Source organism: Panulirus ornatus, chromosome 29, assembly GCF_036320965.1.
Source record: "Panulirus ornatus isolate Po-2019 chromosome 29, ASM3632096v1, whole genome shotgun sequence".
Lineage (NCBI taxonomy): Eukaryota > Metazoa > Arthropoda > Malacostraca > Decapoda > Palinuridae > Panulirus > Panulirus ornatus.
In genome coordinates this window covers 11,397,308-11,501,059 of record NC_092252.1, presented here as the reverse complement: position 1 = coordinate 11,501,059, position 103,752 = coordinate 11,397,308, and the positions used below count along the sequence as shown (strand labels likewise).

General features: G+C 44.7%; 16 protein-coding genes across 16 annotated transcripts; all 16 read right to left on the bottom strand.

The window, feature by feature from the left end:
* Positions 1–4,940: 4,940 nt before the first annotated feature.
* LOC139757948 (pro-resilin-like) lies at positions 4,941–7,821 on the bottom strand. Its single transcript, XM_071678886.1, has 4 exons — positions 7,770–7,821; positions 5,991–6,104; positions 5,349–5,486; positions 4,941–5,181 (listed from the first exon to the last, which is right to left on the bottom strand). The coding sequence occupies exons 1-4, from the start codon at positions 7,779–7,781 to the stop codon at positions 5,047–5,049; spliced, it is 399 nt and encodes a 132-aa protein (XP_071534987.1). The 5' UTR covers positions 7,782–7,821; the 3' UTR covers positions 4,941–5,046.
* Positions 7,822–17,181: 9,360 nt separating this feature from the next.
* On the bottom strand, positions 17,182–18,713 carry LOC139758101 (uncharacterized). Its single transcript, XM_071679188.1, has 4 exons — positions 18,631–18,713; positions 18,051–18,140; positions 17,777–17,914; positions 17,182–17,522 (listed from the first exon to the last, which is right to left on the bottom strand). The coding sequence occupies exons 1-4, from the start codon at positions 18,640–18,642 to the stop codon at positions 17,307–17,309; spliced, it is 456 nt and encodes a 151-aa protein (XP_071535289.1). The 5' UTR covers positions 18,643–18,713; the 3' UTR covers positions 17,182–17,306.
* A 4,430-nt stretch (positions 18,714–23,143) lies between these two features.
* LOC139758103 (cuticle protein 19-like) lies at positions 23,144–24,117 on the bottom strand. The gene is made up of 4 exons (XM_071679190.1): positions 24,064–24,117; positions 23,769–23,858; positions 23,484–23,621; positions 23,144–23,377 (listed from the first exon to the last, which is right to left on the bottom strand). Exons 1-4 carry the CDS (start codon positions 24,073–24,075, stop codon positions 23,231–23,233), a joined length of 387 nt encoding a protein of 128 aa, XP_071535291.1. The 5' UTR covers positions 24,076–24,117; the 3' UTR covers positions 23,144–23,230.
* A 3,371-nt stretch (positions 24,118–27,488) lies between these two features.
* LOC139757947 (cuticle protein 19-like) lies at positions 27,489–30,838 on the bottom strand. The gene is made up of 4 exons (XM_071678884.1): positions 29,947–30,838; positions 29,621–29,698; positions 29,308–29,445; positions 27,489–28,273 (listed from the first exon to the last, which is right to left on the bottom strand). Exons 1-4 carry the CDS (start codon positions 29,956–29,958, stop codon positions 28,130–28,132), a joined length of 372 nt encoding a protein of 123 aa, XP_071534985.1. The 5' UTR covers positions 29,959–30,838; the 3' UTR covers positions 27,489–28,129.
* Positions 30,839–35,170: 4,332 nt separating this feature from the next.
* On the bottom strand, positions 35,171–37,790 carry LOC139758096 (pro-resilin-like). Its single transcript, XM_071679182.1, has 4 exons — positions 37,722–37,790; positions 35,990–36,079; positions 35,713–35,850; positions 35,171–35,611 (listed from the first exon to the last, which is right to left on the bottom strand). Exons 1-4 carry the CDS (start codon positions 37,731–37,733, stop codon positions 35,468–35,470), a joined length of 384 nt encoding a protein of 127 aa, XP_071535283.1. The 5' UTR covers positions 37,734–37,790; the 3' UTR covers positions 35,171–35,467.
* A 5,779-nt stretch (positions 37,791–43,569) lies between these two features.
* LOC139757946 (pupal cuticle protein Edg-84A-like) lies at positions 43,570–44,547 on the bottom strand. Its single transcript, XM_071678883.1, has 4 exons — positions 44,486–44,547; positions 44,181–44,270; positions 43,906–44,043; positions 43,570–43,795 (listed from the first exon to the last, which is right to left on the bottom strand). The coding sequence occupies exons 1-4, from the start codon at positions 44,495–44,497 to the stop codon at positions 43,655–43,657; spliced, it is 381 nt and encodes a 126-aa protein (XP_071534984.1). The 5' UTR covers positions 44,498–44,547; the 3' UTR covers positions 43,570–43,654.
* A 2,949-nt stretch (positions 44,548–47,496) lies between these two features.
* LOC139757945 (pupal cuticle protein Edg-84A-like) lies at positions 47,497–48,541 on the bottom strand. The gene is made up of 4 exons (XM_071678882.1): positions 48,479–48,541; positions 48,173–48,262; positions 47,898–48,035; positions 47,497–47,791 (listed from the first exon to the last, which is right to left on the bottom strand). The coding sequence occupies exons 1-4, from the start codon at positions 48,488–48,490 to the stop codon at positions 47,651–47,653; spliced, it is 381 nt and encodes a 126-aa protein (XP_071534983.1). The 5' UTR covers positions 48,491–48,541; the 3' UTR covers positions 47,497–47,650.
* Positions 48,542–51,039: 2,498 nt separating this feature from the next.
* Positions 51,040–52,108, bottom strand: LOC139758097 (cuticle protein 19-like). The gene is made up of 4 exons (XM_071679183.1): positions 52,043–52,108; positions 51,716–51,805; positions 51,441–51,578; positions 51,040–51,330 (listed from the first exon to the last, which is right to left on the bottom strand). The coding sequence occupies exons 1-4, from the start codon at positions 52,052–52,054 to the stop codon at positions 51,190–51,192; spliced, it is 381 nt and encodes a 126-aa protein (XP_071535284.1). The 5' UTR covers positions 52,055–52,108; the 3' UTR covers positions 51,040–51,189.
* Positions 52,109–59,454: 7,346 nt separating this feature from the next.
* On the bottom strand, positions 59,455–60,758 carry LOC139758100 (cuticle protein 19-like). Its single transcript, XM_071679187.1, has 4 exons — positions 60,670–60,758; positions 60,413–60,505; positions 59,942–60,079; positions 59,455–59,715 (listed from the first exon to the last, which is right to left on the bottom strand). Exons 1-4 carry the CDS (start codon positions 60,679–60,681, stop codon positions 59,569–59,571), a joined length of 390 nt encoding a protein of 129 aa, XP_071535288.1. The 5' UTR covers positions 60,682–60,758; the 3' UTR covers positions 59,455–59,568.
* Positions 60,759–65,637: 4,879 nt separating this feature from the next.
* Positions 65,638–66,911, bottom strand: LOC139758099 (uncharacterized). Its single transcript, XM_071679186.1, has 4 exons — positions 66,816–66,911; positions 66,556–66,648; positions 66,287–66,424; positions 65,638–66,026 (listed from the first exon to the last, which is right to left on the bottom strand). The coding sequence occupies exons 1-4, from the start codon at positions 66,831–66,833 to the stop codon at positions 65,775–65,777; spliced, it is 501 nt and encodes a 166-aa protein (XP_071535287.1). The 5' UTR covers positions 66,834–66,911; the 3' UTR covers positions 65,638–65,774.
* Positions 66,912–69,491: 2,580 nt separating this feature from the next.
* Positions 69,492–71,046, bottom strand: LOC139758098 (uncharacterized). The gene is made up of 4 exons (XM_071679185.1): positions 70,869–71,046; positions 70,609–70,704; positions 70,373–70,510; positions 69,492–70,154 (listed from the first exon to the last, which is right to left on the bottom strand). The coding sequence occupies exons 1-4, from the start codon at positions 70,878–70,880 to the stop codon at positions 69,639–69,641; spliced, it is 762 nt and encodes a 253-aa protein (XP_071535286.1). The 5' UTR covers positions 70,881–71,046; the 3' UTR covers positions 69,492–69,638.
* Positions 71,047–78,744: 7,698 nt separating this feature from the next.
* Positions 78,745–80,356, bottom strand: LOC139758102 (pupal cuticle protein Edg-84A-like). The gene is made up of 4 exons (XM_071679189.1): positions 80,076–80,356; positions 79,622–79,711; positions 79,312–79,449; positions 78,745–79,207 (listed from the first exon to the last, which is right to left on the bottom strand). The coding sequence occupies exons 1-4, from the start codon at positions 80,085–80,087 to the stop codon at positions 79,007–79,009; spliced, it is 441 nt and encodes a 146-aa protein (XP_071535290.1). The 5' UTR covers positions 80,088–80,356; the 3' UTR covers positions 78,745–79,006.
* A 1,975-nt stretch (positions 80,357–82,331) lies between these two features.
* On the bottom strand, positions 82,332–83,103 carry LOC139757943 (pro-resilin-like). Its single transcript, XM_071678881.1, has 3 exons — positions 83,018–83,103; positions 82,713–82,850; positions 82,332–82,607 (listed from the first exon to the last, which is right to left on the bottom strand). The coding sequence occupies exons 1-3, from the start codon at positions 83,078–83,080 to the stop codon at positions 82,407–82,409; spliced, it is 402 nt and encodes a 133-aa protein (XP_071534982.1). The 5' UTR covers positions 83,081–83,103; the 3' UTR covers positions 82,332–82,406.
* Positions 83,104–85,437: 2,334 nt separating this feature from the next.
* LOC139758092 (uncharacterized) lies at positions 85,438–86,743 on the bottom strand. The gene is made up of 4 exons (XM_071679179.1): positions 86,514–86,743; positions 86,117–86,206; positions 85,812–85,949; positions 85,438–85,709 (listed from the first exon to the last, which is right to left on the bottom strand). Exons 1-4 carry the CDS (start codon positions 86,667–86,669, stop codon positions 85,491–85,493), a joined length of 603 nt encoding a protein of 200 aa, XP_071535280.1. The 5' UTR covers positions 86,670–86,743; the 3' UTR covers positions 85,438–85,490.
* A 1,895-nt stretch (positions 86,744–88,638) lies between these two features.
* On the bottom strand, positions 88,639–89,848 carry LOC139758093 (pupal cuticle protein Edg-84A-like). Its single transcript, XM_071679180.1, has 4 exons — positions 89,737–89,848; positions 89,319–89,387; positions 89,024–89,161; positions 88,639–88,919 (listed from the first exon to the last, which is right to left on the bottom strand). The coding sequence occupies exons 1-4, from the start codon at positions 89,827–89,829 to the stop codon at positions 88,719–88,721; spliced, it is 501 nt and encodes a 166-aa protein (XP_071535281.1). The 5' UTR covers positions 89,830–89,848; the 3' UTR covers positions 88,639–88,718.
* Positions 89,849–92,682: 2,834 nt separating this feature from the next.
* LOC139758095 (pro-resilin-like) lies at positions 92,683–94,184 on the bottom strand. Its single transcript, XM_071679181.1, has 4 exons — positions 94,129–94,184; positions 93,588–93,683; positions 93,271–93,405; positions 92,683–93,132 (listed from the first exon to the last, which is right to left on the bottom strand). Exons 1-4 carry the CDS (start codon positions 94,138–94,140, stop codon positions 93,001–93,003), a joined length of 375 nt encoding a protein of 124 aa, XP_071535282.1. The 5' UTR covers positions 94,141–94,184; the 3' UTR covers positions 92,683–93,000.
* Positions 94,185–103,752: the final 9,568 nt, after the last annotated feature.

Here is a 103,752-nt window from a genome sequence, read left to right as displayed (position 1 = left end):
GGTCGAACTGTGTAGAGTTTTAGCTAGGATGTTCCCGACACATAGTGACCGGTCGACTTTATTATTATGACCCAGGAATCATTGGTTACTCCCTTAACCTCGGCCCCGTGCATAGCGTGTGATCGAAGGTGTGGCCAAATTTACAAGAACCTGGTCACCTGTGCTTGATGTGAATAGTCTTTGACAAGAGTATGAGAAGTAATGTGGTGAGATTATAGGGTGTTCTTACCTCAGTGGGGATTTTTAGCTTTTGTTCTGATAGAGACGTGATGGTAGGCTGTGTGTGTGTGTGTGTGTGTGTAAACAAAATGTAGTTTTTACTGTACTCTGTATATTTTTATGCGATATATATATATATATATATATATATATATATATATATATATATATATATATATATATATTTTTTTTTTTTTTTTTTTTTTTTATACTTTGTCGCTGTCTCCCGCGTTTGCGAGGTAGCGCAAGGAAACAGACGAAAGAAATGGCCCAACCCCTCCCCCCCATACACATGTACATACACACGTCCACACACGCAAATATACATACCTACACAGCTTTCCATGGTTTACCCCAGACGCTTCACATGCCTTGATTCACTCCACTGACAGCACGTCAACCCCTGTATACCACATCGCTCCAATTCACTCTATTCCTTGCCCTCCTTTCACCCTCCTGCATGTTCAGGCCCCGATCACACAAAATCTTTTTCACTCCATCTTTCCACCTCCAATTTGGTCTCCCTCTTCTCCTCGTTCCCTCCACCTCCGACACATATATCCTCTTGGTCAATCTTTCCTCACTCATTCTCTCCATGTGCCCAAACCATTTCAAAACACCCTCTTCTGCTCTCTCAACCACGCTCTTTTTATTTCCACACATCTCTCTTACCCTTACGTTACTTACTCGATCAAACCACCTCACACCACACATTGTCCTCAAACATCTCATTTCCAGCACATCCATCCTCCTGCGCACAACTCTATCCATAGCCCACGCCTCGCAACCATACAACATTGTTGGAACCACTATTCCTTCAAACATACCCATTTTTGCTTTCCGAGATAATGTTCTCGACTTCCACACATTTTTCAAGGCTCCCAAAATTTTTGCCCCCTCCCCCACCCTATGATCCACTTCCGCTTCCATGGTTCCATCCGCTGACAGATCCACTCCCAGATATCTAAAACACTTCACTTCCTCCAGTTTTTCTCCATTCAAACTCACCTCCCAATTGACTTGACCCTCAACCCTACTGTACCTAATAACCTTGCTCTTATTCACATTTACTCTTAACTTTCTTCTTCCACACACTATCTTTAGTTTTATTGGCTCACGTTTCGGTAATAACATATACCGTCATCAAAGCCCATAAGGAATGGGTAATATGCTTGCTATTTCTACAGTATGATTTTCTGTTAAAAAAATAAGGAGTATGGAATTCTAAAAGTCCAACGTGCAATGAATAATCGACAAAGAATAAAGATGATAATGACTGAGCAGAGTCCTACCCACTCTGAATTACATGTAAAACGTGATTTATACAATAGATTCAACAGAGGAAATATATTTCCTGGTCGAGATTAAAATTCAACGGTTAAATACCCTAACGTTGAAATACACATATAACAAAAACGACTTGACATTTCTACTCAAATCCCGATAAAGCTTCTCTGAAAAGCACAATAGCTATTTGATCCCTCATTGTTTAGTTATGGTGGGTTTGTTCTACTAGAACAGGAGGGAGCTCTGGTGTTTATGATGCATATATTTTTTTCCCACGGAACATTTTAGATTTTTATGCTTTTAGCAGAAACTCGTAATGGAGATATTACATTCATGTTGACCTTTCTTTATGGGATTTGATGATGGTGTGTGTGATTACCGAAACGTAAGACAATAGAACCATGAATGTACCCCCAAATCCTGCTGGTTCTTTCCCTACATATGCTTGTGGGTGTGTGGTTTGGCGTATGTGTTTGTGGATGCGCGTGTTGACATGGTGTGGGCGGTGATAGAGGGGTCAGTGTTGGAGTGGGCGGGTGCTTAGCCTTGTCTTTGGCGACAGTTATGTGTGAAGGAGTGAGTGCATATTCGTATGAGAGGGGATGGTGTGGAGTCGGGTTTGCTGGCGGAATGTGTGGTGTTGCGTGTATGTGAAGGTGCGTGTGTGGTGGTGCATGTGCCGATTGTGCTGGGGATCTGCAGGGGTTGATGCATGTGTGAGCCTAATTTAAAGACTTGTGTTTGCGTTGCGCTGAAAGTTTACAGTGCGTGGACGTCTCTCCGAACTGGCGTTAGCGAGAGGCAAGACCGCCTCCAGCTTATCTGATTGCTGAACGCAATCATGCGAGGGTTTCCCCGAGATGTTATGGAATAGAAATAGTTATTAGTGGCTTCTTCCTCTCTCTCTCTCTCTCTCTCTCTCTCTCTCTCTCTCTCTCTCTCTCTCTCTCTCTCTCTCTCTCTCTCTCTCTCGGAAGTGATGAACTTGTGTTTCTCAATTCTGGCAGTTGTCCTGGCCTTGTGCATGTCCGCCATGCTCTTGGTACTGGCTTCAACTTGTCGCCCATGTGAAAGAGCACTGTCATCAGAGGAGACTCGACCCAGCAGCTGGCCGGCTACAGAAGGTGGACTTGGCCTCCTCAGATTGCCTGCCATGCAGGTAGCACTCGCTGCTATGTTAAGTCATGTCTTGAAGGAGGTATTCTTGTTCCTCCTGGTGCGATTCCTCCTTACCGTGTCCCCGTACCGTAATCCCTTATCTCTCTCGCCAAGTGATGTAGCTAGCGTTCATGATAATTCATCATCCCACATTCGTCCGGAGGTCAGGGTCTGCGCTCTAACAAGAGGCGAACATCAGCGACAGGTTCTCGCCCGATTGCGTGTAAAGGCTTTGACCGGCGTTCATGATTTCTCCTTTCTGGAGCCTTCTTGGCGGCCTTCTCACACCGCCCCCCCCCCTCGGTGACGCTGAGATTTAAGTGTGTATCATCAGATTGTGCGGTTGACAGTCCTCGTTGTTTACGTTTGGCTGAGTCATTTGACAGCTTCTTTTTTTCCCCCCCATCGGTTTGTATATACCTATCTAATTTTTTGTTCATATATTTCGATGTTTTGTGTGAGATGGACATACGGATGGTGCTTGGCGCTTGGCAAGCTTAATGCTGTTGGACGCATTGAGTTCGACTGTCTCCCGTAAGTTGAGATGTATTGGTATTATCTGAAGGTATGGAGCTAGATGTTCATATCTGTAGGAGTCACAGTCTCTCCTGTTGAACTTGTCTGCGTAGAAAGTCGTCCTCTGTCATTTGGTTCACAGGCTCTGATTGGTCATTTCATCATCCCACACGAAGCCTGCTCTGTCGCTTGAGTTCAGCATCTCGTAATAAGTTTTCCGTTGCAGTGAGTGTGGTAATGTGTGTGGATTCCCAGTCCCTCAAGACGACCTTGTCCATAGGGTAGGTAGGCTGACCTGGTTGTGTGTGTTTACTCGTCTGTCATGATGCTAGTCATTGGAGTAAGTTTGCCTTGCGTTGGGTTCACAAGTGTGTCATAATGCCTGTTGCTGTGATGAAGTGGACCAGGGTGTGGGGCTCACAGGCCTCGTCAGGATGCCTGTCATTGCAATAAGTGTGATGTCCGACCGTGGGTTTCATGCTCTGTTGTGACAAACCACCTTAACTGTACGGTAGGTAGGTAGGCAAGTTTGTTCGCCAGTGTCTAGCATCACTCCCTCGAAGACTTCATGAGGTATTCACACTTAGTCGTAAGGAGTGTTACCCATGAATTGCTGAAGTGGTGGATCAGTCACCTGCAGGGAGATGGGGAAGAACTGCCGCTGTTCCTGCACCACAAATGTTCATCCCTCATGCCTCCACTCCTTTTGAAATGGTTTGAAGAGGTTCCGTCCTTCACTCTCTGTTCTGTCTTTTTGTCATCGCCTCGTAGGTGTTCTCTTGACCTCTCTGTCGTGTGATCCCATCTAAGTGAACTTCTGTGTACGTATAACAGACACACACACACACACACATACACACACACACACACACACACACACACACACTAGGCTTGTGTGTATACGGACGCAAGAGTAAATGACATGATGCCGATTTTCTAGGTTAAGAGTCGCGGCAGCAGGAGCGAAAACGCTGCACAAAACAGTAAGTCATTGCCCACAGCGGAAGACAGGTTGTGTGTAGTGAGCACTCGCCACCTTCTCCTGTAGTTTCCCCTGTGTATTGTCCTCTGGGATGAGAGATGTAATGAGCCTCGGCGACATTAATCTCCGAAATTATAAAGAAGAAATAAGTGACAGAACCTGTTCTGTACCCGGGTACATTTTCCCCTGCACAAACTTGATCCTGTGTATCTTTTATTTGTTATTTATTTTATGTATTTGAATATGTGCGCAGTGTGTATATGCGTATGATGCATTGACGATTGAACCGGTAGGTATTTTATGAATATGAAATCCAATTACGAATCTCACATTTTCCAGTTTTGATACAGTATCCATTATTCATTTGTGTTGCGATTTTTCTTTTCTTTTGCCATGTCAGTCATTGAATTATTTGATTAGATTTCTGTATGCAAGTAGAGATAACTTGTGACGTTGCGGTATTAAGAGAATACTCAAGAATTATGGGTATATATATATATATATATATATATATATATATATATATATATATATATATATATATATATATATATATGCGTTACAGATTACTTGATATGTGAACAGAAACAAAAGCAATTCACATGTGGAAGAAGAACAGCTTTATGAATTTTTTTCCCAGATATTCGGTGATTCCTTTGCATACAAGATAATCTGAATATTTTTGAGCATTAGCTAGTGATCATGTAAGTGTGTATGATGAATGCACGTCTCACTGGGATGAAGTTGCACGAGGTATGGTCAGCAGGAATACATCAGACTATTTTGAACTGCCGTAGCAGCTGTTTTATTATGTAACAGGAGTATGTTAGACAGACTAGTTAACTTTTAACATATTTTTTTAGGGTTGGCCATGTTTAGAGGGGTCAGTGGTAGCCGTAGCCGGGCCGCACTACGTTGTGGTAGGTGATGGGTGGAGCGTAGACCTGAGGGTGGTGAGCTTCTCCCTCGTAGGTCACCTCAGCCATGTAGCCGTCTTCAGGGTCAGCAACGTAACTCACCTGGAGTGGGAGAGAAAGAGCAGAGGGAGCCAAGACGCTCTGGTAAGCGACACGACAACATGGTGTGATATCGGCTCAGCTTATTATTCTCACTATGTCTCACACCCAGGAGTAGTCCTGTTTCGACATTTTAGGGAAACGTTAGTGGGGAGATGGGGGGATCGTACCGTCTGTTTCCTGCCGTCAGGGAGCTCCACAGTGTAGGAGCCTTCGACGTTCTCGCCATCGGAGTTCGCGTAGTGTTGGTAATAGGCGCCCACGCTGGCGTCGTTGACGGCGTAGTGGAACTGGTATGGTTCTCCATCCTGTGGGTGAAGGGGGGAGAGAGAGAGATATAGAGTTCATGGGTGTCCTAGCATACCAAACCTCTTAAGCTAAAGACCTGGTGTAGTGGTGAGTGGTAGAGGAAACACTAGGATTCATGTTTCATGAAGACTCGTACAGGCCCGTGGCTGCTGTGGAGGTGTGGGATCTTAAGACACACACACACACACACACACACACACACACACACACACACACAAAAGAAGTAGGTTATCCAGATCAGTTTTGATGTGTCACTTCTGCCAGTTTTTTTCTCGCATCTTTACTTCCAGCAATTCATGATTGACCCGGTTTCGCAGACACTGACCTTTACTAGTTAAATGTTTCATGAATAAAAAGAATAGAAAAAAAAACCTACCCCAGTTACCGGAGGCCCGTCCATTATGTCATGGTAGCTAGCCAGCGGTTGGGTCTGACACATGAGAGGGATCATGTTGCTGGAAACTGGTTTCACATTCGTTACCAATGGCACTTCCAAGACTCACCTCATCGTTTGAGTCGAAGTTCTCGTACACGGGGATGTACACAGGTCGTTCGATTGGTCGCTGGTAGTACTGGGGGAGGGCTGCAACCACGCCAACCAGGCACAACAGGAACACCTGCCGGATACGTGGAGTTAGAACCATGCTCTCCTCCACCGGTCTTCGAAGTAGTGAAGGGGAGGGAAGAGATGGTGGTGGATGGGCAGCTCGCTCGCCAGCCAGCCAGCCAGCCAGCCAGGTGGCGGTGGGCGGGGGGTCACTGGGTTGAGGTACTGGAGTGGGAACATTTAATATGAAGGCGATACCGGACATAGCCGACTTAACCTTTTCCCTGGCATTTTGACCAGGTGTAAAAGGAGGTAAAGTAATTAGTTACTTCACATCCGCCTGTGTATTTGTTGGATTGATTACCTTACCTTATAGCACAGAACAAGTTGCAGCCATGGAGATTCCTATGAACGTCCGTTCGCATGTTCGAGTTGGGATATTTCTTTTTCATTTTCATATCTGATCGTCTTTTCGGGAGGCGATTCGTTTAGGAAAATCGATTTTCTTTATTTTCAACTCGACCTGAGAAACTCGGGAATTTCAATAATTACAATAACTCTTTCTCTATAGAGTTGTTACCAGTTGGCCCACAAGCAGATGAATAGAATGAAAAGATTGAGAGGGTTTTTTTGAAATACCCGGTAAAACGTGGGTTCAAAGTTGAGGCACAAACCAAAATATTTTTCTCCACAAACAGTTTGAACGGTCACACAACGAAGCTGCCATTTCTTCACAGTGGTGTTCGAAGAACATGTTGGCGGCGATGGCGCTGTCTACTTGAATATACTCGGTAGATTATTATGCCGAAAGGATTTTACAACGACAGTCTGTCATGATGAGTGGTGGACCCGGTGACTCGCAGATGCGTGAACGACCAGAGCCAGAACGCTGACCGGCGATCTCCCCGCGAATGAACCCAAAATCCTTGTCATATCGCAGTGCGTTCTCTTTGAGGCCCGCGAGAAGAGATGGCTTCGTCCAGCACAGAGTTCGTTATATTCCTCACCGTTGTTAAAGTACAGGGAATGAAGACCGCGAAAAAGCTCCGAAATACAGGGAACGTTATGAGCCATCAAACACGAACATAAACAGAATGTCTCGTGGTTGGTTATGTTTCCCCGAAACAAAACTGAAACGGAACGCGAACGCGGGTAGGGCCTATCCTCCGACACCCTCTGCTCTGGACCTCGGCTTAAAAATATTCCAGTGAATTTTTTAAGAATCTTGTGTACGCACACGTAGTGTAAGATATATATATTTGTTGGGATTTCGATGATTCCAACTTTGTTTTTCTATGGGGGAAGTCGATGAATCTCCACGTGAAGCGGTGCAAAGAAAAGTGTGGAATTACGTACACACAAAAAGGGAAAACAGATAGTAACACGCTGGGAAAAAAGTTGGACGAGTTGCCAGGTTTCGCCAACACCGCTTGCGGGGGAAAATAAAATGTAATGGTATTCATTAACTAGAAATTTTTAAGCCCTTTTCGGGAGGGGAAGAAAATAGGCACAGACTGAAGTGATAGATTTTAGAAATCGCCATCTATTGACATTAGTAAAAAAAGAAAAAAAATGTCGGGATAGAATACCTGCCCGATAATTTTTCTGTTTTAAGAAAAATCGGAAAAGTTGACGAGTGAATATGAATAATTTACTGGAGAATGGGACATTGTTACTTTCGTTACAATCACGTATCCCAACACTGTCTTGGCTTGTATGATGCACTGTGACCAACCTTGTGGAACATTGTGAGTGTGTGCTGATCTCTGCCCAGAGAAGACTGTGCTGGGCAGATGGTGACACACACTTATATATCGCAAGGCCTTTCTTTGGCACCTGACCTTTGGTGTGATCTTGTTGATGTCATAATAGGTCAGGACCGAGATGGGGGGTGGTGTCAGGGGGGGAAAAGCAGGAAATGGAAGGGGGGAGCTTTTCCGCTGTTGGCAAGGAATATAGGGGAAAGGAAGGGGTGGAGGGGAGTTACCTGGCATGCGGAATGACTAGAAGGCATTTAGTAAGGTAAGGCCGTCATGTTGGTGGCTTAAGGATGCGTGACATGCCTTTCCTGAGCTCCTCGTAACACGTCGCAGTTCCAGAGCCTCGGCATAAGTGTTCCCGAGCTCTTCGTCACACGTCGCTGTTCCAGAGCCACGGCATGATTGTTCTTAAAGCCTACCCGGCTTCAGACACCTTCCTGTATCAGATGCTGGTCATTTACAAACCTACATAGCACCTTTCCTGGATGGCTCGCCTGCTGGCGAGCTGCCAGGACCAGAGCTTTATATTAGGGACGCTTGTTCCCTAAATGCCGTCGTGCCGGTGTGTGTGTATGTGTGTGTGTGTGTGTGTGTGTGTGTGTGTGTGTGTGTGTGTGTGTGTGTGTAAGGACAGCATTACAGTAACTAACGCTATAAAAACCTCTTGAGCACGACAGTACGGCGACCCGAGAGTAAACTTGCCGAGCTTCTGACCACACACTCCACGGTCTGGTCAGACGCCAAGCCATCAATCAGTACTCAGAGGACGAGATGCGGATGGTGGTCGTTGAGGAACGGTGTAAAGTCATTTGTCACGGTGCTGTAGTGACGCTTAATGTTGGCAGGAGCTGGTGCATTACTGCAGCCCCAACAAGAGAAAAGTGTTGCCAGCAGCAGCATCGGTAGCCCGGCACCGCTGGTGAAGATACGTCGCTCAGGTTAAAGTCATTCAGTAACTAGAAACGCGCAGCATTCGCGATCGGACGCAAGTACATCGTCATCTCCATCCGCACCATCCCTCGCCGTCGTCTTCACTTCGGAGGGAGACGCCACCAGACTCTCCACCATGTCCTTCACGAAGAGCCAGGATCTATATCACTCCTGGCAGACGCTTCTTCGCTACGCCTTCGGCAGACAATAAACGTTCCTTTCGACCTTGTTAGACGCATCCTCACTCTACACTCGACGTCACTTGCCTTTGACCTGACCCCTACGGGTCAGGGGGGGAAAAAATCAGGGTTAAGGTGCCGATTGTCAGAAAGAAAAATTAAGATGAAAGAAAGAAATTCAGCCATAATGATATGACTTCCTCCGAGTGGAGAATGACGTGATAAAACCTCACCAATGTTAAGTGTCATTCTATACCGATACCGCGGGGTACGTGAGGCTGCGTTTTACGATTATTAGGAATTCTGAATGAAATATAAATCATTGATATTTCCTCTCCGGCATGTGTCTGTGCAGGGACATCTGGCTGTCATCAGTTGCTAAACTGGCCTCCGTGGTGTAGTGGTTTCCGTTGCTGACCTTGAGTCAGCACGGGCCAGCCCTGGGGTCGGACCCGTATGTGTTCGAATCGTGGTCGTGGCAGTCTGCCTACGCCAAACCCAGGTGTTCATCCTCCCTTCTAGCCTGAGAAATGAGTGTGTGTGTGTGTGTCCATACATATACAAGAATAAAGACAAGGTACGTATATGGTAAAGTTAAGAGATGGGGCAACGCATGTAAAACTCGCTCCCTCCCCGACACTTATAGTAATCACAAACACTAGTCACAACAGAGATGGAAACATCGGTGGATTTGTGCGTATGTGTTAGTAAGTGTTTAAGACCGTCCGTCATACGAGCTTCGGTATGAAGAGTAAACGGGAGGCGCCTTGGATGGATAGACTTATTATCTTAGTGGAGGGGAGGGAACGAAGGACGCAGGAAGTCTAGAGTTGAATCCTTCTCGAAATGGGTTGGGATCATTAGTGGCGTTCTACAGGCTTGGTCCTGGGACCATTGCTCATCTTGATTTATGCTGTTGACTGTACCTGAACACGTTTGCTTATGTCACCAAGGTCTTGAGGGAAGTCGAGGTTTATGAGGATTGCATCAGTTTGTAAGGGGGTTTAGGCACACTCCACAGCTGGTCAGATGCGGGGTCGATGAAATTCAACCCCAGTAAATGTAAAGTGATGAAGATCAGTCTCAGCGAAAGATGGCCTCGATTTGAACATTGTCTAGCAGGAAACGGGCTACGGGAAGGGACAGAGGAAGAAGGCAAGAGAGGAATTTTTTTTTTCTCTAAGGCTCCGCCATCTGTTCTTGACGCTACTCGCTCATGGTGTATATATATAAATCCAGAGAATATGTGGGAAGCATTCTTTTTCCCCTATCCCCAGGGATTATGTATATATATATATATATATATATATATATATATATATATATATATATATATATATATATATATATATATATATATATAGTGTGTGTGTGTGTGTGTGTGTGTGTGTGTGTGTGTGTGTGTGTGTGTATTGAATTTGTATGTACCCCAGGACTTCTTTCTAAAGGGTTTTGCATCTCAAGGCTGCGCTGACTCCAGTATCAGGGCAAGTAGTTACATTGTAGAATGTCCTACGTATTGGGAACGTAGATGCCAGACAAGGTGACTTAACTAGTCCAATGTTGCATAAACATCCAGCGCCCGCGGCCCATCACCGAGAACGTCTCCAACGAAGTTGGCAGAGGCTGAGCCAGCATCCTTGAGCGTCCAAGTGACGTCAAGGCGTTGCTGGAGTGGCCATGACTGGAAGGTTCTTCTACTTGGCTGCGAAGAGCACCTTCCCGGGGTTACCATACGCCCTCCCTCCCGGTGTTTTGATTTGATGCGGAATGAAGTCGGGAGTTTAGCGGGTGAGAGAGAGAATGAGAGAGAGAGAGAGAGAGAGAGAGAGAGAGAGAGAGAGAGAGAGAGAGAGAGAGAGAGAGAGAGAGGCTGCTGGTTTTACTCCACAGCCGTTAAGATTCCTGCAGCAGCAGTACGTCATTTTATTGGAGTTGAGAACCGGTTGGGTAAGACTTGGCAAGTTGAAGTAGGATTTTCCCGGGTCATTGTGCTTGAGGGTGAGCGAGCAAGGGAGGGGCGCCTGATCTACTTGTCACATTCACCAGGTCGGACCTCCGACGGCTTCTTGCCACACCGCACATCAAAGCGATTTTTTTCTTGTTCCTCTTTGGTAGTTTTTGTCATCTGTAAGAGTCCTTGCCTCTGGGTCACCCTGTCTGTTGAAGGGGACGCAGTGGAGGAATTGACGTGTTCGAGCAAACGCCTGGGCACTGACGCACGCTAATTACGACAGAGAAGCCTATGGGCGTATAACACACACACACACCAACACACGCACACGCACTCTCTCTCTCTCTCTCTCTCTCTCTCTCTCTCTCTCTCTCTCTCTCTCTCTCTCTCTCTCTCTCTCTCTCTCTATCTCTCTCTCTCTCTAACGTGGATCGTACCAGTAAATACGTCGCGTTGTTCACGTATTAGAGATTGCCTCTGTGAATAAATACGTGTTGGAGTTGTACCCCAGGCCAATTTAGGACCAGTTTTTACTCCCAGTTATACGTATACTCCCTGTCGTACGCATGTTCCCTGTCGTGCGTATACTCCCTGTCATACGCAACAGAGGTGCTCTTTCCTCACACCTCTGTGTGGGAGCAAGCAGTCGTGTTGCTTCCCTGCTCGATGCGGCTCTGTGAACCGTAGGCCAGTGTAAACCAGCCAGCACCTCCAGGCTTGTGTGGCAGGCACATTTCTCCATCAAACATTCCTCTGTATTTTTAATGCCTGCAGGCGGTGTCTCAAGCGTTCGAAGACACCTTGAAGGTCGGTGGTGGCTGTCGGAAAAAGGCTTCTCATGTTCCACTTTCGTGTCGCGCGACATTTCGTTCAGAGGTGATGCTGATTTCATTAAATTCACAGTACCGCCATTACCTCCTTTTTTTTTTCTTTTCTTTTCTTTCAGATACATGAAGTAATTGCATCAGTTCAGTTTGCCACCGACCTGGTAAAATTCTGAATCATTTCACTGCATGATAACCTGTTCGTAGCTGTCGTCTTCGACTGCATGATAACCTGTTCGTAGCTGTCGTCCTCGACTGCATAATAACCTGTTCGTAGCTCGATGCTTTACGTTATTTCGTTACAAATAGCCTCGGAAGACAGTCGACGACACGCACAAATGAGATTATTAGAAAATCACTTGAGTTTATACGACTGAATCATGAACTTCACCTTGTTATCGAATGTTTTAACATGCGTATAGGTCTGCACACACACATACATACGTACATACATACATGAATACATGTTATAGAATGTTTTAACATGCGTATAGGTCTGCACACACATACATACGTACATACATACATGAATACATACGTTTGTGTGTGTGTGTGTGTGTGTGTGTGTGTGTGTGTGTGTGTTACTGGAGTCATCCCGTTGAAGGCCACGCCGGAAGTGAAAAGTCATCTCTGGCAAGGCTGTATCATCACCAGTTTACGAAGTACAGTCATAGGAATCCATCGTGTCCCTGCTTCTGAGTGTAGCGCAGCCATTGAGCTGCAGGACCCCCTGGATGTGGCCGAACCTTTTCACCACACCTTGGTCAGCCTACCTCAGCCAGACTGTGTGGTTAGTGCCACATCCCTGTCGTACGCTCTCATTCCTTACATGATCAGTTCATCTCGCTAGACGTATTATTGTCCTCAGGCATTTCATATATATATATATATATATATATATATATATATATATATATATATATATATAAAGATAGATAGATAGAGAGAGAGAGAGAGAGAGAGAGAGAGAGAGAGAGAGAGAGAGAGAGAGAGAGAGAGAGAGAGAGAGAGAGAGGTATTTATTATGTGTATGAGCAATCCAAAGTAGTTTTGAGTCTGCTTGATTTCAAAATCTTTTTTTTTCTCTCTTCTTTTCTTCAGGTACGTGCGTGGTGAAGGTTACTGGGGTGGTAGTACAGGCGGGTTTCTGGTCACCCGCCCCGCTCCTCCAGAAAGCAGTCCAGGTGATATTTTATTTGCTGGCCACTGGTCAGGTGGGTCACCGGGATTCAGCTAAGATGTTCGCTGTTGCCAGTTTTGGGGTTCGATCCCCTTTCCCACTCGCACAAGACAGTTTTATATACTTTTTTACATTATTATTATTATTATTATTATTATTAGTATTAGTATTAATATTACTACTACTACTACTACTACTACTACTACTACTACTATTACTTATGTTTATTGTCTATACTTAATATTTTTTCCGATGATTCTCATGATATTTCGATACCGTGTTAAGTAATCGATATTTTGCATATGGTTTTAAAAGTGTGAGGGTTCCGTTGTGGTAAGTTATCGATGTGATTGTACTTGGGATGATGACACGCCGTAATTATTAAGCTGGGAGGGCGTTCACGTAGGGTGAATAAGGAAGCTGCTGAAGATGTGTGTTACAACAATGACAAGTGTTGTATTTCTAGAATTTACCAGGCGTAAAAATGTATCTTAAGTCCTGTTTTGCATTTTCGGAGCGTAGGTAAGGACCGATTAATAGCGAGAGTAAGAGGTAAGTGAGCTGAGGTTTGTATATGTGTGTGTGTGTGTGTGTGTGTGTGTGTGTGTGTGTGTGTTGGTTGTATCGCTGAGAATGGGTTGCTAAACCAGGACATGCAGCCACGCCCTTTAAAGATAGAGGGTCCTTTGTAGATCCTTCATGTCAGGAGGTCCTCGCTGACTCCGTGACTCCCCTCCACACGGTAGGTGGACAGGGTAAGAGGGAGGGAGGGTTGGCGTCATACCTTTGAGAACGACGGGACGACCCTTGGGTACGCTGACGAGGCCTCTTATCCAACACCCACCCAGGGGTCAGGCCAGAAGAGTTCACACCCACATACCCAATTTGGTTGCGCCGTCGCCTCGTGCTCAAAGAATCGCAACGGAGTTCTGACGGATCGTATGGGCGTCGTGTTCAGGTATTCGTACCTCCGGACAACAGGATCGTATCTTCGTGCCCAGGGATGGTGCTGTCGTGCTCAGGGATCGTACCGTCGTGTTCAGGGATCGTACCGTCATGTTCAGGGACCATACCGTCGTGTTCAGGGACCGACCCGTCGTGTTCAGGGACCGTACCGTCGTGTTCAGGGACCGACCCGTCGTGTTCAGGGATCATACCGTCGTGTTCAGGGACCGACCCGTCGTGTTCAGGGATCGTACCGTCGTATTCAGGGACCGAACAGTCGTGTTCAGGGACGGAACCGTCGTGTTCAGGGACGGAACCGTCGTGTTCAGGGACCGAACCGTCGTGTTCAGGGACCGAACCGTCGTGTTCAGGGCTCGTACCGTCGTGCTCAAGGTTCGTACCGTCGTGTTAAAGAGGTTAAGGTGTGGGTGGTGATCATTGCACAAATGCAAATGAAGAGAATTTGTTTGCTTATCGTTGGAGGGGAAATCCATTGTCGAGCAACGTCAGTGAGGAAAAAAAATAAATCAGAATTAGTAATGAATCATGATTAACGTTTTCTATAACAGTTTTACCATAAGAGTGACAGCTAATAATTTAATGGAAATTGGATCTGACTGCGTCGTAGTTTGAAGACTCGGTATGTGACGCTCAGAATTGATACAGCGTTGAGAACTGCTTTGCGTTGAAACTGTGTCATTCCGAGATGACATAACATGCCGGTTATATGTTCCTAGTGATGGCTGCAGGTCATAAGGGAAGAGTCGAGGACTGAATCTTATTATTTTCGGGTTGTTGATAATCCCTTGGAGCACAAGGGCACGACCCTTGGGTCAGGCATTACTTAAGCCAAGGATCGTCCAGTCGTTTTGAAAGGTCGTGCTCTCTTGTTGATGGTGGTTATGCTGTGATGTAACACAGGTGTTCGTACACCTATTTTGATAAGGATGAGGTGAGAGATAGTCTCGCTGCATTTGGGTGCAAGTGATATAAACACTCCCAAGTTAGGTTCACTGCGGTAGCTCGGGTCAGTTCTGTAAACTTGTCACGCAGGTCGGGAAACCGATGGTTTGAGGCCGAACGGGGCAAATTTTGTTTCATAGTTGGAGCGATGAATGTTTTGCCTGGGTCATCCTGTGCACAGTTATATAGGTGGTCGGGTATGCTGCGCTTATATATATCACATGTGGGATCATATGAACGGACTAGGGTGCTATGCTCCGCCTCTGTCCACCTCGTAATTCGTCTAGTTAGCTCATTGGTATCGGTGTGTTGGTCGCGTCTCGCTCCGTGGGGGCTGGAGGGCCACTCGTGCACGTCGGTAAATACATCTTGGGAATGAGAGTGGAAGTAGCGCATGAAAGGGGACACGAAGCCCTGGGGAGGTCTTGTACTCCAGACGTTACGTAATTTTTTTCTTTTCTCATGGAGACATCCGCTGTGACCCGAACTGGCGCCGCGCGAACCTGGCGCACTGACCCGACCTGCATCGTGCTTGTGATCCGTGTACGGAATACGTGAGGGCCCCCCCGGCCTTCTCATCCTCAAGTTGCTCCTGAGACTCTTTCTGAAGTTCGTCGTGTGCCTGTCATATCTTGTCCACGCTGCAGCGTGTGGGCTGGCAGATGGTGATGGATGTAACTAGCCTGATTTATCTTCGGTGTGTACCAGTGTTTGTCCTGCAGGCCGAGTCCACACCGGTGCGCTTATGACGTAGACCGATAAGCGTGTGGCTTGGACCGGGTACGTCTGTGACACCCACATGTACTCTGTGGTCCGTACCGGTACGTCTGTGACCCACATGTACTCTGTGGTCCGTACCGGTACGTCTGTGACCCACATGTACTCTGTGGTCCGTACCGGTACGTCTGTGACCCACACATTGTACTCTGTGGTCCGTACCGGTACGTCTGTGACCCACACATTGTACTCTGTGGTCCGTACCGGTACGTCTGTGACCCACACATTGTGCTCTGTGGTCCGTACCGGTACGTCTGTGACGTAAACTTTATACTCCATGGTCCACAGCGTGACGTTTGTGATTCAGACCCATGATCCCACTGTCGCTAGATGACACCCGCTGAATGTGAGTGGTGCTCTTGTGAGCAGTCGCTCCTCTTGTTTGATTCCCAAACAGTTTGATGATTCCGGACCTCTGCCTCTCTGGGACGGGCTCGTACTCCTGGACGCGCAAACCATGCTAAGCGAAAACTATCGTCCGTACTGCAGACGCGATACGCCTAAGCCTCACACCGGGTTTTTTTTTTTTATCTCCTCTCTAAACAGCAGTACTTCATCTGCTCCCGACCGGCGTGTTTCCGCTACCGAACAGATAAGTCGTTTGATCGGGTCGTGGAGATTTCCCGTGCCCTCCCGCTGCCCATGTCAGCTGCCGGGGTGAGGGAAGTATTAGTTAGTGGCGGGAGTCGAGGGTGTGTTTTATATTTTCCTGATTTGGAAGAATTTCCAGGAACCCAGAGTCTTAATGTCCGCCGACAGACATTTTGTCGTTTGTGAGAGTTGACCATTAAAGGTCCCTGACGACAGGGATGAAGAGGGGTCGTTAGGTAGTTGTGGTACTGTAAGTTCGTCCCCTGAACCTCCAAGGAACCATACGACCCTTTTGGTATTATTATGGCTTAGAGGTCACAGGCGACACCATCTTAGCCAAGGGTCGTACTTGCGCCCTCATTGGTCGTACCTGGTGCTGGAAGGGTTGTTGCTGAAGGGAGATGTTTATGCCTTTCAAAAGGTGTACAGTAGGTTTTTTTTTTTATTTGATGAGAGAATAATCGTGGATTATTATTAGGAATAAAGACGTGTACGGTAGGGTTGCTGTACTGCATTTTCGTGTGATCTAGACTGGCTAAAAATCCTGTAAACATGCCTTCAGATAGCTGTTATGGCCGAATGAAAACGGGATTAAGTATAGAGAATTTCAGTTCAGTAAGTTTTTCCTTGATTTCTGTATTTATCTTTTTTTCTCAATAAGATCAGACGTGAGTGTGATTTCATGGTGCATGCGTTTTTTTAAGATGTTTGTTAACACTAAAGAGAAACAAACCGCCACGTCTCCCAGTGTTTGTTTTGATGTCTGTTAGCAGACGAAAAGGTATACATGCCACTGGCAGCAGCGTTTGCTTTATATGGAACCGATATCCCTGGTTCAGGAGGTGTGATGATAGCAAAACACACACACACACACACACACACACACACACACGCTCATGTGAATGTATTATACAAGTCCCCTTACGCTTCGTGTTATGATTATTTTTGCCCATTTCTCTGTGTTTGTCAAGAAATATTTTCTTTGAAGACTCGGACGTGGCAGTGTTAGTTAACGTGTGATTGGTAATATTCAGTAGATTCGTGGTTGAATCATATATTTATTTGTATTCTTACTTCATACATTACATGGATTACAGTTTAGAGCATAGTAAGGGAGGTCTTTGGTGTGTGTGACTCTCTTGAACTGGTTGTGATGGGGTGAGGCAGTCCTAGTGGTATGATGGCCTGGGCTGGTATGAAGGCTTGGGCTGGTACGAAGGCCTGGGTTGGTATGATGGCCTGGGTTGGTATGAAGGCTTGGGCTGGTATGATCCATGCTGGGGCTTGAAGGTGACGGGTGGACCGTACTCGTGGGGGTACTGGGCCTCACCGTAGTAGCTGACCTCAGCCTGGTAGCCGTTGTAGTGGTCGGCCACGTAGTTCACCTGTCGGAGATTGGAGGCAGCAACAGTGAGGACAGTCATCATTGTAGGATACCCTATACGTTTATGTACAAAGAGGCGAAGACTTGCTTTGCTAGTGATTAAGAGAGCTGTGGGTAGAACACACAAAAAATTCACGAGAGGCACTTGTGAAAAGAATTGGGACTATATATCAAACACCTAAGGAGTGTGCGCCACCCTGGGTCACTTCTGTCACGTAATCATGACATTTGGTGCTCGATTTCGCTTCACCTTACCGTCTGCTTGCGACCGTCGGGGAGCTGGACTGTGTAGGAGCCGGTCACAGCCTTGCCATCCGAGACCTCGTTCTGGCTGTAATCGTTACCCGAGTACTCGTCCTTCACGCCGTACTCGAACTGGTACGGCATCAGGTCCTAGACGTGTTCAGGAGAGAGAGAGAAAAAAAAAAAAGAACATCAGCATTATTTTTTTGGCAAGACATTCGTTTCGTGTGTCGAACGAACTCTTCATCACTTTCAGGAGGGGGGATTGGGTGCTGAGGTACTTTACCTGATGGTAGGCGGGCGGGTGCACGGGCCTGTAGGGGTCAGCAGGGACGGCGAGAGCCGCACCCGACACCACCAGCACCACTAGTGCCACCTGGGGAAACAATGACGAGATGACTGAACGTTGCCAGGGGATTCTCTCTCTCTCTCTCTCTCTCTCTCTCTCTCTCTCTCTCTCTCTCTCTCTCTCTCTCTCTCTCTCTCTCTCTCTCTCTCTCACGGATATATGACCGACATTTTAAGTTTTTACGATCTGTTTATGGCGGCTGGTTTGTCTGGCGTACGGTCGTTCAACAGTGCTTATGCCACCTTTGCGAGGCAGGTGAGCCAATTACACTTGACCTTCCTTCCTGTTTGTGTGTGTGTGTGTGTGTGTGTGTGTGTGTGTGTGTGTCCTGATTGAGTACATATATAGATTGAGTAGTTATTGTACTTATGACTCTTAATGGATTGAAATTATTCCGACTTCTTGTTAACATATTAGAGATGTGCATGTGAAAACATGGTGGCATTAGAGGAATCTTCGCAAAAACGCCTCTTTCAACATAGAAAAATCACCCACACAGAAGAATTGTGAACCTCACCTTGGTCACCATAGCTGCTTCAAGTGGATCTGTGATGGGAGGAGGAGGAGGAGCAGGAGGAGGAGGGAAGCCGTAGCCAGAATGATGCTGCTCTGATGCGGACCCTTCACTTATATATGGATGCCTGGAGGGCGACCCTGAAGGCGGCGGTGGGTGATCACACACACCCACAAACCTTCAGCCGTCAGCGTTGGGGGTCGGTCGCGCCCTCCTCCGACCACAGACATCAACACGTACGGGAAAATGGATGGGACCGCTGGTCGGTCTCGCCCGACCGAACAGCGACTATTTCTGGATCAGCCTCCAGGGCCGTCACTTTCAGCGCCGTGCTGGTCAGCTGGTATCAGAACTCCGCGGTAATTTTGCCCCTAGATGCACGGGAGGGTAGCAACTATCATTAGTACAGTGTGCGGAGGTGTTTTCGGGAGGTGGGACTGCGCTCGAGTTGACTGTGCCTCATGTTTATCTTGGTGGATATATTTTTGTTTTTATTATTGTATTTTATGCAGTTACATGGATTTGAGAATAAACATTATTGTGAGTTGGCGCAACACACACACACACACACACACACACACACACACACACACACACATACGAGTTTCATGTGTTTTCTGTCCTCTTTTGTTTCATGCAGGACGTTTGTTCGTGACTGATACCTTCGCCAGACAGTACTGTGACTCGACAAGGTAGTTATCGTATACATTTTCCAGGTAAGCATCGCGTTGGGTTCCGTCGTCGTGTGTTTAAGACTTGGAGAAATTGCAGTGTTTTGGAAATTGACAAACAACACACACACACACACAAGCGCGCAACACCACCCGCAAAGATCCTTTCAGAGTTGAGCAGCAGAACAACCGTGGTTTAGCGGTTAGAGGAACTGACCGTGACGCATTCACGGGCCCGCCCGGGGTCGAGCCTGCATAGGTATGGTTCATGGGCCACGTTAGTCTGTCCACAGTCCGCCTACCTACCTGTTCATCCTCTCCTCGCTACCGGTTGCTGAATTAAGTGCCCGGCTCGGGCAAATATATATATATATATATATATATATATATATATTTTTTTTTTTTTTTTTTAAACTATTCGCCATTTCCCGCATCAGCAAGGTAGCGTTAAGAACAGAGGACTGGGCCTCTGAGGGAACATCCTCACCTGGCCCCCTTCTCTGTTCCTTTTTTTGGAAAATATATATATATATATATATATATATATATATATATATATATATATATATATATATATAAATAATCAGACCTTGTTCTGTGGAACGTCAGTAGGAGAGTTATAGTTTACACGTGAAAAATCCTTGAAGACGGTTCTCAACATTCCGTTGCTATACAGTTATAACTAATTTGGTTAATAGTTACGGTAGGTCCAGCAAAATACCACCAGCGAAAAGTAATTAATCGGATCACGTTATATAATGATAATACTGTAATTATCCGGAGCTAGAAGGTATTATTCTGTACTCTTCTTTTAGATTTAGAAAGATTATGAAGCAAGTTAGAGAAAAATCTCAAGAGTACTTTGGGTAAAGATGTACCACATGTTATCAGATCAGCCAGGTTCCATCGGGCTTTCAAGACTGCACGCCGCACCCTCAAACAGTCTGGCCGATCGAAGTAGTAGTACTACTGCACTGCTTTGACAGCCAATAAGATGTGGAATAAGACACGAACCTTCACCATAAACATAAGGTTCAAGTCGTGTGTATATGTGTGTGTGTGTGTGTGTGTGTGTGTGTGTGTGTGTGTGTGTGGACAAACAGAATTGGCAAAATATAAGTATAGGAATAGATCCATTGATAGATGAATAGATAGGTCGATAGATATATCACATAAACGAATCGACATAACTGGTCGATGAATGAGTACCTGGCTAAGACTGGAAGAGAGTTTTAAATCTGTATTGCCCCGTTTCTTAACCTTGTAGTAATGTACTTTGTCTGTTCCACTTATATATATATATATATATATATATATATATATATATATATTTTTTTTTTTTTTTTTATACTTTGTCGCTGTCTCCCGCGTTTGCGAGGTAGCGCAAGGAAACAGACGAAAGAAATGGCCCAACCCCCCCCCATACACATGTACATACACACGTCCACACACGCAAATATACATACCTACACAGCTTTCCATGGTTTACCCCAGACGCTTCACATGCCCTGCTTCAATCCACTGACAGCACGTCAACCCCTGTATACCACATGACTCCAATTCACTCTATTTCTTGCCCTCCTTTCACCCTCCTGCATGTTCAGGCCCCGATCACACAAAATCTTTTTCACTCCATCTTTCCACCTCCAATTTGGTCTCCCTCTTCTCCTCGTTCCCTCCACCTCCGACACATATATCCTCTTGGTCAATCTCTCCTCACTCATTCTCTCCATGTGCCCAAACCATTTCAAAACACCCTCTTCTGCTCTCTCGACCACGCTCTTTTTATTTCCACACATCTCTCTTACCCTTACGTTACTTACTCGATCAAACCACCTCACACCACACATTGTCCTCAAACATCTCATTTCCAGCACATCCATCCTCCTGCGCACATCTCTATCCATAGCCCACGCCTCGCAACCATACAGCATTGTTGGAACCACTATTCCCTCAAACATACCCATTTTTGCTTTCCGAGATAATGTTCTCGACTTCCACACATTTTTCAAGGCTCCCAAAATTTTCGCCCCCTCCCCCACCCTATGATCCACTTCCGCTTCCATGGTTCCATCCGCTGACAGATCCACTCCCAGATATCTAAAACACTTCACTTCCTCCAGTTTTTCTCCATTCAAACTCACCTCCCAATTGACTTGACCCTCACCCCTACTGTACCTAATAACCTTGCTCTTATTCACATTTACTCTCAACTTTCTTCTTCCACACACTTTACCATATATATATATATATATATATATATATATATATATATATCAAAGCTCCAACAGCCAGGATCGAACCTGGGACCCCTTGTGCACAAGGGGTCCCAGGTTCGATCCTGGCTGTTGGAGCGTTGTATGTTCTATGAAGGTGCGCGTTCATATACACTTTATTCGTATATATATATATATATATATATATATATATATATATATATATATATATATATATATATATATATATTCCACGCTGAGCTAAGTATCTATTTATCAACAAACACTTGAGGGGAGGATAAGCTCCTGGGTTGGTTGTGGGCTGACTGCTGCACTCAAGGATTCGAATCCACGCGTGCCCGACACCAGGCGGACCCGTGATGATTCATGGTCTGCAACACCATGGGAAACCGTGATTGTAGCAGAACAGGTTCGGATATAAGACCTAATCCTAAGTGATGCTGCTGTTGACAAGAGAAAATATAAGGGAAAATTTGTTCCGTTCATGATTAAGAAGATAGACCGGCCATAGGGGGAGCTGGATATAAGAGAATAGAACGATGAAGGAAAGTTGAAATAGGGAAGCTTGGAGAGCAGACCCCGATACCGCACCTTGAAAAAATATTCGAAGTATGAAGGACTTCAACACAGGGTACTTCCAGAGTCTCGTAAGAGAAGGGATGAGCTGACATTACTAAAGTTGGGAAAGGATTTTACCAGTGAATCTCGCCGAGCTGACGATAAGAGTTGTGGACGGATTCAAGATGTTTAAGGAAATAGGAACTGAGTAGAGATTCATAGACTTCGGAAGTAGGGAAAATTAGAGCGGTAGGACTGTAGGTGGTGGGGTTGGAAGGGTCGCCCTTTCTTGGAACAGCTTATATACCAGGGGATGCTTTCGAGAAGGAGAGGATTTTGGTTTTGAAACCGAAGTGGAACAACCAGGCAAGTCAATGTTGTAGTTTCAGAAGCACGTTTCATGAAGGTCCGAGACGGGATATCATGTGGTCCATTTGACTTGCTTTCATCCACAGAGTAAATTACCTTTTGATTTCTATGGAGAGATGATACGAGGGAACATAGGATTAAGGAAGATGTACGGTTAGTCGGTGAGACCATGTTAGGTATCCAGGGTGGACTTCGAGGAGAAAAGACAAGCAAAAAGTAGGAAAGGAGAATCGAAGGAGATGGTGATGCGGCAGAAGTTGTAAGAGATCTTTTGGCTCAAGACCAGAAACCCTTATCATTGGAAGGGGAAAGGTTGTCATTCTTTGGATAGAGGAACGCCTCGCCTCCCGAATGACGCGTTTGCGGTAGTTTGGGGTGGAGGTGAAAGCTGAATGCTAGTGGAAGTAAGAGTTTTTCCCGGTCCAATAGCCAGGTTCCTTGCTCACTTGGCCTCAGAGCAGTGGACGAACGATTGGATTGGCAGAAGAGGTGGTGTTGCAGGAAGACGAGATTTTACGTTTCCATTTCCGCAAGTAAAAGACTGTGCCGTGCGCTTATCAGAGAGAGAGAGAGAGAGAGAGAGAGAGAGAGAGAGAGAGAGAGAGAGAGAGAGGCCTCGCCCTTGGAGAGGCTGTAATCATCCTGATGAAAGTTGTGGTATTTTAGGTTTATGATATTCCTTTTAAGTTTTCATTTTTATATCTAATATTATACACACTCGTTGGATACAGGACAGATAATGACGTGATGACTAGAGATATGGAAGTCTTATTGATACGAGGGGTTAGGATGGTACGAGTCCTGGTACTGGGGCTTGAAGGTGACGGGTGGACCGTACTCGTAGGGGTACTGGGCCTCACCGTAGTAGCTGACCTCAGCCTGGTAGCCGCCGTAGTCGTCGGCCACGTACGTCACCTGCCAGAGACCACAAGCTTAAATACGTAATACAGTACAGGTTTTATCTAGAGATTTTGCTATAGACAATTGAATGGCTATGTATCCTGCTTCAACCTTTTCTTACCGTCTGTTTGCGACCGTCGGGGAGGAGGACGGTGTAGGAGCCACGGACAGTTTTACCGTCAGATTCCTCAGTCTGACCGAAGTCGGTGCCGGCGTACTCGTCCTGAACTCCATAGGCAAAATTGTACGGCGTCGGCTCCTGGAAATGAGAACGCAAAGTGCGACGTTATTAAAACATCGTCGAGTTGTTAAAGTATTTTGATATTCAGATATCTTGATATCATTTCGGGGTTGAATTGCCTCGGAAGTTTCAGTTCGTGACCAGCGTGTGGGGAAGTTGACTGACCTCCCTGTAGCCAATGGGGTGCGCAGGAGCGCCGTACAGGTCGTCCGGGGCGGCTAGAGCTACGCCTACCAGCACCATCACCAGGGTCGCCTGTGGCAGGGAGAGAGAGAGAAAAAAAAAGGTAATTGAGTTTTCACAGAAAAAAAAAGGGACATTGAAATATTTTTCACGCATTTTTCTCTCTTCGTCTTTCGGAGGGTTTCCTGAAATGCTTCATTGAAATAGTCTCGTGGCACTGCTATCTCTGGGTTGCGTGTCTCGATGGATTTTCGAGGTTGCCCCAGCCCCTAGATACCTTGGAAAACATGTCGAGGGGGGAAGGTCGGCGAGGGAGTGTTGTGTGGCAGGCGCCGTGCCACGCCTTTATACTTGGAGGCTCCAGGCCAGCCTTGGCCTCAGTGTCAAGACTTGATTTTTAAGGCACTTAGAGGGGCGGGGAAGAGCCGAGTCACGCACGCACAAACATACACTTAAGGTCACGTGAGAGTGTGGCGGCGATTGTACCTCACGGCCGTGATGCAACAGCTGTTTCTGTCATTTGGCATACACGACCAACAGCGATGTTGCTGAAGTGTTTCCGCGTGGCGGGCCAGTTTTCTCTCCTCGACTCTGGGAAATTTATGAGGTTGATCGTGAGAGGTAAGAACCACACCTGTGTTATGTGCATAATGTTGCACTGCCTACTGCTCTGTGTGTGTGTGTGTGTGTGTGGGTGGGTTGGGCCATTCTTTTATTTGTTTGGCGCTACCTCGCTAACGTGGGAGACAGCGACCAAGTATAATTTATTAAAATGAATGATATATATATATATATATATATATATATATATATATATATATATATATATATATACACCTTCTAATGATCATTTTATTAATGAATATTACAATACCATTTATGCCATCAGGAATTATGCTTATCATGGCAAGAAAGAAAAAGAAAATTCAGTGATTTTTATGGAAAAAAAAATCTTAATTATGCTATTTTTGTCGAGTGATTTAGGTTTCGTCTCATTATTTTCACCAGAGCTTATTTTGGTATGTTAACTTAGGGGCCCCGAACAGGACAGCCCTTAATGACCAACCATGGATCCATCATTCTGTATTTACCTGACGTGTGGGTATGTATATATATATATATATATATATATATATATATATATATATAGACATAGTTATATATAGTATATATGGTCTTCGGGTAAAAAAAAAATAATATATAAGAAAAAGGAATCATTGAGAGCTGCAAAGGTGTTTAGAGGACCCTCTTCTTTAGAATATGCAGAGGTTAAGAGGACAAGACGTACTTAGGAAGGCACAACCCCGAGGCGAAGCTCCAGTACCCATGTTCGATGCTTCGCTACAGATGTCGTCGCTCTGTCACATGCCTCCCGCTATATACCATACTTCATAAGGCCAAAATGATCCATTAGGCTAGAATGAATGGCTATGTTTCAAGTCATGTATATTTGGGCATTTGATTCTCTTAGGGTGGATGTGTAGCGCTCGGTGCGTATTGTTCCCTGGTGGACCGGGTTAAAGGTTGCCCCGGCTTGTGGCAGCCCGGAAAGTCCGGTCGTGATGGAGGAGGAGGAGGAGGAGGAGGGATTGGTTGTTGGTCGTCCACCCTCCCGTCGCGCCGTAGCCCGAGGCCAGGACTCTCTCTCTCTCTCTCTCTCTCTCTCTCTCTCTCTCTCTCTCTCTCTCTCTCTCTCTCTCTCTCTCTCTCTCTCTCTCTCTCTTACACATTGGAATTCCGTCCATCTAGCTAGGTAGGTTATTGCACAGCCGGTGATGGCAGCGGCGACCTTTCGTATCCGTGATGGTTTTGGTGCGTTTTTGGGAGGGGGTTGTTGGTCGTGCACCGGTCGTGGTGGTGGTGTTGCTTGCCTGCGCGACCATTTGGTGCGTCTGATTATCATCGCGCGGTGGGTGGGTGGGGGAGGTGTGTGAATGTGCGCGGTCGCGAGTAATGCCTCGCCGTTCACATCTTTTACACCTGGAAATCACACGTTTAGTTTACTTTCCGAGGTGCGATCTACATGGGGGTGGCCACCGAGGATGTGTTGAGCAGTATATGACCCCGGGGCTTTGCCAACTTGCCGCATTGCGAATGAAGCCTTTCTTCTTCGTTCTTGTTTTGATTATTTATATTGTCAATGTATATATATATATATATATATATATATATATATATATATATATATATATATATATATATGTATATATAGTATTTGGAGAATTTACAGCCATACGTAATACATTTTTTTTTAAAGTGATAGCCATGTTTTTATACAGCTAGAAGATTGAACATGGCAGGTTGGACCAGAAGCTCAGAAAGTAGCGTGGCATTCCTTTGGTTAGCTGGGTACAGAGCGACTCGAAGAACGCTGCTCTGTTGTAGTTTTTGACCACACACACACACACACACACACACACACTGTGACTGAGAGTTGAAAATTGAGGTTAATGGTAATTGAATATGAAGGATCGTAAGGTTGAACGATGCTGGAGTGTACACTAAAGAGAGGAAGGGACCCTGGAATCAACTCGTGCAAGCGTGCAGAAGAAACTAAGCTTTCATATGAAGTGTTTTGGTTGCTTCGTCGTCTGTTCTTGACGCTACCTCGCTGACGCGGGAAATGACGAATATATATGAAAAAGAGAGAACACACATGTGTTGTTGTGAAGCATAGCAGATATTGGCCTCCGCGGAGGGTCAACCTTCAAGTTACGAACGGAAGACTGGAGTCGGTGGAGAACGTGAGAACGACACTGGACGCCCCTCCCTCGGTCGTGGTGGGTTGTGTGAACCGTCCACTCGCTCACCTGGTATTCCAACTCGAGCCAGTTGGGGAGAAAACGTTCATAGTTGTTGACTCTGCGCTTAGGAACGTTCATCATCGTCGGCAACGTTGAGGGGAAACGTTTGACCGACGGCCACTCACTTGCTCTTGTCCGTCTGGTCATCTGGCTCACGCCTTCCGTTATCTGGTTTTTCTCCTCCTCCGTTTTCGTAATCATCTCTTCGTCGTCTTACTGAGCTCCGTCGGTGTATGCTGTCGTTCAGGATCTTCAGCTTATGCTGACGCCAGGGTTCGTACCTCCACTTCCCCTGCAGTAGAACACCAGCATTCCCGTGGCTCACTATCATTGTTCTCGAACTTTGTGATGTCTGTTCATCGTATAACCTCCGTAGAATAATGTCCTCTATCTATGTTCACCATCTGCTGTATTTTTTTTTTTTTTTTGAAATATCTATAAATTTTCGGGTTTTTTCATATAAATTTTGTGAATTTTTTTTCATCAGAAGCAAGTTGTCTGGGCTTGGAGGATCAAAGAAGAAGTTAAATGTGTCAATATTTGGTAACCTAGATTTTCACCTTGTTTCTCTAGGATGATTGTTTGGATGTAGGGCTTTTCTTTGTGCGATGTGATTGCACACACACACAATTTTGAGTTATTGTCGCCACGTTCTTATTGTGTGTGTGTGTGTGTGTGTGTGTGTGTGTGGTGTGTGTGTGTGTGTGTGTCTGTGTCTGTGTGTGTGTGTGTGTGTGTAAGGGAGGCTCAGGTCTGAGTAATAGGAGATTTTGAATTATGAAGAATTAAACTGAGAGAACTTTACCTTCTCATGGAACACAATTTTTTTTTCTTTATATACACAAGAAAACTTCCAGTTTCATTGTCTCACTGAGCACACGAGAAATCAAGAGGGCTGCTGATGCATTCATTAGTACTAGACTTTTTGCTCAACACTCAGTAGTATCATGGAAATTGCAAACACCTTGTATGATACAGTGATAAGTAAAAGTGGTCAAGGAATTCTTGGATTTGAAAACTGCGGTGAGTGTGAGAACGTGAAGAAACGGGTCATCAATGGAGTGGAAATCTTGACTTAAAGAGGAGATAGGATCGTGGAAACTAGAGCTGAGGAATGCCTTTGAGAACACACTGATGGAGAAATTATTGAGTTCCAATGCCAAGATGTTATTGGACGTCTTGGGGAACTCTGGATCGAAGGAGTTAAGAGGCAGAGTTGAAACACTGTGGCTTCAACTAGTGAAGTGTGTGTGTGTTTGTGTGTATATGTGTGTGTGTGTGTGTGTGTGTGTGTGTGTGTGTGTGTGTGTGTGTGACTTTCAACAACAGTACTGTCATTTCTGGGCACTGCGTTTGTTTATTCTTGTCTGTAACGGGAGCGGTGGCTCATGAAATACCCTTTCATATAGAAACTCTTTTATTTCTTGTACTATACAACTTAACGGGATGAGTGATCCAGAGACGTTGTGCATGCCATAGACTACTAATGGTATGAGAGGTGAGTTCATGAGATGTGAGGTGTCATGGTTGATTTAGCTTCTACTGGTATGAGGCAGCGGGGGTGTATGAGTTCGAGCTGGGCCTGAAGATGGCGGGGGGTCCGTACTTCTCTGGGTGGATGGCCTCGCCGTAGTAGACGACCTCAGCCTGGTAGCCGTTGATGTCGTCGACTATGTAGTTCACCTGCAGGAGATCACGAGTTTTCAAAGAGCATTTCGTAAAAAAGAAAAAAATTATGTTTTCTAAATCTTTCATTTAGAATGTTGAGATATCTTTTTTTAATGTCCTGCCACTACAAAAGTATTTTTGGGTACGTATGTCGTCACCCCGTGCATCTGTGTGTGTGTGTGTGTGTGTGTGTGTGTGTGTGTGTGTGTGTCTGTCTGTCTGTCTGTGGACACAGTTCGTCAACACGGCAGCTCAAGAACAATACATGATGCAAGCGTCATGTACATAAATGTACATATTAATTAGAAAGACCCTTTTATTTATTTATTTATTTTTTTTGTAAGCACTCTAACTTGGGAATACTGAACTGAGGGAAGTTCATACTTACATCACATATGTGTTAAAGAGAAAAAACAAATGACATGGCGTACAAATCTTGCAGACTGAATGAGCTTAATAGCTTTCGTGTCCATACCAAAGTGAAAAGAAGGGAGGAAATTCACCAGTCTTACTTTGTGTTTGTGTCTTACTTTGGGTGTAGGATATCCTACGTGTGGAATGGAAAGAAAAGGCAAAAGGATGTTATTGTAGGTAGAGTAAGGCAAGGATGCTGAAGTGGATGGGAGTATGGAGCAGTCGTAAGGACGTTGATGAATAGTAATAAGTTTTGTAGAAACAGAGGGGGTACACCAGAGCTTTATATATATATATATATATATATATATATATATATATATATATATATATATATATATATATATAAGGGGTTGGTACGATGACTATTGTTACCAGAATCGAAACAACGGGACAGTGACGTTGTTAAACGTAGAAAGTAATGTAAACATAAAGTTGTTATGTGTAGGGCACATGGACATAGCCAGTTGGAGCTGGTGATGTCACTGTACCTCGGCCGTATTGTGGACGAGGGTTCCTTTTCTCTCGAATTTTTTTTTAATTAGAATTGAAATGGAATGCAAGCTTATTTTTCGGGACACAGGGCAACACGAGTGCTTTACCTGATGGCGTGTATCACTTCAAGGTCACCTTACCGTCTGCTTGCGACTGTCTGGGAGGAGGACGCTGTAGCTGCCTTTGACGACGTTCCCGTCGGACTGCTCCGTCTGCCCGAAGTTGGTGCCGGTGTAGTCGCTGTTCACACCGTACTGGAAGGCGTACGGGTCTCCGTCCTGGTTCACAGGTCGTAGGTTGTTAATACAGTTAGCAGTGAATTTGTATAGTTCGCTGACCTGATCTTTTGAGGCTCCTGGGGAGTGTCACTTTTAATCTACAGGACATCGTCATGTTCCATAGCTATACCCATCGACAACTGTAAAATGAAAGGGCAAAGTTGTGTTGACTCACCTCATAGTCATCTGAGGAGGTGTAGACGTCAAAGGGGGCGGAGAGAGCAGCACCCACCAGCATCAGCACTAGCATCGCCTGCGGGAGGAGAAAGCAAAGTCGCCTTTAATTTCGATCAGTATCGCTCCATCTTCATTATCAGTCAAGAAGACACCCTTTGAGTAGAGTGAGGTAGATAAGCTTATCTAACTTGAGCACTTCCGTACTCGACAAAGGGAAAAAGAAAAAAAAAAGGTTTGGCAAAATTGCTCCAGAGTTTGGAATTGACACTCGGGTTTTCTGGAGGTAAATCTGGACAGGGTGTGGTGATGGGAGGCGGGAGGCACCTTGCAGAACATGTTGGAAGGATGGTTGGGGAGTGAGTGGTGCCGGACTGAGGATGGGGCACGCCTTTATACCGAGGTTTCGAGCATGACCTTTGGCCCCCTCCGGCGACCGACACTATGCAATCCCATCAGTTCATCTGGACGAGCCAGCCTTCCTGCGAGTCATTTCGCATTTTGTAACTGGTGGGTCGGGTGAAAGGTTAAACGTCTCTGCTTGTTAATTTTGGAGATACTTCCCTGGTGCGGGGGCCGGGAATGCGTCTCCTCCCGGTTGGTGTAAGAGCCAAGTCCTTGGAGTGCCGGTCGGTCTTGCCTCCATGCCACGATGAACTGAAGCTCACACTTCCTGTCCTTGTTCCCACCTTCCTCTGTCGTGATGCCTCTCAGAAAGACGAGGAAAAGATTTATTTTTAGATGTACCATGCAAGAGGAGCGTGTCTGTACGAGCGTGACTTGAATTTTGACTGCAGAATGTTCGTTCTGTGTTATTTCGGCGAATATGAAGAGGGGAGAATATAACTGCATGTTCTGCTCGATTAGCGGAGTCTATTAGAGAAAATAGACTATATTACACTTCTATTTTTGTAACGTATCATTTGTAATTGCACGAATCATTTTCTCTTTTCCTCCTCCTGCATGATGGGCGAGAGCAGGTTATTAAGAAATTAATGGAAACGCTAATAATTAGCTCAAATGGATGTCAGTTTTTAATGTTAGATCATATTACTTCGCTCCCCGGAACTCAAATTTTTTTTTTATTTTCATTTCTGTTCAAGAACTGAAGTTACGCTACTTTTTTTTTATTGTTGTGGAACGGTAAGGATAGTTGGCAGTGTCAGCATAATGATCATCCACACATTTTGTATCCACTCGCATCACCCAGTCCTGAGGAAATGTTTCATAGCTCTCGTTGTTGCTTCAGATGTCGCTTCGCAGTGTCGGCTGGCAGGTGCTGAGGTTCGATTGTAGCTGAGGTGTAGCGTACATGCTCCAGCCTACAGATGGCAGTTTGGTGGGTAGAGCAGGCCACTCATGGTTCCTGGTAGGCAGGGATAGATAGCCCAACACTAGCCACCTGGTGGGCAGGGACTGCCTATCCCTGGCCACTTGGTGGGCAGGGACAGCCCAACACTAGGCAGCTGGTGGGCAGGGACAGACCAACACTAGCCACCTGGTGGGCAGGGACAGACCAACACTAGCCACCTGGTGGGCAGGGACAGACCAACACTAGCCACCTGGTGGGCAGGGACAGCCCTACACTGGCCACCTCGTGGGCAGAGACAGGCCAACACTAGCCACCTGGTGGGCAGAGACAGACCAACACTAGCCGCCTGGTGGGCAGGGACAGACCAACACCAGCCACCTGGTGTTCAGGGACAGACCATCATTGGCCGATTAATAGGCGTAAACATTCCGCCCTTCTGTCTGGTAGGCATAGACAGCCCAATCGAGAAGTGTCTGATTTGTATTGGAATGTACTTTATAATGTACTATTTGCATACGTTTGAATATTACTGTGATGAAACATATCGCCAAGAGCAAGTATTTCGAGAATTGATAGATTCGTTCGTTCAGCAGAATCGCGGAAATGTGAAGACATTAACGTGGAAGATCTAGGGTCAAGGATGTTAATCTGGAGGCGCAGCATTGTGTGAACCAGTACAATGGCTCCTAAGCCAGTAAAGACCGGAATTTAATATCGTCCGCACATTTAACATCGGCATCCGGATGTATTGTTATCCACACCACTCCTCAGCTTGCGGCACTCCCGGTGGATCTTTGCGGGGTCATGACGGCATCCGGGCGTAGGCATAGAAACAGGTGTGTTTACGTTTCCTCGTGAGCCAACACACGTGCCTGACGGCTCTGTGTCAGGTGTGGGTTCCTGGCCCGGGGTTGGTACACTCATGATCATTGTTGCTAGACGAACTGAAGTGTTAAGTGAGGCTCATTATTACCAGGAAGGGAGAGACACTGATCTCATACGTGATCGCTCACTCTTCCCTCCTCGTTGAGACACATCTCTGGTACTAAGCGCTCACACCCTCTCCTGGCTGACGTCCATCTCTGGTACTGAACTGTATGAAACTCTTCAGAGCTCCAGATGTTCATTGATGCTTGTTGAGTGATCACACTGCGCTGGGCGTCGTCATGCGAGTACTTGGCTCATCCGCCGTCCCTTCATGATTCATATCACATATGATCAACACCAAAGCAGTTCTAGTGACTTACCAGGGAGGTTAATCTTTTCTACCGTTCATGTCGTCTGTTAATGGCCTCGTGCCTTAAGCTGTTCGGGGTCTTTTAGTTGAAGTACCTTTCGGTAGTGTTCGTATAGGGACAGCATGTGTTGCCTGACTTTCTCAAAGGTTGTCGTATATTCGATCCATCGTCTCATATGCGTAAAGGACTGAAGCAGCGTTGACTGGCGTCTGGAGCGATTAGAACCTGGCGTACTGTCTGTTGCTGATTCGTGTGTGTACTCTCACGCCTCCGTCTCGAACTGTGTTCTATATAGTCATAACTGCAGTTGGCTAGGGTGTTTCGAGCCACAGTCAGCAGGCCTTCGTGCCCATGAAAACTTGGCTGGCCGGATCCACTTACGGTATACGTGTCTACAATTTTAAGGCATGTTGATATATATTTTATTTTCATCCATGATGTAATCCGTACTTGCTGATACTATGATAGATATAGAAGGATTTGGGTCTTTGGGGACTTTGATTTGATCTGTAACCCATGTATGGAGCCTTTTGAATTCCGTAGTGTTATTTTGTTCAGTCTTCCTCGTTTTGTCATGTTACAGGGAATCATTTTTCGAGCTCTGAATGAGGGCCGCCCTACCTTCCAGGATGTGTGCATACGTCGTCGGTGTAGGTTCTCCCTGCTGTTCAGAGAGTGGAGCTTGAGTGATCCTATTTGTGCTCATTTAGTATATGACACGTGAGGATGTGGGTGTGTGGGTTGTCAGTCCCAAGGGTTGGGGGGTTAGCAGTGTGCAGCAGTATTCGTCGTCTGGAGAGTGGGTGAGCGTCATTGTCGTTGGTTTTGCCTGTCGTTACCACACGAGTGGGGAAAAAATATTTTTCTCAACTCGGAAGTATCTTTTAGGTTTTTGTGACTCACAAGAACAGGTGGCTCGTTTAGAAAGCATCGGCTGGCAGGAACTGGTATCTTCACCTGATCCAGAAAGCATGACATACAACGTTTTTTTTAAGGGAGAGTGAGAGAGAGAGAGAGACATTTTAATGACATTTTGTACCTCATGATCATGATTTGTTACGAAGAGAGTGTGTGGTGTTCACCTACGGTGGTGTTAAGAGGAATGACGGATTTCATGGGAATATATATATATATATATATATATATATATATATATATATATATATATATATATATATATATATATACATACACGAACTACGTCGTCATGCGGCGTTGCTTATAGTATTTTGTCTTACGTAGTGGATGGCAGTCATTGTAGGGACTGCAGCATTCTTATCAGACCAGACAGGAGAAAGAAAAATGTCTTTTTAAGAAACTGAAAAGAATAATATCATGCATTCCGCGAGATCGCTATTTTTAAGAGAATCCACTGAAGGATTGTAAGAATTAAAAATGGAATTGTCCTGCTGACACAGTAAAAGAAAAAATGCATTGAACGTCAAAAGTGACTCAAAAGAATTCTACAGATATAGGAGAAGGAAAACGATATAGGAGAAGGAAGAAAACGATATAGGGGAAGGAAGAAAACGATATAGGGGGAAGAAGAAAACGATATAGGAGAAGAAAGAACACGATATAGGGGAAGGAAGAAAACGATATAGGAGAAGGAAGAAAACGATATAGGAGAAGGATGAAAACGATATAGGGGAAAGAAGAAAACGATATAGGGGAAGGAAGAAAATGATATAGGGGAAAGAAGAAAACGATATAGGGGAAAGAAGAAAACGATATAGGGAAGGAAGAAAACTATATAGGGGAAGGAAGAACACGATATAGGGGAAGGGAGAAAACGATATAGCGGAAGGAAGAAAACGATATAGGAGAAGGAAGAAAACGATATAGGGGAAGGAAGAAAACGACACTTAGAGGACTGCGAACTAAGGTTTCATCGCTGGACGAGACCTCGACTTAGGTACGTGCGCTGGAAGACGTTACTCAAATGTTCCAGATCCACGTAAGATCTGCGCACGTACATGCCATGATTTTTACACTGATGGAATAAAAGAAATTTGAAGATAGGCGCGATCACTCACTCGTCATGTAACAACGTTCAATCCAGTACAGGTGACCTTTTATTCAAAGAACTAATTCTTGAAGTACACTTTCCACTGTTAAGGTTATATCAGTAAATCATATCACAGGGGAAGATGTCCCTGGAGGCGGATGTTGGCAAGTGTCACTCCGTTGTTTAGAAATGTTGGACAGAATGATACATTGTTGTTTAGTTACCCCTCACCTCAGAGCTGTGGAAAATGTTAGAAACAAATGTAAGATACGAGATTTTTTTGTCTCTCTCTTAGGATGTGAAATTAATCCGGTTTCCGTAATGACAGATTCCATCATATTGATTAGAGTATATATATATATATGTATATATATATATATATATATATATATATATATATATATATATATATATATATATATATATATAGGAAAGGATCACAATTTTGCGCGTGATCAAGATATTCCTATGAGTCCACGGGGAAAATGAAACACGATAAATCCCAAGTGCACTTTCGTGTAATAATCACATCATCAGGGGAGATACAAGAGAGAAATATAAGTCAGTTGATTTACATAGAAGAGACGAAGCTAGGACGCCATTTGGTAAACATGTTTACCGAATGAGATGCGAGGCACAATGGTGGTCTCTTTTTAAGTAAGGCGAGCTTGAGGGAAGACGAAGGAATCTGGAATGTTTTGCCCTTCAGGAATCGAGACCCCGTGGTGATTGGACAGTCGTTTTAAAGATACGCACAAAGATATATCATCGATATTTTAGAGATGTCCCAAATACACCGGGATCTTGTGGCTGGAGATGGCGTTCCGAAGCTACGAAGTGAAGTGTTTCAGGAATGTAGTGAAAGATTCCTACGTCAGTGGAGCCATGGGAAAACTGGAGTAATCCCAGCCACTATTGTCAGCACCAAAACAATAAACTCAAGTCAAGAAGACATAGGATGATCATTTCCAGTTTTTTGGTTTTTATGGTCAAGGTAATGATCAGGTGGCCTGGTTACAAGCCGATGGGACTATGTAGTCCCTGTGTGCTGTGTATGTACTCGATGTACTGTGTGTATATTTTATGAACCATTGGTTTAATCACTGCAGTAGGTGTTAGAGGCAGGGAAATGTTATCAAGTATTTATCTTTATTCCTTACAGAAAGAATGTCTAAATCATCATATGTCTGAAAACTTGGTACTTGCCGTAACCATATGGTGGAGTGAAGGGTTGAGCTTTAGATGAAGTTTTGAGTTAGAATGATATTTGGAATGACTTTATTATTATTATTATTGGTATGAAGGAGAGGGATGGTATGAGTCCTGGTACTGGGGCTTGAAGGTGACGGGTGGACCGTACTCGTAGGGGTACTGGGCCTCACCGTAGTAGCTGACCTCAGCGTGGTAGCCGTATTCGTCGGCCACGTACGTCACCTGCCGGAGACCACAAGTTTTAACACCTAAGTTATACCCCAAAGCTTTTATCATTAAGACAGTTTAAAGGCTGTGCATCATAAGTAAACAGATTATCTTACCGTCTGTTTGCGACCGTCAGGGAGGAGGACGGTGTAGGAGCCACGGACAGTTTTACCGTCAGATTCCTCAGTCTGACCGAAGTCGGTGCCGGCGTACTCGTCCTGAACTCCATAGGCAAAATTGTACGGCGTCGGCTCCTGTACGAAAAGACACATGTAATGCAGACTTCGTTTGGTGTGGCTGACCTTATTCTATATACATCTCGGTAGTTTGAAAGCTTGCCTTTCTGGGAAAGTTCACTGTAAACCTGTAGAGACTTCAAAAGGTCGGACTAACCTCATAGTATTGGTTGTTGTATGATGGGGCGGAGTAGAGGTCAGCTGGGGCGGCGAGGGCCACGCCCACCAGCACCAGCACCAGGGACGCCTGAGGGAGGGAAGGAGTCGCAGGTTATTATCGTACTGTACTGTAGGTCTTCAGTTAAAATGATTGTTCATAAGCAAGAAAAATCCCTAAGATTTACGGTGATTTCTTAAATTCAGCCCACATAACGTAGGGTAAAATGACTTTAAGACGGGAAGATCTTGCCTCATAATCGTTGGATTACTGTCATTAATCGCTAAGAGTAGAATAAAGAAAATGGTGACGTAGTACACACACACACACACACAATTTGCAAATGCCTCTATGGTAAATGCGACTACTGACGGTGTCATAATACACAAGATGTTTATACTGGGAATGTTTGGTTAAATGAGACTGTGGGTTGATAACCATCATAGCATCCAAGACCTTACACGCCCTTGTCAACCTATACCACCTTCAGTGGTATAGGTTCTCTTCCTCAGGGGAGGGCATTGGAACATACGCTGTTTTTCGTTCTCATACGCGACAGTCGGAGAACCAGTTACCAGCCTTATTCATTGCAGTTTGTCCCGGAACAAGTTCGAATATTGCGTCTACAAGTGTGCATGGAACAACCCATCCAGCGAACCACAGAAGATAAACTTGCTGTTTAGTGAAGACTTTTAAGTTTTTCAGCCATATTAAGCGTTAGCCACTTCGCTGTGGTGGGTTGGGTGTGACTACAATGAAACGCCATCATTTCGGACGAAGAAGAACATCAAAGACGTCGAAGTAATAATGTCTCATCACCTTAGCGTCAGGGAGCACAACATAGCGACAGTTTCCTCCTCAGTGATGATGTCGGGTTCCATGTAGCCGACCATCAAGGCATGCGAGGAAAACTGAGTCTGCGACATTATTCAAGGCCTTTACGCGCTTCGAGGGAGATTCCGTCTGTTCTGTAGTGAGGCTGGCGGAATTCTCGGGCAGGCAGATGCGTGGATGATCATCCGCGGCCCACACTCACTCACGCCCTCTCTCTCTCTCTCTCTCTCTCTCTCTCTCTCTCTCTCTCTCTCTCTCTCTCTCTCTCTCAGAAACGAGAAGTTTCCTGGCAACGGCAGAAAGCACTGAGGCTTTACTCTCTCGGGCACACGAGGAAGATGCAATGTACATATGGAAAATCCTGGAATGCATGGTTTCCAGTCTTCTTTGGGGGGTGTGGGGGAAAAAGTCCCCCTTGGCATGGAAGACTGTAAGATATCACGACAGAAATATGAGTCTGTCCCAAGTAAGGTATGAATGTGTAAAAGACACGGGGGGACGCGCTAAAGCTCGCTCAGTCCACTGCGTGCTGGAGTCTGAAATATTACTATGTACACCACCGCCTCGTAGTGATCTTCAGGCTCTCGCAGGATATACGTCTGTAGGGTTACTTGGTCACTCAGGTTCTTGGAGGGCTGGCACTTAGACTTACGGGTTGCGGCTCAAAACAGCCTGACTGATCAGAGGAACACCAGAGCACCTTGAGGGAGGGAGGGGGTCGAAGGGTCTCCGGAACCCAGCGTAAAGGAGACGTAAACGTATGAACACACTTATGGTAAATTCATTTCGTCACAGGATTGCTATACTTTTTTCTCTCTCCCTCTCTCGTGTGTAACACAGTGTTGAAGATGTAAGACCGGATCGGTTATGTCGGTAAAACTTGAGGTTTTGGAGGCACCTTGTAGAACATGTCGAGGGGAAGGTGAGCAGCGAGGGAGTGATGCCAGACTGGCGATGGTCCACACCTTTATACTGAGGCTCCTCCAGCTCAACCTTGGGCCCTCCCACCAGTGCCAACACATTACACGGCTGATAGATAGTACGTCGTCCGTCACTCGAGAACCCCAGCGTTTCATGTTGGCCGTGTTTCCCACACGTCATCGTCCGTATTTCGTAATTCTGGAAAGCTTACAACCACACACACACACACACACACACACACACACACACACACACACACACACACACACACACACACACCCTCCGCACTCTTCCATTAGAATACCGAACTTGAAGCAGGTGATGACCTTAGATTTCTCCGTGACACAGGATACACGTGCTCGTGTGTGTGTGTGTGTGTGTGTGTGTCTGTTGTCAGTAGTTTGGCATCTTTGATCCCGGGTGCTTGTGACCTTATGCTATTTTTCTTGCCTCACTTTTAGAGTCTCGTGATGGAAAAGAGAGAGAAAAAAAAAAGAAATGAGATAGAAAAGGTGCATAAGACGGATTTTAATGCACGACAAAAGCATTATGTAATGATGACACGACAGTGCTCAGAATAGACAAGGTTTTCTGTAATTGCAGGATGGTGGTGGTAGTAGTAGGTTTCAGTTGGACTAATTTTCTTGTACTTATCGAGGATGATTTTACAGGGGTTAAGAAGAAAAAAAAAAAACAAATGACAAGACACCTTGACAACTATGCATATATTTCTGTTTTTTATTTACATTGACCTCAACAGAAACAGTTTATATAAGTGCCATGATAAAAGATTATTAGAAAACGTTATGAATCCTGGCTTTACGACCCATTATCACCGATAGCCAATAAGGTCAACGACAAGTAACGTGACAGGTAGTAAGCATGACTATCAGTGATATGTCTGTACGGGATTTGGTTGCTCGTGGTATATCTCGTTGGTCGGTGTGTTTGCCTCTGCCTTACGTCCCGTCTCTTGTAAATTCTCCGTCTGTTTATCCACCACAGCTCGACGTGGATCCAAGCTTGTGTCGTTACTGCGATCAGTCTCACTGATATGGTAAACAGCCCATTGTGAGAACCTACAAGCAGAGATGTAAGGCTTCCCCCGTGGAACGTTAATGTCAGCCAGAATTATGAACTGACAGCCAGAGAAGGGAATATTATGAGGTCATTGCCTTCCGCGCCGTGATCCTCCTCCCTCATCGTCGTCCGTAAATAGTGATTTTTGCGAGCGTGTCAATGTTAGTCCTTCGTCTCCGTGGGTTTGGACTGGGTCTTGTGGGTGTATGGCACCACCTGGCCCGAGCAGTGTGGAAGTGTTAGGTTATTCCAAAGTTTGGAGGGTCATTGGCTCTAGCTCAGTCTGCCTTGTGTAATAGTATGACAGTCTCACTAGCAGTATGCTGGGTCATACCTCATGTTGTTGGTATGAGGTGCCTAATATTCAATCCACTGGGTATGCCAGAACCTCGTGATGCTGGGCCGCAAGTGGCATGTTGAACGCCACGAGATGTATGTGCTTGACCGAAGTGTGTGCGGTGATGAAAGCCCGTCAAAACACCTGTGCTGGTCCTGACATTTCCAGTCGTCTTGGAGGTTAAGAAAGCACGGTAAGGTGTGGCCAGAGAACCTCCCCCTCCTCCAGGCACTCTACGTGATCTCTTGACCAGGCGCTAGCGGCTAAACTTGCAACTCAGTTCATCGAACATTTCAGTATATTCCAAGCTTGTAACTAGAAAATGATATAGGACTATAACTGCCAGGGAACCAGTGTAATGTTCTTGAACTTCATTTGAGGGTTCGTATCTTTGGATTATGAAGTCTTTGAGGGAAAAGGTGGTTGTCTGTGGTGTTTAAAAGGTCAGCACGACTGAGCTGGTCATTATCAGAATGAACCCTCCATGAGCAAGGGGCCAAAACTCTACATAAGTACAGGTCACCTTCTGGAAATCGTACCTTTTGCTATGGAAGAGAAAAATCAGAATTTCGTCATATGGTTTCGGGTGACAGGATTTCAGTTTTGCCCCAGATTTATTCTGAATATCGTTTTTTTGATGATTTGGGACCGTTTAGAAGTATCTTCTGCAGCTGAGTGCGGAGGAAAATTTACGTATGTTGATATTGGTGAAGGAATATTTACAATGGTATCCATCATCATGTTTTATTTTCGTCATGGCCGTAAAGCTTTACCGCAATCAGATTCTTACCTCAGCTGGAGTGGCTCATTATGATCCTCAGAAGGTCACCTGCAGTTGCAGTGGCAGACGATGATCCACTTGTAACGTTGACAGGCCAGGGTAATGGTGGGGTTTTTTGAGTGAAATACCCAGCAGTGGCCTACTAGGCCTAAGGCCATCTTGTGGGCAGGCCTAACTCGCCTAGCCAGCCACGGGGTTGTGATTCAGCTGGAGAGGGTCTTCCACGCTAGCCAGCCACGGGGTTGTGATTCGGCTGAAGAGGGTCTTCCAGGGTTGTACATGTCAGGGAACACTGTCCTCACTGACGGGCCTAACAAGACTACCATACCATGGGCTAGTAGCGTTCTGTACCCGTATACCAAAGCATTATCGTGTCTATTGTAGACTCGTTTTTCCTCATGGTATATTCCCCAGGAAAGAGGCGTCACTCAGGCGTTTCGGTGGTATCGCGAGCCTTGCCACAGTCGTCACCTAATGACGGTATTATTGATAATCATTCGTTCATTTCATGCTCATTCGCAGCGGCGTCGTGACAGGTGTGATTTCAAAGACCCAGGTGGAGCTCCCACAGACCCGACGTTTGGTCAAGGCCAGCTTTTCACCGTTGTATTTTTCCCTCAAGTGTTGTGTGTCACTGATGTGTGTGTGTGAATATAGAGTATGAGTTGCGTCACCTTCCATGGGAAAAGAAACAAGAAAATTACGTTTCTCAACCATCGTCTGAGTTACTCTTGACTGTACGTAGAAAATGTAGAGAAAAAAAAAAGATGTAGATTCAACTAAAACACGAGTGAGTAATTTTTGATGCACATTCGTGAAACATGGAAAATGTATCTTGTTATTACCTACATACGACTCGTTATGTAGTTCACAATTATTACCGAGGAAATAAGCATAACAGCGGTAGCGTGACTGCTTATCTCTCTCTCTCTCTCTCTCTCTCTCTCTCTCTCTCTCTCTCTCTCTCTCTCTCTCTCTCTCTCTCTCTCTCTCTCTTTTTGTCTTGGAGAAATAACATAATTCGTGGCTTCGAACAAGTGCCTCAGTTGTTTATAATTTCTCGGTGTGAGCCACAGTCCCATGGCTGGTAGCGCTTCGTTCGTTCAGCATTTGTTCGGAATGTGTGGCCACATTTGCGTGCTTCACTTGTTCGGATTATAATTGAGACATGTACCACAGTGACCCATGGCTTCAGTTGCTTCAGTGTTGCCTTCTTTGTTGTGGATAGTGGATGAAAAGGAAAAGAGGAATTGCTATACTTTACCATAATTTCGGGTACATTTATTTATTTACTCATTTTGGATTCTTTGGACGTGATTCGACTCACAGTTCACATGAAGAATTCGTTCTAATCCACTTTGGTTGCCATTAGTGAAATGATTTAAGACATGTTTTGGGAAATGATGTTTCCTTTTAAACTGTCCCCTATTTTTTTTTTCAGTCGTAACTTTCGATCAGGGAGGCCGGATCGTAACTGACATCGAGAAAATGGCTAAAAAAAAAAAAAAAAAGTAGATACAGTACAGAAGTACGAAGTGAAGAGAAAATGAGAGTTTTTGTGAAAGTGGAAATCCTGCTCCCTTTTCTTCAGAGTAGGTCGTAGTTACTGTAACGGTGTACGGAAATAAACAGACGTCTGCAACGCCTGCAGCTCAAAATAAACCTGTGGCGCAGTGTTTTCCTGGGTGTATCATGGTCTGTCTACCTAATGGCAGGTGCAAACAAACGTCCAGCCTGTTCTTGGCAGCAGAACTCCAAAGCGTTGTTTACAGAAATGCGAAAACCGACGCTGAGGCGCAGGACAAGTGGGTTACGTTTTGAGGTCAGACTGGTAGATTTTGTGAGGTCGGATTACTTTGGACTCTTGTCTTGTTTACTTAAACGAATATTTACGTAGGACCTTCCCAGATGTGAGAGCACTACAGTGTACAACAGATTCTTCTTTTTATTATTATTATTATTTTAGCCATTATCAGTGGCTAGATTATTATGCCTCGCATATCAGTACGAGAACAAGTCAGCCGTTTATATAATGAGAGCAGAAGCGTAGCGTACGTACGGCACCTGAACAGGACTTTGGCAGAGCGTAATCTGCGCGCATGCTGCGCTGGACGAGATGGTCGGTACTGCGATGCCAAGTGTGTTGTTGACTGTTGGTATTACAAAGCCAACAGAGGGAGTAAGAAAGTTGGGTGAAGGGAAGATTACAGAAATAGGAAGAAACTGGGTCGTAAAGGCATTACTTCTCGAGTGGTTGCGACTGACCCACTGTTAAATCCCGCTCATGTCTGAATTCGTGACGTAAGTTGACGTAGATCGATCAGGGGAAAAAGATGGGAGTTGAGTGTGAAAGAAAGTGGATGCGTGCAGTATTGATGGCATCGGCTGTGAGGGCCTTTGAACATATGAGGAAAAGAGAAAATCACTGATGACAGCGAGGAAGGGTTTATGAGACATGACAAAGTCTTGGGGGACGATAATCTGTATTGGGAAAGGAGGGGGCAAAGTATGTACGTAGACAGCTGAGGAGAGGAACTTGCCTGAGATGAAAGTGTACACTGTATTAGACGAAAGAGCGAGAGAAGAAAGCCAGAGGAAGGAGAGCTTAAGAGACCAGAACTATGATGCCACACCTTGTCAGAAGTTTGCTATATATGAACAGGTAGAGTATAGGATTATCCTGTGTCTGTCGGAGAGGGTGACCAGGTATTAGCAAGGTAGGAAAGGACGATGAAGGAGAAGACTATTATGAGAGATTCAAAATGCTCAAGAAGGTAGAATTTGAGCAGAGATTCAAGCATTTTGGAGATGATAGAAGCCACAGAGGTAGGACCACAGTTGGAAGGGTTTGGAACAGACGACTTTTATGATGGGTTGTGTCACTGCGTATTTTCCTTTCCAAGCAGAAGCGAAACCACGGAACATGCTCGAGCGCGAAGCAGACATTAGCGCATTCCTTCAGAATCTCATGAGGAGGTGAGCCAGCTGGCCCGTACACCTTACTTGTGTCTGCAGAGAATAGCTCTTCCTTTTACCGGCATGAACGAAAAGTGGTTAAAAGAATAAGGATGAGGGAGAGGCATGTCAAGGGTAGAGGGAATGTTAGTTATCTAAGATGGAGTTAGAGAGAAAAAGAGTCATGAGAGTTCCTTTGTCGTAAGGGGGAGAGGACGAACGCATCGTCGGAGCGGAAAAACAAAAGGAAAGGAGCAACGGCAGAAGTGGTTGGAGATAATTTTGGCTGGAGAGAGAGAGAGAGAGAGAGAGAGAGAGAGAGAGAGAGAGAGAGAGAGAGAGAGGCCTGTCACTGGAAGAAGAGGAGAGACTTTCACACTTCCTTCGAGATAGAAGAAACGCCGCTGTATCTGCCGGTTTCGGGACACAGGTGAAAGCTTGACAGCAGAGAGTCGAGGAAGGAGGGTCTTTCCCTATTGGAGATACCAGGCCCCTTGCCGTAGTGGCCTGAGAACGGGATTCGTTGAATTACGGACAGGAGGAAGAGTACCCTTGGCGAAAACAACAATAACCAACTCCGTACACTCACCAGGGACGGAAGCATCGCCCAAGGAGAGGAGAGGCCCTCCCACGGAAAGTCTTGGCAGTAGGGTAGTAAATAATCCCATTAAGTCTTGTTTCTTATATTTGGTTTATTACAGAATTGATGGATACTGGACAGGTAATGATATGATGACAGGGGATATACATAGTAGTTTTATTGGTATGAGGGAGAGGGGTGGTATGAGTCCTGGGGCTTGAAGGTGACGGGTGGACCGTACTCGTAGGGGTACTGGGCCTCACCGTAGTAGCTGACCTCAGCCTGGTAGCCGTTGTAGTCGTCGGCCACGTACGTCACCTGCCGGAGACCAGAGGATTTAATACGTAATATTAGTCTTATCAAGAAGCATTTATGTATGAGATCGTTTCTTGGTTATTTACCGCATAAGTAAAAACCCTTTGCCTTACCGTCTGTTTGCGACCGTCTGAGAGCTGGACGGTGTAGGAGCCACGGACAGTTTTACCGTCAGATTCCTCAGTCTGACCGAAGTCGGTGCCGGCGTACTCGTCCTGAACTCCATAGGCAAAATTGTACGGCGTCGGCTCCTGTACGAAAAGACACATGTAATGCAGACTTCGTTTGGTGTGGCTGACCTTATTCTATATACATCTCGGTAGTTTGAAACTTGCCTTTCTGGGAAAGTTCACTGTAAACCAATGGAGACTTCAAAAGGTGGACTAACCTCATAGTATTGGTTGTTGTATGATGGGGCGGAGTAGAGGTCAGCTGGGGCGGCAAGGGCCACGCCCACCAGCACCAGCACCAGGGACGCCTGAGGGAGGGAAGGAGTCGCAGGTTATTTTGGTTACGGTGCTTATTGTACTTTTAAGAGAACGAATTACAGCTCAAGGTAGTTGTCTTGAACCTATTCTAAGATGCATACAGTTGCATCGTGTCGGATTTGTGTCATCACAACGTCTTTTTTTTCTCAAGTTTGTAACACAGGTTAACTGAAGGTATATGACTGAACATGAGGTTTGGAGGCACCTTGTAGAACATGTCGAGGAGATGGTTGGCGAGCGAGTGATGCCAGACTGGCGATGATCCACACCTTTATACTGAGGCTCCTCCAGCTCAACCTTGGGCCCTCCCACCGGTGCCAACACATTACACGGCTGGTAGATAGTCCGTCCGTCTCTCGAGAACCCAACATTTCGTGTTAGCCAACCTTCCAGTCATTCATTGGTGTTTGGAGTCATTGAAAGGCTGAGGTACTCCAGTACGCTACGAACAGACGATGACCAGGGATGTCTTCATAGCCCAGCTATACATAAGCCTCAACCTCTGCAGGTTTAAAGTTAAGGATTTCATATTTCCCGTTATTCATCAGCATTTTATTCCACAGTTTTATTTGTAAAAGCGAAAATAAAAAGTAGAGTAATTGTGATGTTTACTGTAGCGTAATGGAAGAGTTACATGCCGTATCAGACAAGATTATTGTAACCTTAAATGAAAGTGATTTTGTTTTTCTTTCCTGTATTCTGTTTGGTATTTTGTTTGATTAGTTAAATGTTTGAAGAAGAAAGACCTTGGAGCTCTATTTATGTATCTTTTCGTTACTGTTTTAAAGGCAAATTGAAGTATGAAGTTAGAAAGAACATACACCTGTGACAGGTCTATAATGTTTTGGGAAAAATTCATGAAAAGTGTGCGTATTGGAAGTGTGTGTGTGTGCGTGTGTGTGTGTGTGTGTGTGTGTGTGTGTGTGTGTGTGTGTGTGTCTAAATTTAAGGTTATATTTTTTATCATACTTTAATTAAGTAGCTGCACATCATTCTTGTATACATCACCTTTATTTTCGTTGATAGTTTCTTTTATTTGAATGAGTCATGATGATATGGTCCATACTGTGGCCTTCCCAGTTAGCCAGTCAGCCCACTTCTGGCCACCTGGTAGACAGGGACAACCCACCTCTGACCACCTGATAAATAGGGACAGCCCACCTCTGGCCTCCTGGTAGACAGAGACAGCCCACCTCTGGTCACCTGGTAGACAGAGACAGCCCACCTCTGGCTACCTGGTAGACAGGGATAGCCCACCTTTGGCCACCTGATAGACAGGGACAACCCACCTCTGGCCCCCTGGTAGACAGGGACAGCCCACCTCTGGCCACCTGATAGATAGGGACAGCCCACCTCTGGCCACCTGGTAGACAGGGACAGCCCACCTCTAACCACCTGGTAGACAGGGACAACCCACCTCTGGCGTGATATCATTCGTAATTGTCAGTGTTATCCAAGAACTTCAGGCATGGGGGAAAGTTAAATTTTCTTCATTGTGACGCTTTGTTTTGCATTAGTAGTCTCTCTCTCTCTCTCTCTCTCTCTCTCTCTCTCTCTCTCTCTCTCTCTCTCTCTCTCTCTCTCTCTCTCTCTCTCTCTCTCTCTCTTCTTTCGCTGGTTTTCAGTGTGATCAGATGTATAGAACACAATGGTCACGAGTGATTGAATACCAGATCACGTGCGCCGTGTCAGTAAGTCACTCACTCACGTGGCTGATAACGCCTTTTTTTTTTTTATTTGTGGGATGTCTAGAGAGGAGGAAGAAGGGGTTGGACAGGGGGAGGTGTGGGTTTTGATATGGAAGAGTGTTAAAGGGTATACACATAGCTGAATGATACGGGCTTTGTGATGTGTGTGTGTGTGTGTGTGTGTGTGTGTATGTGTTCCAGCTCCAGCAGTTCAAGCCCTTCAGAACCACATCAGGGAATATGATTTTGGTCTTGGTTGCCGCAGCAGTTTTGACAGATGTGCGTATCCTGCTGAGGAGAGATGGCCGGCTAGTAGATGCAGCGTGCCTTACCCTTTGCTTTTCTAAGCGAAACTTTTTGCCTTTTTATGGTTTATTTTGATATGTCTGATCACCCTGTTCGTATCAGGATTCGGCATATCAGAGTATATCCGTCAACATGTTTGCCAAACGTACATAGTGCAGGATGTTATTGGATTGTAAAGTTATCTCTGGCAAGTCTGTCTGTATCACTGTCTGTTGACGAACAGGTCTCATCAAAGATCTCGCTTCACAAAGAGTCCATACTTACCCTGCTGCTGAGTGTGGCTCGGCCTTAGGGCTGTAGGAGCACCTGGACAAGTAGTCCTGGTGTAACGCTGTTCCTTGTAAAATGTATCTTCCTTTTTGTTTCCCCTTGTTTAAGTTTGTATGTTGGGTGACGATAGAGCACAGGAGGATTCGATTTAGCTTGCATGTACGGTACTCAATTTCATCTTGAACTCATTAAAGTTTTAAGTATCCTTCCACTTGATATTGGTCCCCGCATATTTACCTTTCCATTGTTTACTATGAATATATTTTATTTTTTTCTTCTTTGAAGTGTCACTTATGATTTTTTGTCGTTCCGTGACATGTAGTTTAGATGTATCTGTTTCGATTCATCTTCACTCAATACTGCTATGTGCTCCTCTGCCCATATGTAACTTACACCCAGAGGAGAGTTCTTAATTACGAAAACTTACGGCGAAAATATTGTTGAAAGGCAGGACTAGCGCGTAGCGCTCACTGCACGAAAATATAGACTTACGAAGAACGAGTTGTGAGTTACATATTGTCAGGTGTTACGTGCGAGATGGAGAGACTGCATATTTGTGGACTGAAGACCAACTTTCCGCGTGTGGGTGAGGCAGAGAGAAAAGACAAAGTTCCTAAGGCCAAAGGAGTGACCCTTGACAGCCCCTGTAATACTGACTTGCAGCGCAGCCCAAGTGACCCCTGCCGATAACCAGAAGGGTCGTATCGGCACAACATCTCGATCGGCGGATCTCCACCACATGCCGCCTAGCTGAGGAGAGAGAGAGAGAGAGAGAGAGAGAGAGAGAGAGAGAGAGAGAGAGAGAGAGAGAGAGAGAGAGAGAGAGAGAGAGAGAGAGAGAGAGAATCCGTCATTGGAATCATATCAAAAGACCGAGTCTTGCTTACATCGTATGACGTCATCCTTCATCCTTGTGTTGGATCTGGTTGTAAGGTAATAAAGGCGTACTTGATACTGATCTTTCCCTTTATTTCACACTTGGTACAGAGAGAATCACTGACACATGAAGCATTGCAAGGTTTGGTGCTGGCTATATATATAGTGGTATGAGTGTGAAGGTTAGTGTGAAAATTCTGGAGTTCGAATGATATTTGGGATGATAGGTTCTATTGGTATGAGGGAGAGGGGTGGTATGATTCCTGGGGCCTGAAGGTGACGGGTGGACCGTACTCGTAGGGGTACTGGGCCTCACCGTAGTAGCTGACCTCAGCCTGGTAGCCGTTGTACTCGTCGGCCACGTACGTCACCTGCCGGAGACCAGAGGATTTAATACGTAATATTAGTCTTATCAAGAAGCATTTATGTATGAGATCGTTTCTTGGTTATTTATCGTATAAAATCCCTTTTCCTTACCGTCTGTTTGCGACCGTCTGAGAGCTGGACGGTGTAGGAGCCACGGACAGTTTTACCGTCAGATTCCTCAGTCTGACCGAAGTCGGTGCCGGCGTACTCGTCCTTAATTCCATAGGCAAAATTGTACGGCGTCGGCTCCTGTACGAAAAGACACATGTAATGCAGACTTCGTTTGGTTTGGCTGACCTTATTCTATATACATCTCGGTCGTTTGAAACTTGCCTTTCTGAGAAAGTTCACTGTAAACCAGTAGAGACTTCAAAAGGTGGACTAACCTCATAGTATTGGTTGTTGTATGATGGGGCGGAGTAGAGGTCAGCTGGGGCGGCGAGGGCCACGCCCACCAGCACCAGCACCAGGGACGCCTGCAGAAGGGAAAATGTAATTACTGATTACATTCTTATCCTGATTTTAAAGTGAAGGAATTACGTCTAAAGGGATGCGCCTTGAATAGTTTCTCAAGATATAGTTGTGGTTCATCAGTCTTATCACCAGTGTCTGTTTTCTAGAGGTTTGTACCACAATTAACTGAAGATAAGTGACTGAAATATCAGGTGCAACTTTGAGGTGGTTGGAGGCACCTTGAAGAACATGTCGAGGAGATGGTTGGCGAGCGAGTGATGCCAGACTGGCGATGGTCCACACCTTTATACTGAGGCTCCTCCAGCTCAACCTTGGCCCTCCCACCAGTGCCAACACATTACACGGCTGGTAGATAGTCCGTCCGTCTCTCGAGAACCCAACATTTCATGTTGGTTGGCCAACATTCCTTTCATTCGAAAGGTTAAAGTGTGGGTCATTTTCCTCTCTTTTTTCCCCCCCTCAAATGATCTTCCTATTGAAGGTTATGAACATGAATGTCAAACCCAGCCATATACAAGCCCCATCATCTGCATGGTTAGTTATCCAGGTTTATCAAGAGAATTGTATTTATGTGTTTCAGGAGATTATCATTTCACGTTTTTTGTTATTTGTCAGAAATACAAGAAGAAAAATAATTGTGATGTTTACAGAAGCGTAATTGGCAGAGTTGTCAGATATACCTGAGACCACATTATTTTTACGTTTTTACAGAAGTGAATTTTCTTTTTTTTTCCTTTTTTGGTTATTAGTTTATCTGATTAGTAATATGCTTTGAAAAAATATACCCTCATGCTGTTTTCTTTTGTTGTTTTTCCTTATGCTTTAATGACAAATTGTGATATGTTGGGAAGGAGAATATTCTCCAACGACATTTTTTTTTTTAGATATTAGAGAAAAAAGAAAGAAAATGCTTATACGTTTTGTATGTGTTTTGTAAAACTGATTTTTTTTTCTCAGATTTGCATAGATGAAGGGCATATCGATTTCATATACTTTTGATTCCTTGATATTCATCCGTTCATGTGACTCGTTCGTTGTCATATGTTTCAAAGTTCCCCATTGTCATCTCAGTTCATCCTGCAGTTACTTTAAGGCGGGTGGCGCGAGGTGCTTGGGTTACCAGTAGCTTAGCAACAACGTGTACGAGCAGGAGGGTGTGTGAGTCTTGCTGGTGCTCAGTTCCGTCAGTTGCCGAAGTGTGGCATATTGCTGTAGCCCACCCCTGGTCACTTGGAGGGCTACGGACAGCCCACTTCTGGCCACCTGGTCACAGCCCACTCTTGGCCACCTGGTTGGTAGGTACAGGTCACTCCTGGCCACCTGGTGGCCATGGACAGAGCCCACTCTTGGCCACCTGGGGAGTGTGGAAAGCCCATCTCTGGGCAACCAGTAGGCAGACATAGCCCACTCTTGGCTAACTGGTGGGCTGACACGTTTCACCCCTGGCCACTGGGGGAATGGAAAGTCCAATTCTAGCCACCTGCTCGGGCCTGCAGCGCCGTTGGATGACATTGTTCCCCGGTTACCTCACGGATGGATGGATGGATGCAGAGACTCCACCACGAAAGGACGTGGATCATGAAGAAGACGGGGCAACGCTGTGCTGAAAATTTTACTCTTTCCTTAATTCTTTAGCGTTTCTTTCGTTCTATTTTGAACATGTGAGCATTTCACTTTCTTTGCTTTTCGACCCATGACGGATCATACTGTGACTGATAGTTCGATTTGTGATTGTATATAACCCTAGGACCTTATTTAGTGGGCTCGTTCACGATTGCGCTACATCCAGTTGCAGGGATGTGATGAATTCCTTTGAAGTCAAAAGGTTCCTCGAGGGGATTATACCCCTTTTTTTTCAGCAAATCGAAGACTTTTTAGACGATTCTCTGCCTTCCACTTCATCTTTTCTTCTTCTTCTTCTTCTTCTTCATCTTCCTCTTCTTCTTCTTCTTCTTCTTCTTCTTCTTCTTCTTCTGTTTCTTCTCTTCCTCCTCCTCTCATGTTCATAGGTAGAGTGAGGGTTAGAATGGTACTTTAGGTGTGGAGGATGTCATGGTGAACTCATGTTGGCACGATGATGGTAATCCGCCTCATCCTCACGAGACTGATCAGTACTCGACCCAAAACCTGCCTGGACCAGTTGCAGCGTTGGGAGTTTAAGCCACCGGAACAGCAAGACGAGACGAGACGATTCTCGTCTCGAATACTTCGGTCGGTTGACAAATGTGCAGCCTCTGCTTTTTAGTGTCCTGGGGTCAGTAGATGTAGTTGATCCCTCCCTGAGTGTCTCATTGTGAGAGAGAGATTGCTGCTTGGTGGTAGGTAGGTTGTGGTTTACTTAATGACTTCACATGCCATCGACGATTTAATGAGGGTAAAGTGTATTCATCAACGCCTCTACTACTTCGATCCTGCACCATTATGCTTACCGGACGTAGAGTGCAATCGACTGTTTAGAAATATATGTACAACATCAGGAATGTCTTCGTTGTTTCATCCTCGATGAGATTTGCATCACTCATTGAATAAAGCGATGACATCGCCGTTAACGTCATGGGGGAGAAACGTCTATGGAGCTGCTGCTCCATAGACGAGTTGTGCAAGGATGACTGACTGAATGCCCCTGTTGAACAGGTTAGTCTCATGGCGTGTGACTATGATGTGTCTTGTGCACTTGAGGGGGATGTAGATAGTCTACAGGTGTGTGTGTGTGTGTGTGTGTGTGTGAAGTTTGCACATGTCTACCAAATACGTTGTAGGTAACAAAGGTACACAGACATCTATATTGATGATTCTCTTTATTCCACGCGATGTACAAATTAAATCATGCGATCGCAGGCTTGATATTGGCTATATAGAATCATTGGTATGAGGGCTAAAGCTAGAATGAGGTTATGGGTTAGAATTATATTTGGGATGATAATCGGTTTTATTGGTATGAGGGAGAGGGGTGGTATGAGTCCTGGGGCCTGAATGTGACGGGTGGACCGTACTCGTAGGGGTACTGGGCCTCACCGTAGTAGCTGACCTCAGCCTGGTAGCCGTTGTAGTCGTCGGCCACGTACGTCACCTGCCGGAGACCAGAGGATTTAATACGTAATATTAGTCTTATCAAGAAGCATTTATGTATGAGATCGTTTCTTGGTTATTTACCGCGTAAGTAAAAACCCTTTTCCTTACCGTCTGTTTGCGACCGTCGGGGAGCTGGACGGTGTAGGAGCCACGGACAGTTTTACCGTCAGATTCCTCAGTCTGACCGAAGTCGGTGCCGGCGTACTCGTCCTGAACTCCATAGGCAAAATTGTACGGCGTCGGCTCCTGTACGAAAAGACACATGTAATGCAGACTTCGTTTGGTGTGGCTGACCTTATTCTATATACATCTCGGTCGTTTGAAACTTGCCTTTCTGGGAAAGTTCACTGTAAACCAATGGAGACTTCAAAAGGTCGACTAACCTCATAGTATTGGTTGTTGTATGATGGGGCGGAGTAGAGGTCAGCTGGGGCGGCGAGGGCCACGCCCACCAGCACCAGCACCAGGGACGCCTGAGGGAGGGAAGGAGTCGCAGGTTATTTTGGTTACGGTGCTTATTGTACATTCGAAAAAGATGTGACAACCACATCGTCTTGAATATTTCCTAAGATGACAACAGTTGTATTAGATCGGACTTGCGTCAGTCATCACACTGCCTTTTATTTTTTTCCTCAACTTTATATAACACAGTTAACTCAAGGTATCTGTGACTGAACTATAGTCATGTCCAAGTGGAGGTTTGGAGGCACCTTGTAGAACATGTCGAGGGGAAGGTGAGCAGCGAGCGAGTGATGCCAGACTGGCGATGGTCCACACCTTTATACTGAGGCTCCTCCAGCTCAACCTTGGGCCCTCCCACCAGTGCCAACACAGATTTTAAGGCGGTTCGAGGGGCAAGAATGACTCCAGTCAAGCCGAAATTGGGTTGCATAAAAGTGGCGAATGAAGAAAATAGCACGACATGATTTTTTTTTTTTTTTATCATTATTCCAGCGACAGAATTCTTTACTCGTCGTATTTGTGGCCAGAGGGTAATTTCTGAGCCACTTATTTACCCGAAATATACTCGTAAGAACAGTAACTTTGGTAAGCATACTGTATCACTCGATCGTCTCTGCACAAGCCTCAGAAATAGTGTGTATATATATATATATATATATATATATATATATATATATATATATATATATATATATATATATATATATATAACAGAATACCGTAATGCAACCTTGTAATAGCATAGACTTCTTAGGGATAAGCATATCTTCTCCCCTGCTTTAGGAACTCCAGATACTGAACATAACATTTTCATCTGACGTTTGGCAAGGTTGTATAGACGCCGAACATCCATTTCATATCTACAGGGATTCCTGTTCGCACAGTTTAGTTGGCTTTTTCAGCACCTCTCCAGATTGGAATCTAAACACTTTCTGCCGTATTGATTTGCCTTTTGTCACTTCTGTTCACTCATCCAATTTGGTCCGACTTCATGTTGCTGCCCCTTTTTTTTTTTCCTTTGACATGTATCACTTCGTCCACTGCTGTCGAGAGCTGCCCGTGTGCGCGTCCCAGACACCAAAGGCACGCACCTGACAGCTGCTTCCCATTTGTTTGTTTGAGGAGACCAGACATGCGAGGATTGACCGTTATGATAGCTTCTGTCTCTTGAACTGTGATTGCGGAATTCTCTTCTTTCGTTCTCCTTTTCTCCCATAATAACTTTTCTTCCTTTATGAACGAGGTCTTCAAATACCTCGAGGAACTGGGTTTACTTCTACACTCCATTTTGTCCCCACTCATCACTTTTCGTTTTATCCGAGATGGCCACGACTGGGACATTGTATATATATATATATATATATATATATATATATATATATATATATATATATATATATATATATAAAGGATCAGGTGTAGATATGTACAGAGAGGTTGTGGTTACATGTGGGAGACCGGAACTACGTGCAGACCTCAGCGCTCCCGTAGCGTGGCACTCATGGTTGAACTTAGACATAATCTCTTGGCGGGTGATTACGAGCTCGTGTTTTTTTTCTTTCTTTTTTTTTGCACACTTGTTCCTGTCTTCCGTCATTGCTTCTGCAGGAGTGAGGTGTTTATCTGGTCGTTACGTTCTCTCTCTCTTTCTTTTGCTTGGTGATATGGTGGAAAACATTATCTTGTAATATATGTCCGCGGCATTTTTTTTTTTCGTAACTCCTTGTGATGATCATCAGCGTTATTTTGCAGAATATGTTGTGTGTGTGTGTGTGTGTGTGTGTGTGTGTGTGTGTGTGTGTGTGTGTGTGTGTGTTGATGGCTACTGATACATCTTTAATGACCTAATCCAGATGTGATGAAGAGATAACCCATGTTGTATTCAGGGCAGGAAGCTACAGGCAAGACATCACCCTTAATAAGGGCACTCTCTCTCTCTCTCTCTCTCTCTCTCTCTCTCTCTCTCTCTCTCTCTCTCTCTCTCTCATGTGGACATATCGCTGAGAGAGCTACAGCAGGAGGTCCTCACACCGGGAGATCATTCCTTGTTTAAAAACGGTGTGTGGAGCAGGGCCTTGCTGTGTGACCACCCCATCTCCATCAGGAGAGCCTCGCTCAACGTACCACTCACTGGGAAGGGTCGTGGTTTAAGACCGCGTCGGCGGGAGATCCTCACCTATGGTCACGGAACAAGACGTCATCGGTGGTAGACTCGCGCCCTTATCGTACCGGGGGTGGCTCATGTTACCGCCCAGCGGGAAGGGTGTTTCAGACCCCTCACAGGGTGACCTCCCTCGGCAAGGCAGATTAGAGGAAGATTAAGCGAGTGGGAAACAGTGAAGAGAAAGGCACGAAAGTTGATTGATAGGCTGGTGGACGCTGCAGCCTCAATCGGACATATCCTCCAAAGGCGAGGGGCAGGTGTTCTACATGTAGGTGTCATTATTTTTACCAGTAGGTCCATAGATATTATCCCATTATATTCGTAACATTGGCCAGTATGAAATTAACCAGACCTGGAACACAGAGGTGAATACTGTTTCCCATATTACTCATACACGTACCTTTTTTTTTTTTTTTCAGGAAATGCAATGTTCAGTTTACCGAGTCACTTGTTCCAGGAAGGGGGACTAGGGTTTCCAGTATTTCCGTGCGTGTATATAGTCTGATGTGTGTAGTTCACTCACCACTACGCTCTCAATAATGCCGTCGGAAAACTCGTAACTTGCGAAAGAGCTGTTGCCTGGCGAAGTGTCATTATCATTTGCCCCTCCCAGGTCTCAAGTGTCTTGCGTCACTAAACAGTCCTATTTATCGTCTTTTAGCCGTTCTTGTATTATTCAAACGTGGAATTATACCATATGTCATGCCACCATGCAGGAAATGATTACTGATATACTCGCATTATCCGTGAGTTAGAATGATAGTGTTAATGAAAGCTAAGAGTAAACTGGCTCAGAGCACTTATGCACGATTGGTACCACTCAGTTTTCCCTCTTCCGGGATTATGTGTGTGTGACTTCGAGTGATCGTATACGTAATGAGTTGGAGCACAGTTGCAGCATCGACACCTTGCGAACAACCTGACGTCCTGGAATGAATGAGGTAGTAAGACTCATGCAATGGACCATATTACAGCTGTCTCTCCCGCGCCACCGTGAGTGGCTCACTGTTTGCCGCGAGTGACGACAGGTGTGGGTGACATTGCCTCCTGTCAGAGGGAGGGCCATGAGGACGAGGTTATCTTCTGTCCTGGGCTTGTAAGTGCTACCGAGTGAGTCGTATTTACATACACGTGCAGATGACTTTCATATATGCAGATACTTTTTTTTTTTTCGTTCATGCTGCCAGTTTTAAGGTTTTTATTTTCGTCCGCTGCCTCCCGAAAGTTTTAAATTTTTTTTTGGTGAACAACCTCATCGCTGTAGGTGAGTCCAGGTAATGTCTCTCAGTCCCATGGAAAGTACCTGTGATTATCAGGGATGAAATGTGTATGCCACTTTGCAACACTGTGTTACTCACGCTAAGATTTTGGTGTCCAGGTTGTATTGCTCCCACTTGCCCCATCATTACTGTAGCCATGCTAGATTATGTTAGATTCTGGTCAGTCTACGTGAGGTCCTTGGCCTTGCGTTCAAAGGTGGTGATTTGAACTGTGTTTTCAGTGGTTTTGCGAATCTGGTTTGTTGTGTTGTGAGTATCCAGCCCGTCATCTGAGACGATAAGTGCCAGGGTTGCATAACTAATGACCATGAGAGTTGAGTTCTAATATTATCGATTAAGATCCCAAGCAAACGTCTTCGGCGTTATAGTGAGGCCTGAGTGCACTGGGTAATGTGTGCCAGTTGATTATTCCTCTCTTCCGTAACGGAGGAGTTGAAACGTTGGACGTTGAAAACATGATATTTTCAGTGGTACTCGGGGTGCTCACCCCCTCCCACCTCTATATCACTCTCTTTCTCCCTCCCTCATGATGTCTGATATCCACGGCAGGGGTTCTCAACCCGTGGTACAAGTACCACTTGTGGTATGTTTGGGCTTCGCTAGTAATATTCAGTAAGTAAAACTAATCAAACCACTTCTCGAGAGAGATGGTACCAGCAGAAGAGTTTGCTTTGAATCGTGCGCCAAGTACCTTGGTGTCCCTCTGGTGGCGAGTACGGCAACTGCACGTATACACGAGGGCCAGGTGATCTTGAAGACCGTGTCCGCATCTGTCTTGTATTCTTTCCTAGTTATCCTCCTTCCCCGTGAGTTATGAAGTGCCCAACGTGTGGATTACCTATTCAGGTACGTTACTAGAGGCTGAGCGTGGTGCAAGTAAGCTCTCTTTAACAGCTTTCATGATAAGATCCATGCCAGTAACTTGAATTTTCTAAGGATGCTTGCAATGGTTTTGTTTTCTCTTGTCCCTTCCGAAAGTGCAGAGGATGCTTACTTGACTGGCGCAGAATAGAGCTTGTTTCCCCCATGCCCATCAGGGATTTTCAGCTGCCGTGGCTCCTCTGCATTAAGTATTTTCCATATTTACTTTTTTTTCCAATTTTTGCATTGCTACAAGTTCGTGATCATATTTTGCCTCAACGGTCACTATTTTTATTTTCATGCCTTTGCTTCTCACAATACGCAGAGCTGGTAACTAGTTAACTGTTATGTGTATCACACTTTTATCCTCTTGTACGTACTCACGGGTACAGTGGTACGCGGCTGTCCACGTCGATACCAAGTGGTACACCAGATGAAAGGCTGGGAACTCCAGGGCTGTTTTACAGTGTCCGTTTCTTGTCTGAAAGACACTCCCGACGGATTCCTGCACCGTTCGCGAAGCAAGATATATGACAAACGTTTATCTGCTTATTTTTCATCTCCATTGGGAATAACAAAGAGTAATGGGTCCAGCACTCTTGTATGGGAGTACTTAAAATTAACGAGAGAATCAATATGGTTTGACTCTGGTTTACTCTCACGCTGTTTGCTTAGTCGGGAAACCGAAGACCCGAAGAGGAACTTCTATGAAGTATCCGCTTCGCTTGCATTACGTGAGGTGTTACTCCGCCCATTATCATCACACGTGCCAGATACTTACTGCTGCTCGATGTGTGTCTTTTATACTGGCGGTGTAGTTACCTAGGATCGTATTTGTTGGTTATGTAGACATCATCATTTTAGATTTCAGGTGATTCTTTGGTACTTTCTCATATTAGGGTTTATGACGTTAGAGCTGCTGCTCTTAAATTGTCTGGGAGATGTTAACTTCCTATATGTTTCTCGAATGCGCATTGTCCGTGATTCGGAAACGTGTTGGATTTATACAGTTGTCTAGAATACTTAAAAAAGTGAAAAAAAATGAAGGAACTACCGAGTTACTTTTGCATAGTTTTATCAGAGTGGAGCTTCATGAATCTGGTGGTAATACAGAAGGCATGGGTAGTAGTCTTTTCATCTTCAGATCTGATGGCTGAAAAAGTAGTATGTGAAACGGATTAAGGGATTGTTGCTCAGGTATAGTTGGATCATTAACTTTGTTTTTTTGGGTTCACAAAACACCAAAGCTGTCTTGCTCGCATACGACTTTTTTTTGCAGAGGTTTGCAGAGATGGAAATGACTTGTTTTGAGCGAATATGTATAACTCCGGGAGATAGAGATTTAGGTTCATCTCCGTATTGTGGATGATTTTTAGATTATTGTGTGTTATCCAGATTATTATTTTTCCTCCTCACGAGCATGATCCGCGATGCCCACGATGCTAAGAGTCCAGGATGAAGGAGGGCTCAACCTCTTGTCTTCTTTTCTTCACAGAATCAAGCTCTCTTCTCTTTATTTTGTTTATCGTCTTTGTTAGTTTGTGTCGCGGATAATCTGGTTATCTTTTTTTTCTGTATCTTCTTTCAGATTTTTTTTTTTTTGAGGCAAATATTAGATTTTCTTTTTCCTTCAGAATGGCGGGGACATCACAGTTAACCGTGAGCCATTCATATAGCTGCTGACGCAGTTGGACATATTTATATTAACTCCCTTTGGATGGTTTAGCTTAGGAATGATTTAAGACCACTGGAATTCATCTGTACTCACTCACTTTCCATTATCGTTTACTGAGTTTTTTTGTTTTCTTTTCTTTATCACAGCCCTCCACACCATTCCCGCTCTAGTCTCCCTTATCCTATATGTTGTCGTCTTCTATGATTAGGGATGTCTGTGTCCGTGCCATGCTGGCAAATTATATATTATATATTATATATTTGTATGTAGCATTTATGGATCTGGAGAAGGCATATGATAGAGTTGATAGAGATGCTCTGTGGAAGGTATTAAGAATATATGGTGTGGGAGGCAAGTTGTTAGAAGCAGTGAAAAGTTTTTATCGAGGATGTAAGGCATGTGTACGTGTAGGAAGAGAGGAAAGTGATTGGTTCTCAGTGAATGTAGGTTTGCGGCAGGGGTGTGTGATGTCTCCATGGTTGTTTAATTTGTTTATGGATGGGGTTGTAAGGGAGGTAAATGCAAGAGTCCTGGAAAGAGGGGCAAGTATGAAGTCTGTTGGGGATGAGAGAGCTTGGGAAGTGAGTCAGTTGTTGTTCGCTGATGATACAGCGCTGGTGGCTGATTCATGTGAGAAACTGCAGAAGCTGGTGACTGAGTTTGGTAAAGTGTGTGGAAGAAGAAAGTTGAGAGTAAATGTGAATAAGAGCAAGGTTATTAGGTACAGTAGGGGTGAGGGTCAAGTCAATTGGGAGGTGAGTTTGAATGGAGAAAAACTGGAGGAAGTGAAGTGTTTTAGATATCTGGGAGTGGATCTGTCAGCGGATGGAACCATGGAAGCGGAAGTGGATCATAGGGTGGGGGAGGGGGCGAAAATTCTGGGAGCCTTGAAAAATGTGTGGAAGTCGAGAACACTATCTCGGAAAGCAAAAATGGGTATGTTTGAGGGAATAGTGGTTCCAACAATGTTGTATGGTTGCGAGGCGTGGGCTATGGATAGAGATGTGCGCAGGAGGATGGATGTGCTGGAAATGAGATGTTTGAGGACAATGTGTGGTGTGAGGTGGTTTGATCGAGTAAGTAACGTAAGGGTAAGAGAGATGTGTGGAAATAAAAAGAGCGTGGTTGAGAGAGCAGAAGAGGGTGTTTTGAAATGGTTTGGGCACATGGAGAGAATGAGTGAGGAGAGATTGACCAAGAGGATATATGTGTCGGAGGTGGAGGGAACAAGGAGAAGAGGGAGACCAAATTGGAGGTGGAAAGATGGAGTGAAAAAGATTTTGTGTGATCGGGGCCTGAACATGCAGGAGGGTGAAAGGAGGGCAAGAAATAGAGTGAATTGGAGTCATGTGGTATACAGGGGTTGACGTGCTGTCAGTGGATTGAAGCAAGGCATGTGAAGCGTCTGGGGTAAACCATGGAAAGCTGTGTAGGTATGTATATTTGCGTGTGTGGACGTGTGTATGTACATGTGTATGGGGGGGGGGGGGGTTGGGCCATTTCTTTCGTCTGTTTCCTTGCGCTACCTCGCAAACGCGGGAGACGGCGACAAAGTATAAAAAAAAAAAAAAAAAAAAAAAAAAAAAATATATATATATATATATATATATATATATATATATATATATATATATGAATAGATTTTTATGACGTTTTAGTTTTGAAATCATAGACAGTAACTACATTCTTAGTTTTATTTGATAGCTAGCCACTCGTGGAAATCTAGGCTGCGGAGGAGAATGAATGCTTGTGGTATGGTGTTATGACTTTGTTGCTGGTGCACGTTACAGTGCCTCACTGGTACGATGGCTGGGGTTGGTATGTGTCCTGGTACTGGGGCTTGAAAGTGACGGGGGGACCGTACTCCTTAGGGTACTGGGCCTCCCCGTAGTATTGGACCTCAGCCTGGTAGCCGCCGTATCCGTCGACTACGTAGGTCACCTGATAAACAGATTAGATGAAACGTAAAGTTACATTTGAGAGAGAACACTGGCTCGTTATTTATAGGTTTTCATAGAAGAATTTCATGACGCAAGTTGGCTCATGCCGAGCAGATGTATCTGAACATTCATGAGAAAAAACTTACAAAGTTGAGCCACCTCACGGGGACATTTGACCTACGCAATTTTTAAATGTAATATTAGCATGGGATAATCTGCCAACTTACTGTCTGCTTGCGACTGTCGGGAAGTTGGACGGTGTAGGAACCCCTGACCGTCTTGCCGTCAGATTCCTCGTTGTGGCCGAAGTCTGCGCCTGCGTACTCGTCCTGAATACCGTATTGGAAGGTGTACGGTATGTCGTTCTGAGGATAATTGACATGTTAAGAACCTGGGAGAAGTGAAATCGTCATAAAATTGAGAGTTTGTGTTCATTTTCTTTATCATTATTAAGTTCATGGTTATGTCAAGCTACAGGTTCTTCTCCCGTAGTATTGTGTACTTCCCTGAGCAAGACGCTGTGACCTTTGGTAATGATGGCGACTTCCCTGAGCAAGACGCTGTGGTGACCCTCAAGTGGCCAGGTCAGCGGTCAAGCTATCATCATCTCGCCATGCTTAAGGGAAGCACCGTCGTGCTGTGTAGTAGGGGTTAACTGCGCATAGCACACTGCTTGCGATAGGGTTTTATCCACTGACCTCCTGATAACTAGGCTGTTGGCTTGGGGCGGAGTAGAGGTCAGCAGGGGCGGCGATAGCCACGCCCACCATCATCGCCATCATCAGGATCGCCTGGGGACGACAGAACTCGTGATTACCTCAACTGTTATGTACAGCATCATCTACTCGGACTCTACTGCGTTACACTTTGTTATACCTCGATTTTTTCTTTCACGTGGATTCGTATATACGTCACATAACCGATATGATACAACTAGTGAGTATGTCTTAGTCACCTTGTGCATCATGCTGATTATTGAGGGACCTTTCCTGTGCAGGTTGGGAAGGGAGTGACATGGAAGAGGACGTTGATGCAGCCTTATATAGTGAAGGCGGTGGTGGAGCACCTGGGAGATCTGCCGGGGGCCAGGTGGCCTGCAGGCAGTAAGTAGGTGGTGAGTGAGGGCCACCACGTACAGGCAAGTCATGGAGAGGACCTGAGAGACGGGGTATGCCACAGTGAGGCAACAGATACTGCTCCACTTATGCTGTACTGACGTCCTTCGGGGGCGGCGTCGCGTCGTGTGGTGCAACGAACGAAGCGTCGTTTCAAGACGTCCGACTCCCTTCCTTCCTCCCATCCTGCATTTGTTTTGGGTGCATGTAATGCTACTTGTTACACTCCGAACTTCTTTTTTTTTTTCTTTGCGATAATTATATCGTATCTCCTTCAGTTTTTTGACCCGGGTTTGTGAGGTGCATATCAGATTGGACACCAGTTTAAGGTCGGAGTCGACTCGCGGGACTGTATGTGCATAGGGTTCTCTACCGTATTGCTTAATTTGCTTTGTTTTTTTATCTTACTGATTGTTGATGAGTTAAGTGGCCTGAAGAAGCGATACCTTTTACGTGTTTTTTTTTATCAAATATTTTTTTTACAACTATTTCGTAAACTTTGTAAATTGTCATATCTAAGATAATATTGAGATCATTTTTAGGATTACATGTTCGGGATATGATGGTTCAACTGTTCATAACCTGTACTGTTGAAGTGTAAGTTTATAATAAGGTAAATAGGATTTTTATATCAGAACTAACATTGATATATTTTTTATTTCAAATTCAAACTGGTCAGTAGGATTTTTATATCAGAACAAACATTGATATATTTTTTATTTCAAATTCAAACTGGTCAGTAGGATTTTTATATCAGAACGAACATTGATATATTTTTTTATTTCAAATTCAAACTGGTCAGTAGGATTTTTATATCAGAACGAACATTGATATATTTTTTTATTTCAAATTTAGACTGGTCATGACTTTTGTTATGTTTTAAACTTCTAAATTGGTCTGATTGGTCTGGCCACTCATTATGTGGGTCGTCTTCTCAGGTTAATGAGACAGTTGGCCCACATGTAATACTTGGCCCAGCTCTCCGATCAGAAGGTTAATCAGATTCCGTTGTTGTTGGTCAGAATTTGTGAAAGTATTTCTCTCGCTCTCTCTCTCTCTCTCTCTCTCTCTCTCTCTCTCTCTCTCTCTCTCTCTCTCTCTCTCTCTCTCTCTCTCGGTCTGGACCGAAGACAGTACAGTCACCACTGGATTCTCCAGCATCAAGTTTTCTGTCACAGGCTTTTGCTAAATTATACAGGTTTTTTGGTCGAGCCTTCGCGATATTTCCAAATGAAATGGGAATTTAACTCTTGATTGAAATTTTAGGGGCCCGAGTTGCGTGTTCATCTGAACACCATATATTCTATTTTGATGTTTTGGTGGGCGTTGATCGAGTGTTGTGAAGTCATGGTTAACAATAACCCAGGTCCGAAGGAGGAGGCACGTGTGCTTCAGGACATGAAGATCATAACTCGCCTTGAACTATAGTTTCCGATCACAAGTTTTACTTGATGGTGTCGGGTATTGATCCTACTTTGCGAGAGTCTAAGGCATCCGTCACCTGCTGTTGTCGTCGTACCCTGCATTGTTATTCTCGGGGGAACAGATGGATCAGGTTCACCCCGTCCGTATTTCTTCGTCCTTGCCTCCTCCACGAGCTGAGAGGGGGTCTTTCCTCGCTCATCTTCAGTATCCACGAGTCTGTGAGGCACCGATCGTTGTACCGGAGCATTGGAGCCACGATGATGGAGCCGGATTATATGCATGTGAGGAAGTCATTCACGTACGTGGATCCCATACTGATGTCATGATGGCCTGTGTTGAATCATGGTGGTGGTTGTGCGTGGAAATGTCCACGTTGATGCATGCATGTGGCGTGTTTGTTTTTTTTTTTTTGCTTGCATTTTCTTTTGCTGTAGCTATTTTTTTTTTTATAGTTTAATTGATTTACATTTTCATCATGTTTCCATTCCCTTTTACACGTTGGACTCTTTTATGTATAGTTTAGATACTCTGGTCGTAGAGTATTCATTGCAGTCTGGGTTTTGACGGAAGATGATGTAGGTTTTACACATTTTATTGTATTAATGAAACTCTGAGAGTTTTGTTATTCCTTCGTGTTTGAAAACAGACAGACAGATCATAGCATGAAAAGAATGAAACCTGTTAGAAAGGATGTAAAGTAGTGCTTTTTTAGAGCAATGCATAGAGTAATAGTTGAATAGAAGACTTATGAGATTGTGAATGCAGACAGCATACAGAAGTTTGAAAAAGATTTTTTTTTGACTGAGAAAGATCAAGGGATGTTGACCCCACTAGTGCAGAACTCCCTTCCCTCGTACAGTACAAACAGGTAATAACACCGCACTCATGTATATTGCAGAGTTGTCCCCGCTCCTACCAGAGTCGTGGGCCTTGTGTTAAGTTGTCACAGGTAAACGTGGACACTTCCACAGCAGGGTGCTCCCCCTCCCCAAGGCACATGCTGAGGTGCCAACCTCCTCCAAAAGTTCCTGGCTTTCACACGAGGACCGTGCACTTTAGGCAACTTCGGCAGTGCTGGTCACCTCCACACCAAGGCCCCAGAGTTGCATGGAGGTGACAGTAGCGGAATTCGGTCACTCTTCTTAACGCAACAGCCCCCTCCCCGAACCTTTCGAGCAATGTCATTGCCAGAGATGGTCACTGGCGCGCGCGTTCAGGTACTAAGCGTACTTTGCCTTCATAAACACAGTCCTGCTCCGAGGTGATCACCGTCATTCTCCGGCGCTTGCGAGAAGTCACTCTCAGGAGTCGGTCACCATCGCTTCCGTTCACCGCGCTGATGTCCGAGTCACTTTCACAGCAATCACTGTCATGGCCAGGCACACGGGCCTTGTTAACCCATCGCTCGGGGGGATGTCATGATGGAGGATGTCGCTCACAGTATGGAGACTACGTAATGTATACATGAAGCCTGGCTGAGTGGACTTGGTGTACAGAAACTTCCTTTTTTTTTTTGAGGAGAACCTTTTCCCTTGTTATTATCGGACCTTGTTCTTCCCAGAGCAGAGCCTTTCTCCCCCTGGCATTTAGAACCTTCGTGCGTTGCGCATTGAAGGTTCTTTACATTTTGCACAGAGAGCCTTTTTGCCTTTGTGCAGTATAATTCATGTATTGCCATACAGAACTGGAACTATATAACATGGGAGTCTTTCAGCTCTGGACTGAAGCTTTTTATCATGCTCTTTGTAGGCCCTGCCTGTATAGATCACTGCAGTATTCACTTAGTGACAAAAATCATGGAGATTGCAGCTCCCAACCTTTTTTTTTTTTCACTTTTTATTTTTTGGCGTATGTTGTAACATGCGATATAGCTTCATTTGAATATTCTCTTATTTTGTGCAGTGTGAAATAACAAGAGAGAGCGAGAGTTGTGTGAACATCGTCTCTATTTTAGAAGAATTTACGAGTGTCTGATTAACGTTCTTGTGGACGTCATAACATTTCTTTAACCCTTCATCTACGATGACTTTAGTGTGATGACCGAAGTCGTCGCGCCCAAGGGTTCTTCACGTCATCGTACTCAAGGGGTCAAGCCCTTAACAGAGGGGTTAAGGCGTCGTACGCCTGGGTTTCAAGTCCTTTCCCTACGGTTTGAGGCATCATGCCTTTAGGGTTTAAGATGACTCACCCAAGGGTTTAAGGTGACACACCCAAGGGTTTAAGGTGACACACCCAAGGGTTTAAGGTGACACACCCAAGGGTTTAAGGTGACACACCCCAGGGTTTAGGGTGTCACACCCCAGGGTTTAGGGTGTCACACCCCAGGGTTTAGGGTGTCACACCAAAGGGTTTAAGGTGTCATACTCAAGGAGTTGATTCGTCGTAGACAAGGAGTTCAGGCGTAGTACTCATGGGGGGTTTAAGGTGTAGTACCCAGAACATTAACTCATCTTACTCACCGGGTTGTCCTCTTAATCAATAGGTTTTGTCCATACTCGTGGGGTTAAGTTCTTGCACTCGTGGGGTTAAGATAACGTACTCAGGAGGTTGAGGTATCGTACTCTGTACCGTAAGTACTTGCACTCAGCAAGTTAAGCCGTCATCCTGAAGAGGTTAAAAGCCATCGTTGGCAAGAGGTTTAGTCGTCGTCGTCAAAAGATTAATGTAATCGTATTCAAGAGGTTAAGTTGTCGTCCTCAAGAGTGCAAGTCGTCTTTCTTAAGAGGTTAAGTCGTCTTCCTCAAGAGGTTGTCGTCTTACTCGTGAGGTTGTCTCGTCTTACTCATGAGGTTAAGTTGTCGTCCTCACGAGGTTATGTAGTCTTACTCATGAGGTTAAGTTGTCGTACTCAAGAGGTTATGTCGTCTTACTCATGAGGTTAGATTGTCGTACTCAAGAGGGTAAGCTGTCGTACTCGAGAGGGTAAGCTGTCGTGCTCGAGAGGGTAAGTTGTCGTTCTCGAGAGGGTAAGTTTGTCGTCCTCGAGAGGTACTCCAGGGATTAAGAGCTGTGACACGCAGTTATTTCGCTATTTATAATCAATAGATATAATTGTTGCATGACCCTTAGGTTTTTACGTGTTGGCTGGGTAATAGGACATGTTGGCAACGTGGATATTGATAATTAGTGTATTATGACCACATATTTTTAGTAAGTAGAACCTTTGATTAAATAGCTGTACCTCTGATGGAGTCAGTGAAGTTCCATGGTGTTATAGACATTTTTATCGTGTAATTTTCAGCATCATTTTCGGATTTTTGGCTGAATAGTCCAGTCGCATTTGGCTGTTAGAATGGAAAACATTCCGAATGTTTTCTCTCTTCATTAGAATATCATGAGAGCCTTAATGTTGCATGTGATTCGTATCTTAAAGAAAAAAAAGATTCATGATTTATTATCGTGAAAATCATATAAGTGGGTCACATATAGCTATGTGTCCGTTGCAAAGCTTTTATTTACTATATACAGCCACTGAAAACTGGGTAAGTGTGGAGGTCTGTTTTTCTACATGGCAAGGGTCCTAATGGTATGATGGCTTGGGCTGGTATGATGGTCGAGGCTGGTATGATGGCCTGGGCTGGTATGAAGGCTTGGGCTGGTACGAAGGCCTGGGTTGGTATGATGGCCTGGGTTGGTATGAAGGCTTGGGCTGGTATGATCCATGCTGGGGCTTGAAGGTGACGGGAGGACCGTACTCGTGGGGGTACTGGGCCTCACCGTAGTAGCTGACCTCAGCCTGGTAGCCGTTGTAGTGGTCGGCCACGTAGTTTACCTGTCGGAGGTTGGACGTAGCAACAGTAAGGTCAATCAGAGGTTGTAGTTATAACATTTTTATGCATAGAAGATGAAGAGTTGCTGCTGAATGAGTGCGATTCAGGAGACGAGAGGGATTGTATTTATGCATATTTCTTTAAAAACGTAATGATTGTGTACCACACCAGTCAAGCTTAGTTGTACCACACCAGTCAAGCTTAATCTTAGTTGCCCTATGTATTCCTGATAACGTATTCACAGCACTTTGCGTCAGCTTACCGTCTGCTTGCGTCCGTCGGGGAGCTGGACGGTGTAGGAACCTGTGACGGTGTTTCCGTCAGAATCCTCGTTGTGGCCATAGTCGTTGCCGGCGTACTCGTCCTTCACGTCGTACTGGAAGCTGTACGGCATGCCATCCTGTAGGGTAATGTGGTAGGCCTTAGAGTTACGTGAGATGAATGTTAGTTTTTGGGGGTTTTTTTACGTGTCGTTTGGTGCAGTATCGTACCGTCAGATGAAAAGGGAAATAGATGTGACGTCAGACTGACCTGTTTGTAACTGGGCTGGTGACCTGGGGCAGCGTAGGGGTCAGACGGGAGGGCAAGAGCTCCAGCCACCATCAGCATCAACACCAGCGCCTCCTGGGGACGACAGAACAAATTTCATTTTACCTCTCCTGACGATTATATACGTAAATCAAATATTTTTTTTCAATAGATGGCGATACTCTGTGTGTTTTTTTTTTTACACTATTTTTCTTTTTTTTTTTTAATGCAATCCAGAAATGTACGTGTAGACAGAACATCACCTTCGTCGTCGTCATCATCCTGGTTGGTCGTAGTTGATGGGTGGGGAGGTGGAAGAGTGACTGATGTTCTGTGGGCGCTGATTCTGCCTTATATAGGGATGCTGTTGGTCGTCCTTGGCGGGGAGACCTGTGGACGGTTAGCACGCTGCAGGTGGTGAGGTCGCACACAGCCACGGGGAGCCAAATCTTGCTGAGAAACTTATGATGAAATTGTTTAACATGTAAGTCTTGTGTGTGTGTTTGTTCAGCTTTCGTAGTGCGTGACATGACCAAAGGCCGTGCGAAACTTAGATGAAATCCTTCTCATATCTGTATTGTTCTTAATTAGTATATGTTGGATGTCGACGTCCGTTTTCTTTTCATGATTGCAAGTTTCCTTCAGCAGCAAATGAAAGTGTTTCAGTTTCATTATTGATTAGCATTTGAGGATGACGAATGGCAAGAGACGAATGTGATTGAGAGAGAGAGAGAGAGAGAGAGAGAGAGAGAGAGAGAGAGAGAGAGAGAGAGAGAGAGAGAGTCATCCATATCAAGCACTGCCAGGGTTGATGGTTTATGGTTATGAAGCGTTGCAGGTTCACAAGTAGTATGATGTATAATGAAACTCGGAAGTTGAGAAATGGGTGTGGCAGACCCATTACTGTAACTCACGGTGATTTTATGGGCAGTTTGAATAATTATGTTAGATGAAAATGGAAAGTTAGGCGGGACTCAGAAGTCGAAAAGAATTGCAAACTACAGACGATAAAGATCGGTGCTGAAGTATGGCATGTCTCTTTCATGGGGAATCGCCATTTGGAGACATCTCTTTGTCGAATGACGATTGGTCATATGTGTTGACCCGTGGTGGTCACTGAATGGATAGGAAAACCTTTGTTGCACCTACAACTGTAATGTTACGTTGTAATACGTCATATGTGGAGTATGAATTGTCAAGCACCAAGAGTACGTATTCATCAGACTTCATACATACTTCAAGTAAACCTGTTCCATATATGTGGGCCTTAAACGAATGTTAGATATTTCTTCACTTGGTCTTTTCATCTCCGTCTTATCCTCTCTCTCTCCAATAACCCAGTTAAAAGAGAAGTTAGAGGCGTTTTCGAGGATGTGTGTATGTATGGTATGTGTGTTGGTTTATGTAGTGGGTATGTGTGAGGATGTACGTATGGTTTATATGAAGAGAATATACGTGTGTGGTAGGTTTGAACTTTCATGTAGGTGTGTGGGGATGTGTAAGGTAAGTACGAGGGTTTGTGTAGGAGGTGTGTATGTATGGTATGTGTGAAGGTACCTGTTGGCAGTATGTGTAGCAGTGCGAGTGAGGAAGTGTATAGCTCGGGAAAGAGGTGTTTATTTAAGGTATGTGTTTAGGTATGCCTCTTAAAAGCAGGTTCAGAAATGTGAAGAGATTATGGTGACTTAAGCTGTCCTGCTAGAGGTATCTGTCGATGGTGTTCACCACCCGAATTGTACAGTACCTTCTCCCTTTTGTTATAAAGTCACACGTGTATCACACACTCCGCATTGGAAGGATTGCTGGTGGCTTCCTGTACCATTTTAAGGTTGGAGTACGAGTCGGCGGCAGTGGAGTAGCTGTTGTAGGTTGCTGGCAGTCGAGTTTTGTGAGTTTGTTGGGCAGTAGGGAGGCAGGATGGTGACTGATGTAGGTATGGGAGTGTATGGGATTATGATGGAGTGCTGGACAGTGGTGGAACTCAAGTGTCATCATCCTTATGGAAGCACGAGGATCAAAACAATGCTAACACGGTTCCCCAGAATCTAACCTCTCTCGAATCGCTTTATGGTCCGATTATAAGGTACATGTGGATGTCCAGACTGTGGTGTTGGCCCTTCTGGTGACGGGATTTCACCAGTGATCAGTGTAACTCGCCCCTGGTGTGTTTCCTCTCACGATCTCGACGTGGTGCTTAGACCACTGGTTTCATTTATCTTGTTGGTACCTGCTACGTACAAGGTCATCGTAGCCATCATGGAAGGTGTCCCTTGCTTGGTATAGTCTACGTAAGAGAACAGCCTTTGGCCCGATTTTGAAAGATAAGGATCCGTATCGGTCGTCTTGCTTTGCACCAGGCGCGATGTTCCTGGAATTGAATAATAGTTTCGGAAAGATTTGCGTCTTTTTTGATGATAAGACGATCAGACCAGGAGGTCTTACCGTCAGGATATCGACTATGGCTCGAACTTCCTCGGTGTTATCGGTGTTTTATCAGCGTGTACCCCATCCAGCGTGTATCCCTTCCAGCGTACACTGTACCTCATCCAGCGTGTACTCCATCCAGCGTGTATCCCATCCAGCGTGTACCCTGTCCAGCGTGTTCCTCGTCCAGCGTGTACCCCGTCCAGCGTGTATCCCATCCAGCGTGTAACCCGTCCAGCGTGTACCCCGTCTTGCGTGTACCTCGTCCAGCGTGTATCCCGTCCAGGGTGTATCCCATCCAGCGTGTACCCCGTCCAGCGTGTATCCCGTCCAGCGTGTACCCCCATCCAGCGTGTAGCCCATCCAGCGTATACCCCATCCCTGCTTTGCTCCTAGTTGAGGATGCGATCGATCTGCAGCGGTAAATTTCTTGTCACCCGGACCAGCCGATGTACTTCTGAGGTATTAGGATATGACACGTTGATATATTCGGTGGTTGAGAAAAAAAAAAAAAAACTGAAATATGCATTAGGGTTTATTTTGGATATTACATATACAACTGGATGGAAATGCATTACATTTGTTTTAGTTAGTCCACTCCTGTGTATGATAACTGAATGTGGTTGACAAGATTACCATTGATGTGAGGGTTTGGGTTAGTATTAGGGTTTGGGTTTGTATGAGGGTGGGGGATGGTATGAAGGCTTGGGCTGGTATGTTGGCTTGGGTTGGTATGATGGCTTGGGTTGGTATGATGGCCTGGGTTGGTATGATGGCCTGGGTTGGTATGATGGCCTTGGCTGGTATGATGGCCTCGGTTGGTATGATGGCTTGGGCTGGTATGATGGCTTGGGCTGGTATGAAGGCTTGGGTTGGTACGAAGGCCTGGGTTGGTATGATGGCCTCGGTTGGTATGATGGCTTGGGCTGGTATGATGGCTTGGGCTGGTATGATGGCCTGGGTTGGTATGATGGCTTGGGCTGGTATGATTGCCTCGGTTGGTATGATGGCTTGGGCTGGTATGAAGGCTTGGGTTGGTACGAAGGCTTAGGGTGGTAAGAATCCTGGTACTGAGACTTGAAGGTGACGGGGGGACCGTACTCGTGAGAGTACTGAGCCTCACCGTCGTAGTTGACCTCAGCCTGGAACCCGTTGTAGTGGTCGGCTGCGTACGTCACCTGTCGTGGGTTTTTACATTGGCAAGTGAATTCGTGGTCGTTAAGAGAGGATTTATGCTACTTTGCGATGGGTTGAATTTACTACAGGGTTAAAGACTACATAAGAAAAACCTACAGTGCCTGACCTGAAAGTGAAGGATCAATGAACAGTCTTGACGCTAGTACGGAAGTATTGACTTCGGTGCTTTGGCAACATTTGTAGATTGGCGTCAGCTTACCGTCTGCTTGCGTCCGTCGGGGAGCTGGACGGTGTAGGAACCTGTGACGGTGTTTCCGTCAGAATCCTCGCTATGGCCATAGTCGTTGCCGGCGTACTCGTCCTTCACGTCGTACTGGAAGCTGTACGGCATGCCATCCTGAAGAGTTTGGGTGTCGTATAGCTCAAATACACATTAGTAATTTATATAGTATTCGCGTCCGATGTGTTAGACGTGCCTGTGACTTTAGGACTGACCTGTTTGCCGCCGGGGTGTTGATATGGGGCAGCGTAGGCGTCAGACGGGAGGGCTAGAGCCACGCCGACCAACACCACCACCAGCACCAGGGACGTCTGGAGACGGAACAGAATTTTTGGTTACCTTCTCGAGACGATAGATTTTACATCAACTTTTTTTTTTTTTTTGCGACACAATAATTGTATTACTGTTGTCTTGACCGATCTTGTAAAACTGTAGATATGAAAACTAAACACCAGTAGAGACAACAAAACATCACCTTCGTGATCATACTGATTGCGAGTGGTTGATGTGTGTAGGCAGAGGAGCGAGTGATGGCCAGAAGATCCTGTCGCCGCTTTATATAGTGATGCTGTTGTTGGTCCGTGACGGAAACCTGTTGACGGCAAGCACGCTGAAGGTGGCGAAGTCGCAAGAGTCACACACACACACACACACACAGAGGGAGCCAAATCTCACTGAGTATCCGTGATGAGGTTACTCAAACCTTTGTTTGTTTAGCTTTCGCAGCGCTAAGAATAACCAAAGCGACATGAAGATACTGATGAAAATATTTCAGTTGTCAACTTCTGAAGTTATTTTGACTGATGTGTTTCGTTCCGATGTTTGAGACTGGCAGGTTTCTTTCCTGCAATCGTTCTGATCTTGGTCCAGCTCCTAATACTATGTGAAATACAGTGGACAGTGGGACTGAACTATGTATTAAGAGTAGAGCACCCAGACAGGCATATGTATATCGTACACATTTATAGAAGGTTTAAGGACTGGAGGTTGAAGTGTTTGAGAGAGCGTTAGAAAGTGCTTACCAGTTGTTGACACAAAGGTCATGAAGGAAGAATTATTATGACAACGTTGGACGTGAGAGGAGTCTTTGAGGACGGCGTGTTACGTGACAGGAATGCACGGGAGGGAAGCACACGGCTTTAACAGTAGCTCAGCCAGTAGCATTGACGGAGAGGTTTAACCTTCATCTGTCTTTCGGGGAGGAAGCTTCCTTGGTAGGTGCTATTTGAAATGTCGACCTGTGAAAGTTAGTGTTGTAGGGTAGCGTAGCCACATAGCTGAAAGGACTGGAAATGCGAGTATAAGGTAGCTGGAAGAGGAGGAGGATGTCGGGAAGGTAGATGGATGCGTGAGGACGAAGGCGAAGGGAGGTGGGAAGGGAGGATGGTGAGTGTAGGAAATGTGGGGGGGAGGACGATGACGAAGGGTAGGGATGTGGCACCTACCTACCTACCTAACTATGAAGAGATCATGCCGAAGTTGCAGGGCAAACGCAGAGTGAGGGTTCGCATTTGACGGCGAAAAACAACTTACGGTTCAGGACGCAGGCGCTTAACGTACCCTCGTACACGAATTTGTGCGTAAGATGTAGATTGCAGTAGCCTTCGACCTGCATCGAAATATATACAAAACACCGCCATAGGTCATTAATGGATTTGATAGCAAAAGAGGAGTTATCTAGTGAAGGGCACCATAGGATGGTACTTCAAAAACAAGTCGTCGAGATTGCCCAGACTCAATGCAGCGACTGTTAAGGAAGGAAGTTTGATGTAAGGTTATATTTCTGTGAATTTTGTCTTCCCAGAGATTACGAGTTTGACTTCTTTTTTTTTTTTTGGAAAACGAAACTGCTGTCCTTAGGGTTTCACAAAGGACGAGGTTTATAGTAGAAATACAAGAACACTGTGAAGAAGTTGTATTGGACGTGTTGCTACGCGAGGACTGAAGATCAGAAAAAGCTTTGGTGATCATTGGCAAAGTAATTTGTGATTTTAAGAAGACTGGAATGTCATTGCAATATCTCTGTGTGTGCACTGTCGAGGAAAAGACTGCAGTAACTCAGAACTAGAAACACCGACATTCTGAAACGAATGCAGCGTATCTTCCAACAAACCCATCATCACATCACATCACACCAAGCGCATCTTCATCACATCACACCAAGCGCATCTTCACCCCTCGGAGACCTAGAATCACTTCACCCTCTACAGACTCATCTTCATTTCACGCTCGACAAACTCATCATCTATACACACTCGACCTGTATGGGCGAGGGTGAGGGGGTGGTGATCATCTTCACAAGGAAAACATAAGGGAGAAACTGAGCAAGAATTTCTATATATCCTCCTCCTACAAAGGCAGGTAATAACATGGTTGGATGGACAGAAGAAAACCTGCGGGAGATTAATAGTAGAAATTTCAGCGTGGGTCACGTGATGTATTTTAGATTGTGATGATGCGTAATCGCTTACAAAAGTAGGGAGATAGATAGATAGATAGAGGGAGGGAGAGAAAAATGTTGCAAAACTTGATAGATAGAGGGAGGGAGAGAAATACGTTGCAAATATGTTGCAAAACATGATAGTAGTGGTAGTGTATGGTAATGAAATGCTTTAACACAGGATGCTAAAGGCTGATGTGTTAGTGCAGTGTGATACATGGCCTTTGGATGGAATAGATGTCTACGTGGGATTGGGTAATGAAGGATTGATTAGAAGAGTGTGAGCGACGTGACTTTGGAGTGTGGAGGGAGACTGCGAGAGGGTAAGGATTTTCTATATAGGTACATATATGTAGAGGACACAGTTAGTGGTATGTGAGCGAGTCTGTGTTGGGAGCGCATGTGGGTTTATTATGTGTGAGCGGTGCCTCACAGAAGAAAGTGTAGGGACGTATTCCAGATTGTGGTAGGTGAAGCATCCCGCACTGTTGCGGAAGGTGGCGTGTACGACTTAGGTGGACACAGTCGTAGTCTGAAGTCCGGGGACACGCTAAGCGTAAGCTTAAAGTCCTTGTCGCCGCCTGGGCGAAGCTGTACAGTACCTTTGCCAGTCGCGATGGAGGTCGGTATAATAGCTTTAGACTTCCACGTACTCCCCAGAGAGAGTTCAGCCCGACCCCGCAGGAGGGTTGATATGTATACATTGCAGACCCTTGATGTTAACACGGCTCCAGAATTATGCAACACGCGAGATACCCTTTAGCATTTCGGTTAACGTTACATCATTTTCCTGATTTAATGTATCGTAATTTTCTTTCGTCCTTTTTTGTGAAAATTGTTTTTTTTTTTCTCAGGTTTGTTGATCTTTTTTTTGTAGATCATCATTGATAATCATTGATCGAAGCTTTTTCTGTAGATCATCATAGCCATTAGGTGGAAAAAGCGTAGTGGAAACGCGCGACTACTGAATGATTATCTTCGTGAACATATGGCCATCACCGCGTTATCTGTGTCCATGCTCGGGAAATCGAATCAGGCAACGAAAGATTTTTATCCCATTTGCTCGCAGGGCAATTTCCAGGTGCAGAAATTTGTGTTCGTTTTTTTGTTTTGTTTTTGTTTGCTTTTGAATAATGTCGGGAACTCTGTGTGACTTACGTCAGGATATACCTGCCCCAGGACGTAATATACAGGTTGTGTTGATATTCACGATACCTTTAACATTTGATGGTCGCCTCCTGATGATCTTCGTTTTGCTGTCTGGCAGAAATTGCAACAACCGCCTTAAAATGAAATCCTTTTTTTGTGTGTGTGTGTGTGTGTGTGCTCATTTTAAGTTGTGTTGTTTTTTCAGAGTCCACACGTCTTCTTACATGGTGTTGGTCAGGTCACGCATCACAGTGGAATTATAACAGGTTCTCTCACACCTTCCACTCCGTTGCCCTCCTGTGGCTGCCCGTTCTCTCAACTGGTCGTCTGCCTTTACCCCCGATTTTTCTCTTCCTTACCTGAATCACTCTCTCTCTCCCCCCCACCCCCCCCCCAAGCCAAAGTCCTTACATTCTCCTAACACACACACACACACACACACACACACACACACACTCTCTCTCTCTCTCTCTCTCTCTCTCTCTCTCTCTCTCTCTCTCTCTCTCTCTCTCTCTCTCTCTCTCTCTCTCTCTCTCAAACACCTCCCATGTATTCACTCTTGGACATCCATTGATATTTACTTGCCTCACTCTTTCTTCTGTACTGTGCGTATTCCCTTTACCTGCTTTTGTCTTGCGCGTCTGGTTTCCGCCAACCCTCTCTCTCCGCCCACACCAGTTTGTTCATTTCAGATCGGTAACTACGGTATTAGACCAGCTGGGAATGACGACTTTTTCTCTGTTGTATCAAAGTTAAAATGAATACAGTTGATTAAGATTTTTTTTGTAATAGTTCTCAACATGGAGAGCGCGATTTGGGCAGATATCATTGTGTTCAAAAGAGGGATTAATGCCAGGCATTTTGGATGTTTATTGGACGAAAAAACAGATTGCAGAGCAGTCGTGGCTGGTGGCAGGTGAAACTTGTGTATATGACGAGAATGGGTCGTAGAGTTCAGTCAGGCGGGTTGGATATTTCCGAAGTGGATGTGGCGTAAGGAGGAGGATGGAGACTGATTGTAAACCATGGGAGGATATGGTGTTATGAAAGGGTGCTCGATAGAAACCGGTGGTCCGAGGTGGACTGGACGTGTGGAGAGTGTGGATGTAGAGAGGTGAGGAGGAGGAAGCAGGGGTGTCTTGGGTGTTTGTTTACATTGAGAACAGGCTTCACAGCTGTTGGTATTACCAGTAACTTCTGGTGTATCACCTAGTGCTCTGCTGCATTTTGATGGGATGAGTTTGCTATGAGGACACAAAGCACTGATCAAAAATATGATAACCATAGAGGAAAAATCAATGACAGTTAAGATTATACGTCGATTCATATTTTATTTCTTTCTTAGACTTTCTAAGTCGGCATGTAACTTATAGTTTACGGACACTACTTACCGTGTGCTTTCGTTCATCGGGGCGCAGAACAGTTTAAGAAACCCTCGTGACACTTGTCTCCGTCAGATTCCTCGGTTTTGGCTAGCGAACTGTCCTTTACGGCCTACCATCCTGTGACGAGATGTGACAGGCCTGAAGTTTACACGAGCAGTAATAATGTATTTAATTTGGTTGTTAATGATTGCCGCATTACTAGGTTAACATGCATAAAGTTCCAATGACTTCTTATGTACATGGATGATGTTTTGTCTTCGCTAATGGCAGACGATGTATATATCATTTTCGACTGTGTTTGTAGTCGAACTGGTGACTCTGGCCAGCTTAAAGGGGGCGCCAGAAAGTGCGGCGAGAGCCACGCCCAACAGCACCATGACTACGGCTGCCTGTGGGAGGTTCATGAATATTTACGGCAAACATCGAGTTTTGTGTGATCATGGTCAAAAACTTAATAGACCCGGCAGGCGCACAGTGCATTCATCACCTTGGCGATGACAAGTGATGCGGAAACGTGTTTGTTGTGGAGGCTATTGGAATAGCCCTAATATCGTGATGTGGTGTTACCCGGTCGACCTTGGTGGGGGATTGTTTGAAGGCAAGCACACCTGCAGATGCCACGCGGGCTGAGCGCCGCGGGGAGCGGGAGTCTTTGGAAGCTAAATGTAGGTCGTCATGCGTGCGCCATCTACCATGTTTGTGGACTGTTTTTTTTTTGACTCGTTCCCCTTCGTTTACGGTTGTTGTGTTGCATGCTGGTGTGAGCTGCGTTGCCTTCATCTGTCATAAATATTAACGGTCATTTAAAGGTACTTTGCTATCAAGTTGTACGTTAATTCTTCCTATTATTGTTAGTATAATAATACATAGTATCATTGATGTGTGTTAGGCTGTTTAATGATATAATTTGATTTCCTTTCACAGCGTAAGAATACGTCAGAATATGTCATCTAGTATGGAAATGATGCACAGTTTAGATGGCAAGGTCCTGTATGGTGTCAGAATGAACCCTTGCTTTTGGGATATGTGTTGTTGTGGTTCATACTGAGTATTCAATCTTATCCTATAATATTGATCACATCTTCTGGAATGTTTACATACGATCCTTCTCTCCCAGAGCCACAAGGTTTTTACTCTTTTTTTTTTAATATATGATTAATACAGGAATTTTACCACTAAGGCATCGCATATAGGAAAGCCTTAGTGGACGAAACCTTAAGTCATATCGTATGTTTACATGCCGCCCTCTGGTGTAAATAGGTAGACTGAGAACTGATCAACGGGTTTTCACAGGTTAGGTTTCATCTTGTGTATATTAATAACACCACAACATATGTATGGAGAACAGTTGATGATAACTCCCACTAATGAGGATATTAAGCAGCGCCTCTTTCATCATAACCCAGAAGTGTCCTTGTCTCAAAAGACGAGCTCGGGCATTTCGCTGTATCTGAGGATGGCCACAGTTTCCATGGGGAGAAGATAATCGCTTATGACAAAGAGAATGTTACACACATTCAGTGTGTGTGTGTTGTGTGTCTGTGTGTGTTGTGTGTTGTGTGTGTGTGTGTGTGTGTGTGTACAAAAAAATTAAATAAATGTTTCATTTTAATTCATTCAAAGCTGAGTAGAGCTGATTACAGGGAACAAGTACTGTACTTAGTAATACAGCTTAAATAAAGTACTTTTTTACCCTGTCATTCATCATCTGAGGATTTTTTCTCTTTTCCCCGACGTGTACGAAGGATCCAGGAAGATCAGGGGGTTTTAATGTGCTTATATATATATATATATATATATATATATATATATATATATATATATATATATGGGTATGTTTGAAGGAATAGTAGTTCCAACAATGTTGTATGGTTGCGAGGCGTGGGCTATGGATAGAGTTGTGCGTAGGAGGATGGATGTGCTGGAAATGAGATGTTTGAGGACAATGTGTGGTGTGAGGTGGTTTGATCGAGTAAGTAACGTAAGGGTAAGAGAGATGTGTGGAAATAAAAAGAGCGTGGTTGAGAGAGCAGAAGAGGGTGTTTTGAAATGGTTTGGGCACATGGAGAGAATGAGTGAGGAAAGATTGACCAAGAGGATATATGTGTCGGAGGTGGAGGGAACGAGGAGAAGAGGGAGACCAAATTGGAGGTGGAAAGATGGAGTGAAAAGGATTTTGTGTGATCGGGGCCTGAACATGCAGGAGGGTGAAAGGAGGGCAAGGAATAGAGTGAATTGGAGCGATGTGGTATACAGGGGTTGACGTGCTGTCAGTGGATTGAATCAAGGCATGTGAAGCGTCTGGGGTAAACCATGGAAAGCTGTGTAGGTATGTATATTTGCGTGTGTGGACGTGTGTATGTACATGTGTATGGGGGGGGTTGGGCCATTTCTTTCGTCTGTTTCCTTGCGCTACCTCGCAAACGCGGGAGACAGCGACAAAGTATAAAAAAAAAAAAAAAAAAAAAAAAAAAAAATATATATATATATATATATATATATATATATATATATATATATATATATATATATATGTGTGTGTGTGTGTTTGTGTGTGTGTGTGTGTGTGTGTGTGTGTTCATTATGGCTGTAATGTGAAGTAAACTGAAGGTAGATGGTTCTCAGCACCAACTCGTCCATTTTTTTGTACTTTAGGAGATTACTGTCCACTACATAGATATGAATTCAAACTTCTCCTGTGTGCATATGAAAGGATTTAATTCAGACTATGCATTTTGTTCCCTGCTTATTGTAGACATGCATTTGACACTCTGGTGTTCATAAGTGAATTCAGACAGAAGTTATTCTGTGTTGAACGATTGTTTTTTTCAGCAGTATCGCTAAATACAGTACCTGCTATGTGTAATCAGCTCTCCTCACGATTTTGAGTTAATTGCAGTGAAACTTTTATATTTTTTTTAACAAACACATTGTCATAAAAGATTTTTTTTTTTTCCCTAAACAAAAATTATCATACGTTAAAGGTAAATACACTTTGCAGGCCTTTATTGCCACTAATAAACAAAATGTATCTATGCTTTTAAAATAATCGGCAGAGTATTGTAATCACAATTACCCTTAATTACACGTGTTAACAATTACGTTTTGCAGTAGGGGCATTCTCATGGTCACGTCATGCTAAGCTGTAAAGGACACATCTCTCATTCGTTTTCACTTTATTGCTCTTGGTACCTCGGGAGGTGATGCTGTAAGTACGGATGGTAATTTCTTAAATAATATATATATATATATATATATATATATATATATATATATATATATATATATATATATATATATATATATAGGTCATTATCGAAGAGAGACTAGTGAATGGTATTGCTTTGGGATTACGCCTGGTTGTCACCAGTATTTTCATGTCATGTGACATCTGCGCGTATTCCCACTCATTTGCACCGCCGTCTGTCACTGGACTGTTAGTGTCACATGACAGCTGCATGTGCCCCCAGTCATTAACGTCGAAAGACTGACATAATTACTCTCAAATAAACTTACTGAGTTGATTAATGAATGGGATGTATTGATAGAGGAAATGATGCAACAGTTTTATTGTAACAAGAAACATTAAAAGCAAGCAACTAGGGTGGAAGTAGCTCCCATCATTGTGTGGTGGAAGACCTAGTTATAAACGGGTTCTGGCTGGTGGGAAGGCTGAGGTTGGTATGATGGTTGTGGCTGGTAAGTTGGCTGGGGCCTGTGTGGGTCCTGGTACTGGGGCTTGTAGGTGACGGCGGGACCATGGTCGTAGGGGTACTGGGCCTCTCCTTGGTACTGTACATCTGCCACGAACCCCTTGTAGTGGTCAGCCTCGTAGTTCACCTGCCGTGGAGAAAATTGTACAATAGTAATAATAAACAGGAGCAAAGATATTATTGAATTAGTTTCATATGTAAGTTTCTCATCGTGTGACGAAGCGGCCTTACCGTCTGCTTGCGACCGTCGGGGAGCTGGACGTTGTAGGAGCCACGGACGGTTTTGCCGTCGGAGTCCTCACTGTGGCCGAAGTCGGTACCGGCGTAGTCGTCCTTCACGTTGTATTCGAAGCTGTGCGGCATAGGATGCTGCGCCAGTACAGAAACATTGATGCATTAGGTTAGCAAATAATCTCCCATTGTTTTTGGTGTGCCAAGATTATGTGTTAAGTTTCGCATAGTTTTGTCATTGGTGAGTACAACCTTGAATATGCTGAGGTCAGATGTGATTGTTACTCTGTAAGCGCTATCATCCACTCACCTCCTTGTAGCCGGACTGGTGACTTGGGGCAGAGTAGGGGTCAGACGGAGCGGCGAGAGCCATGCCCACCAGCACGAGAACCAGGGCTGCCTGTGGGAGAGGTGATGGTCAGTGGGAAGTCGAAGTATCCCTACGTACATTATAATTGGTTTGGTTACAACGGTGTTTACCGTGAAGTAGAGATTTGCTGACGGAAATACAGAGCTTAGTAATGCCATGGAGATGTGCAGCGTGCTGATCACAGAGTGGGAAAATGTGACTATTTTACCTTCCTCGAGCCTCAATATATTCTCGTTATGTCTAATGTAGTCGGCGTAGTTAGATCTCTTAGAGATGAAATGTCAGTCCTGTACGTTACTTCGAGAGAATGAGAGACGAAGTGGTGATAGTTTGACACCGAACTCTACCTCACGTTCGTCGTGAGATAAGTGTGCATGACGTCCCAACCACGAACCTTGTGAATCATGCTGGATGCTAGTGTGTGTCGCTGGTGGACGAGTGGTGGTGGTGTGCAGTGTGCGTCTGCCTTTATACTTCACCATCCCGTCTCCTGTTGATATCTTCTCGCCGCTCACACACACACACACACATCTGTTGCCTTCCTCCCGGCATGTGTGTGATGTGCGTCTGTGGTCGGTAAGAGTGAGGAAAGTATAAATTTGGAAAACACACACACACACACACACACACACACACACACACACACACACACACACACACACACACACGCTGAGCACCAGTTAAATTTGGACTAGCTAATGATGACCATCACCGAGACGGTACACGATGGAGTGAATGATACAATGGAACAACTTGCTATTACTACTGGCTGTCCGGCTTTTGCCAAGGTTATTTTTGGGGAAAAAATTTGCATTTCAAATTTTAGATTTTTTTTTTCCCTTGTAATATATTTTTGTGATGTAGAAAATTCAGTCTTCCTGGGAAAATTCGTATTGTGTGACTTTAAACACTCGCACGTGTATGTCATCACATTATTTTTATTTTTATTTTTTTTGAAAAAGCTACCTCCTGTGGAAATAGATCACACATGTAGATTAATGTGGTGGTGTAGAGGTTCCCCTTATGTACGTAGCTCGAGGGATCTATTTCTTCCACTGTATGTCTATGCTTCGTGCGTCATTTGTAAATTTTGACACCGCTACAGAATGTGCGGGTGCCTGACCCTGGTGATGTAGGAGAGCAGGAAGGTTTTACACACTGTATCACGAATACGTTTTAACCCCGTCTTATCATGTTTGTATTCTTTTTGACAGTTGTCCGGATGTCACGAATCCGACGTGTCCTGTGTGCATTAGTGTCTGGGAGTCAAGAGTGGTATGGAATTGGATGGAATTTTTTAGTAGATTTCGATGAAAGAATATTTGAGTTCCTCATTAATGAAAGCGTGGGACGAGGGCTTGGGGTTACGTCCACCTGGATCTTTCCGGCAGATGATCCGTGTGAGTTCACCCTATCTGTATGTCTCGCCCATGGGACCGGTGGAGTGGCTTCTGGTCAAGCATGTGTTATGATGAGACACACACACACACACACACACACACACACACACACACACATTTTCGGGAAAAAAAGACAGAAAGAGACACCTAACCAAGCCAAGGAATTTAGAAGGAAGTGTTTGAGAGAATGTTTGTGAGGATATTCAAGGAACTAAATGACTGGTTTAGGATTGTTTTCACAGTGCAAGACACTATATATCTCCTACACTAGTAAGATGATATGGGGAGAAGATATCAGAACACTGACATATCTATCGACATAAACAATATACGAAGTATCTTGACCCTTCTAAGGCTCATGGTCCTTCTGAAAATTCTACACACGTAATAAAGGTGTGTGTCTGTGTGTGTGCAGTTGCACATGACAAACCGCAAGATAAAGTGGAAGAGGGCAAATGTTTTGCCTGTTTATGAAACAAGAAGGGAAGGAAGCGCTGAACTACGGACAGGTTTCCCTAACTAGTGTGAGGTATTGGAAAAGGTAATAAGAAAGTAAACGGATGACATCTTGCGAAGGAGAATAGATACTAACATGGATAGATTGTCTTATAGGAAGGGAACAGGGGACCCGTGCCAAGCCAATCTTCTCGAAATTGGCTGAGGTAGACCAGTGGTTACCGCAGGGGTCTATTCTGGAACCATTGCTTTTCTTGATGTAAGTAAAAGATGAATTATCCGAGCGAGGGTATTCATCACCTCATCTTAAAAGACAGTTGATGAAAAATGAAAGTTCAGAGAGCTTCTCAGTGGCAACGTGACTGTTTTATTGAGCGTTTTCATTGTCGAAAACATTTAGCGTTTGCCGTTAGCTCGTCGGGGAGGTCGACGTTGTAGGGAACGCAGACTGTGTTGCTGTCGGGTTCCTCACCCTGGCCGAGGGTAGTGACAACAGTAGTCCGTGACTGAGTTGAGCTATACCATCAGTGCTGAAACTTTGCAAATTTGTTACACACTTGGCGAAGTTATTCATGTGATCTGGTCATGGATTGTTCTTCAAAGATTTTGAAAGATGGTTATGATATTTTATGTTTAGAGTTAGGTTGTTAACGATATGGTTAATATCACTCGACAGCTGCAGATGTACTTTCTGTGTTGCACTGAGGAAATCACATACTCTCGCTGTGTTACCGAGTTTAAATGAGCAGGTTTCAGATGGGGTGTAGAAAGAGAGGATGTGATGCAAACAGTTTTATTGTAACGAAAAAAACATTTTGAGCAACAGTGACTAGGGTGGAAGTAGCTCTCATCATTGTGTGGTGGAAGACCTAGTTATAAGCGGGTTCTGGCTGGTGGGAAGGCTGAGGTTGGTATGATGGTTGTGGCTGGTAAGTTGGCTGGGGCCTGTGTGGGGCCTGGTACAGGGGCTTGTAGGTGACGGCGGGACCATGGTCGTAGGGGTACTGGGCCTCTCCTTGGTACTGTACATCTGCTACGAACCCCTTGTAGTGGTCGGCCTCGTAGTTCACCTGCCGTAGAGAAAATAACGTGAGAAGTTATTAAGTATGAATTAGTGTAAATGTTAGGGTAGTAGTATAATGTTTGTTTATCATCGTGTGACGTAGCGGCCTTACCGTCTGCTTGCGACCGTCGGGGAGCTGGACGTTGTAGGAGCCACGGACGCTTTTGCCGTCGGAGTCCTCACTGTGGCCGAAGTCAGTACCGGCGTAGTCGTCCCTCACGTTGTATTCGAAGCTGTGTGGCATAGGATGCTGCGCCAGTACAGAAACATTGACGAATTAGCAAATTATATTGCATTGCTTTCGTTGAACCGAAGATATTTATCAGTTTTTGTTATTATCTTTTTAACAGAGACAGTTTGCAGTAAATAAACAAGGATCAGAGGGATGGTGATTGGTTAGGTGATTATTTAACTAACCTCTTTGTAGGTGGACTGGTGACTTGGGGCAGCGTAAGGGTCAGACGGGGTGGCGAGAGCCATGCCCACCAGCACGAGAACCAGGGCTGCCTGTAGGAGAGAGAGGTGATAGTCACTGGGAAGTACAGATGCTACTACATATATTATGGATGTCTCTTTTTAAGAACATTTCCCATGAAAAGAAGTTCATTGCCGGGAATCGAGGTTGATAACTATGGTGATTTATTAGGCCTCAAAGTGAAAATGAGATTTTTATCATCTGTGAGCCACTTGATGATATAGTACGCCTATGATACATGAACATCGTTACTAGATATTCCTGCGATGAAGTTTCCGTGGTGTGAATTACTTTTGTATGAGTGATACTGAATGTATTGTCCCTTCCACGAACCTTTTGCATCATGGTGCGAGTTGTGGATGTGTGTGTCGCTGATGGACGAGTGGTGGTGGTGTGCAGTGTGCGTTTGCCTTTATACTACCCATCCCGTCTCTTGTTGATATCTTCTCGCCGCTCACACACTCACATCTGCTGCCTTCCTCCCGGCATGTGTAATGTGCGTCTGTGATCATTAGGAGAGAGGAAAGTACAAGCTTGTAAATCACACATACTCAACACTAATGAAGTTTGGACTGTCTTATGGTGTTCATGAGTGAGATGTTACATGATGGAGTGAATGTAACTAATGTAACTAACTGTAACCATTCGTCAGTTATTTTCTTTAAAAGTTCTTCAGAAAAGGTGGCCGTAAAGATGATAAAGCAGCATTTTTTTTCTATTAAACGCAAACATTTTCGTGAACTATATCTTCTTATTCACACACACACACACACACACACACACACACACACACACACACACACACACACACATTTTCAGCGAAAGAAAAACTAACCAAACCAAGGAATTCACAAGGAAGTGTCAGGGAGGATGTCTGTAAGGATATTCAGAGAACTGAATGACAAATTTAAAATTGTTATCGCTGTGGAAGATGGGAAGACATTATATCTCCCACACCAGTGAGATGAAAAGGGAGAAGATATTAGAAGAGCTTTCACATATCTACAGATATAAACAATATACGAAAGTATCTTGACCCATCTAAGGCTTATATTCCTTTTGAAATTTCTATACACGTAATAAAGGTGTGTGTATGCAGATGCATTTGCCAAACCACAGGATAAAGTGAGACGAGTGGAAGAGGGCAAATGTCATGCCTATATATGAAAGAAGAAGGGAAGGAGGCGCTGAACTACGGACAGATTTTCCTAACGAGTGTGAGGTATTGGAAAAGGTAATCAGAAAGCAAATTGAAGACTCCCTGGGAAAGAGAAGGTACCTCACCTTGAGACAACACGATTCAAGGGAAAGGCGGTCATGCTAAACAACTTCCCATTTTCTACGAAGGTGCGAGTGAGCCTTATTTCAGACAAACAATGAGGACTTGGTTGAAAGTTTGTATCAGGACTGCCAGTAAGCATTTGACGCTGTACCATATATTCGGCTGGGAAAGAAGTTGGATCTTCAGGCAGGAATGAATACTTCGATGGATAGATAATGTAACAGGAAGGGAACAGAGGACGCGTGCCAAGCCAGCCGTCTCGAAATTGGTTGAGGTGACCAGTGGCTTGCCGCAGGGGTCTATTCTGGAACCATTGCTTTTTCTTGATGGAAGCCAATGATGAATTATCCGACTGAGGGAATTCATCACCTCATCTTACAAGAAGATTGATGGAGAAAAAAAACCCAGTTCAGGGAGTTTTTCGGTGGTTTAACGTGATTGTTTTGTTTTGCGTTTTTATAGTTGAATACGTTTAGCGTCTGCCGTTAACCCGTCGGGGAGGTCGACGTTGTAGTGCCAAGGACCATATGTGTTGCCGTCAGGTTCCTCGCCCTGGCTGAGGTGTTGTTTGAGCTATGTCAACAGTGCTAAAACTTTGTAAGTTTCTTACAGACATGGCGAAGTTATTCATGCGATTTGGCCATGAATTGTTTTACAAAAATTTTGATATTATGAATTATTATGAATGCACTGATAAGCGTTTTCGATGCGTTTGCCGTCAGAAACAAACGAAGAATAATGTAGAGAAATTCGTCAGCTTTGTACTACAGTGGCATTAACTGTGTTGACTTAGTACCTGTTAAGTATGCAGAGAGGGCATTCATGTCGTTCAAACTACCTAGACTCAAGATTTCATTGTCTTTTTTTTTTTCATATTTCGAAAGTTGATAATGAATCAGGGTTATGATATTTTATGTTTAGAGTTAGAATGTTAAAGATATGGTTAATATCACTCGACAGCTGCAGATGTACTTTCTGTGTTGCACTGAGGAAATCACATACTCTCGCTATGTTACTGAGTTTAAATGAACAGATTTCGGATGGGGTGTAGAAAGAGAGGATGTGATGCAAACAGTTTTATTGTAACGAAAAAACATTTTGAGCAACAGTGACTAGGGTGGAAGTAGCTCTCATCATTGTGTGGTGGAAGGCCTAGTTATAACCGGGTTCTGGCTGGTGGGAAGGCTGAGGTTGGTATGATGGTTGTGGCTGGTAAGTTTGCTGGGGCCTGTGTGGGTCCTGGTACTGGGGCTTGTAGGTGACGGCGGGACCATGGTCGTAGGGGTACTGGGCCTCTCCTTGGTACTGTACATCTGCCACGAACCCCTTGTAGTGGTCGCCTCGTAGTTCACCTGCCGTAGAGTAAATAACGTGAGTAATTATTAAGAATGAACTAGTGTGAAATATGAGGGTATTATTTTAATGTTTTTCATCGAGCGACGAAGTGGCCTTACCGTCTGCTTGCGACCGTCGGGGAGCTGGACGTTGTAGGAGCCACGGACGCTTTTGCCGTCGGAGTCCTCACTGTGGCCGAAGTCAGTACCGGCGTAGTCGTCCCTCACGTTGTATTCGAAGCTGTGCGGCATAGGATGCTGCGCCAGTACAGAAACATTGATGAATTAGCAAATTATATTGCATTGCTTTCGTTGAACCGAAGATATTTATCAGTTTTTGTTATTATCTTTTTAACAGAGACAGTTTGCAGTAAATAAACAAGGATCGGAGGGATGGTGATTGGTTAGGTGATTATTTATCTAACCTCTTTGTAGGTGGGCTGGTGACTTGGGGCAGCGTAGGGGTCAGACGGGGTGGCGAGAGCCATGCCCACCAGCACGAGAACCAGGGCTGCCTGTAGGAGAGATGATAGTCACTGGGAAGTACAGATGCTACTACATATATTATGGATGTCTCTTTTTAAGAACATTTCCCATGAAGAGAAGTTCATTGCCGGGAACCGAGGTTGATAACTATGGTGATTTATATGACCTCCGGGTGATTTTATCATCTGTGAAGCACATGATATACTCTAGTTCGCTCATATGAACATTACTTTTTTATTTTTGGAAAAAAATGCTAAGTATATTGGCATTGAAATTTCACTCGTATAAATTCGATTATTTTTATGAATGATATGGAATGGTGCCCCTTCCACGAACCTTGTGAATCATGGTTTGAGTTGTGGATGTGTGTGTCGCTGATGGACGAGTGGTGGTGGTGTGCAGTGTGCGTCTGCCTTTATACTTCCCATCCCGTCTCCTGTTGATATCTTCTCCCCGCTCACACACACACATCTGCTGCCTTCCTCCCGGCATGTGTGTGATGTGCGTCTGTGGTTAGTGAGAGAGAGAGAGGAAAGCACAAGCTTGTAAATCACACATACTCAACACTAATGAAGTTTGAACTGGCATAATTATGGTGTCCAAGAGTGAGATGTCATTTGATGGCGTGAATGATATACAGAACTTGATGTAATCATCGGTCAAATATTTTCTTGAAAGTTATTCAGGAAAAGTGACTGTAAGGATGTGATAAAGCAGGACTTTAACAATTAATCACAAACATTTTCGTGTACACTATATTTTTATTCACACACACACACACACACACACACACACACACACACACACACACACACACACACACACACACACGGTATTTATAAAAGGGTAAATAATGTTTGTAATTATTTATCTGTATCGTAAAAACTTCTTGGTGGTCATAACTCCTCGGAAAGAAACAGCATATTTGTCAAAATTACTGAGGTCAGAAGGTTTCGACTCGTCCCACATCCTTGTCAGTAGACAACGAGGCGGGAAGCTTCAAGGCCTTTGAGACTAAAGTCTTCCAAAGAGCGTCCATGTCTTTTTATATGTATTTTCTGTTCCATACATCGTGATGTTTCCCTGTAGACTGTGAATGAATTTGACAAGACTTCAGAATAAATGAATTTACCGGGTCAGAGGAAAGTAGCAAAGGAGAGCTGTAGACAGCATGTCAGTGCAACACAGAGCATTTTAAGCCCCTGCATAAATCGGGGGCGACGTGGTTGGTAGGGAACGGCAGCCATATGGGAGAACAACATCCAAACGCCGGAGGAACACCAAGACGGATGGTGAGTGCAAGAGACGTAAGCTGGTGCAACAGATGCGTCAGGCGTGGAAGATAGCCCCCAGTATTGCGTCATGATGCAGCGGTCCCAGGAGAGTTGAGGAAATATACCGAGTTTGGCCGGAATGTGGAGAACTGACCGCGTTGTATTGTGTGAGAATGTGATCGATAAAGGGATTTTGTTTGCAAGGACGGTAAGAAGAGGGAGGAAGCATCCGTCGCCTTTTCGTTCGTGAGTTGTGAGTATCTTGTATCTGGTATGTGAGGTGGCCAAGGCCCAAACGTAAACTGGTATCTGCGGGGGTGTGCTGGTGAGGGCTCGGGGCCTCTCCCAAGTAGCAATGTAGCTCATGTTAGGGGAGGCGTCAGCTTCTTAATGTACATTGCGGTAGGGAAATGATCCTACTGAGTTACATCATCTCACCTTCCATGATAGATGGGGAAGGAAAACAATTCAGTGAACTTGATGGTGAATTCATGTTGTTGAATACGTTTATAGTCTCTCTGTGGCAGTCGGGGAGGTCGACATTTGTAGGAGCCACGGACGGTGTTGCTGTGGGATTATCCAGTCGTGGCCGAAGTTGTTGCGAGGGCAAGAGACACTGAAGTGCCTCAAGGTGTTAGACATGAGCTCCCCCACACTTCTGATACTTCGTAAAGTTGATGCGAACATATTGAAGTTATGCATACGATTACTCTCTTCATAAATGAATTTTTAGAAATAGCGTTTGAATATTAATGTATTTTATAGGCTAAAATTGTACGAAATAAAGACAGTACTTGCTTATGAGTTGATCATCTTTGTAATACAGTGGTATTGATTGCATTAGTTTGATGCATGTCGTGAGGGCATTCATGTCGTTTTAACCTGCCAGACTTTAAGGTTTTGATACTCAGTTTGTCCCCCTACTTCGGGAGTGGAACTCTGTAGGATGGTGATGGTGGTTTATATTTAGTCGTAGATTATTTAACGCAATGAGAATCATCACCCACAATGTTAGATATGATAATCATGTTTCCCCCAGGGGAGGCCCGACTCTCACACGACTGATACACATTAGTCCGCTTAGGTACACCGAAGAGATCACATATTTCTCCTGACTAAAGGTACCGAGTTAAATAGATCTCGGATGGGGTGTAAGTTGAGAGAGAGAGAGAGAGGATGTGATGCAAACAGTTTTATTTTAACAACAAACATTTTGAGCAACAGTGACTAGGGTGGAAGTAGCTCTCATCATTGTGTTGTGGAAGACCTAGTTATAAGCGGGTTCTGGCTGGTGGGAAGGATGAGGTTGGTATGATGGTTGTGGCTGGTAAGTTGGCTGGGGCCTGTGTGGGTCCTGGTACTGGGGCTTGTAGGTGACGGCGGGACCGTGGTCGTAGGGGTACTGGGCCTCTCCGTAGTACTGTACATCTGCTACGAACCCCTTGTAGTGGTCGGCCTCGTAGTTCACCTGGCGTGGAGAAAATTATTTAATATTGTTGATAAACAGGAGCAAAAATGTTATTGCATTAGTTTCATGTTTCAGTTTTTCATCGTGTGACGTAGCGGCCTTACCGTCTGCTTGCGACCGTCGGGAAGCTGGACGTTGTAGGAACCACGGACGGTTTTGCCGTCGGAGTCCTCACTGTGGCCGAAGTCAGTACCGGCGTAGTCGTCCTTCACGTTGTATTCGAAGCTGTGCGGCATAGGATGCTGCGCCAGTACAGCAACATCAGTGGATTAGCAAATGATACTACGGTGTGTTAGGTGTGTCGGAGATATTCACCGATATTCTCAAAGATTGTCATTAGGACTCACAGTCGGCCATAACTAAACGCAGTATATACATAACAAGTTACGTTAAACTAACCTCTTTGTAGGTGGGCTGGTGACTCGGGGCAGCGATAGCCACGCCCGTCAGCACCAACACTAGGGCAGCCTGTGGGTGAAATGATGGTCACTGGGAAGTAAGAGACGCTCCTACATACATTATTGATAACTAGTTCTTCAACAATATTTCCCGTGAAAAGAAGGTCATTACCGGGAGTCATAGTTGATAACCATTTTGATAACATGATGACCTTCGGATGATAATGACGTTCGTATCTGCGAGTCACTTTACGTATAATAGTGAACATGATTATTACAGAAGGTAACTGATCCGTTCAGCAGTGAAATAACAGTCGTCTGCGTCATTTTTTGAAGTACATGAAATAGTAATAGCATGACTCTAAATCCTGCTATACGTAGTCGTAAGGTGATGAATTTATGGTGTTCCAACCACGAACCTTGTAAAACATGGTGTGAGTTGTGAAGGCTTGTGTCGCTGATGGACGAGTGGTGGTGGTGTGCAATGTGCTTCTGCCTTTATACTTCACCATCCCGTCTCCTGTTGATGTCTTCTCGCCGCTCACACACTCACATCTGCTGCTGCCTTCCTCCCGGCAGGTGTGTGACGTGCGTCTGTGGTGGTTAAGAGTGAGGAAAGCATGAGCTTGTAAAGTACACACATTATACGCTAATGAAACGTGGAGTAGTTCATAGTGACCATCAATGAGAAGTACTACTAATTATAATCAATTGTTGAGTGTTATTCTGTAATTTTTTTACTTCCGCAATTTTTTTTTTTTATTTTTAAGAGTACATTAATTATTGACGGAAAATGTTAGTATGCAGTTGTAAACTTGTTTGTGCTTAAGTACTGAGTGATTCTTAAAGGGGTAAAAAGGTACGTGTGTTTAACCATTTTTGTTGAAAATTTCCTCTTATGTATTAAGAGTAAGCATTTTCCTCCTGTCTTGTGTACCCTGAAGGATTTTGACATATTGCTCAGTATTGTTTACAATCAACGAACTGTTGCATACTGAGCCTCACATTTTTAATTTACAGTTTACTGTTGTTTTCTCTCCTAAGTATTGTGTCGCGTCGCTTTGGTCGTTCTCCTCGAAAGAGACATGAGCGGCGAGCAACCGCAATGATTCCCGGGCAGAAACAAAATATTTGAGAGCCTTTATAGACGACCTGAACTGATTTAGTTCCGAAAGGGGAAAGGATGATAGATGATTTGATTCAGGTATTGGGAATCATCAGGCTACACCATTGTGACGTAATGCGTGGCGATTATTACACTCACTCAGGCAACTTGTCTTCTTTCTCATGAGGCAAGGTCCTCCTGCTTCTTCAACGGGACTCTTGACATGAATTGATTTCCAAGCGAGAGTAGGTGAAATCATCAGAGCCACGGGTGTGTTAGAAAAAGTATATGGCCACTCTGCCTCACGCCCTCGGCGGCCTGCGTTATCTGGTGCACCCGTGAACGAAACGTGTATTTCTCCTTGAGGCATTTGTTTGCAGTTTTACTCTTTCGTCGTTGAACCTCTCTCTCTCTCTCTCTCTCTCTCTCTCTCTCTCTCTCTCTCTCTCTCTCTCTCTCTCTCTCTCTCTCTCACTCCGTTTTTCTTTCTTTTTTTCTTAGACCGGGTGAGAGTGTGCGAGTACTTGACTCCTCATTATTCAATGAAGGCTGAAGGATTTTTGATATTTTTCAGAGACATATCCACGTTCCATTTCCTAACATGATCAGGTTGAAGTCTGAATGTATCCTATGGATGTCCCACGGGTGTCTTTGGGCATCAGCGTTGGGCACTCGCTGCGTTGAGCGATTTGACGAGCTTCGATTTAAGGTTTGAATTCGGGATGGTCAGTTGCCCTTGGATGAAAGCATGCGACAAGGAGCCTGGGTGCGTTCACTTTGATCCTCCTGGCAGATGAGCCGTTTGAGTTCACTCACCCGTCTTCACCCACCAATTGGAACGGTCGGGGAGCGACGTGTGAAAGGTGTTACACACACACACACACACACACACACACACACACACACACACACACACACACACACACACACACACACACAATTTTTTTCTACGTGGCGGACACATGAGCGCTGCCGCATATACCATGTAGAAAGAGATCACACTTTCCTCAAGATTGTTAGGTTCAAAAGATTTTTATTCCTACGCCCGTGTTAGGTGACAAGGATGCGGGATCCTCGTAAAACTTTTCCAGTAAAGTCTTCAGAGGAGCGTAGTTATATATTCTTGTCCGTGTTCCATATTTCCTCCTTAACGCTGGGATGTCTCTCTATTATATTCGCCTGAATTGAACTAAATGAAATGGGAAAGGGATAGTAAAGAATAGATACTGTCAGAGCATCCAAAGTAGACGGTAGACGGGAGGTGAAGGCAAGGGAAAGTTTCGTAAAGCTTGCAGGAAACACGGGAGATGTAGCGGGTGGGGTGGGTGGTAGACCCATGGTAGCACGACAGGTTAACGTTTGAGGAGGAGCACCACGAGGGAAGGTGGAGGTAGGCAAAGGGTGTAAGCTGGAGCGACAGATGCGTGCGTCGGGCAGGGAAGATCATAACGTCAAGACTTGGACCGCCCGCCGGTCCCTGGAGGGCGAAGAAAATGTGGCAAAAAGTGACTTAAGGATTTTGTTGTTCTTTCTACAGGCGTGAGGTCATTGGTTAGCGGTACTTCATGTATGATGTATAAGCAGTTGGTAGGGAATGTATACATTCGCTGTCTCGTAGATCCTGCGACTGGGAGCAAATGGCCGACTTCGCATTAAGGGCTACCGAGTGCTTGGCCCACATCACGGCAAACAGCGTCATTTCGTCACTGCCAAATGAGAGAAAAGAGAATAAACACTTTGTTCTTCGGGTGTTCAGGATCAAGACCACGCTCCCTCCCGCTGCATGCACGGTCCGTGACAGCTGATCCTTTTCCTGTGGGTTGCACGGGTGGGGATCGTGTGTGGGTGTTGGGCCGCCGCGTGTCGAGATCTTGGGACACATCCACCAACTCCTTTTTCTCATTGATTTTCCAGATGTTTACGGTGTGTAGGTAGATGAATAAGAAGCTTGTACTGGGCGCCTTGCTGTCGAGTTTGTTTTTATGATGAGTATTGTATCGTAATGTTGTTAAGTATATGGAGATGGGAAGGTTTTGTTGAACGAGTACGACCATATGTTGTTATTATATATGTGGAGACAGGAAGGATGTATTTATGTACTCTCTCTCTCTCTCTCTCTCTCTCTCTCTCTCTCTCTCTCTCTCTCTCTCTCTCTCTCTCTCTCTTCTCTCTCTCTCTCTCCCAAAAAAAGCAAGCACCTTTTTTACGTGTGTAGAAGTTGTCTGGATTCAACATACATAATATTCATACTGATTGTTAAGCCAGTATGTGGAGTATGCTCCTGGTGTATACCAGTCTTAATACCTGAACTGCTCTTATAACTGTCCTCAGTATCGGTTGTACTTGTTTTATGTATCAAGCCCACTACAGATGCATTACGTTATTCCTGAAGCACACATTTCGTAAAGACGGTGATAGAAGGAAAGAACCATTAAGCAACAGTATTTTATTATTGTAACTTGAAGCACGTCTTAGTTAACACTGACAAGAAACATAACAAGAATTGATGTTCAGTCGTAATCGCGTCAGTCAGTTGGAGGCTGGTTGTGGCTGTGTGTGTTGTCGGGGGTAGAGATGATCAACGCCCGTATGCAGGCTGGTACTGAGGCTTGTAAGTTTGCGGGGGACTGTACTGGTGAGGGTGCTGGGCCTCTCCTTGGTACTGGACGTTGGCCACGTAACCCTTGTAGTCGTCGGCCTCGTAGTTTACCTGGCGGTGAGAGGGAAATACACACGCTATACTACGGGTACTCATCGCCAGTGCATGCTGACACAGTGAAGGGAGGGAGGCAGTCCAGTGTGCTTCCCTTGCATATCATAGGTGATACGAACGTCTTATGATGCTTACCGTCTGCTTGCGGCCGTCGGGGAGGTCGACGTTGTAGGAGCCGCGGACGGTGTTGCCGTCGGATTCCTCGCCGTGGCCGAATTTGGTGCCGGCGTAGTCGTCGCTGACAGAATACTCGAAGCTGTGCGGCATGGGCTGTCCCAGTGCAGCGGACGTCGGAAACAGGTCGGAAACAGAGATGAAATTATGCACAAGCGCTACTTTATGATCTCTCACTTCTACATTAAAAGCGAACAATATTCTGCTGTTTTCTGAAGCATTTGGTCTTTCCTTAGTTCTTGTATTACGAAGAATAGAGAGACATTATGATGACTGACCTGGTCGTTGTAGGTAGGCTGATGATGGGCGGGTGGGGGTCCGTGGGGGCTGTGGTCGGCGAGAGCCACCCCCACCAGAAGCAGAACCAGGAATACCTGTGTGGGAGACGACGACACCTGGTCAGTAGCACCTGCCATGACAGGTGTTTCCTCTGTTACTCTCGTAACGAAGTGAAACGTTCGTCCCGTTCCGGTTCATTGTTCACTCGTTAAACTAAACATTGTTATGGTTGTGAATGGCTGTGTCATGTGTGTCGTATTGAGGTTTTTCTTTTCTAAGATATCGAATGTGTGGGAGGGTATGGCTGCCATACTTTCAGAGTATAATGGTATCTGATGTGATTTAAATCATTCATTTATTTTCATTCACTGAGAGAGATACGACTGAATTCAAATGTAGGATGTATATATATATATATATATATATATATATATATATATATATATATATATATATATGTGTGTGTGTGTGTGTGTGTGTGTGTAATGTCAGTCGTTTTGTGAATCTCGTTGATAAAATGGCGATAGTTTGAGTACGAACCTTGTTGTTCATGTCGTGTTTTGTGGAGAGGAATGCCTCGTGTGGCTGGTAGATGACTGGTGATGGCAACAAGCCTGCGTGTGACTTTATACTTACCATCCCGTCTCCTTTCTCACCTTCCCTCCCTCACACCCACAACTGGCTGTCGCACTCGTGGCGGGAACGTGGTGCTTAAGTGTCATCTGGGATCATTACTTAAAAATAGAATGTATATCTTTATTTTTGTGTGTGTGTGTGGATCTGTGCGGCAACAAACAGCAGCTGACGTGCCAACAGTTGTGCGCAGGAACTTTGCATTTTCCTGATTTCCTGGTTTTATTCTCATCTATACATCTATTTCAAGTCGTGGGCTTTGTTGCGTATCAGTTGACAGACTCCAGTCAGTAGCTTTAAGAAATGACTACCATCTTTCAGGCGACTCTTTCTTGGCCGATTTGCGTGGTCCTCACGACGTTTCGTTGATCCCTGTTTGTCTGTCCATCACAGTACATGAGGGGGAAGGTTTTCACAGTAAATAATTGTCCAAGGGATGTGACACATGAGCGGAACACTAGGCAGATATTCTTATATGGATTATCATTATAGAATGTTTTGTTGCTTACTGGTAGCGTATGATGCTGAAAATTGCCTTCACTGTGTTTTGTACTCAGTTGTAAACCCATCACATGAAGTATACATTTGTTTTAAGTGTGTTAGAGATGAGCCATATCATTTCCGTCACATGACAAGGGTTCAGTCTTGGTTCTTGCCATTTGGCCTGACTTCTGACCTAAAACCTTCAGCCGCTTTAGTCTTATGGTGACTCATGGGAGGGATTTTATACATATGGTTTTGATCCTCGATTTCGTCTTAGTTATTTGATCCTCGATTTGGTCTTAATTACGTATTGATGAATGTCTATAGTTATGATCGCCGACAATCCAGATGGGTTTGTGCATTAAAGTATGATGACGCTAGTAATTACATATATCACTCAAAGTTTGTAAGTTGTTAAGACAGTCTCCAGTTGCTGTTGTTATTAAGGAAAAGGTTCCTGTAATTTTGGGTCTAGTTGTGTACCAGTTTGTGAGTTCAGGATATGTAAACATCTCGTCCCAGTTGTGTAGTTACCAGCGGTCCTTTTCCCTGTCCTTCGCTACTGGTCTGTTTTCAGTGTCCTAACTACTGAGAGTGACAGTGAAAGAGTTGTTTTCAGTTTCACACGGCGTATAACTGGGAAGTTTCCGATCCATACCATGGGGAAATAATGAAAACCTCTTTTGTAATAGAATTGTATAAGTGACATAGACTTTACAAGGATATTTAAGGACACGAAAATTATAATTGATATATATTATTAAGCATTGGCACTTGGTACTCAACTCTGAATGGACAAGTTCGGCAATAATTATTATATATATTCATTGTGATATGGAGATGTCCCTTCAGGTATCCTTAGAAAATATACATGTGTGATCCAATCACAGATAACAGACGAAAGAAGTTGAGGAGGAGATGCACAGACAATGGGTGAGAACATTCACAGTAAAGAATAAAGAAACTAAAAGTAACGGGTCATTAGAACAGAAGCCTCGAGGATATGTAACAGGTGACAGTAATGAAAGCAGACAAAAGACGCTAATCTCTCCAGGGCCCAGGTGGGCGGACCTGTTAGGTAGCGACGTGACGAATGTTACAGCTGTAAAATGAAGACGTTAAGCTCACACACTCTCGTTGCACAGGAAAGCCTGCAGAGGAGCAGTTGAGGAAACTTCTCTACTCAGTGACTCGGGAGGAAAGCTACAGAGGAAATACTTCCACGACGTGTCACTTGCTACGTGGGAAATAGACCTGGTCACGGCAGATTTCGGCTGCGTTTGTGGAATACCTTGTTGGCCGCCCGTCCGTCCGTTTGTCTGTTTGACTTACCGCAAATGTATCGCCTCGGTCATTTACAATTGAGCCGTGAAGCGCGGACTGGTTTTTTTTTTTTTTTTCCCAGAGTTTGGGGTTGCTGGTCATACGCTGTCATATGTAGATCTTAGTGAGCGAAGAAACATTTTGTAGGTTTAATGTTCACCATAGGTCACTGGACGTTACGCCCAACAACCTAACTACAAATTGCCACGTTTGCGACTACTGATTGTCAGTTGCTAAGTGTGCTTGTGTGTGTGTCTGTGTGTCGATATACATAATTTACATAGATATAGGCAGCTTTCGAAACACAGTATTGTCTATCAAATATTGACAGAATAGTTAATTTCCCGTGGCAACCAACTGGTTTTTTTTCTTTGTTCATTGAATATATATTTTTTTTTTTAATCATAGCACATATTTACGGATGAGTTACAAATATTGATTGAAAGGCAGCGTGTAAAGCGATATTGTTAGATTTAGAAAAAGAGAAAAACAAATCAGTATGTCATTAGATGAACAAATGTAAGATTTTGGCCGAGGATGAGCACCGGGTCATGGTGTAGGCCGACTGTCCCGCCTAGGATTCGAACCCATGCCCTTGCTGACTCATAGTCATTAACGCTAAACACTACACCACGGAGGCGTGTGTGTGTGTGTGTGTGTGTGTGTGTGTGTGTGTGTGTGTGTGTGTGTGTCTGCTCACTATTTCCTGTCATTTACATCAGTAATACAACTTTTTTGGTGGGGGAATCCACCTGTGTCTCGAGCGTTGAACGTGGTCATTGGCAAAAGTAAAATCATACATCGTCTTCCTCACTCAGCACTTTCACTCGCCCACCCCCATTATACATGTCACACTCTGCTTTCTTTTGTGTGTCATATAATAATTTTCCCTGAGTTTCCTACGTCGTATCGACCGTAGGTGTAGTGTTTGAACGCTGAAGGTAGTCAGAGAGACTGCGCGTGCTTTTAGTTATTTATTGTAAATGGAATATGGAAATTATTTTCAGAGGACGGGTTTAGTAGAGGGTGAGGTTGAACGTTTTGAAATGACGGATAGATATATGGACTGCAATTTATTGTAGTGAGAACGCACTGTACGCAACTTCGACCTGGGTGGGAGTTAGATGTTCTAGGGAGTCATGGCGGCAACGCTAGATCATATGTGGGTGGGGAGGTTTTGGTTGGTGCTCGGGCTGGTACTGCAGTTGGTCACCCCTGGGTGTTTGGCCGCTACTGGGGCGTGAAGGTCCGTCTACACAGGGCGCCGGTGAAGTGGTTGGTGCTCCTTCCGCACGCTAACTTTACCCTGGATGGCTTTCATTTTTTTTTTTCTTCTTTTTCCTCCTTTTTTTGTGTGTGTGTGTTAGTGATTCCTCTCTCTCTCTCTCTCTCTCTCTCTCTCTCTCTCTCTCTCTCTCTCTCTCTCTCTCTCTCTCTCTCTCTCTCCCTCTCTCTCTCTCCATTCTTATCTTAGGGGGTCTTCCTTGGAAGAAGAAAGTCTTTGCTCACATGAATGAGAGAAACTGGCCCCGCACCACCAGTACACACACACACACACACACACACACGACCTGTTTCCATGGGCACTGGTGACGGCGATCTGTGCCTCATCAAAGGAGTAAATAAATGAAGGAATATGAATTTCTTGAGAACTACTCTTGGTCATTGATGATAGTAGAGCGCGACTTTTTAGAACTACGGTTGATGGAGAAGCCGACCGGGGACGTCAGTGCCAGAGACGCCACGGAAGTGTGTTGGCATGGGAGGTCCTGTCTGGTAGAGGCTAACTAGGCTGCTGCTTGCTTCACATATAGTCATGGCATAGATGGTCAAGGCAGTTGTAGTATGGGGATCATTATGTCATTCATGCATTCAGTCGATGCTCATCTGTGGCAGAGACTGATGTTCGTGTTTTGTGTTAACATTCTCATTAAGAGATAGAGAAGGTATTCCAGAGAGCTGACTGGGGACTGTTACAGGATGAATAGAGAGGTAAGGGGAATGCGGAGTGAATTTAGAGCATTCGAAGACCTTACGAGGTAAGAGATGATGAAGGCAGCGGTGCATCTGAGGAAAAGAAGCGCTAAGGTTGCATGCTGCAGACGGGGAGGGGGAGACGAGATCGAGAGTGGAGATGAAGCAGAAGTGGAATGAATTTGGCAACAGTGTAAAGGCATCAAGGAAAAGTGGCGCGTGTGTAATGAGTGGCCGAAGGCAGTGATTTTTCCCCTCTACGAGTACAAAAATAAAGGTTTTTGGGAGTCTTAGTAATTGTAACACCAACGTCAATCCTATCCTTTTAGCATCGTTGGCCAGGTGTGTGGTGGTTGGTCTTTGGCCGATCTGCGATCAGGTCAAGAGAATCCATTGTTCGTGAACAACAGCAGCGAATCACTAGCTCTCTATGTAGACTACATTTTTTACCCCAGTAACGGAATGGAAAAAGTTTTTTGATAAAAGACGATAGAAAGCTCTCTCTCTCTCTCTATAGATCCTGGTGTGAAATGTTTTAATAGAAATGAATTTTGTAATTGAGTAACTGTTGAATGGTTGGAAATGACTATGGCACGTGTGTGTTGGAGTATACACTCACGAACAAAACACATTAAAGCGGGCCGTAATTAAAATATAGAGATTAATGATAGGGAAAAAAAGAAGAGACCAGAAGTATTTACGAATTTTAGAGGAAATTAAGGAGAAACTTGTCCTATTAAAGGTGCCATATCGTAGGTATTAGGAAGGACATGAGGGTAGAAAGCTCCAAAGCTTCGAGATGTAGGGAAAGAAATAGTTATCAAATCGGCCTACCCTTGAGTTGCCCCCGGTCACACAGTAATTATAGTGTATACGAAGCACTGTTAAGAGAGTAGATAAGTTTGGCGATGTTTAATGATAATATATTCGTTTTAGATACTTTAGAGTTTTGTTCGATTTTTTTTAGGTATAGTAAAAGTTTTTTGGAACATTTTTATCCTGTTATATCATGCAAATACCATTGTTTGTACTAGAAGTTTCCGTCGAGCGAATCATATGGATCAGTTATGTTACAGAGGTGGTCGTCTGCAGCCTACATCTGACATCACACTCGCTAGTCATCCCATCTTCTCTCCTTCTCACTCACTAGTCATCCCATCTCTCTTTATCACTCACTAGTCATCCCATCTCCTCCTTCCTCACCCACTAGTCGTCTCATCTCTTCTCTTTATCTCTCACTAGTCATCTCATCTCCTCTCTTTATCACCCACTAGTCATCTCCTTTCTTTATCACTCATTAGTCATCTCATCTCCTTCTCACTCGTCATCTCATCTCCTCCTCTCCTTCTCACTCACTCGTCATCTCATCTCCTCCTCTCCTTCTCACTCACTCGTCATCTCATCTCCTCCTCTCCTTCTCACTCACTCGTCATCTCATCTCCACCTCTCCTCACTCACTCGTCATCCCGTCTCCTCTCCTTCTCACTCGCTTGTCATCTCATCTCCTCCTCTCCTTCTTACTCAGTCATCTCATCTCCTCTCCTTCTCACTCACTCATCATCTCATCTCCTCTCCTTCTCACTCGTCATCTCATCTCCTCCTCTCCTTCTCACTCGCTCGTCATCTCATCTCCTCCTCTCCTCCTCACTCGCACCTGCTGCCATGCTCCTCATAAGTATGGAAAGCAATAACTCTCGGAGATTATTGGGCGGATATGTATAATGATGGTTTTCTTGCTTTCACACACCGACAGATGTATGTCATTAACACAGAGCAGCTGAGTAAATAGCAGGTGTAGCTTTAGATCTTCACACAAACGTTGCATCTTTCTTTAGATTTTTTTTTCCTTTTTTTTTTTTGCATTCTAATTTGATCTATACACATTGTGGGCGCCAGAGGAAAGCAAGGCTTTCAGCTTATCAGCCGACCGAGTGAAGAAAGCAGTGCCAAAAGGGAAATTAAGAGTTTTCTCAGAGTTTTACGAGATATTACTGACGCTTTGTTGAAGTTTAGTCTTGTCATCGCCATGTTTAATACAGTCTTTTTTTTATTCTGCAGAATGTCCCGAGTTTTTTTTTAAAAGGTACTTCCTCGTTTCTTGGTGTCGTAGCCGTAGCTCTTAATATTTACGTTTTATATCTGGCGTCCGTCCGTGTCAGGCTTCGAAAGAAAATGATTTTCGCGCGTTGTTCTCGGCAGGGTCTGGACGGGTCGTGGATTGTGTGTCATGTGCCTGATGAGGCAGTCTGTCTGTCCATCTGTCCATCAGAGTGCACGGAGGTCAGGAGACGGACGCATGCTGCTCCCTGCTGTTCTGTTGCCTGTAGACAAGATTTTTTCTTTTTCTTTTCTTCATAAGAAATATTTCTTTTGATTTATACGTGAGTTTGAGGATGCCAATTCTACTGTGCATTTTTTCTCTCCATTCTATCCCTCGGACACCAATCACAGCAAAGATACCGATGGTCACTTTCATATATTACGCCTCGTAAGTTCCGTCGCTGTGATGAAAGTATTATCAGAACCCCCTGGTAACGTTTAGATTGTCTACCTCAACAGAACAGCCCGTTCAGCTGTGGGGGTTTTTGCAGGCCGACTTCACGTGACGAAGCTTCACAAAAGTGTCGCAACGTACGATGGTTTCCGCTCAGTTCAGTACTTATCCAGGACATTAGGAACGATATCATTATCTTTAAAAGAATACTGCGGTTAGTTTAGCTTACTATGATACAAGACATGTTATTAAGTAACATATATATATATACTTAACCGTCATCACCGGAGCCCGGATTGTATATGAGAAAGACAGGGGTCGCTGGCGGGGATAGACGTGGCGCAACTGACGACATACTCCAGGCTCACCGATAAATTTTGGTGTCATCGCACAACACTTTAAAGTAAGTGAGGGCGCGGGGGATGGATGGTGAGGTTGGTTCGGGCTTATTTTTTGTTATTCTTTGTTGTTACGTTGAGGGGTTTGTGTGTGCTGGTAGCGAGGCTTGAAGGTAAAGTGGTTACCTGATTGGCCTGGGGAGAGGCCATCGCGAGCCGCGGTGAGGGAGTATATTAACGTTAATCCTGTACATGTATGCTGTTCACCTCCTACGTTTATCCCTTTGAGCATTATGGTGAGGTTCTTGGAGATGATGGGTGGCCTTTGACCTGACCCCTTACGAAGGTCAGGTTAAAGGCCACCCATCATCTCCCAAGAACCTCACCATAATGCTCAAAGGGATAAACGTAGGAGGTGAACAGCATACATGTACAGTTAAAGGCGGGCATGATGTAGATCATTTTGAGCGGTGTGGCGTAAGGGCATTCGCTCTCCCGCCGGGTAAGTGGTTGGCGGTGGTCGTCTCCCGTCTTCCCTCTCACCTCTCCCTCTGCGCCCCTGTCATGGATTATTACGCGGGACTCCAGGTGCGCGAAGAAAATGATGACTAAATCCATTTTCGCTTTTATTCAGCACTTCGAGGAAATAAAAAACTGACTTTGGCTTTCTTTCACCGTGTGTACGGATAGACCGACATACTCTTTTTACGGTGGAGTGAAAGGTTTTGGCGGGTAATGTTGGTGCGCCTGTCCTCGGTGGTGAAATTTAAGGTTGACAGAGCGAGCAATTTCTTTCCTAGTGACACGTGTGTTGAACAGTGAATGCTCGCGGTGGAAGTTAAGTCAGTTGTTCACGTCAACAAGACACACTCGAGTTTGGTTGTGTTGCTTTGCCAGATCTTTCGTCCTCACGGTATACTTTACTGACTAACCTATAGATTTTTTTCATTGTTTTTGTCTTACTGCATATATATATATATATATATATATATATATATATATATATATATATATATATATATATATATATATATATATATTATTAAAGTTCAGATTGAAAAATGTTCCAGTCAAAACATACCTTCTGGTTCAAAAAGGACTTTTTTTGATGTTAATTTTGTGATAGACGAATATACCGCATCATTTGATATTAATGCAAATGTAAATTTCTCTCTGCCGTGGGTTTACCTCGGCAAAAAACATTATAGAAAATCCTCGTGGCTATGTAAAAAGTACATTATTTTGCAGTACTATGTGCGTAACTTTTGGTATTCCAGCGGAATGCACGTGGCAAGCTTTGTGGATGTGTATATGATAATGGCTCGATGTATGTTATTTTGTTGTGCTGCTTTTGTGAGTTCGACGGGGAATGTCGGTGGCCACTCGCAGGCCAGGTCAGAGGTGAGGCCGTGTGCCACACTCATGACGGTACGACACTTGAGCACGACCGTGCCCGGCACATTGAGTACGAAGACCGCGTTCTTAAGTTGACACTCTTGAGTGTGTGGGGGGGGTCAAAGACCACACCGTCATATCGAAGGTTCGTCCTTTTTGTTAAGGGATCCTATACCGTCATGACTCCAGGGAATGAAACGTGTGGATTAGGAATGGAAAAAAGCATGAATGATGAACTGAGATGAGAGGTTGAGAAACTCGTAGGAACGAGTGTAGAGATTAAGGATGAATCGCGATGGGGAAATGTCCGCGTGTGGTATTGATGAAGATGTACCCTCGAAGGAGGTGCAGGATCCCCTGGAATAGAGGTTCTGAGGTTATACGAGTATTATACATACATATATAGCAAGAGGTCACAGGCGGTGCGCGTGATTTTTGCATTAAACCACAGGAAAATGAAACACGTTAAGTTCCAAGTGCTCTTTCGTGTAGTGATCACATCTGTCACGGGAGATTCAAGAATGAGGTAGAAGACGTAGAACAGTCAGCCAGTTGGTATACAAGTCAAGGGTCATCTATTTTTTGACTTATTCATAGAAGTATACATATGTCTTAAGTGGAAACTAGGTGAGTTGAGCATCTGCAGCCCAGAAATTACAGATGATAAGAAGCAAGGAAGCGAGGGAACTTGTATTCCGGGAATGTGTGTCGGTGTATTTCTCGAGTCAGATCATCCAATGTATAGGTCGAATCCAGGTCTATGTGTGGTGAATGTGCAGGTAGTGCGCGAGGGTGAAGGCTGGATGTGTTGAGACTTGCAGTAAGAAGAAAAATCAGATAGTTTTTTCATGGTTGGCTGGGATGACGCAGTCTGGTTCGCCGCTCTGTGCCTTCAGCGTCTCTCGTGGCGTTTAACGGTGAGCTTCATTTATTGTTATGTGAGAGGGAAAGTTTATGATTTGTAAACAGGGCGATCGCGCGCACCAACCCCCACTTTCTGCACACACACACACACACACACACACACACACACACACACACACACACACACACACACATTCTTTTTCATGTTAAACGTACATTTTAGCATTGCTACTGAAATGGCTGAATCTATATAGTTTTTAATCAGGAAAAGGTGTCCACGCCCGCCAGAGATGCCTGGTGCAGTTCGATTCGAGTAGTTTTCTTATGGGTTCACATTACATCATTGATCGTTGCTGCTGTTGTGAGTATCACTTTGCGTACTTGTGGAGCCGCTTGTCTCAAAAACACACCACCATCCCTAAGACGAGACGTCTGGCTGAAGGATGGTTTGTCTGTGACGTGTGGCTGGAGGGTGGGCTGGCTCTGACGTGTGGCTGAAGGGTGTGGGCTGGCCCTGACGCAGGGCTGGAGGGTGGGCTGGCCCTGACGTGGGGCTGGAGGGTGGGCTGGCCCTGACGCAGGGCTGGAGGGTGGGCTGGCCCTGACGTGGGGCTGGAGGGTGGGCTGGCTCTGACGCAGGGCTGGAGGGTGGGCTGGCTC

What these genes read in the sequence shown, in the direction of transcription:
- LOC139757948 (XM_071678886.1), bottom strand. An exon ending in ACTTCGACTCAAACGATGAG is followed by an intron (nt 5,487 to 5,990) that starts GTGAGTCTTGGA and finishes CTTCACCCACAG; the next exon opens with GATGGAGAACCATACCAGTT. An exon ending in CTGACGGCAGGAAACAGACG is followed by an intron (nt 5,182 to 5,348) that starts GTACGATCCCCC and finishes CTCCCACTCCAG; the next exon opens with GTGAGTTACGTTGCTGACCC.
- LOC139758101 (XM_071679188.1), bottom strand. An exon ending in ACCCGCCCGCCTACCATCAG is followed by an intron (nt 17,915 to 18,050) that starts GTAAAGTACCTC and finishes GAACACGTCTAG; the next exon opens with GACCTGATGCCGTACCAGTT. An exon ending in CCGACGGTCGCAAGCAGACG is followed by an intron (nt 17,523 to 17,776) that starts GTAAGGTGAAGC and finishes AATCTCCGACAG; the next exon opens with GTGAACTACGTGGCCGACCA.
- LOC139758103 (XM_071679190.1), bottom strand. An exon ending in ACCCCATTGGCTACAGGGAG is followed by an intron (nt 23,622 to 23,768) that starts GTCAGTCAACTT and finishes TCTCATTTCCAG; the next exon opens with GAGCCGACGCCGTACAATTT. An exon ending in CCGACGGTCGCAAACAGACG is followed by an intron (nt 23,378 to 23,483) that starts GTAAGAAAAGGT and finishes GGTCTCTGGCAG; the next exon opens with GTGACGTACGTGGCCGACGA.
- LOC139757947 (XM_071678884.1), bottom strand. An exon ending in CCTCCTCAGATGACTATGAG is followed by an intron (nt 29,446 to 29,620) that starts GTGAGTCAACAC and finishes CCTGTGAACCAG; the next exon opens with GACGGAGACCCGTACGCCTT. An exon ending in CAGACAGTCGCAAGCAGACG is followed by an intron (nt 28,274 to 29,307) that starts GTAAGGTGACCT and finishes GATCTCCTGCAG; the next exon opens with GTGAACTACATAGTCGACGA.
- LOC139758096 (XM_071679182.1), bottom strand. An exon ending in ACAACAACCAATACTATGAG is followed by an intron (nt 35,851 to 35,989) that starts GTTAGTCCGACC and finishes CTTTTCGTACAG; the next exon opens with GAGCCGACGCCGTACAATTT. An exon ending in CTGACGGTCGCAAACAGACG is followed by an intron (nt 35,612 to 35,712) that starts GTAAGATAATCT and finishes GGTCTCCGGCAG; the next exon opens with GTGACGTACGTGGCCGACGA.
- LOC139757946 (XM_071678883.1), bottom strand. An exon ending in ACAACAACCAATACTATGAG is followed by an intron (nt 44,044 to 44,180) that starts GTTAGTCCACCT and finishes CTTTTCGTACAG; the next exon opens with GAGCCGACGCCGTACAATTT. An exon ending in CAGACGGTCGCAAACAGACG is followed by an intron (nt 43,796 to 43,905) that starts GTAAGGCAAAGG and finishes GGTCTCCGGCAG; the next exon opens with GTGACGTACGTGGCCGACGA.
- LOC139757945 (XM_071678882.1), bottom strand. An exon ending in ACAACAACCAATACTATGAG is followed by an intron (nt 48,036 to 48,172) that starts GTTAGTCCACCT and finishes CTTTTCGTACAG; the next exon opens with GAGCCGACGCCGTACAATTT. An exon ending in CAGACGGTCGCAAACAGACG is followed by an intron (nt 47,792 to 47,897) that starts GTAAGGAAAAGG and finishes GGTCTCCGGCAG; the next exon opens with GTGACGTACGTGGCCGACGA.
- LOC139758097 (XM_071679183.1), bottom strand. An exon ending in ACAACAACCAATACTATGAG is followed by an intron (nt 51,579 to 51,715) that starts GTTAGTCGACCT and finishes CTTTTCGTACAG; the next exon opens with GAGCCGACGCCGTACAATTT. An exon ending in CCGACGGTCGCAAACAGACG is followed by an intron (nt 51,331 to 51,440) that starts GTAAGGAAAAGG and finishes GGTCTCCGGCAG; the next exon opens with GTGACGTACGTGGCCGACGA.
- LOC139758100 (XM_071679187.1), bottom strand. An exon ending in AACAGCCTAGTTATCAGGAG is followed by an intron (nt 60,080 to 60,412) that starts GTCAGTGGATAA and finishes AATTATCCTCAG; the next exon opens with AACGACATACCGTACACCTT. An exon ending in CCGACAGTCGCAAGCAGACA is followed by an intron (nt 59,716 to 59,941) that starts GTAAGTTGGCAG and finishes TCTGTTTATCAG; the next exon opens with GTGACCTACGTAGTCGACGG.
- LOC139758099 (XM_071679186.1), bottom strand. An exon ending in ACCAGCCCAGTTACAAACAG is followed by an intron (nt 66,425 to 66,555) that starts GTCAGTCTGACG and finishes ATTACCCTACAG; the next exon opens with GATGGCATGCCGTACAGCTT. An exon ending in CCGACGGACGCAAGCAGACG is followed by an intron (nt 66,027 to 66,286) that starts GTAAGCTGACGC and finishes AACCTCCGACAG; the next exon opens with GTAAACTACGTGGCCGACCA.
- LOC139758098 (XM_071679185.1), bottom strand. An exon ending in AACACCCCGGCGGCAAACAG is followed by an intron (nt 70,511 to 70,608) that starts GTCAGTCCTAAA and finishes CAAACTCTTCAG; the next exon opens with GATGGCATGCCGTACAGCTT. An exon ending in CCGACGGACGCAAGCAGACG is followed by an intron (nt 70,155 to 70,372) that starts GTAAGCTGACGC and finishes AACCCACGACAG; the next exon opens with GTGACGTACGCAGCCGACCA.
- LOC139758102 (XM_071679189.1), bottom strand. An exon ending in ACCAGTCCGGCTACAAGGAG is followed by an intron (nt 79,450 to 79,621) that starts GTGAGTGGATGA and finishes GTACTGGCGCAG; the next exon opens with CATCCTATGCCGCACAGCTT. An exon ending in CCGACGGTCGCAAGCAGACG is followed by an intron (nt 79,208 to 79,311) that starts GTAAGGCCGCTT and finishes TCTCCACGGCAG; the next exon opens with GTGAACTACGAGGCTGACCA.
- LOC139757943 (XM_071678881.1), bottom strand. Translation starts at nt 83,080, where the DNA reads ATGGCTCTCGCCACCCCGTCTGACCCTTACGCTGCCCCAAGTCACCAG. An exon ending in ACCAGTCCACCTACAAAGAG is followed by an intron (nt 82,851 to 83,017) that starts GTTAGTTAAATA and finishes GTACTGGCGCAG; the next exon opens with CATCCTATGCCACACAGCTT. An exon ending in CCGACGGTCGCAAGCAGACG is followed by an intron (nt 82,608 to 82,712) that starts GTAAGGCCGCTA and finishes TCTCTACGGCAG; the next exon opens with GTGAACTACGAGGCCGACCA.
- LOC139758092 (XM_071679179.1), bottom strand. Translation starts at nt 86,669, where the DNA reads ATGCCGGGAGGAAGGCAGCAGATGTGTGTGTGTGAGCGGGGAGAAGAT. An exon ending in ACCAGCCCACCTACAAAGAG is followed by an intron (nt 85,950 to 86,116) that starts GTTAGATAAATA and finishes GTACTGGCGCAG; the next exon opens with CATCCTATGCCGCACAGCTT. An exon ending in CCGACGGTCGCAAGCAGACG is followed by an intron (nt 85,710 to 85,811) that starts GTAAGGCCACTT and finishes ACTCTACGGCAG; the next exon opens with GTGAACTACGAGGCGACCAC.
- LOC139758093 (XM_071679180.1), bottom strand. Translation starts at nt 89,829, where the DNA reads ATGGTGAAGTATAAAGGCAGAAGCACATTGCACACCACCACCACTCGT. An exon ending in CTCACACCATGTTTTACAAG is followed by an intron (nt 89,388 to 89,736) that starts GTTCGTGGTTGG and finishes TTTCACCCACAG; the next exon opens with GCTGCCCTAGTGTTGGTGCT. An exon ending in ACCAGCCCACCTACAAAGAG is followed by an intron (nt 89,162 to 89,318) that starts GTTAGTTTAACG and finishes GTACTGGCGCAG; the next exon opens with CATCCTATGCCGCACAGCTT.
- LOC139758095 (XM_071679181.1), bottom strand. An exon ending in AGCCTACCTACAACGACCAG is followed by an intron (nt 93,406 to 93,587) that starts GTCAGTCATCAT and finishes GCACTGGGACAG; the next exon opens with CCCATGCCGCACAGCTTCGA. An exon ending in CCGACGGCCGCAAGCAGACG is followed by an intron (nt 93,133 to 93,270) that starts GTAAGCATCATA and finishes TCTCACCGCCAG; the next exon opens with GTAAACTACGAGGCCGACGA.